General features: G+C 41.3%; 2 protein-coding genes, 1 long non-coding RNA gene and 1 pseudogene across 3 annotated transcripts; 1 reads left to right on the top strand and 3 right to left on the bottom strand.

Moving 5' to 3' along the window:
* Window positions 1–10468: 10468 nt before the first annotated feature.
* On the bottom strand, window positions 10469–70307 carry LOC115297079 (coiled-coil domain-containing protein 162-like). Its single transcript, XM_029945537.1, has 18 exons — window positions 70226–70307; window positions 61961–62114; window positions 59236–59331; window positions 58036–58191; window positions 46133–46362; window positions 44872–45010; window positions 42831–42951; window positions 36789–36898; window positions 28772–28921; window positions 27828–27881; window positions 27038–27205; window positions 24991–25143; window positions 24077–24208; window positions 23086–23238; window positions 21196–21405; window positions 17386–17506; window positions 14241–14368; window positions 10469–10663 (listed from the first exon to the last, which is right to left on the bottom strand). The coding sequence occupies exons 2-18, from the start codon at window positions 62057–62059 to the stop codon at window positions 10553–10555; spliced, it is 2331 nt and encodes a 776-aa protein (XP_029801397.1). The 5' UTR covers window positions 62060–62114; window positions 70226–70307; the 3' UTR covers window positions 10469–10552.
* Window positions 61520–61680, bottom strand: LOC115297217 (annotated as a pseudogene).
* Window positions 70222–101178, bottom strand: LOC115295301. Its single transcript, XM_029943203.1, has 11 exons — window positions 100950–101178; window positions 98532–98687; window positions 96300–96393; window positions 95420–95557; window positions 89969–90126; window positions 88783–88894; window positions 87411–87460; window positions 86755–86931; window positions 77473–77590; window positions 74897–75062; window positions 70222–70364 (listed from the first exon to the last, which is right to left on the bottom strand). Exons 1-11 carry the CDS (start codon window positions 101132–101134, stop codon window positions 70222–70224), a joined length of 1497 nt encoding a protein of 498 aa, XP_029799063.1. The 5' UTR covers window positions 101135–101178.
* On the top strand, window positions 77745–78349 carry LOC115297078. Its single transcript, XR_003911254.1, has 3 exons — window positions 77745–77857; window positions 77974–78046; window positions 78203–78349. It is a non-coding gene; the product is annotated as an uncharacterized LOC115297078 (long non-coding RNA).
* Window positions 101179–124951: the final 23773 nt, after the last annotated feature.

Raw genomic sequence — 124951 nt, 5'->3', positions numbered from 1 at the left:
AGATTTAAAGGAACAAATGGAAAGGATACAAACCATTAAAGAATAGCAGGTTATTGTTCATCCTTGTAAAGCACCTTATATCACTCACTGAGAAAATAAAGAACAGTGCCTTAAAAGACAGACTGAAAGGTAGACTGTAACTTCAAGTGTTTGTGATTCGTTCTTTTACATTAAGGAAGGTGAAGGCGGGTCTGTTGACGAGCCGTAGTAAACCTGCTTTTCGATGCCGTACTGTTAGTATTTAACTCACTACTATTTTATTTCAGACCCGAGCAAGTTAAGCTAAAATTAGATATTCCACAAAGCTGAAAGACTTCACATACTGAACCTCCCAACATTTTTCTGAGGCTGTTAAAAAGTATAAAGCTAAAACTGATTTAATTATATTTTCCTTTGTGCTTCAACACTGTTGTACCATGGAAGGATTTTCACCAAGCTTTCTTGAAAAGTGGCTTTTTTTTAATGAGGCCTGAAGGAAGAAAGTTGGTTTAGAGTCATTTACTAGCTCTTTAATTAGACAATCATTTTAAATTTTGTGACCAGAAATGTGACCAGTGTAATTTTAGAAAATCTAAGGATTTTTGGATGATTGGATTACTGTAGATTTTTAATGATGCTTGCCCTGGATAGACAGATTATGCTTTCTCTTTTTCTTTCTTTCACTCCTGCTTTCTCTTTCCCTGCCATCCTTTCTTCTTAGTTTCTATTCCCATAGTATAATAAGCATGCACACTTTCAGTTTTTTTTTTTTTTAGTTTTTATAGGCAGCACTAGTTTTTTCAGTTTTAGAGGGATACTTGTCCCCTGCCTTTGACATATGGGATTAGTTCACAGGTTTACATTAGTTTTAAAAAAGCTTTTGCTTTTCTAGGTCATTAAAGGTTTTTAGTTTCTTTAGCCTGTAGGGGTTGCGTTTAGAACTTGGTTTTCAGTATTTTGTAGTAGGAAATGACAAGTTGCTTTGGTCTGTTTAATTAGCCAAAATTCCTTGCATTTAGATTATACTCAAGGTTCTTAAAATGAAGATTTACTATTTCTTTGTTACTTGCTGGTACAGCTAAAGTTTGTTTTACTTGCACATTTGTATATACACCTAATCTTTTCAAGTGCCTTAATTGTTTAAAATCTCTGGCTTCAAAGGTTTTTGGGAAAAGGTAGGTTTACCTCACATTTTTGTGTTTTCATTAGTAATATTCATTAGTAATTAGTTCTAGGAACCTCACAAAAACTTTTATTATGGTGCCATGGCTGTTAGTTTTTAGTGAGTGCTAGAAGATCCAAGATTCATCGGAAAATATACAGAATCTCCATTCCCCCCGAAGTGGCAAAATTTAGCTACAGTGGTATCATCATTTACATAGATGTGAATCCTTCATCACACATTAATGTCCATACGCAATTTTTGTGAAAGTGTAGCTGGGGGCGCCTTCTCATCTTCTGTAATTTTGAATGTTGCTCTAGTAACAAAACCATAACATGAAGCCAGTTAGGTTTTGCAAGAGCTCTTACAGCAGAACTCTCAGCCTCTTCCCCCCTTCCTTTAGCAATTTACCATCTTGAGCCATTAAAATTTTGTTTGTTTGTTTTTAAATCCAGAAGGTATAGTAACCTTTTAAGATTTTCTTCTGATTTGTGTGGATGTAGTTCTATCAAAACACCCTACTTTCCCTTACGGATATTTGTTGCACAGGCAGACACTGCTGTATTTAGAAATTTCTATTTCAGTTCATTAAAAACTGTAAAACCAACCTGTATCATGTACCAAACTGATTTAAAATAAATCTACATGTTTATTGAATCAATCTGTTCAATTTCTTATTAATTGAAGTGTTTTTTGCATTTTGACTATGAAATTTACTGGTAGTGCATTTGTCTTCGCTGTCTGTGTCGGTATGGCGTGTGCAAGGCCCGCAGACCGCAGCTGAGATGCGCGCTCGGCAGTGGGGAACGGAGCTTCGGGAATCTAGTGCTTCGGTGCTTACAGCGCTTCAGCGATGGCGGCCCATTGTCTGCTCAAGGCGTTCTCTGAGAAATCGGTCTTCATCTTCTGTTACTCTGTGCATATCTTTGTTTTCCTTTGTTGCTTTTTAAGATTTTTTTCTCTGTTGCTGGTCTGAGCAATTTGATTATGATGTTCTGTGCTATCATTTCTTGTGTTTGTGGTTGAGTCTTGGATAGGATTATATGCCTTTCATCAAATTTGGACATTTTTCAACTAATTCTTCAAGTATTTTTTTCTGTCCTTCCCTTCTTTGTTAGGGATTATCCAGTTACACGGGGGCTGCTGGAAGTTGACCAACAGCTGATACATGCACTGTTTAATTTTTTAATCTTTTTCTGTTTTGTGTCTGATTATTGTCTTGAAGTTCACTAATTCTACACTATAAATCTTTAAAACATTTTTTAAAATGTTTTATTTATTTTAGAGAGACAGGGTGAGCAGGGGAGGGTCAGAGAGCGAGAGAGAGAGAGACACAATCTGAAGACAGGCTCCAGGCTCTGAGCTAGCTGTCAGCACAGAGCCCGATGCGGGGCTCAAACCCACGAACCGTGAGATCATGACCTGAGCCGAAGCCAGACGCTCAACCAACTGAGCCACCCAGGCGCCCCTCTACAGTCTAAATCTAATGTTAGTCTTATCCAGTTTGCATTTCAAGTGTCTTCATTTTTAGAAGTTCATTTTTCGTGGTTTTTATCTTCTATGTCTACATATTCAATCTTTAACTTTTGATCATACAGTAGTGTGTTTTTTTTAATGTCTATGTCTTAATTCTAATACTGGGTCAGTTTGGTTTTTTTGCTCATTATGGGTAATACTTTCCCTGTTTCTTTGCATGTCGATTGTAAATGTTAACCTGTTGAGTGCTGGTTATTTTTGTTCTGGGACACAGAAAACAGTTTGAACATTTTAGGTCCTGCATTTGAGTTTTGTTAGGTGAGAGCAGAGCAGCATTTTTTTCTAGGGCTAATTGTCCCAGTTCGGAGGCAAGACCCTTCTGCATACCCAGTGTTCCTGGATTATGGGGCTTTCCAGTTGGCCAGAGGGGACAGGCTCCTTTCCCAGCCTTGGGCGGGCTCCCAGGTACTTTTTCCTGGAAAGCTCGCCCAGCCTTGGGTAGTTAGTTTCTGCAGGTGCTGACCAATATACTGCTGAGACCACTCTGCATGCAGATCTCTGGATTTCCTCTTTCTGTGACGTTCTACCCTGGTCCTTTGCTCTGGGAACTCCAGCTGCCTTCAACTGCCGTGACGTTAGCTCTATCTCAACTCAGGAAGTCCACTGGGCTCTGAGGTCCTCTGCCTACATTGCTTAGAAATTCAAGGCAGTAAGCTGGGTTGAGCGTTCCCTGTCTTCAAGAATCACTGTCCTTTGCTCAAAGTCCAGTGTATTAAAAGCCACTGGTGTGTGTGTGTGTGTTTAGTTTTCCAGTGTGAGGTAAGTACAGTTTATTACTTCATCTTGGCCAGAAAAAAATGTTCAAGATGAGGAGTTTATTGTTTTCAAGAGGAGGATTTTAAAGTCTTAAACTATTCAACATAAGTATGTCGGCTTTGACCATCCCCAGTTGCTTTCTCTTGCTTGTCCCCCATTCACTTGGCAGAGGTAATGACTGGAACTGGCCTGGTGTGAACCTGCCCCGCCCCCAGCATTTTTATGTACTATATTTGTACCTGAGGAAATACATAATGTGGATTTTTATTTTAACTTCTTGCTCACTACTTGCAGATCTTTACGAGTTAATATATGTGGCTCCACCAAATTTCTTATAAATTCTCAGTTGGCAAATGTAGTAGGAGTATCATAAGTGTCTATTGAAGGATAGTAGGGTTGCGATTTTTAGTTTTTACTGACACTTCTGCAGAGACTATCTTAGCGCCTTCTCCCTTGTTTATGTGTGAATATATCTTTAGAGTAAATGCAGAGAAGTGGAAGTCTGCATCATAGGGTTTACACTTTGAAAGATTTAACAGACTGAGATCGCCTTCCAGTTCCCACCAGCTAGGGTAGCAGAGTGTTTTCTGTATCTTTTCCATCTGATACTGGCAAAGTTAAATTTTAATACTCTGCTGAATGAAATGATTTGCTTGCTTACTATCCTTAATTTGTATTTCCTCTGAATTGTGTTTTTCTGTTGTCTTTTCTTAAAATTGTAGAGTTTTTTATCTTAAAATATGCTGGGTCCTAATCTGTGGTCAATGGATTTTCATCAGTCAATATTTCTTCAAGTGTTTCTCCTTGATTATGATGTCTGTATCACCAGAGTACAATCAGGAGACAAGCCACATAGTATGAACAGAGAAGGTTTGGTATAAAATATTAACTATAAGAGTGGATTGGAGTGACAGGGCATATTTGTAATATTTTAAGAAGTAAAAATTTGCAAAGCAGTAAAAAATTCTAAGCAATACAGGCATTGGAAGATAAGAAGTGGCCACTATCTGTTTTTCCTCAAGCTGAATTCCAGAAATAGTTTCAGGATACACCCTTGGCTCTCTGGATGAAGTCTGTAGTAGCTGCAAACCCACTGCCAGGCAGCTCTGCCTGGAGAGATGTCATCCCCGTGGGACTCTGTGAAGTCATCCAAGGGGATGCAGGGTAAGCCAGGCACAGGTACCACCCCAGTGGTACGCCACTGCTAAGCTCTGTGCACTGCTAGAGTTTTGCCCAGAACCAGGAAGAGAAATCCCTCCAATACCATCTACTGACAAAACGCATACCACCTAGCAAAGAAGTATTTATTTGTAAGGTTCAGCTCTGTTTTCATTATAATGGTGGAGCGGGCCAACAGGTGGATTCAAATCTTAAAGCCCTTGTTTCTGTAAATTATGACCTCCGAGCACTTATATTTATTTTGCCTTTGCTGAAAATCTCAAGTGGTTCTTTTCCTGGTTGTGATGCAAATATTACTACCAAAAGGTCTGAGTCACATTCTTCTACCTGCTTTGGTTGCTGTAGTTTTTCATCAACCTTTTCTATTGGGTATGGAAGTACGTAGGCACCCAGAGAACCCCCTGTGTTCCAGACGTGGCCTACCTCCATCGTGTACCAGCACGATCTCCCCTTGGTAATCGGGATTGACCATTCTGGCCGGTGGAGTAACACCTTTTGCTGCCTATTGGTTTTGGCTTATGAATCCCAAGATGGCCAAATGGCAGTCTTGTCTTAGATCTTATATCAGCAGACCCATCGGTGTGTCCTTGGTTGAAACATACCTTGGGAACTAAGATCTCCAAACCAGCACAGCTTGAGGTGGTTGAAATGAGAAGTATAATCATGAGGAGCCCCTCCCATTTCTATCCCTTGATTCCTGGATTCATATGTCACCTGTGAAACAACTCAGTCCTTTCAAGGTGGTATCTTTCAACTGTCACAACTGAGTTTTCAGTGAATTGTTACACCGTTTAATTAGACCAGCCATTTCCAGGTGTTCAGGGATGTTCATTTCATGGGCATGCATTCACTGCAACATTTCCTTTACTGTGAAATTGATTATTCCTTAATTAGAAACAATGCTGTAAGAAATGCCATGATAAAGCATTCTCTGAATATGTGTATCAGATGGTAGTGCTGGCAGAAGCATTATAGACACAGGAAGGCAATCCTATCCAGAATGTGTGTCTATTCTGCAGATGAATCTCTGTCTTCTATGGTGGCAAAGGTCCAATTTAATCAAATTGCCATCATGTTGGGTGGCTGTTACCCATGGGAGTGATACCATATTGCAACCTCAGTATTGGTCTTGGCTCTTGACAGATTAGGCAGTTGTCAGTAGTGGATGACAGCCTTGATAAGGGGAAGTCCATGTTGTTGGTTGAGCCCATGCATAACCTCTAGCTCTGCCACCAGGGTCACATTGTTCATGGGCCCACTGAGCAAGCACTGGGGTAGCTGGGGAATGAGACTGACACACATAGAGTGAGTGCATTATATTATCCACCTGATTATTAGAGCCTTCTCTGCTGTAGATGCCCTTTGCTGGGCAGGGAAATGGGACACAAATATCTTCACCATGTGTTCCCATTCTGAGATCCATCCACATACCTCTTTCCAGATTTACTTGTCACCAACCTTCAGTGTTTCTTCCGAGTCTCTATCCAGCCAAACCATTGGCAACTATGCAGGAATTCACGTAGACATGTACTTCTGGCCATGTCTCAGATCAGACACAGTGGACAACTAAATGTACTACTTGCAATTCTCACAGGGTATGTCACGCTCTTTATTTAGGCTCACCCCCAAGTGGAGCATAGTGCAGCAGCTGTCCTCTTTGGGTGTAACCAATATGTCATACACAGACCAGTCTATAAACCAGGATTAATTTTTTTTTATTGGCCAGCTAGTCGTTAGAAACACCCCAGGTCAGAGGTATTGATTGAGAAAGAGGATGCAACAGAAGTTGGTGTTGAAAGAATCTGAGCCACATGTTCATGGTCTCTCTGTACCTGTCAGACCTCAAGCAAGTTAGGTCAATTGTATACTATTCCCACTGATGATAGCTTGCTGCTGTGCCTGCTCAAGTTTATGACCAGGCGGGTACTCCAATCCAAATCATGATGTGAAACACAGGCTACGTGCTCTCCTACTATCCCATGGTTAGGTAAATCTCAACCAAGGCACAGAAGGAGAATAGTTAGCCTCAGGAGAGGGCATAGCTTTGCTTCAAAATTTTAGGTTTCTGCCCTGTGATTCTGCTTGATAAAGGCTCCATACATGGCAGGATACTTTTAGTATCATTGGCTTTGCTGGATCTTAGGACTTATATGGCAGCACAGATCATTCTTTAACTCAAATTCATGAGAGAGCCTTCTCTTGCTCTGGTCCCCACTCAAAGTTGGTAATTTTATACATAACTCTATTGGTGGGTTGAAATAGCAAACGCAAATATGGTACATGTTGCTTTCAAAATCCAAAAAGGCTTATTGCGCATCATGCTTTTGTTTTTCATGGTACATAGTGTGAGATGAAACAACATGTCTTTCTTCTTGGAGGGGCATATTTAACATGCTCCAAACCGTTGCACCCCCAAAAAGCTTCCTTGGGGTTAATAGCCCTAAACTTTTGTGTAATTCTGCCCTTTCCCTTCTAGTTCTTGTATGTCTTACTAAGGCACCTAAGTACTCACTACTTCCTATTCATCATATCCAATCAGCATAATGTAATCAACATAGTGAACCAATGTGATTTTTGTAGACTATCATGATGATCAAGTCTACAGACTATATTATGGCAGAGAATAGAATTGACAAAGCCTTACGTCAAGACTTGGACAGAATACCGCTGTTCTACCAGGTAAAAGCAAATTGCTCCTCATGGTCCTTACAATTTGTTATGGAGCAAAAAGCATAACAAAAATAGGTCAATAATTGCATAACAAATGCCAGGAGGATATTCCTTTGCCCCATTAAGATACTTCATCTGAGATAGCAGCTGCACCCAGGATCACTATGTGATTAAGGTGTGAACCTGATAGTCCCTAGTCATTTTCCAAGATCCACCTATTTTCTGCACAGGCCAAAGTGGTGAGTTAAGTGCTTCCTTCAAGTTTTGATGGTGGCATTAATCTCTGCAGTTTCTCCAGGGATGTAATGTTGTGTCTAGTTTACTTTCTTGATAGGGGAAGTTCCAGGGGCTTCCAATTATCCCTTCCGACAATAATGAGACTTGAACCCATGGGTTAGAGAACCATTCAGTTGTTAATCATGTCTATTCCAATTATACATTCAGGAACTGCAAACATAAAACCCCCTGGTGGGTCCATGAACCAACCGAGTCCACTGTAATTTGAACCTGAGACTCCTATTACCTCACTGGATCAAGCCCTCATTTTGACTGGTGAGCCACAGAGTGTTTTGGGTTCCCAGGAATTAGAATTAATTTAGAATAGTGCCTATTCTTCACCAAATGGTCTGAATAGTTTTTCCTTTCGGATGAACAGTAACTCTAGCAAATGATGGAAGATCTCTTAGGAAAATGTTTGGAAGAAGATTTACAATATGGTGCAGGGTCCTTCTTCAAGGGGATCCAGGCTGCCCTGCAGTCAACGGGCCCTGCCTAGTCTGTGAACTGGCTTAGCTGTGGAATCCGGGTGAGAGACTGTGACGCCCCCCTGTGCTGACCCAGGCCAGGCTTTAACACCGGAGGTCTTCCTCTTCTATAGATCAAGTAGTATTTCTAGTTGGCTGCCCATATGTTTCCATTCGGGGGAACACATTGACCAGCAAAGATCTCTCTCTGCCAGGTCTGTAATCTGACTACTGAGCCTTCCCTGCTGCCCTTTCTAATATACATACCCACCTTGTGCCTGGCAGTTGCCTGCTGCTATTCTGGGATTGCATCATGACCACTGAAATGAGAGAGCCCATCTCAACAGCAGTGAGAAATGACAAGATAGTGAATTCAACTGTCATTGTAATTTAGCATTCTGCACAATTAAAGTGTGTGCTTCATTTTTAGCAGTATTACCCCTGTGACTACAAGAAATAGATTTTTTTAAAGGCTACTGTGGAAGCTCTCTGGGTTTCAGACTATGATTTGAGCTGAGAATTAAAGGACCAGCACTTGTCATTTTCTTCTTAAGTGCTGAAGTGCATCCAAAATAATCCATCCCACACCCCAGTATTTATGGTCGTCATTACTGCTGTGAGCGTCAGTGTAGTAGCAATTTGGGTTCCCAAGGCACACATTTCTGTAGGTACTTTATCAGAACCTACCAAGGCTAACAGCTTGGTTAATTGTCACGCGACTGCACGTGAAGGATTACTAGCATTCCATTTTCTATTGTCAGGATGCTCAGCACTGTGCTCAAGCCCAAGGGTGCAACCAAACAAACCCCCAAATCCCACCTTTGTGAGTCTGTCCCCTAGGATCCCTCCACTATTCATATCAGTTCTATATAATTCATGGGCCAATTAGGAGACAGAAACACACAGTAATTAAACTGGGAGATCGTTTAATATAAGGAATCATTAACTATAACAAGGAATTGAAGTAATGGGAGGAATGGCTGATTTGTAATAAAGAGAGCTCCGAAGAATATAGGGATAGCAGATACAGTGAGCAGCCATCACCCTCCAGGGCTGACATCCACTGGAGAGGGTGTGACCTCATTAGACAGGGTGTGACCTCATTAGATGGCTCACTGGATGGCAGAGAAGTTCACTGAGGCTGTGAAGCAGTCCTCACAAAAGGAAAAGCAGGAAAAAGCCCTTCATGAAAGGCGCCGAGCTGGTGGCACTCCACCATGAAGCTGCATGCAGTACCGGAAACCCGACGCTGCAGAAGCCACACCCGGCAGGAGCCTGCCTAGAGAAGCACCCCAGAAGCTGGGAAAGAAACCCTTCCTCCTCCAGCGTCCCTCCAGGGGTCACTACTGACAAAGCTTAATATCTGGTAGTTGGTGAAGAAATATTTTCATGGTCCATATTAACTATGCCACAGCAGACAAGGATGAATTTAGAGCTAAGAGCTCATAAGTTGAGAACTGGTGCCATATCTTGTTATGCTGAACTTTTAAAAAAAAATTTTAACATTTTCAAAATTTATTTTTGAGAGAGGGAGACAGAGCGGGAGTGGGGAGGGGGCAGAGAGAGGGAGACACAGAATCTGAAGCAGGCTCCAGGCTCTGAGCTGTCAGCACAGAGCCTGATGGAGGGCTTGAACCCATGAACCATGAGATCATGACCTGAGTCGAAGTTGGACTCTTAAACGACTGAGCCACCCAGGTGCCCTGTAATGCTGAATTTTAAGCTTTGATATCAAAGCTACCAATTTTCCTCTTGGCTTTTTTTTCATGTTCTATTTTAGAATTTTTATGTTTGTATGTATGTGTGTGTGTGTGTGTTTGAGAGAGAGTATATGTGCATATATATCTTGAATTCATTCAGAAGTCCTTACATATGGTGTAAGGTGATAATTTAACCTACTTCGTATAGACTCAACCTTCTTAATTTGAAAAGCTACATATATCATATATAAATTTATGTATGCAAATGTTTCTTTGGCCTATTCTGTTCATTCTTCTACTTATTTATTCCTTTACTGAAAATACATATCCTCGTCTGAACAAAAAGACTTGAATTAGAATTTACAAAAGTCTAAAAGGGGTTTAGTATTTGTAGGAAGAATAAAAAGAAGTGTTAAGAGGGGAAGATGTTCTTAAGTGAAAAAAATAGAAATAAGTGCTTTGAAGGTTGTTTAGGTTTCTCTCTGCTCTGGTTTTTCACCATTAATAAATGCTGCTCAGCAGCAATGCCATCTCTCCCAGCTAACACACCTCATCAGCCATCTAGAACCCATAGTGAGAGGCTGGCTGTTGACCAAAGGCAAGCCCTAGGTTGTAGAAATGCAAATTAACTCTTAGGTCTTAGAATGTAAGGCCAAACCTACGCCACCTGGAACTTTTGAGATGTTATCATCTCAGTTATTCCATACAATATGCTGATACTGATAATAAAAATTAGATAAAGGTTTAATGGAGGTTCGAATCATGTTTATTGATTTAGATGCTCAAAGAAATAAAACTTGGAGGGTATATAATTACCAGTCAGGTCCTTATGGGATTATGGATGGAGCGCTGTGAACGTGAAAAGCTGAAAGGCGAACATTTTCTTCCACATTGGGTAGAAAGACATTGTCAATCCTTTTTTTGTGTTTAATAGGTACCTGAAATAGAAAGTTGAAATAGATATTAGAGATATCATTACTTTAAGACCAAGATGATTGGTTCAGTCTGGGTTAGGCCATTTAGTGTGCCTTCTTGTATTTGACACTTGTCATAAAGTGAATGGGTCAAGAATTAGTCTATCAGGGGTACCTGGGTGGCTCAGTCGGCTAAGCCTCCGACTTTGGCTCAGGTCAGATCTCACATTCGTGGGTTCGAGCCCCGCGTCAGGCTCTGTGCTGACAGCTAGCTCAGAGCCTGGAGCCTGCTTCCGGTTCTGTGCCTCCTTCTCTCTCTGCCCCTCCCCCTCTCATGCTCTGTCTCTCCCTGTATCAAAAAATAAAAACATTAAAAAAAAATTAAAAAAAAAAGAATTAGTCTATCAAAGGAAAGCCTTTTTCAAGTAAGGAAAAAAAATTCCTTAATATTTTATCATTTGTGTTAGTCCAGTGTTTTGCTCTGTCTCATTAAGAAAATCATTGGTGGTCTTACATTCCAGCCATGTATAAATTCTTCTTCAGTATGCATTTATCTGATTTGTCTTAAGAAGTCAGAGCTTAGATAGATTTGAAGAGGCTCCAATTCTTTTATGCCTTTCCTGGACCTTATGCTTATTGCTTAGGGTTTCTGTAGTATACACATGTCAACGGGCCCACAAAACACTTCCTTATTTATTAGGGTTTATTTAGACCATCACCCTTCTGAATCTTTCTTTTTTTTTTAAATTTATTTTATTTTATTTTTTTAATACAACACAATTTATTTTAACATATGCAATTATTTTCCATCATTTACAATACAGTAGTTACAATGACACTCCAAACAGAAAAGCAAAGTAAAAAATCAAAACACCAACTTCTATTTCATGTAATTAGACTTATACAGAAATTAGACACCCTTCTGAATCTTTCAAATACAGTGAATCTCCTCTGATACATTTAGCTACTTGAGCAGCCTTCTCGACCATGAGTTGTGATCATCAACCTCCCCCACAACAAGCAACATTTGCTTTTGGGAGTGAAATGGAAATGCAGGGAGTCTTAAAAGCCCTCATGGTTCCATACACACCAGCTGAATATTGCTTCCTTTTGGAAAAGGCTTTTGCAGAAACAAATTTACATATACTAGAATTTTACCTTTTGGTGAAAGATGGCGGCACAAAGATTGGTAAGTCAAGCCAATGGTGGGCAAAAATAATGTGGCACGATTTGGTCAAGGATCTCAAATGCACGTTCCTGACTGGTTTCTTCTCTTTCTGTGTATGACTTTTTAACTGCATGTTTAGAAATACTGCAGCAAATTTTTGGTCCAATAACCATACCATCAACTACAGAATTATACCCTCAAAAGAGCCTTGAAATGGCATATTTTTCTGATATAATGATTAAATAATTTCCTTTTAATTTTTCTCAAAGCAAGAGGGAAGAATTTTAAATGTATTGTGTTGATATGGAAATGTCTAGAGGAGATTCTGAAAAACAATTGGGCAAAGGTGTAATACTGTTATGGCCAAGATTTCAATATCATCCCCCAAAACCAGAGACCACCAGGGAGACCGAGTCATGCATGCAAAAGCAAAGGGCTTTATTACGGGCTTAGGCTGGCCGGGCCTGAACTCGGGCTCACAGACCTCACCATCGCAGTGGATCTGTGCTGAGAGCCCTGAACAAAGGGGGGGTAGGGCCTTTATGGGTTTGGGAAGGGGGAGTTACAGGAAATTGAGACACAGGTACAGTGACCCAATCACAACATTTAGAGTATTAGCCAATTACAGAGTGGACCCAGGACCCAGGACCCTCACGTAGGATGTAACTAGCCATAAGTAATAAGTGATTACCTATAGCTTCTATCTCTAGGCCTGCCCTTAGGAATGATAAGGGTGTTAGCTGGCCTTTCCTGATTGGGTGTTACAAGGGTGGTCCCTCCTGCCTTGGGCAATGTGTGCCCTTTCATTGTCTAATGATTCTGGGAAACCAACACCTAGGCCTCCAAGGTTGAGGGGAATACTTGAAACCTGTCATAGAGTCAGTTTGGTTCAGACCTGTGTCCTTACAATACTTATTAAAGTAGTGCAGAGAAGGCAGTAGAAGAGGGTGTAAATGTTTTACATAAACTAAAAGCTGAAAAGTTAAAAAAAAAATCTTCATGTACATGCTATACCTGGACCTAATCTGTGTGCCAAGAATTTCTTCGGAGGGTAGATTTCTCACATGTTGTTGTTTTAAGTTTATTTATTTGTTTTTGAGAGACAGGGAGCAAGTGGAGGATGGGCAGAAAGAGAGGGAGAGAGAGAATCCCAAGCAGACTCCATGCCAATAGATGCAGAGCTTGAACCCACAAACTGTGAGAACTGCTAGTTAATTATCAGAGATGATTGAAGAAAAAGAAGAAATTTAGAGACAGAACACAGCAAAAGTGTTGATATTGACTTCCACATCCATTTAACACTTTTTAAACTAGCAGCATCAGATCTCTTATCTGAGTTCCGTGGCACAGCAGAAAGTTTCAGAAGTCATTTTAACATTTATTTATTTATTATTATTATTTTTAAATTAGTTAAGTAATTATTAATTTACTTTATTAGACAGAGCATGAGCATCAGACGGGCAGAGAGAAGGGGAGACACAGAATCTGAAGGAGGCTCCAGGCTCTGAGCTGTCAGCACAGAGCCAAAGGGGGGCTTGAACTCAAATCACGAGATTATGATGTGAGCCAAAGTCAGATGCTTAACCAACTGAGCCACCCAGGCCCCCTCAGAAGTCATTTTAAAAACATGTGAGAAACAGGACAACTGGGCGTCTCCGTCAGTTGAGTGCTTGACTCTTGATTTTGGCTCAGGTTTCATTTCACAATTCCTGGGTTCAAACCTGAGCCGAAATCAAGAGTCACTTGCTGGGATAGCACTGGGTGTTGTATGTAAGTGATGAATCATGGGAATCTACCCCTAAAGCCAAGAGCATACTGCATACATTGTATGTTAGCTAACTTGACAATAAAATATATTTAAAAATAAACAAATAAATAGATAAATAAATTAAGTGCTTTTGGGCTGAATTGTTTCGACATCAGAATTCTTTTATTGAGGAGTAGCATCAGCAAGATGGCAAAATAGGAAATCTTGGACTGTCCTTCTTCCCATAAACACATTGATTTGGCAACAATTAATGGACAAAGCCCCTTTATGAGAAATCTAGAATTTTATTGTCTAACCCAAGTCTAGATAAGAGCCTGATACATGTTTTTTAATATTTATTTATTTTTGAGAGAGAGAGAAAGAGACAGACATAGAGAAACAGAGCTTGAGCAGGGGAGGGGCAGAGAGAGAGGGTGGGAGACACAGAATTCGAAGAAGCAGCCTCCAGGCTCTGAGTTGTCAGCACAGAGCCCACCACAGGGCTCAAACCCACAAACCGCAAGTTCATGACTTGAGCTGAAGCTGGATGCTTAATGGACTGAGCCACCCAGGTGCCCTGATATATAATCTTTAAATTTAAGTTTGAAAAAACCTAACCTAAAACCATAATTTTATATTTACAATATCATTGTTTCAAATATATAATCAAATTTATCATTACTTACAGTTTCTGGCCGTTGAATCCTTCTTGTTATTTTACTGCTCATAAGATTAGTCTTTAAAAGGTGTTGCTGGGAGTATCTGAATGATGTGGAAGCAGAACTCAGGGAGCACTGAGCCTGAGATGTAAGGCCTATAATGTTAAAAATGTTAAATTATATCTCTGGTTGCAATGTATGGGCCTAGATCTAATCCATAAAATTTTAGAAAAGCTCAAAATGGGCATCTAATCCAGCTTTGTCCATTTTGAATGAAGATGTCAAAACCTGCATGGACTCTCTTGCCTGAGGGTCACATGACCAAGTGAAAGAGAAGGACATGACAGTGACTTAGACTCTGGTGGGTAGGAGTGGACAGACTTAGGGATATTCAAGTGAATAGGCCTTGGTAATTAACTGGATTTGCAGGGTGACAGAGAATAGCTCCCAGATTTCTGGCTCACCTAACTGGATAGATGTTAGTTTTAGTTTATGGTGGATTTTGTGATCCTGGCATGTATAAATTCAATAATAATGGTTGGTTACAAGATTAGAAGAGTAGGTGGGTAGGAAATATGAGTATGTAAAGAGAAAGTCGATAAATAATAGTTCAGCATCTCTGAAAAGCTAGGAGCAAATGGGATGAACATTGGGACTGACCCAATGGGAAGGAACAAAGCACCTTTTCCATTTTATTGAAAGGGACAGAGAAGCAGCTGAGTATCTAATGTAGGTGAGCTGGGTCAAGAAACAGAAGGGGGAATCCCATGTGATGACTTTTTTTTAACTTTTTAAAATGTTTTTATTTACTTTGAGAGAGAGCATGAGCAGGGGAGGGGCAAAGAGACAGAAAGAGAGAGACAGAATCCCAAGCAGCCTCCGTGCTGTCAGCACAGAGCCCCATGTGGGCCTCGAATCCATAAACCGTGAGATCATGACCTGGGCAGAAATCAAGAGTCAGATGCTTAACCGACTGAGTCACCCAGTCTTCCCCCTGCCCCCCTTGTGATGGCTTTTAACCACTCTGTGCAACTGGAGGTAAAGTCTTGGCTGGGGAGGATAGCGTCTGAAGATCTGAAGAGACAAGGTAGATTTAAAATAGTTGCTGGGAAGAGGAGAGTGAGCTGACCCACCCTCTGCTCCAGGGGAGTGACATGTGAGCAGGGCTTAAACCCACCAAACATCTTAGTCTCTGGCTTTTGTGATTTGTTCAAATTGGGGCACATAACCCAAGTCAGCATGGTCAGGAGCTGATCCTTTTTAACTATCCCATCTCCACACCCACTCCTGTCACGTGAGCTACAGCAGAGGATGGAAGGTACAGCGGTGACAGTCATCTCCACTTCCTTTCTGCTCCCAGCATTTCCAGAGCTCACGGGTGCAGACAGAGAAGTCAGGCCAGGGAAGTACGTGAAACCTGGATCAAGCGAACTGAAGCTGGTCTACCTCCAAACATTTCACAGTTTTGTCAGCCAAGTGATTTCATTTTTTTCCTTAAGCATTTTAAGACTAACTGTACTAGAGCATATTATAGTTTCTCAGGAGTTGCAAGATCCTAAGGGGACTCCATGCTAATGCAAAGTAAGGAGAGCTTGCTCCCTAAGTCTGCCTTTGCTTCTGATGCTTCTGAAGTAGGGAGCAGGGTGGCTGCTGCTACCATGGCTACAGAAAGGAGAGACCTCGGTCACCTCATGCTTTCAGCTGGACAATAGCTGAGAAAGGAGTGGGGATGGCTGACTTCTAGCTGGTCACATTAATAGTATAGCTATGGCCTTGGAGTGCTGGGTATTAAATAGACAGGTGTGATCCTCCAATGAATTTACACGTAGAGTCACTGCAGCAGGGGACAGGTGGGGGCTGGGGCTCAGGAGTAACTTCTAGCTCTACTTCCTGGGAAGGAGGCTTCTCTTTCACTCCTGCCACATCCCTAGTCCTGGGAATTAGGGTTCTGCCCCTACCCTGCACCTATCTCGTTCCTCACTCTGCTTCTGCTTCATAAATGTGCAGGTGTTGGAGGACCTGGAGGGCCAGTTTGAAAGGACACATTAACCCAGAAAGAGGTTAAAAAGCTGCTTGGCTGGGGCACCTGACTGGCTTAGCCGGCAGAGCAGGAGACACTTGATCTCACGGTCCTGAGTTCAAGCCCCACATTGGGTATAGGGCTTACTTAAATAAATAAAAATAAATTAAAAATGCTTGGCTATGTTGGAGGCAGAGGGGCAAGGGAGAGACAAGAAAATGTGTGGAGAGGAGAGTGCAAGATACAGAACTGCTCGGGTCAGTGGGCAAAATAGGGCCCTGGGGTACTTTTGACGTTCTTCCTCTTTGGGCAGCGCAGCTGGAGTGTGGAACCTCACTCTGCGCTCAGGGCCCAGGCAGTAGGCACAGAGGCAAGGAGGAGAGCCCTGGGCTTTACCAGCAAGCCCAGCCCTGCTCTGAGCAAACCCAGCGTAACTCCATCTTTTCTGTTTGATCTTTGACACTGATCTTTCTGTTTGTGAAAGCCTGGTTCTTACATATTCAACTGATAAACAGCGGAAAGCAGACCTAAAGGACACACACGTATAAAGTATATATAGTAACCAACATTTGTTTAGTTATTCAGTCCTGGTGACTGATATTTGACGATATTTTTGATGGTCAGATCAAAAAAAGAACTTGGAATTAATTTCATCCTCAACTTATAGGGAAGGAGGCTAGTGTAGAGATACCCTGGGTTTGGTTTCTGCTCCGCGTTCCGCTGCCTGGAGGGCTGTTTTGATTGCCATTTCCGTAGCACTCCTCAAGGCCCCAGCGCCCAAGAATCATATACTTTATAAATAACACCTGAGAAACGTAGTCATTGATGTCCTAAGGCATTAAGATGCTTCAAAATATAGTGAAGTACCCAATGTTCTTTAAGTGGTATATTACACCCTCCTGAGACCAATTTTTATGACTGAAACCTTTTAGTATAGGACGTCAGTATTCCAAGGTAAACTAAAGTGGAAAGTTATGACTGCAAATCAGAATCAAGTTTTATTCATTCATGTATCATTCATTCATTCAATAGACATCATGGAGCACCTATGCAGTAACCGCTGGGTTGTTTTGGTTAGTCCTTGAGACCTTCCTTCAATTCAGACCCCAGACCCTGGGGCTGCGTTTTAGCCAGAGTAGGGGACATGCTTACCGCCTGGTGAGCTCATCTGGACAGACAATCGCTCAGCGTCGTTAAGCTGACTTTGTAGCTCTTCTATGCGCTGGAAGGCATCCAGCTTCACGCTGCGTTCCTGGGCAAGCCGGCTTCTCAGCTGAGGGGAAAAGTGCTTAGGAAGCAGAGATGCTTTTTGGTGCACACTTTTGTTCCTGGGGTTACTAGGAGAGTGTGGGTCCAGGCCACCCCAGGAATATAAGTCTTTACCCAGTCCTGGTCAGGCTGAACTCAGCCTTCTGAAAATCAAGAGCTCCAGGAAGGCTAAAATTTAACCAAAGATGAGAAGAGGTAGCCCTTGGGTCTCCTTATTACCTTATATTAGCCAGGAGTTTACTCACAAAATTTATATATTTTATGTTTATTTCACCAGCAGGGAGGGGAAGAGAAGAGGTGGAGAAGGGCCCCCAGGTCACAGAGGACACTGTAGGCCAAGCCACGAAATGACCCCAAGGACAGTAGGAAGTCCCTGTATAGTTCCAAGCAAAGAAAAAACTTGATCTCTCTCCCAGATCTCTGTGTTCAGTTCAGCTCATCATCTGCAGGGACGCCCTGAACCCCATCTCCCAGGCCTTATATAAGGCCCATACTCAGAGGTGAGCTTTCTTTTTTTAGTGTTTTTTAAATTTACTTTGAGAGAGAGAGAGAGCGAGCCAGCATAAGCAGGGGAGGGGCAGAGGGAGGGAGAAAGGGAATCCCAAGTAGTCTCCACACTGTCAGCGTGCTCAATCTCACTAACGGTGAGATCATGACCTTAACACAGATCAAGAGCTGAAGGCTCACTGACTGAGCCACCCAGAAGCCCCAGAGAGGCGGTCCTGGTGTTCACTTGCGTGGCTCTTGCTAGCACAGCTGACTCATATGGCTGGATCCAAGGTGCACCTCATCCAAATAGATGAGAGGTATTTTTTCTTTTGAAATTTATTTTTATTTATATAAGTATAAATTTATATCCATTATAAAAAGTAATTTAATCATAAAAATTATTCAAAAGTATAAAAAAGTAATATGATTATAATTATATCATAAAATTATAAAGTATAAGAAAGTAATATTAGTAGGGTGGATTGAATAGTGTCCCCCTCATTCATATCCACCTGGAAGGTCAAAATGTGACCTTACTTAGAAATAGTCTTTGCAGAAGTTACAATGAAGTCATACTGGATTAAGAGTGAGCCTTACATGCCATGACTGATGCTTTTATAAGAGGAAAGGGTACAGAGACACAGAGGGACACTTAGGGAGAAGGCCATCAGATGAGGAAGGCAGAGATTAGAGCGATGTAGCTGCAAGCCAAGGAATGTCAAGCACTTCAGGCAGCCACCACAAGCCAGGACAGAAGCGTAGAACAGAGTCTTCCTCAGAGCCCCCCAGGAGGAGCCCACATCTTGATTTCAGGCTTCCGGACTCCTGAACGGTGAGAGAATAAATTTCTGTTGTATTAAGCCATCGAGTTTGTGGTAATTTGTTACAGTAGCCCTAGCAAGCTAATCCACATGCTAATCTCAAAACTTCAGCACACTCTTATCTGCATAGACCCAACCAGAAGGCATGTGAATTCTTGACGCTGTAACCACAAGTCAACTTACAAAAGTTAAAGGGGCAGTTTCTTGTGTGCACAGATTCTCTCAAGTGTAGTGTAACTTTTGGTAGAAGATTAGATCCCCAGAGTTAGGAAAATGTTCTAATACAAACTAGGCCGAAGGTCCCTCTCTGTACTTCAGGGACTGGTATAGGCTCCTTGATCCCCATGGACAGGAAGCATATCAAGACTTATCATATCAAACTACATCAAACCACATCAAGAAAAACATGATCAAGACTCCCTGAGCCAGACTGGGGCTAAACCAATTTGAAAAATATAAACAAAGGAAAGAAACATGCTTAGTAAGGACGGTGTGTTATGTTAGGACCTTAAAAAGGACCTCACCCCACTTCACAGAGATAGGTGCAGTGATGTGCCCAAGATCCCACAACCAATCCAGGTCTATATGTTTCCAAAAGTGTCCACCTTCATATTCCCAGCAAAAAGGCATACAGTCAATATCTATCAAGAACTGTGTATTAGTTTCTGTTCTTAGTGCTTCATTTGAATTACCTGACTTAATTCTCCAAAAAAATCTCATGAAATGAGTAAATTGTTCTCCACTGCACAACAAAGAGACTAAAGCAGAGAGACCACAGATCTAGCCTAAAGTCACACAGTGGAAGTCCCTGGGGAGCAGGATGTGAATCAGGAAGTCTGACTCCAGGAACAGGAGGAAGGCAAGGACATTCGTGCTCTCCAAGGTCAGGTGGTCAAAATCTGTCCTTGGAATTGGAGGTTGGAGACGGACTAAAGAAGTCACTGTAGGTCATACAGGCTCTTGCTGGCTGAGGGTAGATTGCTAGTTGGTGGGAAGTGAGACCATAAGCCCAGGGGACAGGAGCTGCCAGCAGGGGTGGGGGGTGGTTTAGAAACATCCAGTGATCGTTTTGACATATATACACTAATGATATGTATTTGCTGAGAGAAGCCTCAAAATATTTTTGACTACTTTTAGAATCTCCGCTGTTAGACAAAAATTAGCTATTAATTAGAGAGGACTTTGAGAGACGAACTCCTTATTTTTGTGGTGGTTTTGAGAAAAGCGTAATTTGAAAGATAAATATGTGACACTAAATTTTCCTAAGGATTCAAGTCATATTTTTGCTTAATTGTCATAAATATGAAATTCTAATTTTTCTTTTATTCTAAAGCTACTTATTTTCTCTCCATTTCTCCAAAAATTTTTCTCTAGCACTGCCTCAATTCAATATTTTATTCTCCTTAAATTTTTGTCCTTTGTTTTTGTAGACTTCTCCCCATTGATCTCCTCTTTGAGCACTTGAAACATTTGGCCAATGATTTAATTTTTTTAACTTAAAAAAAATTTTTTTTAATTTTTGAGAGAGAAAGCAAGTGCAAGTGGGGGAGGGGCAGAGAGAGAAAGAGAGTGAGAGGGAGACACAGAATCTGAAGTAGGCTCCAGGCTCTGGGCTGTCAGCACAGAGCCCGATGCGGGGCTTGAACTCATGAGCCGTGAGATCATGACCTGAGCAGAAGTTGGATGTTCTACTGACTGAGCCACCCAGGCACCCCGGCCAATGATTTAATTTAACTTTCCAACTTCTGTTTCCTAATCTCTCTAGTGAATTAAGTAAGTGATTTATTCCTCCAATGAATACATGAGACGTGCCTGTTCTGGAAGGTGCTGTTTCTTTTGCCTCCTGTATTGGATTATATTCTGTGCTCTCCTGTGTTGGAACTGGCATTAATCCACATCTACATCTATTGTTTCCTCCTCTTTTTTTTTTTTTCTTTTCTTGCTGTTGGGGTATATGTAACAAAAACATATTGTGTCTAGAAATCACTTATGCCTTTCTTTGTTGTCTCTAAAGTTCCAGAAACACCTTGAATAAAATCCTCTTTTAATAACTTCCATAATACTTGCTGCTTTTCCAGATTACAGGTGGAATTTTCTAAAGGATTCCCTAGCTCAGAAATTGTAGCCAGATGGAAACATGTTTCCCACGTGGGTGCTAAAGGCGCCAAGATTCTGGGCCTTGAGGCAGTCAAGCCGTCCTCTCTCACCACGGGCAGCGTAAGCATCACCCAGCATGGGCAGAAATATTTCCATTTTCCTGTGGGCCTAGGAATGACAAAGGTGGAGGGCACCAGAGGCACGGAGAAGGCCAGAAGAAGGACCCAGCTCTGGCTGGTGCACCCCAATTGGCTATCGAATGGCCACTACCTCCCACTGGAGTTACCTGTCGGAGTTCTGCCTGAGTTCTCTTCTCCTGAAGCCGGCCTAGTTTCGAAGCCCTCTCAGCCTCTTCAGTAAGGAGCTGCAGGTGCTGGTCCTTTTGCCGCACCTCTTCCAAGAGTTTCTCCATGCCGGAGGTCTTCATTAGATCTAGCTGCTGCCGGTGGCGAGTTTCCTGGGTCACTCTGTGTTGCAGCTCTCTCAGCAACTGGGCCTGTGGTGGGAAAAGGCCAAAGGAAATGAAGAATGCAGACTCTTTCTTCTCACCAAAAGGCAGGGAAGAAGTTGCCCAGCACAATAGCCATCCCCTCCAGTAGGGCTCAGAGGCGCAGCTCTGTGGAATATTCCTGGGCTCAGGATAACAGAGCCCAGAGGTCCTGTTTGGGCTAGCAGGTGGCAAGACTAGGAGGATCTAGGCCAGCTTGGCCTGTACTGGAAGCCCTAAGCCAAGAGTCAGGGGGAGAACAAAAGAAACAAACAGCAAAAGCCAGGCAAATGGTAATGTCCCTGTGCAATACCAGGTCAAGTAGTTTGGTCTTTTAATGCCCAAATTTGATGATAGTATGTATGTTACTTAATTTGTTAACCACATAGTTATATCTGCCACCAACTACATTTGCCTTGTCACTGAGCATTTGTCATGAGACAGCAGGGAAGGGTCAGCCTGGGGAGAAGAGGGTGATGTAATACAAAGAAGTGAGTGGAGAAGGGAGGTTCTAATTGTGCCTCTGTTTTGACTTCCAAAATAGCTTTGGGGAAGTCAGGTTCCAGATGGTTAACGAAGGAAAAGCACAGTAATAATTTCGTTCTGTTTTGAGATATTTTTCTAATCAGGAGCACCATAAGTACCAGATGGCCAATCCTCAATTATAATACTAATACTAATAATACTTGTATGGTGATGTTACAGTTTACATAACTATACTCCATTCTTCACCTGGTGTACGATAATGGAGGACATAGGGTTCAAAAGAAACAAATTATATGTCGTGTTTTAAATATGCCCAGCTTTCCCAGGCTCTTATTTAAACTCAACTCTTCTCTCTCTAAACCTAGGCTCTTTCCGGGGCACCTGGATGGCTCACCCACTTAAGCATCTGACTCTTGGTTTCAGCTCAGGTCATGATGTCACAGTTTGTGGATTTGAGCCCTGCATCAGGCTCCGTGCTCACAGCAGGGATTCTCTCTCTCTCTCTACCTCTCTGTCTGTCTGTCTCTCTCCTCTTTCTTTCTCTCTCAATAAACAAATAAATAAACTTAAAGAAAGATACAAAACTGTTAAAAGAAATAAAAATAAGAATACGAAACCTAAACACTAAATCTGCTTCATTCATGTTGAGAGAGTTGGCACAGTTATTAAGAACTTAAACTTGGAAACACCTTTATTGTGCTGCCCGCCCCTTTTGAGCAGTAGTGACTTCTGAACTTCCGGCTTAGTAGGGGTGTGTCATCAGGCAAGGACGAAAGACTGGAGAATAAAGCTGATTGCTAGGCCACCCTCCATGTGCAGAAGGTCACAATCGATGGAAAGCATGCTTGGAGATGAAAGGACTGTGTTGAAGTCAGAGACCTACCTCCCAAGATGCCCTCTAGGCACAAAGATCCTCTGAGAAACACATACACATACACACTACACACCGAAGAATGATCTTTGATAAAGGGTATTTCATTATGTTGGCCAACCTTTGGCCATTCTCATAGGTGTCTAGGCTAGAAAGGAGGCCGAAGGGAAGCTGAGGTCTGGGCCATCTTTCTCTGGCAGCACCATGCGCTCAGCCTCAGCCGTGGAGTCCCCGTGACTGCTGCAGGTGGCAAGGTGCTGCTTCTGGGGCCATAGTCACCTTTGCAGAGCGAGTTCAAGGGAGGGAGGAAGGGGGTTCTGGGGCTCAGATACCTGGTTTTCCTGCTGCTTGCGCATCCTGGTGTTGTCAGCCTGAGCCCCGGCCAGGGCCTGCCGCAGGGCCCCTAGCTCCTGATGAAATAAAACTGCTTCTTGTTCTGCCATCAGCCTGATGCGCACACACTCTTTTTTACTTTGCATAGCTTCCTGTGAACACCCCAAACACAGGAAGATAGGAAATGAGTTTCCTTTCCATAGTTTTCATTTCACAAGAGTCTCTAAACCACTTCATTATCTGTCGTTTTAAAAAACTTCCGGTAGAGGGGTGCCTGGGTGGCTCAGTTAGCTCAGGTCATGATCTCATGGTTCATGAGTTAGAGCCCCAGGTCAGGCTCACTGCTGTCATTGTCCAAGCCTGCTTTGGATCCTCTATCTCCCTCTCTCTATGCCCCTCCTGGACTCATGTTATTATTCTCTCTCTCTCTGTGTCAAAATAAATGAACATTTAAAAAAAACTTCTGGTAGAAAGAAGCTCTGGTCACCTGCTCTGTGTCTTCACTGAAGAACAGTGTCACAGAGCAAATAGGGACTTTCAGAAACACTAAGTGAAAGTTTCCAAACCACTCTTTCTATGTGCTTTTGTTTCAATTTGCCTTGAAATAGATTTTCCACTTGTTTTGTTACTTCATTTTCCTCAGATAATCATGTCTGAAACTCAAAGGTTTGCAGTGTTTTGATGAAGCTGCCTCAAGCCCTTGGTGATGTCTCCTCTCCATCTTTCCCCTTTTCTCCTGCTAGACTCTCTGTTCTCCCATTTGCTTCTTTGCCATTGGCCTCTGGCTCTTTCCTATTTCTCTGGAGGCTCTGACATTGCCACTTCCCTAGAAAACTCCCCGACTGACTGTCGGATCCTTTAAGATGGTTGGTCTTGCCACCTGACACGGGACACCGGTGCTGGCACTGGCCCAGGGGATCCAACCCGCCCCACACCTCTCAGCCACTTGCTGCCTCGCGGGTGGGCGGGGCCTCCCTCCCTGCCGTTCACCTCCTCTGCCCTGCGCTGCTGGGCCTGGAGGCGAGCCCGCTGCACAGCCAGTCTCCAGTGGCCCAGGCTCCTCACTTTGCACACCAGGGCAGCCAGGCGACAGTTGTCCTGCTCCAAGGCCTGCAGCTGCTCCTGCTGAGAAAGGCTTGCGCTCAGAAAAGGCTGCCCCCATGGGAAAGGCATATATCCTAACATCAGAAACGGGCCTTGGGGCACCTGGGTGGCTGACGTTTTTTTGTTTTTTGGGTTTGTTTTTTTTTTTTTGGTTTATTTATTTATTTTGAAAGAGAGTATGAGTGCCAGCGGGGGAGGGGCAGAGAAAGAGAAGAGAGAGAGAATCCTAGGCCGGCTGCACACTTAGCACAGAGCCCTAGGGTGGGGGGTGGGGAGGCTTGATCTCACAAATTGTGGGATCATGACCTGAGTGGAAATGGGGAAATCAAGAGTCAAAGGGTCGGGCGCTTAACTGACTGAGCCACTCAGGAGCCCCAAGCGTCTGACTCTTGATTTTAGCTCAGGGCATGATCTCACAGTCTGTGAGTTTGAGCCCCGGGTCAAGCTCTGGGCTGGCAGTGAAGATCCTGCTTGGGATTCTCTTTCTCACCTTCTCCCTCTGCCCCTCCCCCGCTCACATTCTCTCTCTATTTCTCTCCCTCTCTCTAACACACACACACACACACACACACACACACACACACACGCAGACACAAAGTAATAAAAACTTTAAAAAGAAAAAAAGGAACGTGCCTTCCAGAGGATGACACAATTTTGCTGTGAGCCCTGGTGCCCTTTTAAAGCATCTGATGCAATGCTTTCTCAGGGAAACTGGACTGGAATGCATACACACACGCGAGCGGTGAGGGCAGATGCTGGAATGAAATGCTGATATCCTATCGCTACATGAAATCACGTACTTTGGCTGGGTTTTCCTTCATTCCTTCATCAGGTCTGGCAGAGCCCCATTTTTTCTTTAGGTCCTTCATATTGTCAATCCCTTCTGTTCTTACTTCACTGATGAGCTCACACACTTTCTGGATCAAATTAATCTGATTATCATCCAGTTTTTCCTGCAAATTGCAGACTCAAGTTCAGGAAAGGCAGTGGAGGAAGAGTCATTTTGCCTTCTAAAACCCAAATTTCAGAAATGATTTCACATGAAAAAAAAATCATCCACCTACTTATTCTATCTGGTATTATCTGGAAGTCTCCCTAGCAGCCCCTTTACTATTGTCTTCAGTCCACAAGGCTTCATCAGATATACCCTACATGTCTTAGAGCCTAAGCTTTCAGATGCCAAGTCAAGTTGAGTGGATAGAAGAATGAAAGGTCACAGGTGGAAAACTGAGTCATTCCTCCTTCCCCAAAAGGTTACTTGAGAATTTGAACCTAGGGATTTTTGCAGTCAGGTTGACTCAGCAGAATCGGACCAGATAAAACACTGTATAGATGAGCCGCTAATGAGGAACTACATTAAAAATACAGCAGAGGAAGGAATCAGGCTGGCTACTTTCCCATTTCGGTTCCAGCAGAAGTCTCATTATGAAATAGTTTGTTCTAAATGGCTTGTGGATAAATGGCTTGTGGTGGAACAGCTTGCTCATTGCTAAGTACAGCTACAGAGCCAGCATCCTTGGGTGAGGGGTGAGAGTTGGGTGTCCTTTCATCTCTGAACCACTTCCCTGGAGAGGAAAGCAGGAAGATAGCGCCCAGCTGGGCAGCCCTGGCAGGGAGTCTGGCTGCCGGCCACACAGGCCACACAGCGAAAGCTTTACCATCTACTTAGGAGCCTGGGGTAGAACAGGGACTCTCTGCTTCGGATGGCCTGTGGAACAAGTTTAGCCTGGGAAATATAGAGAATCCACTTTCTGTCTAGGAATCTAGCATAAGTTAAAAAAACAAAACAAAACAAAACAAAACAAGAAAATGTTCAATAATTTCATAGCCGGAAGATGACTTGGCTAATTCCAGACTTTACTGTCTGTTTACTCGTCTCCTGCAATGCCAGGCCCAGTGCATTTTAGTTTTGATTCTCTAATATCTATAAGCACTTGTGTTTTTTGGACCCTTCATAGGTGAGGAGGAATCTCCAGTCCTCTCTGGAATGACCAGGCCAAGGCAGAGCACTGGTGGAAACTCCTGTCAATGTAACAACTTCAGGGGCCTGGAATCCCCCAGGAGAGACGGCAAAGTAGGACCCATTTGGGGCCGGCTCTGGGAAACATCCAATAGCAGGAGAGGGGACAGGTTTGTAGTGAAATTCACAATTGTGGGGCAGCTGCGCCAGGCTCTATGATGGCCCATTTTAGGCACGGGGCCTCCATCTTACAGCTGCTCAGACATCATAAGAAAGTGACAGGCTTCCACAGTGCCATGGGCACATGGGCACCCTGTCACTCCTCTTCTGGATGGACCTTCACTGACTGGTCAGCAGCTGCCTGACACTGGACGTGAGAGAAAGGCTGGTGGGCATTTGAAGGGTGGGTAAAAATCACTGGAAGCTAATTCAAATTCTGAATCTGTCCAGTGAGCTTTCAGGAGGTGCATATTGCTACCTACACCAGGGTCTGACCTGGCTGTGGGCACTGCACTCTCCTGTTTGGATGGTCACACTCCACGGACAAAACGGTGATATTAACTGTTGGGGGGTTTGGAGAAGACACTTCCCCACCTGTCCTTCACAGCAATCAGATGGCAACAATGGCCCTTGGCAGCAGGGTGAGGAAAACAGCAAAAATCTAAACTATTTAAAACTCAGTGTCCACAGTGGTAAAATAATGAGAACCCATTGCTTACCCCCTCTCTGCAGCGAACGCTTAGAGCCAGAGAATTCTTGGGCCCAACAGGCTCCTATTACCTCAAGCCCATTCTGTCATTGTGACTGCTCTGTGTGCAGTGGCTGTGGAGGTCATTAAACACTCGGCTCCCACAGGACTGCCCAGACGTCCGACACAGGTCACTTACTTTTATGTGTAAACATGTCGCAAACAGAGCCTGGACTAATGCTTCATATTCTTCTTGGACTTCTTTTCTAATCTGCTTTTTGAGATTCAGATTTTCTTCTTCCAGATCTGTGAGTTGAGCTCTCAGAGCAGTGATTTCCATAATCATATTATGACTGAGCTCTGCAACCTAACATCAGGAATAGTTTTTTCAATGGAAAATAACTCAAGAATTCCAAACTGCCACTACAAAATAGTTCTTTGTATACCAATGTCAAATTTGCTCTTCTACCTTGAAGCTAATGAAAGAGGCGAACATCCTGTTGTGCAAATGCGGGCGGGAGAATTGAAAGTTGGTTTATGGGCCTCAGAACGGTGCCAGACATATAATAGGTATTCAGTAAACGGCTGCCCGTTATATAAGCCCAGAAGAAACGCACTAAGCACTTCGTAATTTGATATGATACTTCTGGTGTCTTGGTCTCCGTTTGCAAATGGGCCTTTATTGACACCTCAGCCTCAATACCTCTTCTTTGGGAAAAAAGTCCCCCACCCCAAGCCAAAAATAGCAGGAGAAATAAAATGAGAAGCAATAAAAAATAACAAAAACCACCAAAAAACTAAGAAAAAGGAAGCCCTATTGCTTAAAAATGTGAAAGCACACTCCTTAGGTGTTTCTCCAGTGGATCATCATTGATGGGACTTCTACAGGGCACAGGAAAATAGCGCTAGGAAGTTCCCTCTCTGGCTCCTGCTGAGAGTGTGGATTTGTGAGATGGAGAAGAGAAACTTCTTGGAAATAACTGACCTACCTGACCAGCGTTGTCTTCAGGGGGACCTCTACCTCTTCGTATAATATCTAATTCCTGAGGAGGAGAAAAGAGTGCACAACCAAACTCAACCATTTTTTCTTCCAACCATGGCTCAGTTCAGGACAGCAGGCTCCAGACACATCCTATTTGTGTTAATGGAGTTTCATTTTGAGCGCCTCAAGCTCCACTTGGATCCAGGACTGAGCTTGTTGCCCCACTGGACTTTAGGATGCCCAATAGGAGATCAAAAGACAGGATGAACTTCCAGTGTCCATACTAATGCAGAAGACTTGACTACTTGGATAAGTCAAACTGGGGGTGAGGCCAAGACTTGACTGATATTTGAATGCTTCATTTGATTTTTTTTTCCAGACTTTTGCACTTTTCTTAGGTGAAAAGTAAAATTACACTGAACCTCTGAAGCAACACATTTTAAAACGGTGTGCAGTTAGGACAGGAGAAGTGACTCTTAGATCCCACCAGTGGGATCTCATTTTAAGGAAGTCTCATTAGTGAGACCCATGAGGTGCATCCTGAAGACAGAGTTTATTCAAGGATCTGGACTTCTCTGCTAGACCAGGAACATCACAAGGTACTTTGGGTTTGCTGAGGTAAAAAGGTCAGTTAAGCATCTTCCCTGGGGAAGGGAAGGGTGTGCGGGAGTGGGGGTGGTGACCAGCTCCTTTGTAGCTAACTTTTTATATTCTCCACTAGACACCTGCAAAGCACACAACCCAGGTTTGCTGGGCCATCACCCCTGCAGCTGAGAATACCAGGCCCAAGAAAATGAGCCAGTGAGAAGAGACATTGAAGAGTACCATTCACTCTCAGTTCTTGCATAAGAACACCTCCCCTACCCTCTGTTCTGTTCTCTTCAGAGTGACTCCCGAGCCTCCCTATCCCCACCTTCCCCATCACACTTCCTGCCTCTCTCGGGAACGTACTTGCTCTCTCTGGCAGAGCTTTTGCCTCGCATGCTCCAACACATGCTCATAACACATGGAGTAGCTCTCGAAGTTGCTGCGTTCTCTTGCCATCACATCACAACCCAGGGAAAGGAGGCAGGCCTCGAGGTGCTCTTTCCTGAAAGTGATCTGAAAAGGAAGGGGAATCATTCACAGCAGCTCCAGCCTCACCATGTCAGGGCTTATGGCACATGTTGCCTTGGCTCACAGACCAGTGTCTAGTTCTCCTCCATAAAAAAACATGGCTCTAGCCTTCCAAGTCTCTCTTTTGAGTCTGGTCTTAGTATTTGCAGAGCAGGGACGAGAGTACCTGCCACATACCTAAGTATTCTAGATATTTAAAGATTGGAAATCAAACTAACAAACTATTAATTCTCCTTTGAAAAATTGATCTTCAAAATAACTTGGAAGGATAGGCTTGAATTTATCCATCTTGGATGACTCTGGGTTCTATGCTGAAATGTGATGTGGAGTGAGCTGGTCACCAACCTATAGTTTACAGCATGATGCCCTTCTCTTCCCACCTCTGCCCTCACATCATACTGTGGAGGGCCTTCACCTGCATGTAAATGGACAGTCCACCGTCTACACCCCTACACAGCCGTCCTTGACCACTCCTTAGGCCCAGGGTATGCACACTGGCAGTAAAGTCCACCCTCCCTCTGGGAGCAGGATCTGGGGATTTTCCAGGGAGAATTCCAGGGTCCCAGGTACCTGAAGTGTGGTCTAGAAGGAAGGCCAGGGATCTGAGTGGGCATGTCCCCTTGGCTGTGGGTATTTCCTACCCTGTGAGGAAGAGGAAACTGGAGAAGAAACAGAGGGGCTCTCTGAAGAATGAGCACCCAGCAGGAACCCCTCTTGCTCTGGTTGAAGGGCCATACTGCTCATCCTCTTGACAGTCCCATTCTGTCCCCTCTCTCTAAGAGATTGGGCACTCTTTTGAAGAGGTAGCCATTAAGGAACAGAGGAAAAGTCCACCCTTCCAAGGCAAAGTTAGATTCAGGCTGTGAAGAGAAATGGGATCCAATATGTAGAAGATAGGACAGATCTACCTGTCTAGGGCCTGCATGTCCATGTGGGTGTTTGTGTGCATCTCTTTGTGTCTGTATCAGTGGGTGCATTTGTGTGCATTTTTGGATATGTCTGTGTGTCTGTGTCTGTATCCATTAGTGTATATGTATATGTGTGTCTATCTCTGTGAATGTCTGTATATATCTCTGTGTCTGTGTGTGTTCCTTTCTGTGTATCAGTAAGTGTGTCTCTGTATATCTGGGCCACTTATGAGGCCCAATCCAAGACCCAGCCTGCGGGCTTACATGAGCTTTATCTGTGACACTTCCAGGGTCATGAGGGCTCCAGGCTCAGTGGCAGTCTGCCACAGAAGCTGGGCTGTCCTTCTAGGGTGGGTCCTGTGGCTCTGACTTGATTATCCCAGTGAGGCTCAGTTCACTGTCCTATCAGTGCAACCTCAGAGCTCGCACTGACCTCCAGAGAAAACCCAGCCAGGCTTTGCCAAGGCAACTTATTGAGGCAAACAAGCAGAGGTAGCCAATAGTGATAAAATGCAGCACTGATGGGGGGAAATGGCTCGCTCACCACTGCTGATGGCAAGGGAAGCCAGTGTGGCATTTTGGAGAGCAGACTAGCTGTGTCTGTGAGAAGATTTTAAAATGTTCATGCCCTCTGGCTCAGTTAATTCCTCTTCTAGAACTTTATCTTTAGAGGACAATAAAAGTGATATGCAAAAATATATGTAAACAGATGTCTTTGATCTTTCTAACAGAAAAGAGAAATGGCAACAATTGAAAGTGCCTCATAAAGGGAAATAGGTTGAATCTTTCTCATCCATCTGTACAACGAAATACCAAACAGCCACCAAAAATTATGCTGTGGACATGTTTATTGACAGAGAAACATGCTATTTTATTATTATTTTTTTTATAGTTTATTGTCAAGTTGGTTTCCATATAACACCCAGTGCTCTTCCCCACAAGTGCCCCTCTCCATGACCATCACCTCCCTTCCTTTTTTCCCCTCCTCCTTCAGCCCTCAGTTTGTTTTCAGTATTCAAGAGTCTCTCATGATTTGCCTCCCTCCCTCTCCCTGGAAACATGCTGACAAAATGTACTCAACTGGAAAAAAAAGTACACAATAATAAAAAGGCAAATAGAATAATTTAACTTGGGTTTTTTTATATTTTTTTTTTTGAGAGACAGAGAGCACGAGCAGAGGAGGGTCAGAAAGAGAGGGAGACACAGAATCTGAAGCAGGCTCCAGGCTCTGAGCTAGCTGTCAGCACAGAGCCTGATGTGGGGCTCGAACCCATGACTGTGAGATCATGACCTGAGAGAAGCCAGATGCTTAACCGACTGAGCCACCCAGGCGCCCCTAACTTGGTTTTAAAAAAGCTAATGAATAAAAGAAATTTGGATAATTTGAGTAAATGAAGTTTGGAAGGAAATGTGCCAAAATAATAATAGTTATCAATGAGGGCAAGCTAATGAGTGTATTTTGTAATATATCATATTTCTGTTTTCTATAATAATCATAACATGTATATATAAGAAAGATAATTATATATAAAAATGTACATATAAACAAAATGTATAACCTAATGAAAAGATAGTAAAGCTTTTGTAAAGATCTCCTCCCCAGCGGCTTGGCAGGTGCACTGAAGAGATGTGGGATGAGAATGGTGGATGAACAGCTCTCCTCATGGGGGATTTCGTGAGCAGGGCCAGGCAGTCAGAGGAGCACACGCAGCCTCGCTCCCTCATTCTCTGGGGCCTCCTCAAGGGGCCCCTTTCAGTGGAGCAGGATTTTGGGCAATCCATCCTGCTCTGGAAAGTGAGCCCTAAGACAGTCAGATTCAGCTTCTGACACCAAGGCAAGGCGAATCAAGATTTCACGGCCCTTGACTTCTTTACAGTCTATGCGAAATTAGGAACAACAAAGGGCATACTTCCCAGACAGAGCATGATGAAAGCCCAAACCGCTGCGATATTGTGGAGCCACATTCAAGGCCATCAAGGCTGGTGACCCCTTCCAGGTGGCCTGGGCTCAGCGCTTGGAATCAGCCGCAGTGACGCACCCCTCACTGTCCTGGAAAGCAGTGTCTGGATCCGCATGTGCCAGCCAGGCCTCCAACAGCTTTTTAGCAGGGCAGACACTTCTCAAGCTAATGTCATGATGGCTAGCCATCACAGTAGATACAGAATCCCAACCAAACGGAAATGCAGACTTGAACCACAGTGGCCCTCTACCATCCGCTCTTAGCCAGTGTGATATTTTACCTGGTGAGGGTGAGATACCTCTGGCTGAGTCTGTTACACCAAGAGGTAGGCCTGGCTAGGACCCCCCTCGGGCATCCCTGGATGAGATGAAATTGTGTTGCTTCCTTCCCTCAGTGGCTCTGCTGAGGCCTCAGGAGGTTGAACTGAAAGATCAACTCAAGGGGATGATGCATAGAGGGTGAATGTGAAGGCAAGGAGAGGGGATAAGGGCCCGGGGAAGAGCACTTGCCATGGGGACACGCAGTGGGGAGCATGTCTGAGGTGAGGCAGCAGGAAGCTGTTACTGACAAGAGACAGAGAGTAGCAGGGAGACTCCCAAGCTCCTAGGAGTCCCTCTCTCAGCTGAACTTTGGTTCTGCAGACCTACTCAGCCTTCCAGAGACAGCCTTTGGAGCGGCCTGAAGAGCATCTGTTGTGGGACAGCCTGTGTGGCTTCTATTGACGTGATTTTTCTACAAGCTCTCAGAGCAGTTTGTTTCTTTTTTTTAATGTTTATTTCTTTTTTGGGGGGAGAGAGAGACAGCGAGAGAGAGAAAATGAGCAGGGGAGGGGCAGAGAGAGGAGGACAGAGGATCTGTGCTGATGGCAGACAACTCTATGCAGGGCTCAAACTCACCAACTGCGAGATCGCGACCTGAGCTGAAGTTAGACATTCAACCTACTGAGCCACCCAGGTGCCCCCAGAGCAATTTGTTTCTTGAAAGCGGTTCTGCAGCCCACCCTTGCCTAGGTCACTAAAAGCCATCTCTGCGCCAAATGGCAGCATGAAGTGGGTTCATCTGCCAACTTCCCCTTCAAGGCAGGCCCCTGGCTTCCATAAAAACTAGTGAGTGAAGACTGTGTCCTCCAGTGGGCTGATGCCTTCACCAACAGTTAAATCTGAACTATGATGAGTGGCACTGGCTGGAAAAGCACCAGAGTGCCCCACAGATTGATCCAGAGAGCCAGCCTGGGGTGAAGCATGGCAGGCACCAGGCCTTGTTATGGCAAAAGCCTGGCTCTGCTGGAAGCAAATTGTGCTTGTGGTTTGCTTCACCTTGCAGCCCCTCGTAATTCATCTAGTATTTATCAGGCACATACAAGGTGTTTGGATGATGTTTCTAAAACCCACCACTGCTAACAAGGTGCTTCAATGACTTCCCACTGACTCAAGGATAAAATCCAAATTCCTAAGGATTGCCTACAAGGTCATTCAGCAACTGGCCCTGCCCACCTTTGCAATGTCATCCTCTGAACTCTGCTATACTCCCTTCGGAAATTACTCTGCCTTCCTTCCCCAGTCCCCCTTCATCTGGCCAACTCGTATTTGTGCTTTAAGACTTGGCCCAAACAACACCTCCTCTAGGAAGTCTTCCCTATTTCTCCCCTACCTGCTAGCTGGGTTGCATCCCCTGTGTATGCCTCTTTCAAAGCGTTTAACATGAAGTGCCTTTTCCTGACACTCCTGGGTCACCTGGTTCCATAAGTTCTCTGAGGGCAAGAACTGTACCCTTTGCCTTTAGTTTAACAAAGTGCCTAAAAAAAAATAGTAGATCTATAAACACTTGCTAAATGAGTGAATGACTTTTGACATGTGCATGGAGACGGTTCTGGAATTCACACAATAGACTCTTACAGTTCTGATTTGCTGTAAGGGTCAGTTTCTAAATTCAGGTCAGTGTGGTATGACATTTGAGCAAGAAGTTAGAACTGATTGTGAAAAGTTGGTTTTTTTCCTAGAACTTGGGGAAGGAAGCAAAGATCACTAGAGGCCAATATGGATTCAAGAAAAATCAGGTCAGATTAACCTTTTCCTCAGGAAATATATAGCACTTGCGATGTATCGCTGGATTTCAGCAGGACATCTAAAAGGTTTCTCATGATGTCCTTGTGAACCAGTGAAGAACACAGGCTGGGTGACAGCACAACTGGATGTGCTTCTACCACTGAAAGACTGTGCCCAAGGAGCACGGTCAGTCTAAAAGGGACCCATAGTGGGTAGCACAGGGATTGGGGCCTGTCTTGGCATACACTGTTAGTAATGGCTTGGATGAGGATACTGGGGGCAGGCTGACACAAACCTGGAAGAGGGAGAGAGTGCTGAATGATAAAAATCCAGATTTTTAAGGATTTCAAGAAGTTCATCATAGACCAAATGGAAGAAGACCAAGGCTAATAATATGGCAGCAGCAGGGTGCCTGAAGGCAATGTGGGCTTCAGGTGACCGTCAGCCTAATGAGTCATCTGTGACATGGCTCCCAACACCCGGCACACTCATGAGCATTAATCAAAGGGAGGACACACAGGACAAGGGCACTCTGCCGGTCAGACAACCTTGAGTTTAGAGGGGACTGAGCAGGATGGTAGGGCTGCTCATATAAAGTGATTGAAGGAAAGGTAGGTGGTTTAGTCTGAAGAAGAGAGAGCTGGGCACAGGTCCTCAGTGTGTGCATGTGCAGTCTGCAGTCTGCACAGAAGCACCCAGGTGAGGGAGGAGCGTGGCACCTGCCCCCCTTTCCTACTCCACGTGCCCTGGCTTGGACTGCACCCACCTGGAGGAAGGGGTGACGATTTGTAATCCACCACCCAGAGGGGCACCTGTTTGGGTTTGTGCTACTAGAGCAGACCAGCAACAGCAGTAATTGAGCTTCTCTGACTGACCTGCCTTTTGATATCCAAAGGCTTGTTGAGAGGAGTCAGAACCATGATCTGTGGTGTCCCAGGGCCAGGACTAGGATCCATGCTGGAGAAATGTGGGAGGCCAAATCCAGCTCAGTGAAAGCTGCTTGAAATAAGAGCCACCAGGATTGCCTGGGGAGTGGGGGTGGGTTTATAAGAGAGTGAGCTCCCTGTGTTTGCAGATGATTCAGAAGAGGCTAGAAGTCCACCAGGCATAGAATTTGGAGGGATCTAACATCCTGGCGTCTCATTATTCCAGGACGCTGGCAGGCAGATACCAACCTGTTCGGTGTGCCTTGAGTTCCAGGCATACCTGACATGGGTTTGCTCTCATACTCCCATTTCCAGATGACCCCATCTTCAGTGTTGGAGTAAAGTATATACATAAGAGCTGAGCAGATCTTGAGCTACAACTTTTTGTTTGTTTTTATTGTGGTAAAATATATGTAACATAAAATTTGCCACATCAACCATTTTTTTTTGTAAGTAGGCTCCACGCCCAGCATGGAGCCCAATGTGGGGCTTGAACTCACAACCCTGACATCATGACCTGAGCTGAAATCAAGAGTCAAATGCTTAAAACCAATAAAGTCACCCAGGCACCCCAATTTAAATTATTTTTCAGTGTAAAGTCCAGAGGCATTAAATACATTCACACTGTGGTACAATCTCTAGAACTGTCTTCAGCTTGCAAAACTGAAATTCTTATACCCACAGAACACCAATTCCCCATTCGGCTTCCCCCCAGCTCCTAACAACTACCATTCTACTTTCTGTCTCCATGAATCTGACTACTGTGGGTGCCTCATATAAGTGGAATTGTACAGCATTTATGCTTTTGTGGCTGGCTTTTGTCACTGAGCATAAGGTCTTCAAGGTGCATCCATGATGAAGCATGTGTCGGAATTTCCTTCCTTTTTTTTGAAAGCCACAAAACTTTGTGCTTCTAACATGTTTCTGAGCATGTCCCGCCCTAATCACCTCTGTATCTCTGGTCTAGAATCTCTGAGCTGCCAGGAACCACTTCACCCTCTCATCAGAACACACAGTACCACAGGCGGGTATCACTGAAAGCTTCAATGAAATACAAATACATCACTAACCTCTCAGAAAAAATGTATCCCCAACCAAACTAGTGAATTCTCTGTCTCATAATTAAAAAGTGAAGTGTTTATTATAAATTTATGGGAATGTTTGAAGCTCTTAGAAAAATATAAATTTGAGGGGAAATGTTTTAAAAAATTAGGTATGTTTTGCTAAATCAGGTTTTTAATGAAATGGTTGAATTTCAAAGGCAACTGGGTTTGTAGCTACCTAATGCACTTATGCTTAATTTGTTAATGATCCTAAAAGTTCTGCTATGGCCAAATATCCACATACACTCATATCTTGCCTTTTCAGCACTATTTAGAAATAGTCGAGAGTAAACAGTTAAAAACTTTAAGGACTGTGTGTATGTGTATTGTGTGTATTAAATACATATGATTGTTAAATACATATATAGAGTTGTTATGGATTCAAATATATGGATTCAAAAATGTGGATGAAATACCAAATACATTGTTGAAACTGGTTTGCTTTGTGGAGAGGAAACTGAGGATAGTGGGAAAAGGAGGGTTGGAAATGTTACCTTTCTGTGAGTTATTGTTGTTGTTTGTTTTGTATTACACATTTAAAAAATGTTTTCTAGTTAGTGGGATTATTGGCTATTTTAGTTTCTTTTAAATTTTCAGTATTAAAAATCAACACAGAAAATGTTACTAAAAACAACTCATTCATCAACAAACTCCAAGGTTACTTTAAAAATTGGCTAAATCTGAAATTAGTCAACATGCATATCCTAATTTCTCTCTCATAATTTATTAGAAATCAATCCTTTTCCAAGATTAAAATGATAATAAGTGATTGCTACTCTAAGCCTCAGTGTTCATCTATTCATTCTAAGGGAGGAAGGGAAGCACTGGGAAATGGTTTAAGGGTTCCTTGTTTGGGTTTATGTTATATAAAAAAAACACATTCCAAAGTGACTAACATTCAATACATACCTCTAGTCCACTATCCTGGTAATTTTCCATTAATCTCTGTATAAAATTTTCAACTATTTGTGGTCTGACAACTGAAAAGTTTTCTTTCATGACATGGTGCTTCCAAAGGTCTAGGGAGAGAAACATAACAATGCTAGTATCATGAAACACTGAATGATCATTACTGGCATTACACTGGACACAAGAAGCTGTTTTTTCCAAATCCACAAAAACTAATGGGTGAGGAAGGGGGAGGGGAGGAAGTGGCCTAGAATACAGGGTCCTCCAGAACATCGGAATAAGGAAGATCTCTAACAAAAATCCTAATGAAAAGATTTGGAAAAGTACCTCTGGAGCCCCATGAATGATATTCTGTTATCTGTTTTTAAGTCTAAGCTTTGACAAGATGGAGTTCATGTCTGTTTCAGAAATTTTTCAGACATGGAATTGGATACTTTTTCCAGGGTACTAGAGTGGTAGGTCTCTGGCTTATAGAAAAGCCTGGTGAGAGACCACATCTGCCACATACTTCTGGTTTGGGGACTGTCAGCTGGCAAATGCCCACAGAGCTGGTTTGAGGTTTAGCTCTGGGCTCAGCTGATGGGGAAGTATTTTACCAGAGTGCTGGAAATCTTCCCACATGCTTCTTCCTCATGAGTTCAAGTTTGGACATGCAAGTACTTCTGTAGGCAGGAGTCAGGGGAAAGCAGGGAGAGTAGAATTCATCCAAGAGAAGTCATTCCTGGCCAAGTGGAGTTGGTGGTCTTCAAATGTGTCCATTTTCAGTGTGTGTGTGTGTGGTCGTGGCTTCTTTGAGCAGTTTTTGACAGTAGTGTGGAGGTGGGAAGGAGACTTAAATTAGGGCTTTGTTCTTTCCTCTCATTCTGTGTCCAGGTCCTTTGACTGGAGAAAACTTTGACTTCCTCCTGGCCAAACCACTTCCCCTCTCTCCCTCTATGAATGCTCCCCCCCCCACCCCCCACCCCTATGCAGCTTCCTCCCTCCCTCTAGGAAGTGTATCTTGGTTTGGTAGCATTTCACTTCTCTAACAGAACCACCAGCCTCTGTGCCTGAGTGAGGCAAGCAGAACCGAAACTTGAAGGCACACAACCGCCAACCAAGGTTGTTCTCTTGACCACCAGGGTTCCCCCAGAAGGAGGGGAGGTTGAAACCTTATTGTTTCAAGCACATGTATACATGTACTTTGTTTCTCAAACTTCTCCCCAGAACACTAGTCCCTTGAGCTGATGATAGATATTCCCAAGGGGAGAAAAGGGTTCTGTGGTCAAGTAAATGTAAAGAACATTTCATACTCTCTCTTGGAGATTTACAGTGCACAGGAGGATAGTAAAGGCTCTGAGGTCTAGAGCAAAGAAATCTTTTTAACATTATTTACCACAAGTTTCCCAAACTTGTTTTGACAACAAACAAACAAAACCTTTCCCCTACAACCCCTGCAAAACACAGTAGAAATCCTTTTATCCAATGCAATCATGACTAAGAGTTGGTTGATCAAAAGAAGTCTGATAAACCAGAGAATGCTTAAAAAATGGCATGTAGTATCTTAAACATTTTATTTAACTTAAAAATACACAAATATACGAACATTTGCCAATTTTCTAATGTAGAACGTAGGCCTTTCCTTTGTATGTGATCATTCATTGGAGTTCTGTACTATCTTTCTTCTATAAACCATAGCACATAGTACACGGTCTACAATTTCTAGTGTGTGTGTGTGTGTGTGTGTGTGTGTGTGTGTGTGTGTGTTGTTTTGTTGTTGCTGACTTGTTTCTTTCTTTTTATGAAGAAAACGATTAAAAGACCATGAAAAAAATCCAAATGTGTCATTTTTTTAAGGGCAGTTTTAAGTCCATAGAAAAATTGAGCAGATGGGTACAGAGATTTCCCATATACTCTCTGTCCCCTCACCTCTAACACACAGTCTCCCCAACTATCAACATCTCGCACCAGTGTGGTATGTGTGTCATAACTGATGAGGATACACTGACATGTTATTATCACCCAAAGTCCATAGTTTACATTACAGTTCACAACCTTGGTGAGACTATGGGTTTGACAAATGTATAATTGGCACCTATCCACTATTACATTATCACACAGAATAGCTTCACTGCCCTAAAATCTGCCTATTCATCCTTTTCTCCTCTCTAATCCCTTGGCAACCACTGATCTTTTTACTGTCTACATAGATCTGCCTTTTCTCAAATGTCATGTGGTTGGATTCATTCAATATTTAGTCTTTTTAGGGGGGCTTCTGTCATTGAGTAATATGCATTTTTATCCATGTCTTGTCATGGTTTGATAGCTCTTTTCCTTTTATCATTAAATAATATTTCATTGACTGGATGTACCACAGTTTATCCATTTCAACTTGTTTTTATTTTTAAGTTTATTTATTTATTGAGAAAGAGAGAGACAGAGAGAACAAGAAAGGGAGGGGCAGAGAGAAGGAGAGACAGAATCCCAAGTAGGCTCCTTGCCATCAGTGCACAGCCTGATGTGGGGTTCAGTAATGGCCTGAGCCAAGATCAAGAGTTGGACACTTAATCAACCGAGCCACCCAGGCACCCTTCAACTTGGTTTTTATTGAGCAGATATCTTTTTGTATTCCCATTTCATTGGTTTATATAATACTTAATCAAATTACCCATATACAATGACAAATAAAACTGGTATCAACAGGTATAGAGCAAACAATGATCAACGATGCTAGGTAAACATAGGCAACCCAAAGACTGTGATTAGTGACTATTTTGCCAGCTTGTGTTACCAAGGGAATGGGAAGCTTCAGGCAGCCCAAGAGTCTGTTAGTGCAGGGTGAGTGAGAGAACTCTTGCACTAGCATGTTGGGGAACTGGTATTCTAGGGCACATTGCTAGAAATGCTGGCCTAGGTCACCCTCTTTTAAGTGTTTGGATTGTGCTTCCCTCAAGCAAAACATTTTTGTCTACTCACTGTTAACATATGTATATTATGTTTTTCTAACTACCTACAATACTATCACTGGCTAGTACTATATAGTTTGATGTACTTAGGGCCAGGCTCATCCACAATGAGAACAGAGCTCAATCTACATTCCTAGAGTTTTCTTGACCTTTTAAAATTTTTTGCCTGACTTCTTATCAGATATGGTTATCTTTTTTAAGCTCATACTGTAACTGAAGATAAGCATGTACCAGGATTAGAAGTGTCTTTACAATTTCTTAGTGCTTGCTTGTGGACTGCCTCTAACTGGTCACTTCAGGACAACTCATGTGACATGGAGTGTGATATGTGACTTCATACATATGGATTTAATCTACTTAGAAGTTTTAAGATTTTCTTCCCATTTCCCTGGGACATATGCACTCCACTTTGGAGACTGCTGACCTTATAAATGCTCAGAGAAATTGAGAACATCAATTAAAAGTGACTTGAATGCTAAAATGCCAAATATGGGGAATAGCAGAGCCTTTCCGAATTAGTGGAACCCAACTCTCTGCTAAGCCAAGCCCCGAGGCTGAACAAGAATGTTTGGAGTTGCTTTTTAAAGCTCCCAGGGGAGTTCTAGTCCAGCTATCACAAACCCACAGTGGACCAGGTGTGGGTGCCACATTTTCAGATGTTCACTAACTAACTGGAAAACCAGTCAGAAGCTATATGAGAAGACTAAGATCCAAGACAAGGTGGGAAAGAGGGAAGAGATTGAGAAGTATTAGAGGGTTAATTTCTGGCAGGTACAAATGCAGACACCAGAGTTGTTGAACAGGGAGAGAGGAGACTCCAAGGAAAGGACAAGAGCTTGGCATGTTCCCTTGGTCTCAATAATCTCCACCCCCAGCTCCCTCTGTAGAAATCCCTAACCCTAAGTTAACCTTGACTGCAAAGGGCAGCCCATGTTGGAAGCCCCATCCACTATGGCTGCTTCTTGCTGCTGAAATGAGCAGTAGGAAGGTGGGGATTCCAAGGTTTTATTGTCTTCTTCAAAGGTTCCCAGCCAACAGAGGTCCCAGGAAGACTACACTGAAGAACACCTGGCACCCAGCGGGTACTCCATCACTCGCGCTGGGGGAACTCACTAGAGGAAGACACCCATATTGAGTCAACAATAAGAAAACACCCTCACTATTGTGGCATTTACCTGTACATGAGTTCACAATCTGAACAAGAGTTTAGAATTGGCCGGTACACTCTAGCCAAAGTAAGTTTTGATAATATCAATTTTACCTCCATCAAAAATAACTCTACCCCTCCCCTTTGCCTAACTCCCACCAGCCCCTTATGGAGGCTCTTTCCAAGCACAAGGCAACACAGAGCAGAGCTGCAATGCAAAAAAGCTTTGTCCCTTGCCCCCCATCTAAGTGTCTTATTAAACCACAGCCTGAAAAACGCAGATGGTTGCACCCGCTGCGCACTTGTGGATTTTCTCCCAAGACTCGGAGGGGAGCTGCCTGGAAGCAGCCATCACAGCACAAACAATATGTGCTTTGTGTCTGTTAAACGTTTGCAAATGAAGCTTCAACCACACTCAGCTGTCTAGTGATACCCCTAGCTGAGAAGTGGCTTGCCCTCTCACTGCACAGCCTCTGCCAAAGCCCTGCTTATTGAATTCAGTTACTCAAAGCACGGATAAAACAACAATATCTTAGGTGAGGACAGAGGTTATTAATTAACATTACAATGTCTGTGCACTTTGTCTCAAGAGGAAAATCTAACTTAGCTGGCTAGTCAAACAACTGTTCCGTAGTTCAAAGGCTGTGCATTTTCCTACAGAATGAGTAGGAGTTAGGAGTAGACAGTTCAGACAGGACCAGCTACATAATCTCTGTGCAAAATAAAAATGCAGGGCCTCTGTTTAAACAGCAGGGAAGAAAAACACCATTATAGATACTAAACTATAGTGTTTTTTTTCATCTGCAGTCTCTTGACCTGCATGGTGTTTTTATTTGGTTTTAATGTTGTACTCCCCAGGCATGGGATTCTTGTGAGGTGAGTAAGACACTCACAGGCACTGAGGGGCTCTACCCATAACTGAGAGCATGGGTGCCTGTGCAGCTACTGAACTGAGGCCCCATGCCCTGGCCAGGGGTGGAAAAGTTGAGCCAGCATCTTTCCTTCCCAGGGGCCCACTGTGGACATGAAATCCCAAGGGTATTGTAACCTCTGTCCTGGGGTATTCTACAAATCTAAGGAAAGGCAAGAGGCTTGCTCCCACTGAGTCACCCATTAGAAGTACCATGATGCTGCCAGACTAGGGTCATTGAGATACTACTAGGTACACATACCCCCATCTTCCTTCTGCTCAGGCCCTCCGCCCCTCCCCGCCACTGGAGTGGAAGGCAGCATCAGTGGCTGGGTGCAGATAGTGAGGGGGAGATTAGGGATGCCCAGGGTACCAGAGAGCAGAGGAGTAGGCAGCTGAGAGCCCTTCCTGGCAAGGTGGGGAGGTAGTAAGAGGCAGGATTTTGTGTAAGACAAGGCTTCAAGTCTTGGTGCATGCTCCACTGACTCACTGGATTCTACTTATGAAACACAAATTCTTAGTTAAAATTAACAGTTTCAAGATGGCAGCCATAGAGCATTAAACTCCAAGTACCCTTGAGTCTTATGTGAGTGCGCTGATCACATGGCCATGAAGTGACACTGATTTTAGAGCTCAGATGAAAGGAAATAATTTTGATTGCCTTCCCACCCCAAATACATGTGTTTGTAAGATTTTGACATATATATGTCATATATGTACATAATATATACATGTACTTAAATATGTCAAGAAAAGCTTATATGTTTTCCCCATTTCAACTTTATTTTAGTTATGAGTTAATCAACAGAGTTGAGACTGAACCTAACAAATGTTTTCTATTTAAAAAAATTTAAGTGGAAGAAAATACATCAAAATGTTAACAATTCTTCTCTGGGCCAAGGTGTTACAAAGTAATTTTTGTATCATTGTCTGGACATTGTAGTACCTTTAAACCATGAAAATGATACATGGATTGCTCTCATAATTAGGAAAAACACAATAAATGCTATTTTTAAAGTAATAAAATAAACATACTTTACCTGTAGGGAGAGGACCCTGCTCCTTGGACTTTTCTGATACAACCAGTGCTCTCTCTCTCTTAACTTTTCTTAATACTTCCTGGATCATATGAATTTCAAGGTTTTCCAGAAGCTTCTGAAGCTAGAGTAAGAAATTTGAGTCACTTTCTACACTCAGCTTATACTCTGCGCCCCTAGGTCAAGTTCTTGCAGAAGGGTCTGGGGTTAGGTCCTGTCCCTTAGCTACTCTCTCTCAGGGAAGACAAAACAGTTCTTTTCTTGTGTTTCTAAGTGCTTCTGCGAGGGTAGATATACTTCTTTGGAGACCAACATCTTTTCTTCCTGGCCCACATCCTCACTGATAAAACACAAGCCGCACGCCCCCCCCTTTTTTTTTCACCAAGTTCTGCTAAATTGCAAAATGCTCAATGTCTGAGGTGACTCATGTGTTTTGGGGTCTCTAAATGTGGCCAGGAATTTCATGACCTGTTATTACAAAAGAAACCCATGGGCCTGAAACTTGATTTAGAAAACAAGAAGGATTTCATGAGAAGATTAAAATTCTAAACATGACCAGTGGAAAACTTTCCCAATAACCAGGAATCCTTACTTTATCCAGTATGCTTGTAGGGTCCATGTTTCTGCCAGAAGACCCCAAGTACTAGAGAGAATCAGGGTTGAGAAGGGTAAGCAATGGGGCTTGGGGTTGGGTGGTGTGCATGTTGGAGGCAGGGGAGCTGAGTTCTCCCTGATGTTCAGCGGACATGAATCTCTGCATTGACACTCAAACAGCTAGAGGCTTTGTTTGCCTGTTACAGTGAGCACAGCCACATTGGGTCTATGTCCCAGGACAAAGGTGAACAAACACTTGAAAACAGCCTCTCGCATAGATCATCTGGCACACACCAAATGGCCACTGCATAAATTGTGTTGTCATAGTCTCAGAAAAAAAATCACGGGCTATTTAAAATATATTCCATTTCCATGGGCATGTGGGGGGGGGGCAGATAAGTGTGTGCTAGGTTTTATGTTTGCTTTTTTAAAGTTTATTTATTTTGATGATATTTATAAAATATTTTCCCAATTTGAAAATTTTTAAAGATTTTTAGATCTTTTTTTACCTGTATAAAAATCTGTATTTTTAAAATTACAGCTTTGTTGAATTACATAATATTAAATTTACCTTTTTAAAGTATATAATTCAGTGTATTCTAGTGTATTCACAAAGTTCTAAAATTATCATCACTATGTAATTTCAGGAACATTTTGTTACCAGGAAAAGAAACTCATCCCCTCAGCCTTTGGCAACCAGGAATCTACTTCCTGTCTCTATAGATTTGCCTGTTCGGGACTTTTTTGTATAAATGAAATTATATAATGTGTGACTTTTTGCAACTGGCTTCTTTCATGTAACATCATGTTTTCAATAATTATCCATGTTGTAATATGTATCAGTAATTTGTTACTTTCACTGACAAACAATAATCCATCGTATGGATATACTACATTTTATTCATGTATTTATCAGTCAATAAACATTTAAATTGTTTCTACTTTAAAAAAAAAGTTTATTTATTTTGAGAGAGACAGAGATGGTGCAAGTGTGGGAGGGGCAAAGAGAGTGTGAGAGAGAGAATCCTAAGCAGACTCCATGCTACAGAGCAGAGCCCCACGCTGGGCTTGAACTCACAAACTGTGAGATCATGGCCTGAGCCGAGATCAAGAGTCAGATGCTCAACCAACTGAGCCACCCAGGCACCCCTAGATTTCATGTTTAAGATGTTAGTGATTATGTTCTCTATCACAGTCTTTTTGTGTGTGTGTGGTAGTCCAACTTAATTTGAGGAAAATCAAAATATGAAGATCCAGACTTACAAAATGGGAACATTAGGGGTAGTTATTTGCTTAATCAAAGCTCCACATGCCTCCAAGCCTGTTCAGTGATTTACATACCTGCAATCTACACTTAATGTCTTAGAAAAAACACCACTTGGGTGTAGTGTTACATGCTTATGCCATAAAGCAAATTTTCAAAGTCAAATTCAAAATGGCTCCTGCATACCTGTTGAGTTTTTATTTCAATTTCTGAAGCTCCTTTGGGGGGAAGAATAGACTGACTACTTATTACAAGATCTTCAAATTCATCTTCTTTCCCCATCCGCCTAGCTATAGCTTTCATGCTGGGGTAGAGGATGTCAGCTCTATTAAAGAAGAGAGACCAAAATTAGTAAGCAAACATATTTTTTCTCATTCAGATTCTCTGACAATTATTTTCATTGATGTTCTGTTTCTTGTCATCATGTATAAGCCTCCCAACCCATTTTAGACACTCACATCGACATTTAAATTCACTACAGTTGTTGCTCCCTTAGTCAATATTAAATCCTGCAAACTTTTCCCATTGGGCACATTTAATTTCAGTCTTCATTCTTCAAAATATTGACAAGTTTTAGGGTGCCTGGGTGGCTTAGTTGGTTAAGTGGCCAACTCTTGATTTCAGCTCAGGTCATGATCTAATGGTCCATAAGTTCAAGCTCTGCATCGGGCTCTGCACTCACTGCTTGGGATTCTCTCTCTTTCCCTCTCTCTCTACCCCTCCCCCTACTTGTACTCTCTATCTCTAAAAATATATGAATAAACTTTTATAAATTTGACAAGTTTTCTCATTCCCTAGTTACCAGGAAGCTGACTGTAATAATTCATAAAATTGCACCATGGCACCAAAGAGAACCTTCTTACACCCAGTAAGTCCCAAGGCTTGTAAATGCTTGTTTGATAACAGACACATGGCAGACACAACATATCTTTCTTGCCAGCTAGGTCATCCCAGCCAGAGCCTGAAGTGTGAAAACACCCCACCATCCTGTAGACCTAAGACCTCATGTGGCACCATATAATACCTCTGGCTGCAGTGGGTGAAACTCTCAGAGACTCAGCACTTGGGTCTAATGGGGCAGAAAGTAGGGAAGAGTTCACAGCAGAGCATCTCCTTACCCAGTGCTTGCTGGGATCCTATGAACTAAAAATGCTTAGAGTCAGCACCATGGGGACACTCGAGAAGCACAAGTACCCTTGGGCAGAACTCTGCATAAATGATGGACAGTACTGCTTAGTGGAACCCAGCACTGTCCCTGAATTCAGTAGAACCCAGCTTTTCCTGTAAAGCACTGTTTAGAGACACATTGCCCAGCTTCCTCAGGGCTCAGTGTGGCTGGGCGTACCAGAATCCATGGAGCAAATCTTTCCCTCAGAGCAAGGGGCAGGAATTTACCAAACCTCAGATTCCACTCATCCATGAGAATTTCCACTTTAGCAACACTTACCCATAGAGTTCTGAGAACTGTTTGTGGAGGGAGACCGAACTGCCGTCCTGGCCTTGCAGTTTGAGCTGGCCCCAATGGTCCTTTAGCACTTCCAGCTGCTTCCACAGAACCAGAAATGATCTCAGGAAAGCAAGGGACATCATCGCATTGCATGGGCCACTCCGCAGCTCGGAGACCTTGGGGCTGCTTTGGAAGGGACTTCTGACTTCTGGCGCTCTGGACAAATCCGGCTGAAAGCATTATAGAAATTCTTTATCGATCTTAGGTCAATATCCAATAACCTTTTACATGCAGCCCATGCAGAATGAACACTTTGGAGAAGGCCTATTCTGCCCAGGAGGAATGGTTTGCACGCCTACAGCACGCTGAAAGCTTAGCGAGAATAAACATCCTTCCTAAACAGACAGTATACAGAAAAGAGGGAAATGTCTCCATTCCAGCTTCCTGCCTGAGTCTTGAGCCACTCATTTCAAAAACTCTTCTACTTGGGTACTAACATTTGATCTGCCTTTGAAAAACTGAGCCGTTCCTGTTCAGCCTCTGCATCCTGGAAAAGTGTCCTTCAACACACTTGAGATTCAATTCCCCATCACGGTGGAGCTGTCAAAGAACCTTAAATTTGGGGTTTTACTCATTTTGTGGGTGAAGAAATGGAAACTTAAGTTTACCTAATCTATTCCTTCTCCCATCTTTCAAAAGTTTACATGGGCTCTTAATTTGAATTTTTTATTCAATAGGCAATTTTACTGTAGAATTTTTCATTCATTCATTCATCGGTGTTTTCCTTAAATAAGTGTTTGTTGAGGGGCTGCTATGAGCCCTGGAAGATTGGAGGGAACAAGGTTTTCAGGCCCCCTCTCTGGCAGCCAGTGATGTGAGGTCCAAGGTCACCCAGACAGTGACAGACAAAATGGGGACCTGCGTCCAGGAACCTCAGCCTGATGACAGTGTCTCAGTCACAGGTAAAGGAGCATTCCTTTGCAGATGAAGATGGCAAACCTGGATCATGATGTTATGACAAGAAGGGCCTCAGAGAACATTCAGGTAACAGCACCTCAGATGCTCAAGTCTCCTGGCTCAGAACAGGAAGAACCACCACCTTGTGTAATTGGATCCTAGATCAAGACTAGTAACGTATCCAGGGGCACCTGGGTGGCTCAGTCTATTAAGCATCCTACTTCGCTCAGATCATGATCTCATGGTTTGTGAGTTCGAGCCCTATGTCAGGCTCTGTGCTGACAGCTCAGAGCCTGGAGTCTGCTTCAGATTCTGTCTCCCTCTCTCTCATTCTCTCTCTCTGCCTCTCCCCCACTTGCTCTCTCTTTCTCTCTTTCTTAAAAATAAACACTAAAATTAAAAAGAAAACATATCTAAAGAAAGGCGTGGCTGCCGGAAAGAGCCTTGGTCAGAGGCAGAGTTGGCCAGTCAGCCCCAGGGGAGGGCCAGCACCTCCTGCACCCAGCTGACAACCCAAGTGACCTACCTGCTCAATAACCAGGTAACCCAGGCATTTCCGGATTTGCTTTATTCTCAGTAAATTTTCATCAAATGACATCTTATAATATTCAACAGACCAAGGCTGAGCATGGTGACTGGTGGTGGGGGGCGGGGAGGAGGCGGCATACAGGCCATGTAGTTGGCCTCTCTGCTCAAAAAGCCCCAGGATTGCTCATTTAAAGGGACTGCGTGCAGTTTCACTTGAAAATCCAGTTTAAAAAAACACCAGGTTGCAAAACACTCAGACTATATGTGAAGGAGATTTAGTTACTAATCTAAAAGCATCTGCTGGAGGGGCAGGAGCAGTTGGACTTTCCCCAGAGACAGAGGGTGCCACTGGCAGATGCCAATACTGCACTTTCCACTCATCCTGCTAGCACAGGGTGGGTGAACTCAGATGCAAAATCCTCCGCCACCGCCCCACCACCTCCAAGCTGGGCGATGTACTATGGCACTATCCCTTTTGCCTTGCGGAAGCCAGAGCAGCCACCAGTGCCAACACTTTCCTGCCCCCTAGCTGGGGCCGGCAAGGGCAAGCAGCAGCAGCTTTGTCCCACTCCCGAGCTAAAGCTGGTTGGTGAGCACAGGTGCTTGCAACACTTCCCCACTCACTGGATGGGGCTGGCAACTGTGAGCAGTCCCAGCATTTTCCTGCTCTCAGCCTCAAGCCAGAATATGCACCCAGACAAGGCACTCTCCTACTGCATTCCTGAAACCCCTGGACACCTGCACTCAAGACCCTTTCCTGCTACTTTTCTGGAGCTAGAGAGTGTGCCCCAGCCCCCTACGCTCTCCAATTGCTTAAAGCCAGTGGATATGTGCAATTCACACAGAGGATGCTCCTTGACTGCCTGGCCCTGGCTGCCCAGGGGGCTGACATTCCAGAGCTCCAAGGGAATATAAGAATCAGAAAGATAGTACTTGGCAGACTACCACTCCAGGGCACTGAAGACAGCTGACTGAGACACAACTTTGTTTTCCTGTGACAAAAGCCTATTTACTTACCCTGGAGCTTCAGCCTGAGGAGGTTTTCCATATAGCTAGAGGCCAAGAAGTTTTCCATACATCTAGAGGCCACGAAGTGCTCCCATTGAACATATGTAGGAAGACACCATCCTTGTCTTCACCTAGACCTCGCAGAAAGGACCTTATATATTCATCTAGAGCCCCATGTTTTGCAACTGTCACCCAGAGGACACCTTCAGATCTTTTGGTCTGGGGGCAGCAGGGATTATGATTGTGGCCCCAAAGGCTATATTTGCATATTTTAAGAGCTGCTGTCTGAGGGTCTGACTTTCGATTAGCCTGAAACTTGATGCTAAATGAAATTCCTCCCCTTAGAACACTGACAGGGCTTGGTACATTCTCAACTGCGAGGACATATCAATAATAAATCAGGTTGATCAGACGATCACAAAGTTGCAAGAAACAGCCAAGAGCTAGGGCAAGTTTGAATAAGAAATTCCACCAACTACACAAGGGCACTCCAAGGATGAGAGAGGTAGCTGTCTGGCCTAATACACAGAAACAAACACAGAGAGTCAAGCAAAGTGAGGAAACAGAAAAATACGTTTCAAATGAAAGAATAAGATAAAAAAAATCTCAGAAAAAGGCCATAATGCCATGGAGATAAGTATTCTATCTGATAAAGAATTCAGGGTAATGGTCATAAAGATGCTTACCAAACTTGGGAGAGGAATGGATTTACACAGTAAGGACTTCAACAAAGAGAAAATATAATAAAGTAGCAAACAGAAATCCATAGAGCTGAAGAATATAATAACTGAGAGAAACATCAGACTGGATTAAGCAGATGAGTGGGTCAGCAAGCTAGAATGCAAAGTATGAAATGTACCCAGACACAGCTGCAAAAGAAAAAAGGAATTATAAAAAATGAAGACAGCTTCAGGGACCTATGGGACAACATCAAGCAGAGTATCATTTACATTATGGGGTCCCAAAAAGAGAAAAAAAAAGAGAAATGGGCAGAAAAGTTATTTGAAGAAATCATGACTGAAAACTTCCCTAACCTAGGGAAGGAAACAGATATCTAGCTTCAGGAATCCCAGAGAGTTCCAAATAAGATAAACTCAAAGAGATCCAGAACAAGATACATTATAATTAAAGTGTTAAAAGTTAAAGAGAGAATCTTAAAAGCAACAAGAGAAAAACAAATTATTATTTACAAGAGAAACACCATAAGTCTATCAGCAGAAACTTTGCAGGCCATAGGGAGTGCATGATATATTTGAAGTACTAAAAGGCAAATCCTTCCAACCAAGAATACTCTACCTAAAGGTTATCATTTGGAACTGAAGAAGGATAGAATTTTTCAGACTAAAGCTAAAGGAGTTCATCACGCTTAAAGTGGCCTTACAAGGAATGTTAAAGGGACTTCTTTAAGCAGAAGAGACATGTCACTAATTAATAACAAATATACATACAAAACTAAAAATTTAACTGGAAAAGGTAAATATAGATTAAAGGTAATGAGTTAATTACTTATAAAGCTACTATGGAGGGTGAAAGACAAAAGTAAAATTAACCAAAACTACAATAATTAGTTAAGAGATACATAAAATAGAAAGAAGTAAAATATGACATCAAAAATATAAAATGTGAAGGGGTGTGGTAATAAAATCTTAGAATGGAGAACATGTTCAAATTTAAGTTGCTATTAACTTAAAATTGACAGTTATATACATAGGATGATATATGTGAACCTCAAAATAACTACATAGCAAAAACTTGTGTTAAATACATAAAAGAACATGAGAAAGGGATCTAAACACAACACTGAAGAAGGTCATCAAACCAAAAGGGAAGGAATCAAGAGAAAAAGGAATAGAACAGAACTACAAAAACAACCACTGAACAAGTAACAAAATGGCAATAAGTAAAATACCTATCAATAATGAAAATAAATGCAAATTGACTAAATTCTATAATCAAAAAACATACAGTGGCTGAATGGATAGAAAACAAGGCACATTTATATATTACCTATAAGAGACTCACTTCATCAGGACACACATAGACTGAAAGTGAAGGGATGGAAAAAAGGAATTCCATGCAAATGGAGAGGAAAAGAAAGCCAGTGTAGCTATAGTCATATTAAACAAAGTAGACTTTAAGCAAAGACTATAATAAAGAAAAAAACATTTTTTAGAAAAAACATTTCTAAATATATATATATGCACCCAACACAGAAGTTCCAAAAAATATAAAATAAATATTAAGAGCCCTAAAGGGAGAAATTGACAGCAACACAATAATAGTAGGGCACTTTGACACCACACTTAACAGCAGCTGATAGATAATTCAGACAGAAAAATCAATAAGGATATATTGACTTTAAGTGATACAAACAAAACCCAAATTAGTAAAAGGAAGAAAATAAAAATCAGAGGAGGAATCAATGAAATTGAGACTAAAAAGATGATTTAAAAAATCAATGAAATAAAGAGTTGGTTCTTTGAAAAGATAAACAAAATTGACAAACTCTTATCTAGACTCATCAAGGAAAAAATAGAGGCCTTAAAGAAATAAAATCAGAAGTAAAAATTAGGAGTTACAACTGATATCACAGATATACAAAGGCTCATAGAGACAATTATTAACCAGTACACACAAATCAAGTGTACAACCTAGAAGAAATAGATAAATGCCAACAAAATTACAATCTTCAAAGACTGAATCATATGAAAAATCTAAAAAGACCAATTATTAGTAATTAAATTAAATTAGTAATTAAATCAGTAATCAAAAAACTCTAAACAAATAAAAGTCTAAGACCAGACAGCTGGTGAATTCTACCAAACATCCAAAGAAGATTTAATATCTATCCTTCTCAAATGCTTCCAAAATATTAAAGAGGAGGCAATATTACCAAACACATTTTACTAGGTCAGTATTACCTGATACCAAAAACACACAAGGACACCCCTCCCTCAAAAAAACTACAGGCCAATATCCCCAATTAGCACAGATACAAAAATCCTCAACAAAATATTATCAAACCAAACTAAATAGTACATTGCAAGGATCATACACCATGATCAAGTGGGATTTATTTCAGGATGTGAGGATGGTTCAACATCCACAAGTCAACCAACATGATATACCACATTAATAAAATGGAGATAAAAATCATGATCATCTCAGTAGATTAAGAAAAAATTAGAAAAAATTCAGCATCCATTTATGATAAAAACTCTCAACAAAGTAGGTAGACAGGAAATGCTTGTCAACATAATAAAAGCCATATTTGACAACCCCCAGCTAATATACTTACTGGTAAGAAGCTGAAAGTTTTCCCTCTAATATCAGGAACAAGACAAGGATGCCCACTCTCCCCACTTTTATTCAACATAGTATTAGAAGTCTTAGCCAGAGCAATTCAGCAAGGAAAAAAGGAATAAAAGGCATACAAATTGGAGAAGAAGTAAAATTGTCACTTTTTGCAGATGACATACTATATATTGAAAACCCTAAGGATTCCACAAAAAACTATTAGAGCTAATAAATGAATTCAGTGAAGTCACAGGGTATAAGAGTAATATACAAAAATGTTATATTTTCATACATTAATAACAAACAGTCAGAATGAGAAATCAAGATTGGAATCACACCAAAAAGAATACTGAAGAATAAACTTAACTGAGGAGGTGAAAGATCTGTACACTGAAAACTTTAAGTTATTGATTAGAGAAGTTGAAGAAGATACTAATAAATGGAAAGATATTCCGTGCTCATGGATTAGAAGAATTAGTATTGTTAAAATAGTCATACTACACAAAGCAATTATAGATTCATGCAATCTTTATTAAAATTCCAATGGCATTTTTCACAGAACTAGAATGAATACTTTTAAAATGTATATGGAACCACAAAAGACCCCCAAATAACCAAAATAATTTTTTTTGAGTGGAAGAGAGATTGGGGGCAAGAGAGAGAGAGAATCTTAAGAAAGTTCTACACCCAGCACAAAGCCCAATTCGGGACTCAATCTCACGACCATGAGATCATGACCTGAGCTGAAATCAAAAGTCAGAAGTTTAACTTACTGACCCAGCTAGGCACCCAAAGACCAAAAACAATCTTGAGAAAGAAGAACACAGCCAGAGGAGATATCATGCTCCCTGATTTCAAACTATACTACAAAGTATAATAATCAAACAGGACGGTATTGGCATGAATATAAACATATAGATCAATGGAACAGAATAGAGAGCCCAGAAATAAATCCATGGATATATGGTCAATTAATTTGTGACAAAGTAGGTAAGAATATAGAATGGGGAAAGGACTTTTCTTTAATAAATGGTACTGGGAAAACTAGATAGCTACATGTGAAAATTAAAATAGACCACTATCTCACACCATATACAAAAATAAACTCAAAATGTGTGAAAGACTTGAATATAAGACCTGAAATGTAAAACTTCTATAAGAAAACACAGGCAGTAAGATCCCTAACATTGGTTTGAGTGACATTTTTTTTTGGATTGGATTCCAAAGACAAGAGAAACAGCAAGGGAAATAAAAGCAAAAGTAAACAGGTGGGGGAAAAAGTAAATAAGTGGGACTACCTCAAACTTTTATTGAAGGAAACCATCAATAAAACAAAAATGTAATCTACCGAATGGGAGAAGTTGTTTGCAAATCATATACCTAATAGGGATTAATATCCAAAATACATGAAGAACTCATACAACTCAATAAAAAAAATCACATTAAAAACTGGTCAGAGGATCTGAATAGGTATTTTTCCAAAGAAAACATATAGATGGCCAATAGGCATATGAAAAAACTGCTTAACGTCATTAAGCACCAGAGAAATGTAAATCAAAACCAGAATGAGATATCACTGCACACCTATCAGGATAACTATTATCAAAAAGGCAAAAAAAATAACAAGTATTGGCAAAGATATGGTAAAAATAAAAAAATAAAGGGAACCCTTGTGGATAGTGGAAACGTAAATTGGTACAGCTACTATGGAAAACATGGAGGTTCCTCTTAAGAATAGTACTACCATATGATCCAGCAATTCCACTACTGGGTATCTACCTGAAGAGAATGAAAACACTAATTTGAAAAGATACATTCATCTTATGTTCATTACACCATTATTTACAATATGCAGGAAATGGAAACAACCTAAGTATTCATCGATGGATGACCAGATAAAGAAGATGTAATTACACACACACATAGATATACTATTCAGCCATAAAAAAGGATAAAATCCTGCCATTTGTGACAATATGGATGGATCTTGAGGGTATTATGCTAAGTGAAATAAGTCTGAGACATATGCTGCATGCTTTGATTTATATGGGGAATCTAAAAAAACCAAACCAAAACAAAATGAAACCAACACTAATAGAGACAGAAAATGGATTGGTGGTTGCCAGAGGAGACAAAGTTTGGGGAACTAAATGAGTAAAGGGGATCAAGAAGTACAAGCTCCCAGTTATAAAATAAAAAATCATGGGGATATGATATCCAGTTCTGGGGAATACAGCCAATTATATTGTATTAACTTTGTATAATGACAAATGGTAACTAGATTTATGGTGATGATCACTGAAATGCATACAAACTTTGAATCACTCTGTTTTACACCTGACACTAATACAGTATTGTATGTCAGTCATACCTCAATTTAAAGAGTCATTATAAATAAAAACATACACAAAAAACCTCCAACTTCCTTCTGAGGAATCAGGGCTCCCAGGACCACAGTTTTAAAGGGGAAGGCCCATCACTTTCATTTTAGAGACTGAAGTCTAAGAGATCACAGCACGGGTTGCACAGTTGGTCCAGAAAACCCAGAGTCCTATCTCTCTCTCTCTCTTTTTTTTTTTAACGTTTTAAATTTATTTTTGAGAGAGAGACACACAGAAAACATGAGTGGGGGAGGGTCAGAGAGAGAGGGAGACAGAGACTCTGAAGCAGGCTCCAGGTTCTGAGCTGTCAGCACAGAGCCCGATGTAGGGCTTGAACCCACAAACTGTAAGATCATGACCTGAGCTGAAGTCGACTGCTTAACCAACTGAGCCACCCAGGCTCCCCGCACAGAGTCCTATCTCACAAGCAATATAAATTCTATTGCCTTTATTGTCCATGAATATTAAATACTCTTAAATAAAACAAATCATGACATTAAACTAATTAAAATAAATAATAAATTTAAAGTCTTCTCTTCCTAAGTGATTTAAATGTTGGAAGCAGGAGCAGGAGAGAAGGCAAAGAACAAAGGTGGGGGGCAGTGGGAGGGTCAGGGAAAAATGGCAATCCATCAAAAACAGGACTAAGAAATAGTAAACAAAGGGCCCAAAGGGCCCAGCATGCTGCTTCATCTTGGTACTACTTGGTGCCAATGCTTGCTTTGCAAATGCTCCCTCTGAGTGAAACACCTAATGCTGTTGTGGCATTTAGATGGCACATCTAAACACTCTTCCTTTTCCACTAATTTGCCTGATGTAGACTTGTGACTCGATTTAAGCCTGTAAGACACAAGGAGAATCTATTAGAAGGTTCTGGAAAGGATTTTCTTTCTTGGTAAAAAGATAAAGCCCCCTAAGGAGAAAGTTTTTTGCTCCTGTTCTCATCTTACAAGCGTGAAGGAGATGTTTTGGTGACATACCCATGATGGCAGAGCAGGAATGTACCCAACCTGAGTGACTGCACCAACCCAAAGTCTAAGGACTTGCTTTGCGAGCCCCTTCACTAATTTAAGTCATGGCTACTAGGGCAACCTGTTACTTGTAGCAGGTGCACCCTAATTGGCACAGAGGGGCATCAGCTCAAAGGTGGAAAAATCAGGAAAAGCTTCGGAAAGAGTGGTGTGGAAGCTGAAATGTGAAGGATAAGTAGGAATTAATCGATGATGAAGTAGAGCGGTAGGAGGAGAAGGGAGTTTTCCACCAGAGGAGCTGAGTTGCACAAAGTTACTGAGGAGAGAGAGCATGGTATATTTGATAAAATGAAAGAAGTTGAAGGTAGAAATATCAGCAGAAGAGAGGCAGTGAAGGTCTGAGTAAGGCATTTGGATCCTATTCTCAGGCATATGGAAGACTCTGAAGGGTTATAAGAGGGAAGGTTTGCATTTTAAAATATTATGCTGGTAAAGGGCTCCTGAGTGGCTCAAGTCAGTTAAGTGTCCAACTCTTGTCTTTGGCTAAGGTCAAGGTCTCACGGTTTGAGAGTTTGAGCCCCATATCAGGCTCTGAGCTGTTACTGCAGAGCCAGGTTAGGATTCTCTCTCCTTCCCTCTCTGCCCTTCCTCCACCTCTCTCTTTTTCTCTCTTTCTCCCTCTCTCTCCCTCACTCTCAGAATAAATAAACATAAACTTAACAAATAAAATAAAATAAAATATTATCATGGTGAATGGACTGGAAGAAGGCAAGATCCAACTGGAGTTTATGCACATAGCCTAACATTAGGGGATGATGCTGATTAGGGGGTGGTGATGGAAGATGGGGAACAGTGGGCAAACTTGAGATATTAAAATGACAGGATAGTAAAACTCAGTGTCTGATTATGGGTATGATAGAGAGAAATCATAGATGAGCATATCCAGATTTTTGGGTTTGAGCAGTTGGGCAAGATGGTGGTTAACTGACAGGAAATACGGAAAGGAAAAAGTTTTGGGCTATGAAATAAGCTCATTTTGGGACACACGGTCTATGGGATGGAACAAGGAAGTTGAACACATGAATCTGACAGGATTGAGATTTGGACAAGACAGGTAGATGGTCATTGCATGAGTTATCACAGGGAAAGTCATCAAAGTTAAAAAAGCAGATGAGTTTGCCTAGGGAGAGGCTGCAGAGTGGAACAATGTAGCAGAGAAGAGTAGAAGGGAGCTCCAGGGCTGACTGTCAAGTTGGAATGTGGATTTCCTGCCTCAATAGGCATATGACTTTGGGCACATCACGTAACCTTTCTGAGCTTCAGTATTATCTGTAAAATGAGAATAATGAGAGTACCTACTTCACGGAATTATTGGGGATATTAGAAGCTAGTAATTACCAAAGTACTCTGAAAAGATCTCAATCATAGCCAGCAGTAGTAGTAATAGTATTCAGGGGAAACTTACTGATTAGACACAGAAGGCATAGTGCCTAGGGCCCATAAAATGTTTTAGTTTCTTTCTATTTTTAAAATTTTTATATATAGAGAGAGTGTAAGTGGGGGAGAAAGAGAGAGGGACAGAGAGAAAGAGAGAGCGAATCCTAAGCAAGTTCCACACTGAATGTGGAGTTTGAGATGGGGCTCTATCCCACAAACCTGGGATCATGACCTGAGTCAAAATTAAGAGTTGGATGTTCAACCAACTGAGCTAACCACGCACCCCTTAATTTCTTTTAAAGTCAGAGGAAAAGGATATCAAGTTTGAATAAAATGTTTTAATATATGATATTAATTTTTCATATTAACACAGTTGTAAACTGTATCTTTTAATGCCTTTTATGGAGGAAAGGGCCTACAAAGACAGAAATGGCTAGTGTTATAGAAGTCAAAATGTAGCCCTGGTAGTAGTAGCAGCAGTGGGACAGAATCTGAAAAACAATACTTTGGGGACGGCAGAGGAAGAGGGGAGGCTGGAGGCAGAGAAGTCTATGGGGAAGTCTGAGAAGACATCGCTGCTGATGCCAGAGGAAAACGAGGAAGGGAGGTGTACTTTGGAAGCCAGAGCAGGGAGGTTGCAAGAAGGATACACCATGTTAAATGTGAAGGGCACCATAAAGTATCCAGGAGATGTAGTGACAAAGACCATGGTACTCCTGATGTGAGTGGTCTCAGTGGTGACAAAGCATAGTTTCTGAGGATCGGATTGAAGGTAAGGAAATGGAGATGGTTGCTACAGACATCTCTCAGAAAGTTTGGCTCTAAAATGGAGGCTCTTCAAATGGGGGCAGCAGCTGGCTTACCCTGTGTCCAGACAAATCTCTGTCTGGTTCCCACATATGTGCAGAATTGTTTCCAGTTATGAGCAAGGGGCTCTTGGTATCTTGGAGCTTCAGGGACAAGTCCAGAGGAAGGAGTGCTCACCTAGGAACCCATAAGGCTAGCTGAGTGATGAAGATGAGAGCCCGGGCTGGAGATATTCACCCAGGGCCTCTGTCATACTGCTCCGGTCCTTCCAGCTCCAGTCCTAAACATGTGTGACTCACAAGGAAATCCAGCCTGTTTGGTTTCAATGGGCCTCCCACAACCTTTGTTCTATTTTTAAAATGAAAAGAAATGAATCACAGGCTACCCTGCTCCACTGCTGCTCCCATGTGGCATTAGCCCAGTCTTGGGACATAAAAAGAGGCTGTTGGACAAAGAGGGAAGGTCCTCCAGTCCACTACAGCACTGGCCAATTATGTAGACTGTTCACCAAGAGTACCTGTGTGTTTTTGTCCAGTGTGGCTTGCCGTCTGGGGGGATCCTCCATGGTCATATGATAGTTGCTCAGAAGTACATCTTCCAGAAGCAGCTGCATGCCCACCAGCTCTCCATGAGCCACCTTTAGGTCATGGTCATTCAACCTACAGAGGCACAGCTAAGAACAAAAAGAGAACAAAATGAAACAAAACACCCATTTTGAAGATTTCTATGTATCCTTTATACATAATTTTGTGGGAGAAAACTAGAAATAATTGGGTTTATAAGCCCTGCCTTCTCAACTATTAGAAAATCCATAAAAATCAGGGTAAGATTTCTAGCTCAAAATCCTTCTTGAACAATCAGACTTCTCGCTTTGTATGGAAGTCCATGTCCCAGCACTTTACACTGGTATCTGTACATGGTGAATCCATAGTGTGATATCAATTTTCCCTTCAAAGCACAGATAGAAACACATATATGTATAGGGAAAGTACTGGAAAAAATAAACCAAAATGTGAACTGTGATTGTCTCCTAGTGAGGGAAGTATGATTTATTTTTTTAACCATTCTTACTATTTTACTTTAACACACCCAAACCTTTTTAATTCTGAGCATGTACAAAAGTAAACAGTATAGTTCCCACCACCCAGCCCTAAGAACCATTAGCCTGTGGCCAATCCTACTCCTATCCTCCTCACTCCCCACTTCCCGTATTATTTCAGAGCAAATTTATGATTGATTTTCATGTTTAATACTTTTCTATATTTTCTATTTTTAAAAATGAGAACACAATATTTGCTTAGGTAATCAGGGAGGAAACACATAAGTGAAAGAAATTCCCCTTATGAATCCTGCTTAAAGGATTCTCTTCCCACTACCGTCCACAGGCAGACCAGGAGTTACATACCCCTGAGTTTCCCGCCTGGGTGTTTCTCTAAGAGGCCCAGAGAGTGACTGGAGATGGCTGGCCACTCTCCCAGATCATTACTGGCCATGGGAATTGTAGCTGAGTCTATAACCAAGGTCCATACCAGCTGAGACTATGATTCTCTCCTGTCATAAGAAAACATGACTCACCCATTAGTATTGGATTTACAGCTTCATAATAAAAAATGCTGCTTATCTCATAATTATTCACCACTGACCTATGGACCCAATCAAACCAGCTTTGTAGTCTGCATTCAGTTTTCTCTGCCCCAAGTGGGAAGACCTATCCTACCTGCATATTATACTCTAGGGTATTTGGGCTGCTACCCATAACTGGAAACAGTCCTCCATCTTCTAGAAATGCTCTCCAAGGGAATAGCATAGATGCCTAAAAGAACAAATAAGAAATATGATAATGCTGTACTGCTTTCCACAAATACTAAACATCTTATACGACTAGGACTTCTGTGTCTATACTCCAAAACATTGTGAAATGATTTATTTATTTTATAGAAGTCATTCTTGGGGCACCTGGGTGGTTCAGTTGGTGAAGTGTCTGACTCTTGATTTCGGATCAGGTCATGATCTCACAGTTCATGAGATCAAGCCCCACATCCAGCTCTGTGCTGATTGCATGCAGCCTGCTTGGGATTCTCTCTCTCCTTTTCTCTCTGCCCCTCTTCTGCTGGTGTGTTAACTCTATCTCTCAAAATAAAGAAACAAATATTTTTTAAAAAAGAAATAGTTCTTCATAGAAAGTCTCTGATGATGTAGAACAGAGAGTAATACTCTTTTCCCCATCCCAAAATCTGGATAAACATAGAAGGGTACTTAATTAAGACTTCAGTGTAACTAGTCAGCACCAGTGTTTGGAAGTTCCAGGATACTATCCTAACAATGGGACACAGTTATAATCAACAAAAGTAAACTTGTTCAAATGTTCTCGATATTAGGAACCTTAAAATGTTTTCCTTCATCACCACTGTGTTCCAATTCAAAGCCAATGCTACAAGGTTAATATGTGGGCCTCTGTCTTCTCTATATCACTGTCCAATGGTCAAGGGATCCCCTACTAGTTGTGGCACCACATGCAGGCCAGGATATAGTGGGCCTATCCATCTGACCCCATTATACATTTGCAGACTTGGTACTGGCTTCAGACAATTCCTAGAGTTGGAATTGATTCAGGTAGCCAGAAGCCAGGACACCTGCATCTGCCTAATCCCAGGCAACCTCTAAAGGCAGTAAAAACAGGACTAATCATCATGGTCAATCCTGTCTTCCAGGACTAAATAAGGGTCAAGGTTTGGGCCAACAGTCATTTTCTTGTTGCTAGGGAAGGTTAAAGGGTAGGACTTACAGGGGGTTGATGTTAGCATTACTTGGCCTACCTTTGTAACATAAAAACATTATGTTGGATGTTTTGGAGTCAAAAGACCTGGCTTTGTAAGGTGGTTTTGTTTTATTTTATTTTTTTTCATTTCATTTTAATATATTTATTTTTTTATAAAAAATTTTAACATTTATTTTTGAGAGACACACACACAGAGTGTGAGCAGGGGAGGGTCTGAGAGAAAGGGACACACAGAATCCAAAGCATGCTCCAGGCTCTGAGCTGTCAGCACAGAGCCTGATGTGGGGCTTGAACTTACAAGAGAGATCATGATCTGAGCTGAAGTCAGCCACTAAACCAACTGAGCCACCTAGGTGCCCCTTAATACATATATTTTTAAATGTTTATTTATATTTCAGAGAGAGAGACAGACAGAGTGTGAGTAGGGGATGGACAGAGAGAGACACACACATAGAATCCAAAGCAGGCTCCAGGCTCTGAGCTATCAGCACAGAGCCCGACTTGAAGCTTGAACTCACAGACCATGAGATCATGACCTGAGCCAAAGTTGGACACTTAACCCATTAAGCCACCCAGGTGCCCCATGAGGTGGTTTTAAATATAGGTGGTCCACAACTTCTTTGATCCTCTTCCCATTAAGATGTGGAATTTAATTCTTCTCCCCTTGAATGTGAGCTAAAATTAGTGACTCACTTCTAATGAATAAATATGGCAAAAATGATGGGAGGTCACTTCTGAAATTAGGTAATAAAAAGACTGTGACTTCCTCCTTGGGTTCTGTTTCTTGTTCTTTTTTAAACTGTTTGCTCTGGAGGAATCCATCTGCCATGTTGCAAAGAAAACCTGTGGAACAGCCCACGTGAATAAACATGAAAGTGGATCTTCTGTTGCCTACCAACAGCCCATGAGTGGGGTTGGAAGCAAATTCTCCTCCAGTAGACCCTTGAGATGACTACAGCCTCGGCCAATACCTTGATCACAAACCGGTGAGAGATCTTGAGCCAGAACTACATAGTAAATTGCTCCCAGATTTCTGAGCCTCAGAAATTGTATGAGATGATGAATATGTATTGCTTTATTCTGCTAAATTATGGGGCCATTTTTTTATGCAGCCATAGGTAAATAATACAATTTGTGACCTAGTGCTATCAGGACTGCCCAGCAGTCTGATCTCTGGCTTGCCAGAACCTTAAACTCTTTAGTTGTAGAAGGTGGGTAATATTGTTGGTACCTAGGAGCAATAATAATTGCCAGTATTACATATGATAACACCTGTTGTAACCAGGGCTATTAAAAACTCGGGGGCCGACCTAATTTTTGTATTGTAATTGCTCTCATTATTATTTATTACACTTGATCTTAGCCAAAAGGCCGAGAAGCGATCATTATTATTTATTAAATGGAAAAGATCAACTGTTGGTTTTGCTACCAGCTGGGAGCAGATAAGCTACAGCCCCAATTTGCTTATTAAGCAGTTTGGAGGCAAAGATTCTGGGAATAACAGCTGGCCAGGGGGGGCTATGTCAATGAAGAGGAGCCAAGCAAGACTAAAGAGCCCTAGAACATGAAGGGCCCCTGCAAAATTTAAGCCAGATGGAAACAAAGTGCCAAGTTCCCCTATGTACAACACCATTTCTAGGTATAAAAATACTTCTCAACATACCTGGAGGCTCTGTGGATCTAGTGGCTGAGGCAGGCTGAGCTGTGATGCAAAAATGCTCTTCACAAGAGAGTTGCTCAGTGGTGGCAATCCATGGTACATGCCATCTGTGACAGACTGGTAGGCAGAAGCATTTCCAGCTGCCAAAAATGTTCTTCTACCAAAACATGGAGAGAATCTCATTAAAAGCAGTTACTTAAGCTTCTAAAGCTCAAAACTTTCTTTGAAGTTATTGTAGCAAGATAACATTTTGAGATAAACACAGGTTTCTTCCTTAGTGACCTTATCCCTCACCTCTCTTTCTTTACACACTGCCCTTCACTCTCATGATTCAAAACCCTCAAAGGGAAAAGTAGATATATTCTAGACTAGCATTGTCCAATAGAACTTTATACAATGTGGAAATGTTCTCTTTTCTTAAGTTTGTTTGTTTATAGAAAGAAAGAGTAAGCATGAGTGTGAGCAGGGGAAAGGCAAAGAGAGAGAGGAAGAGAGAGGATCCCAAGCAGACTTGGTGCTTTCACCATGGAGTCCAACTCCGGGCTCAATCCATAAATGGTGAGATCATGACCTGAGCTGAAACCAAAAGTTGCATGCTTAACCAACTGAACTACACAGGGCCCCCCAATGTGGAAATGTTCTAAGTTTGATTGTCCAATATGGTAACCACTAGCCACATGTGACTGTTGAGCACTTGAAATGTCCCTACTGTGACTGAGGAATTGAATTTTAAATTTTACTTCAACTAAATCAATATCAATTTAATTTTAAATTAAATAGCCACATGTGACTACTGGATTGCATAATTCAGCTGTCGATCTAGAACAAAGATGTGGATTGTTTGTTGAATTATTTTAAGACAATAGCAGAGACAATTCTTGATATGCAAAACCAAATTGTTCTTTAAAATTTTTAATGTTTATTTATTTTTTAGGGAGAAACAAAGTGTGAGCAGGGGAGGGGCAGAGAGATAGGGAGACACAGAATCTGAAACAGGCTCCAGACTCTGAGCTGTCAGCACAGACCCAATGTGGAGCTCAAATTCACAAACCACGAGATCATGACCTGAGTCCAAGTTGATCGCTTAACCAACTGAGCTACCCAGGAGTCCCTGCAAATGCAAATTTTTAAATTAAATAATAAAATCTTGGGGTTTGAGAGAGAAGATTTTTGTTTTGTTTTGAACAAAACTTGGCTTTGCACATCAAGAACCAAAAATCCTGAAGTCTAGTGCATGAAATTTATACCATAAGTTGTAGAGAAGGAAGTATGCATGATAAATTACAATGACATTTTTTTTGGTCCACATGGAAATAAGAATTTAGTAAGCAAGGAAAGACTGTTTTTAGAACTTAGATCTAGTGGATACCAAAGAAAAGATGCTGACATAGGGTAAACTGAGGAAAGGATATTTTAAAACAGAAGGGACCATTTGCTGGGATCTTCCATGGGTTTGGCCCAACTCTTGCATAAAGCAGACATCAAAAAGGAGATTAGCAATAACTGAGGGAGATACTAGCACTGAGGGACATGACATAGCCTCCCAGAGACTAGCAAACAATCAAAGTGCTAGGAAAAGAACTGAGGAGTGTCTGAGCCCCCACAGGTGGGTGTCTATGGGATGCTGAACATCAGGCCAATCAGAAGAGATCTGGGGTTGGACAAGATAGCCCACAATGGGTAGATGGAGGTAGCTGTTCTTCAACTATTAGGATGACTTATAAGCACCCCCAGGAGCTTATATCATCTCTGAGAAGAATGAAGGAAGAGAAAAGTATGATGTAAGACCTAAAATTTAGGTCCAAATTATGTGCTGCCTTGACATCTGGTAAAATTGCAAGGGCCTCAAATGGCCTCTCCACTCTGCTTCCACAGATAAGGTCCATTAGTCATATAACCTTCCTTATTGAAGGGACCAAGTACAATCCCTGCTTATCCCTGAGTAGTCATGTCAGCCCCCTGCCAGACCATGAAAGTGTTCAATAAACCAATCACATCCTCCTGCACAAATGAGGGGGCATCACACCCTCCTGATACCACAAAGCCTGTCTACCACACGCCCTGGTTGTTCACTCTGTTCCCAGGTGCAGTTCCTCTGTGGCCCTGCATGGCATGCAGTGTCCCCTTCCGCTGGGATGTAGATGACTGGTAAACTGCTGTTGACCTCCTCTGCCCAGTGTTTAGTGTTCCTGTCCCCCGAGGGCAGAATCCCTCCCTTACCAACAGGGTGAATAGGAAGCAATTAAAACAAAAAGAAATGGGTGTTAATTAATCTCAGATCAATTAATTTTAAATCTCCAACTGACCACTTCTAAGCTCTACATGTGGCTGGATGAAGTAGAAATAGAAGTGTCATCTTTTTTGCCATCAGCAGAAGGGGCTTATGAACTTAACTTCAAAGGCAGATAAAGGGAGCTCCATACTTTTACATCAAACCATTGTAGCAGTGCAAAAATCCCATTTTCACATTTTAATGAGAATTAGCAAAAGATAATTGAATAAATGTTTTATACTGAGAGACTAGATAAAGTCATTGATTTATCCTGATAGCTTAAGGATGAAGTCTGGAATTGCTCAATGAGAACATTTTCTCCTGTTGCTCATGTCTTTCACATGTTTTCTAATGATTCTCAATGGGCCCTGCCAGGAGCCCAGTATTCACTCACTACCCATGTGACAGTGATGTATCCAGCACCACCTATGCACAAGGCAAAGTGCAGGCACTGTCCCCAATACAAAAATGTGTTCGACCTTCCAACCTAGTAGGAGTAGGAAGAATTCATTTACAGCTGCTTCTGACCTTCCTCTAAATGGCCATGGTACTTTCTACACACACATCTCTCTTCTGACACACATAGATTATAGATCTACTTAAAGCAGTGGTACCAAACAGCAGAATACTCTAATAGAAACACTTATTTTCAGCCCAAATCAAGAGCACAGAAGTCTAGTATCTTGTACAACCCCTCCCTGGTGGGTCCCTTTCCTATCATTCCTGCTCTTCTCTCCCACCAACCCATAAAAGGATTTCTCCCTCTCAGCCTTTGGGTCCAGCTTTGTTAATGTCTTACTTGTTCGATCCTCGACTGTAGTGCTTATATTTTAAAATTCATTTCCTGTTTATTATGGATGTTTTGACATCTTTCTGGCTAAGGATGAGACTGCTCCTCCTTGGGCTAAACAGGTCTTAGAAATAGCAAAGGACTCAGCAGGGGGCATGGCTTTGATATGCAAACCAACCAGTTCAGAACCATACTTCCTTTATCAGACCCTTGCACCTGAGGAGGTAATATTCCTCTGCTTTATTCATCCCAGGGCTAGTTAACAGACGACTAGAGACCACCTCTCCAGCCCAAAGCCCACTAGAATTATTCAACCCAGCCCTGCCTTGCCTTTCAGACTATGGTCTCAGTACTCTCCTTGCTCCTTCCCATGTAGCTCTCTGTGGTGTGGCATACATCCTGTTTCTATGACCTGCGGATATAAGAAACTTTGTTTTCCCAAGTCTCTTCTGTTCTCTTCTTGTGGCTATACCTGACTGGTCATCACATAAAAGAACACAGAACACCAACATGCTCTCTTATCCTGACAAGTTTCTGCAGAACTTTGTAACTACTAAGGGCCACAAATGAACACAATTCCTGGCAGGGTTCTAGAGCCCCAGACACAGCTTTGTGCACATACTAAGTCGGTTAACTTATGGATGCTTGGAGACTATTCAAACATACAATACAGTTTAGATATAAATGTGGCTGCTAGTCTAAGCTACAGAATCACAGAATATGATATACTTTCTAGAGAGGCAGAGTCAAATTATAGACACCACCATTGAACAAATCATTGGTTATTCTTTCCCCTACTTTCCTCATTCCTTAATCTAGATCATCATCCTTTGTAAGCCCATATCCCCTCCATCAATGGGACTGTTTCTAATGCTATGTGAAAAAAAGGGTCTCAAGATGATGTCCAATATTTTTAGCATTCAATCCTCTTTTATTTCCTCCCTCTCTAGAGACTCCATATTTTGGAAGTTTTTTCTATCAGATGTTCATTAAATATCTTCCTGTCTAACTTGATACCACATCAGCCTCCAGCCCAAGCTCCAAGCTGCAGGAAGAGATGGAGAAACCTGATGCAAAGAAAGGAATAGGGCTCCGGAGTCTGACAAACTGCACAGATGCAAGTTCTGCTACATCAAGCTACGTGACCTTGGGCAAGTTATGCAACTTCTCTGAATCTTTATTTCTTCATCCTTTAAAAATGGGGGAAATAGTTTCTACCCACTGAGTTGGCACATGGTGGGAACTCAACCAAAGCAAATTTCCTCTCCCCCTTTTCTTGGTTCCTAGGATTTCAGTTTAAAAAAAAAAAGAAGCTTGACATTTTGTTTACGTACAAAGCTTTTGGGCAAATGTGTCTTTTTCATCATGCCTTTTGAAATATTGACAACAGGTCATGGGTTCCCATCACAACTCACTCAGATCCTCCTTTGGTAAACTCTGGCCTCTGTCTTCTGGTGGTGGTGGGGGAGGGGGGGATCTGACACTCACAGCTTTCCTAGTAGCACTCAAGAAACAGGGAAACCCACAGGAATAAAAGGCAGGCTTGTTGCTTGGGTCAATGTTACACCTGCCAACCGTCAGCCCCAAATAAAGTCAGGTCTCCTTAGCAGCCCATGAAAACACCAGAATAGCTACACTGAAGTCTCAGACCCATCTCTACCACACCCCAGCTGCCTTGTTGTTAGTAAGCAGTGAAGGGTTTCCTACAAACCACCCATCTTGTGTGTGAGAGAACTACCCATAGCATGAGCCCAGGCATGCTGGTTCCAATCACAGGGAGCAGGGAATTCATAAGGCACATGCTAGAGTTTTTCCTGAATGCAAGGATATAAAAAAGAAAACCCAAACCCAAAACAACAACAAAAGCACCTGCAAAGTAACCCTAAGGAGGCCAGCCAGAAGTTATGGCTCTTTATTCCTCAGACACGGGAGGCCATGACCATGGTCATAAACCAAGCCCCACTCACAGGAGGCCTTCTCCATAGTTCTCAGAAATTCCCAGGGAACCCTGAAGCACACATGAATACCTTCATGTTTAGAGACAGTTAAATGAGAAGAGCATAAAAAGAAATTTAAAAATGAAGGGAAAAACAACAAAAATGTAAGGACTTGAGAAGAGAAGTGGTATTGCTTTCCTACCTAGAGATGCCTTTTTGTACGCCCAGTTCAGAATTGCTGAAAGAGTCACTTGGACCTTCAGGGTATTTCCTCGTGTTTCTCCTTTTTGCCCTAATCATTCTGAACATTAGCACTACATTCCTATTAGTGGCACTTCTCAAGCCACATACATGTTTTATTCTGTTCTAGAAGTTCCTTTAAGGGACGTTTTGTTTGTTTTATTTTGTTTTGCCTCCCGCCATAACTGAATTACAAAGGAATTCAATCCTTTAAATCAGAGTGTGGCAAAATTTTCCTTAAAAGGTCAGATAGTAAATATTTTCCGCTTTGTGGATCATATAGTCTCTTGTACAACTACTCAGCTGTGTGCAAGCAGTCTGAGATAATTTATAAATGAATAGGCATGACTGTGTTTCAAAACCTCTCATTTATGGACACTGAAATTTGAATTCTATATAATATTCATTGAGTCAAAAAATACTACTCTTTTCTCGAAATTTCCCCCCCAACCATCTAAAGATGTAAAAGCCATCTTGAGCCCACAGGCCATACAAAAATCAGGGCTGTGACAGAAGTTTGCCGACCCTGACTTGAATAGTTAAAATCTATTAGAACCACTGTACCACCCAAGCAATTACTTTCAACACAAATGATTACCTCACCAGAAATTAAAGATAAGCTCACTTCTCAGGCATTTCTTGCACTAACTAATAAATAATTCCTGCAGGTTTGGTGGACACACCCTGGGCAATGGGGCTCCAATGGTATTGGAGAACAATACCAATTTCTACCAGGAACTTGGTAGAGGGTGCTGTGGTGTGGTGTGATGATGCGGTCCACAGCCAACAGCCAAGAAAAATTCTTGCGATGATTTTGGTGCAAAAAGGTGGTTTTATTAAAGCACAGGGACAAGACCCAGGAAGAGCTGCCCCAGGATTGTGAAGAGAGACTGATTATACACGTGGGAGTTGGGAGAGATAAAGTCAAGGGGAAGTTTCCAAAGGGCTTTTCATATGCTAAGGAAGACTCACTGGATCCTGGAGACCTAGCTATGGTCAAACCAAGGTTGTTTTTCCCTCTGGCAAACCATTAACATTAAGACTATAGGGAGTTCCTGGAGAAATGTTATACTCTGCTGCCTCAGGTATTTGTCAAGGGGCTGCAGGTTATAAGGAAATTTATCTTGCTGCCATTTCCTTCTGCCTTTGTTTCCCGCATCAGAGGGCAGGGTGAAAGGGGCAGAGTGAAACTTCTGTGCTTAGAAACATGCATCTGTCCTGCAACCAGGGCTGATTATGCCACAGAGAAGCAGGAGCCAGATAATTGGGTGATTAATGGGCCTCTATCTTGATGTCTTTAAGCTACATCCTTACTCATTTCCCCCCAGTCTATAGAAGCATGCTGCTCTCATTCTAGGTGAAAGTTCAGTTCTTTCTTTTCAATTTCTGGAGAGGTCTTGAGTTTCTATAAGCAAAAAGTTGCCTTGGGTAAACAGTCATGTTTGCTCAGGGTTGGTGAACTCTGGGGAAGGGCAAGGGAACTTCCCCACACTTCCTGTCTCTTGATTATCTAAGGACTTTTCCTTGTTTGCAGGTTTAGCAGTGAAATCATCAAATGGGATGACATTTATCTGTTAGCTTCTCCTTTCCTCTTGTTCCCTACCTTCTCTCAGTCTATTTTTCTATCCACACTGCTGTCTGGCATCCATTCTAGTTCTAAGACTGGAGTCAAATGCACCTAGATTCTACTTCTAGTCTGCCACTTACTAAACTGTGTGATTCCAAATACACACCAGCCCGGAAGAGTTCTGAAGATAAAGGCTGGAGGAAATGTGATAAATAAAGGCCTCGTGGAGACATACCGTCCTGAGTGGTTCCCTCCAAAGTCTTTTGAAAACTATACTGAATATACGGACACCAGACATAGAACACAGTGCCCTCCATTCCTGAGGGCTGAGTGTGCCAGGACAAAGGAAGGCCCTCGAAGGAATTCCTCGGGGAAGCAGAGTGGTTCCTCTAGGAGGACAGTAGTAAGCTGAGCCCTGCACAGCTGGAATCCAAACAGAATGTGGGGCGGGGGTATAGTTCTGTCTTTACCTTACATAAATTCCTTCCAAATTCTGACTGGTTTCAGAAGCAGAGGACTAATGAATGGCCATCTTGAAGAAATTAGAGCCTTTATATTCTACCGGCTCAACTAAGCTACAGCTCAGAATGCTGTTCGTCAATAAAAAAAGAAATGAACTAGCCCAATTGTTTTGTTCTGCTGAATTAATTTGAATCCAGAGACCCCTGATGCTCAGAGTAAAGAAAATGCAGAGCAAAAAGAGAAAATACAGTTCAGTTCAGTCCCTACATTTCCGCCCTCCATGAATACCCATGCTAACAGTGATATGTAATTATAATCCACAGGTAAGAGCACAGCCTCTTGAGGTCTCCCTCCGTGGCTAAATACTTACACTGGGAATTAATAAAGGAAGTTAATTGATTTTGACAATTTAAGAATGAGCAGAGACCCTTAGCTCTGACCTCTTCGCTTCCCACACAAAACTTATTTATCCTAGAAACAGTGTGACTCTCAATCATCAGTCATGATTAATTAACCAAATAGACTTCTTTTTGGTATGCAGAGCACTTAATATCTATATTTATTTGAATTTATAAATTTAACTCAGTCAATTCCACTGCCTTCACAAGTGCTGTGAAAATTCTGTTCTTTTGAAAGGGCTGAATAAACAAATAATAAACAAATAATAAAATAAACAAAACTCTTAGAATCATCTTCAGAGGTATAAAAAATATTATTCCCAATTAAATAACCTGAACATTGAAAGCAATTGTTATGCAAACTAACTCTATTTGTCACATTTAATAAAATTGAGAATATATAATCAGACAAGAACACAGGCTACTTGGACAGCCTTTGCAGCAGAATGCCTTTAGTAGCCACAGTGTTCTGGCTTAGGTTGTGCCCCTGACTATTTTAAGCTTGGTATTCAATCTTGCCAAGAGTGGCCTCCCTCAGTGGTCACTCAGAAACACCTGCCCTACACAATTAACTGGCCTGGTTCTGGCACAGCAGCCCTTACCGGATGAGGTGCCGCACTGCAGCATCAAACTGCAAAAATATAACCTCCCTTCGAAGGAGGAGCACCTGGGACACATGGGCAGGGTCCTTGGGGCTCTGAAGGCTGTCAATCATTTTCTGCAGTTCTCGAAGCTCCGACCCTGGAAGTTGGATAACATTTTCATCAGATAGTGTGACATACAGTCTACTGTGGCTAACCTAATGAGTCATCATTCACCTCCAAAGCTAACTTTTTACCTCTCTGTTTATGAACATGCTAATTATAATTTTTGCAAGACCAGCAAAGTCTTATATTGTAGAGCCCAAGGTCTGATTTATCTTTCCTTCCTTCCTTCCTCCCTCAATAAGATAAACATTTGCTTTGCTTTTCAGAATAAGAATATGCTGTTGAATGAAAGTTTTAAATTTTACAAGGCTACAGCCTCTAGACTGAATAAAAGAATTACAAGGAATGGGAGAATATAGGTCTCAGTAGATCTGTTAGGGGCTTGAACTTATTTTGATTACAAACTGGCATTCATTTCCCATAACCATGCCATACAAATCAGCCTCTCTGTCACTGGCTCATCCTGTCACTGGCTCATGGATTAAAGAAGACTCAAGACCATCTAAGGAAAGCAAGAAATATGCATGTCTATGTGTACATGCGCACACACACACCTTCTTCTAAGAGATTATCATCATTTTAAGAGGTGTGAGAGATCCTAAACTGACTTACTTATTTCTTGGATCTTTACTGCAAAAGTGGGCTGGATATAAATAGACTTTTCTGTGTTTTGAACGGAAATCTAAGTTAGGGGCACAACTGCTTTTTGTAGCAGTTAGTGCTGGGTTGAGGAAATGGGCCTGTGTATAGATGATCTCTATTATTGGCCCAGGAGAGGATCTAGTCAGAATGGGAGAGCACAGCAAGAAAACGAGGAGCCCTTCGGGAGCAGTGGTCGGGTGGGTGGGCCCACACTTCCAAGGCTATTGGAATGTCAGCTGATCTGAAATGTTCGTCAGCTCCCAGTGAGGACAGTGATAGGTTTCTACCTGAGAGGACATCACTGTTATGGGAAGAAGACTATGGAAACTGATCTCCATGCCTGATATGTAGCCCAAGGCAGAAGATAGATGGGATATTCATGAGGCATTTCCAGAGTTACTCTCTTAATAGCTTGTCCAGATTGAGCAGCCTTCTTCCCTACCTGGCCTGGCACTGGATTTCTTCCCATGTTTCTAGACAAAAGAGGAATAGAGGGAATGGGGAAGCTGTCCATGAGAGCCTGACTAGGGTAGAACCCGGACTGAGAAAGTTGCTAATACTTGCAATATATGCTTTTGGCTTTAGAAAAAGAGAAGCAGTCCAGATTTCATATCCATTTGATACTTTACACAGAAGAGAAAAATGGTTTTTAGGTACTTTTCCAGCCCCTGCAAAATTGGACCCCATCACCAAAATTTGTATGACTCCTCTATAAACCTGATGGTTCCATTGGACTGAAAAGAAACTTCCTCGAAGAGGAGTCATGTTAGAGTGAACTGCACAAGAATTTTAGTGGTGGATGAAAGCCCTATTTAGTGGTCGTCAGTGAGCCTTATTTGTTCAAGTCCTAGTGGGACGGTCTGCGAGCATTACACGCTGTCAGGTGAAGTAACAACCAGTGGGGAATGGTTTACAATCCTCTGCAATGACAATGAGAAAGGAATATAAAGTTGCATTTGTCCTGTGACTAAAGCTCTGTTAAAGGTGAAGTGTGTTTGGACAAGGGCTAGAAGGCAGTAAAGATAAATATAAATATCTCCCTTGTCAGAATGGTTGGATTACAGGTCATTATTCTCTTTTCATTTCCATTCTTGATACATATGTGATGTGTGTACATGTTAACATGATCACTTCCCAGCAAAATTGTTCTGTGCTAATAGGTAGTATTACCATTAAAACACAAATGTAGAGGAGGGGACTACCCTCTCTTTGTTATTAACTGATTTTACCATCCTCCTTCAGGCTTCCCTTTCCTCATGGCATCAAGCTGCCGCTTGGTGGGAGGGGAGGTGGCTGGCGGGGCAGGGCAGACAGCCTGTGAGGATGGGGCAGATGGTTACCATGCAGTTGTGGTGGTGGGATTGGGAGGAGATCTTAAGCCAGGAAACATCAGGAAACAAATGAGACTTTCTCCAGGAGGGTCCCATTTGGGAAATGAGAGAGAAAGACAGCGACAGAGAGAGAAATCACAGTGGCCCTGTCTCTACGCGAATATTCTGAGCCAGTACACTTTGTTCTTAGCTTGTCTCTAGAGTTCCTGAAACTCTAAGTTTAATTGGCCTCCTAAACCTTTACAAGGAAATCACAGTATAAACTCCCACAGGCTGATTACATCCCTGCTGACTCCAAGGGGAGTTGCTGGCTTTCAGGCAAGGAGAGGATTGGGCAGGGTCCACACAGCCCGTGCACAGTGTCTAAGAGCTGCTTCCTCAGTCAAGTGGCAGGGCCAAAGCTGAGACCTGGAGGGTGCCCTTAAAAATTATTTTAAAGCATAGAAGCCCACAAAAGTCATCTAACTACAAAGAGCTTGACAATAGCCAACAGGAGGTGGGTGAGGGTATGAACAGACCCGTCTATTTTCACCTTAGCTCTCCTTGCCTCCTCTGGAAAGCAGGCCAGGAACTGAGCAACCTAGGCTTTTTAAAAAGATGATTATCACAGAGTGGGATTTTCTCTTTTAGTTGTTTGCTCTTTATCTATTTTCAGCTGAGTATGCAAAACTTTGCACATTCTCCCTGAAGCACAAATGTTTTTGCTGGCAACATGACAGGGTGCATGCCTCTAATTGCACACCTTGGAAAGCATGGGCCCCACATGTTTGAATGGTTTCTGATTCATAAGCATATAAATAGTAAGAAACCAATTTCCTTCATCCTGAATTCTGGGTCCTCAACAATTTGGCCTCATTTCCCACTGTTCCTTGGTGTCACACTGGTAGGTATGCCATCTCTGGACTGGCTATGTGCAGTCTGCCTGTCACCTTTGTCACTGTCCTTTTCCTGTCTTGCCAGGACCATCCCTCCTAGTTTTCTCCATTGATGAAAGTGAGGGCAAGTGCCCCCATATCACCTGCAGGTTCTGCCTTCCCAGCTGCTGTAGGAATTCCTATGCAGGGTCTTCCTTTGGAAAGATGGCTCTGGCTCTCTCTTCTGTCTCATCTCTGTGTGACACTTGTCCCCTGTCTCAAGGGCAGGGATGGCATTCTTCCTGTCCCATCCTTTCTCATGTCCCTCGTTTAAAGCCTGCTCCCCACACCCTCCCCAAATCTAGCAGCTCCCCTAAAAGTGTCTTAGCTTATTTTCTGAGTAAGCCCCTTTTGTAACAGTCCCAAATTAGTAAAAGGAAAGACTCTAAGCGTGCTTTGGAACTTCTCTATTCTCTGGATTCTGACATGGAAGGCTTGCTAGTAGTTTTGCCATCTCATTAGCCTGTGACAATTTTGTGTTTTCTGCTAAGTCAGCACCAAACCATCCCTTCTTCATGCTGCCTCTCCTCAAGATACAGGTGTCAATGTTCCTCCAGGAGCGCCACTCACATCCTTGCCTAGGTCTCCCACATGAGTGTTTACGGATTCCCCAGTGCTCGTTAGCACAATGCAAATCTACCAGCAAACAAGTCAGGGTCTCCCGCAAACATATTTCCTTTACACACTGGCCAGAAAGGAATAGATTCAGAGTATATTACACTTGTTTGAAGACCGCTAGGTTAAAATGGGCATATTTTTATCTCATTTTGTTGGCTCTTCTTATCCTTTAAAATCCTTGGCTACTCTGTCACAATATATAATATTTACATAACTAATGACATAATTTGGCTGGGAGTCAAATTATTAAAATAACAAGGTTAGTTTCCCTACTTTTGATTAACTCAGCTTACTAAGCATTTCAGAGTCTTTAATTTACCTTGTGCATTTATCTTAGAACTCTGTGCTTAGGATTTACGGATTAGCGCTTGGCAAATAAAACTAAAGCCTCAATCATTCTTGCTTCAGGACCATCAGACTACTGTTAGCTAACAGAAGACTGCCTGCAAGAATTCTTGACAATAAATGCTTGGTTCTGACCTTGCCATGTTAGCTCACATAGGCCAGAAAGGGAATGAAAAAAAAAAACTAGTATGCAGTAGGGGCATGTACATTCTTGCAGAAACTTTACACAGATTTTAACCCACAGAACATCTCCAGGAACAGGTATTATCATCCCCATTTAATAGATGGACAGAGAACCACAGAATAAAATGTCTAGCTTGCAGTAACCAAGTCTCAGATACAGGGTTAAAACCCCCGCTTGCCGCTCTTGACTTGCTTTACCTTGTGGTTTAGCCTATTAAGTGTGGAATTAATTAGTTTGGAGACACTACATTATGAGGTTTTGCTCCTTGCTCTTCTTCTCACTGTCATTTATGAAAAAATATTTTAGTTTTGTTTTTCCAAGTATTAAGCACTTCATATTAATTAACTAGATGGGAGGAATCTTTTCACAGTGTGTGTATATCAAATCATCACATTGTACACTTTAAATAGCTTACAATTTTATTTGCCAATTATACTGCAGTGAAGTTGGGCGGGGCGGGGTGGTAGGGAAAGAGCTTCACAGAATTTCAAGTGAATATTGAAGGTGATTTGAATCACCTTTAATCACTTACCAATGCCCTCAGTTCCTCCCCAGTCACCTTTCAAAGGGTTAGCACTTTGAGGAAATTTAAAACATGTTGAGCAATTTCCAAGTTTAGCAAAACTGAAAAGGTAGGCCACAATGTCATGGAGAGGAGCTATCACCTGTAGAGTTAGCTTTAAGGCTTGAAAAGCTGCCTGTGGGTATAATCAATACAAAGACATTTTAAGAAGTTTCTAAGAGACATATAAAAATATATGAGCATTGATGGAGATAATATCTTTGAACAAGAATATTGGTTAAACATTTTCACAATATAATGCAGGATAATAATCACAGGATAATATCTGAAAAACAGAACAAACCTATTCATGAACCAGTTTATATGCCTTTGGACAAGGTTAAGTTCTGGAGTGAGGCATTTAAAGCAATGTGTTTCTCTTTGTTTAAAGTCATGGTGACCATAAACACAGTGAAATGTGTTTGTATGACCATCGACAGATTACAAGGGTCACAAATAAATTCCTAGCAGAAACCCATATTCAGACATTGCCCTGAGAAAACAGCTATAAGCAAAGCATAGATACTTATCAATGTAGTTTAAACACACAACTTAAAAATCAAGCCCTGGATCTTAAATATTAATGTTCAAGTGAAAGAAAAATAGAAAAGTATGATCTAACTGAAAGAAGGTAGTATTTTTATACATATTTTAAAAACACCTAAAGCTCTTCAATGAAAGAAAGAGTGGTTGAATTTTTAATTATTTGAGGAACCTCCATACTGTTTTCCAGAATGGCTGTACCAATTTATAGTCCCATCCACAGTATACAAGTGTTCCTTTTCCTTCACATCCTTGCTAACATTTGCCATCCTAACAGGTGTGAGGTGATCTCTCATTTGGTTTTGATTTGCCTCTCTCTGATGATTAGTGCTTTTGAGCACTTTTCATGTGCCTGCTGGCCATTTGTAGGTCTTCTTTGGAAAAATATCTTTTCAGGGCCTCTGCCTATTTTAAAATCAGATTTTATTGCTGTTTAGTTGTGGAGTTCCTTACATATTTTAGGTATTACCCCCTTATCAAATACACAGTTTGCAAATATTTCTCCCATTCTGTAAGTTGCCTTTTCTTTTTGTTATTTCCTTTGTTGAGCAGAAGGTTTTTAGTTTGAGGAGTACTGCTTATTTATTTTTGCTTTTGTTGCCCATGCTTTTGGTGTTCTATCCAAAAGGTCATTACAAGACCAATGTCAAAGAGCTTTTCCCATTTTCCTCTAAGAGTTTTATGGTTTCTGATGTTACATTTAGTCTCTAATCACTTCCAAATAATTTCTGTGAGGGGAAAAATAGGGGGTCTGCTTTCATTCTTTGGCATGTATAATTACTATATGATCCTCCCACTTCTTTGTATGTATACAAAATCAGTATCTCAAAGAGATTATCTACAGTCTCAGGTCTACTGCAGCATTGCTCATAACAGCCAAGCTATGGAAATAATTGAAGTGCCCCGTGGATGTATAAATGTATAAAAAAATGTGAAACACACACGCATGCATGTGCGCGTGAACACACACACAAACACACACACAGACACACACAAAGAGGAATATTATTCAGACATTAACAAAAAAGGAAACCCTTCCATTTGCAACAACATGGATGAACCTGGAAAATATTATGCTAAGTAAAATAAGCCAGATAGGAAAGACACATCTGGTACAATCTCACTTATATATGGAATCTAAGAAAACCAAAAATTTGAGCTCATAGGAAGGTGGTTACTAAGGGGTGGGAAATGGATAGGTGCTGGTCAATGAATACAAATTTTCAGTTAGAAGAATAAATTCTGAGGATCTAATGTACAGCATAAAACCTATGGTTAACAATAATGTATTGCACATCTGGAATTTGTTAGCAGAGTAGATAATTGTTCTTACCACACAGAAAAGAAGGTAACTATGTGAGGTAACTGATATGTTAATTAATTGTGGTAATCATTTCATATTGTACACCTATGTTAAATCATATTATACATTTTAAATATATAGGATTTATTTATTAGTGACATCTCAGTAAAGCTGGGACATGGGAAAAGGAAGGGTAAGAAACCTAAGTTGTTAAATAGGTTTTCACTTACATAGAAAAATTAGAATGTTTCCAAATTGCTGTTTTTCAACACTGTACTTAGAAAATACTTATTTGAGTGCCCCGTGTATTTCTAGATCTACTCCTTTGTTGATTACCAGTAAGATAGGCACACAGAGCAATCCTTCAACAAACAGGCTGATTACCAGGATTGTGATTTTGACCTGTCATTAGCTTCATGAAGGGTTTGGGAGGAAATTGAGGATTAATAAGGAATGTGGGAAGCTCGAATTAGTGTTCATTATGACCAAGGAGAAACAGAACTCGGGAAATAATGAGGCCCAAGAGAAATGATAATAAAGTAGGCAAAAATATTGGGGGCTTTGTGAAGATTTCAGTTATTAGATATCCCTAAAAAAAACACAAGAGATGTTCTCTGAAACTGATATGTTTAACCACGAGAAATTAAAAGAAAAAAACAACAGCCAGTATTCATTCTGGCACACGTCAAAAACTACAAACCTTTTCTGGCAGTGTTTTGAACATAACCAGCACTTCAGAAGGATGGGGTATGAACCATAAATTGAGGAAAACTTTCCCATCAGCAGACAGCAAACATCGTGGCCGGGGCTGGAAACTCCTGCAGCATTAGAAGAAAGTTTGGGCAGGCACAGCATTTCTCTCTAAAAAAGAGGTGGCCCCAGTGTGAACTATTTATACCACCGCCCTTCAGCCGCAGCGCCAGAGTCCGGATTGTGGAGACACACGAGCCGAGCCAGCAGGCCTCCCTTCCAGGCCGCTCACAGGTGGCCCTGGCTATAAATATCCCTGGGGAAGAGCAGTGGGGCTGCTTTTAGCCTCAGCTGTGTTGGCGGAAGAAGCGGGCTGGGACCCCGGGAGAGGCGAGGTAAGAAAGCAAAGGGAGAACGTGAATTAGGTGGCCAACACCATTCTAGGCACTACATGTTTTCTCCCTTAATTCTTATGACAGCCTTGGAATGTGTCTATTTTGTTCCTTTACAGATGAGGAAACGGAGGCCCTATGAGATCTTGCCTGTCCAGCTCCTAAGAGATGAAGTTTGAGATTTAAATGCAGGTCTGTCCAGTTCCAGAACCCAGGCTTTTGAGACCAGCCTCGGTTTGCCTTCCTAGCTTGCCATCTTTTTTTGCCAGGTTCTCCAGACTCTGGCCTTTTTTTCCTTCTTTCTCCTCTGTGCTCCCTTCTTCCTCCAAATACCTTTTTATTTCTTAGGCAGCAGTATAGCTGCCTCTTTGTTGCAGGTCTATGTCCAAACCCATAATCCTGGTGTGTCTGGTTTAAGAATTCACACGAGCCCAGCTACCTACGACCCGGCCTGAGGAATAGAATGTCGCCAGCTCCTCGGGTGGCCCTCGAAGAACCCACCATCCTGAATTTTACATTAGTCAATTTAGTTTTTCCTTGTAGTTTTACCACAAGTGGACAAACCATTAAAAGATTATTTTGTTGGGTTTGGTCTATTTTTGACCTTCACACCAATGGAAGCTATCTTTCTATTATTCCCACTGGAGGAAGGTAGCATCTTGACCTGGTTTCTATATGATCTCAGGACTGAAGTGGCCCAATGTGACAGAGTGTGGAGTGAGGGGACAGTTTCCCATTTGAATGGATTCGATGCCTTTAAGTATAATTGGCTTCATCTGGTGTGAAAATGGTGCTATTTGCAGTTAACAGGTGTGGGTTCTGGCATCAGAGGACCCCATTTTGAGACCAACTTCCATCACCCACAGCTGTGTGGCCTTAGTTGAATTACCATCTGAGTCTTTTCACACATAAAATGGGGATAATGATTCCTAACTCAGGATTGGTATAAGAAATACTTTTTTTAAGTACCACAAACCAAAATAATAAAATAAAAATAAAAATGAATGCCAAGCATGTGAAAAGTATTTTATAAATTGTGAGGTGCTATACAAAGTTTTTTATTATAATGCTGATGTGAGGGTATCTAGCAAACTGGCCAAGGCTGGGTGGGGAGCAAGGGATGCTTGTGGACCAGTAGAGAGACACAAAGGAAACTTCAAGGTTATTTGTTAAGAAGTGGGAACCTGTAGGGGTTCCTGGGTGGCTCTTCACTTCAGCATCTGACCTCAGCTCAGGTCCTGATCTCATGGTTCATGGGATCAAGCCCCGCTTCACGCTCTGTGCTGACAGCTCGGAGCCTGGAGCCTGCTTTGGTTTCTGTGTCTCCCTCTCTCTGTCTGTCCCCTGCTCACATTCTGTCTCTCTCTGTCTCTCAAACGTGAATAAACATTAAAAAAAAAGTTGAAACCTGTACATGCTAATGAGAAGATGTCATAGAATTGAGGGTTACAGGGAAAGGCCAGAAACTAGTGTCACCTGAGGCCTGTCTTGGTTATGCTAGACAAGGCAGACCTCACAGATAGACAGTGAAAGGAGGTGTGCAGTGGGCATGGAGCCCCCACCCTCACATCGACCCCTGTCCAGGGTGCCTGGGGTCCTCCTCAGCCCTCTGCTCTGCTCTGCCCACTCTCCCCTAGTCCTGGAGAGCTGTGTTCACTCTTCTGGCTGCAACCACTGTCCATGCGCCAGTGACAGCTGACTCCATGTTTGCACACCTGGCCCACTCCACAGCTCCAGGCTTCCAACCTGCTTCCTCTTGGCTGGCAGTGCTTCAGATCATCTCAGTCAAAAACAGCAAGAACTGAACTCCTTACCCTCTTCCACCCCAATCCTGTGCTTCCTCCCATGTTAAAAAAAAAAACAAAAAAAAACCCCCCACAATCCCCAAATCCTGAAAACCAGAAATCAGCAGTCATTCAGATTTCTCCCTTCTCCTTTACTCCTCAGGTCCTCCTGATTCTATATTTCCCTCATACTTGTACCTGGTTTTCATTCCCACATCCACTGTTGACAGCGAGGACTCTCAGTGGGAGGGTCTCACCTTCTATGGGCATTCTGGAAATCATAAGGGTGGCTTTTGGCTCTTGTTAATGTTTCTGGGTCTCTGGGAGAGATTCAGATGGCCCTTTCCACTTACTGAAGTAAAATGTAATTCATTTTAACTGAAGGCTGAAACTTTTCAATATCAAACCTTCTGAGTATGAGACTTTTAAAATCATTAAACCTCTACGTCAGAATCATTGGCTTTAAACCTACCTTTCAAGTCTTAGGGTTTTAATCAGGTAATTTGAAGCTCGGGAACAAAGGTTGGTGTTAGTTTGGAGAATTTCCTTTATTTCAGCAACCACAAAGTCAGACTATCCTGTCCTGCAGCAGATCAAAGCCAGTGTAATCCAGTCTTATCTCTATTGTTCAGTGCACAATGCCCAAAGGTGCCCCAAAGAAACATTGAATATCAACAATCAAAAGTCACCAGGCCTGTGGCTGAGCATACGAGGTTGTGGGCTAAGGGGCTGGTGGCAGCAGTGTGGCTGAACCAGACCTTGGCCCCTGAGGAGCACATAACATCCCACGAGCAGCAGAGCCCTCTACCAAGTGTTATCCTCCATTTCTCATCCATTATTTCCTTCCACTTCTGCCCCTGCCTGCAGCTGAGGGAGGGCAGAGAGAGTAGCAGAAAGCTTTGGGTGCAAAGTGCAGGAGTTTAGCCTGATTCTCAGACCTATGAGGAGGATTCCTCCCCCTCCTTGTCGATGACCCATTAACCCCCCAGCCTGCCAGTTCCTTGACTTGCTCAATATCGTCACCCTTAAATTTAACTCCTCTTTAGCCACTCGCTCCGGGGCCACATTCCAGACCTTGTCATTACCTGGGACCACATAACCTCCAAAGACTTAAACTCAACATCCCGGTTTCCCATCTCAACCTTTTATTCCTGTTTTCTCAGTCACTCACTCCCAATAAATCTCCTTTATCCCCACAACATATGCTCCTTGATGTCATCCAGCCCTCTGGTCCTTCCCTCAGCCCTTTCATCTGTCAATTCCATTCTGAATTTATTCCCTTCCCTGTCCAGACTGGCTCTTGCAGTCAAGCACAGGAACCTTCCAGTCTCTTACTTCTTTATACTCGCTACCCAGCTACCTAACAAAACCCTAACTCTTTCCTCCAGCCATTTTGCTTTCTGCTTCTAGCTGCATGTTACTGAGCACAGCTGGAGGAGATCACACCACTGACTGCACTGATGCAATAACAAGTAAATGGTTTCCAGCCTGAGCAGTGTCACCCTGGGACAGCCCTTATTCTTTCCTTTGATCAACTTTCATGCCCATTTCCTTTTCTAATAATTCCAAGTCTTCTTTCAGCCTCATACCAAACTTCTGCCAGCAGATGATGACAAGGTCTGTTATTGCATAACTGAATTAAAGGCTACTGGCTGGAACTCCCCCTACTTCCTGTGGGCCCTTCCCTACCCCCATCCTCCCTTTCAACCAAGGTCAATGGCAGAGGTACACACCTGGGATATGAAATGAAGGTGGTCACTGCCCTCAAGGTTCGTACATTTCTGCATGTGTGATTTATGATAGAAGCATGGTGTGATGGAAGTACACAGGGGTTAGGGGCTCTGACTCACCTCCAAGTTGAAAATCTGTGTACAACTTCGTTCAAAAACTTAACTACTGATAGCCTATTGTTGACCAGAAACCTCACTGATACATCAACAGTCAATTAACACATATTTTGTATGTCATATGTATGATACACTATATTTTTATAATAAAGGAAGCTAAAGAAAAAAATGTTATTAAGGAAATCACAAAGAAGAGAAAATACATTTACAGTACTCTAATATATTTATTTAAAAAAATCCACGTGTAAGTGGACCCTTGCATTCAAACTTGGGTTGTTCAAGGGTCAACTGTACATGAAAGTGCAGTGAACATCCAGAAGGATGTTCCCAACCTAGTGGGAGGTTATTGGATGAAATTCATAGCTGAGGCTTCTGAGCTGTCATCTCTCTCTCCACTTTCTTCTTCTTTTTCTAAATTTTTTAACATTTATTCATTTTTGAGAGAGAGATAGTGTGTGAATGGGGGAGGGACAGAGAGACAGACACACACAGAATCCGAAGGAGGCTCCAGGCTCTGAGCTGTCAGCACAGAGCCTGACACAGGGCTCGAACCCATGAGCAGTGAGATCATGACCTGAGCCAAAGTCAGACGCTTAGCCAACTGAGCTACCCAGGCGCCCCTCCACTTTCTTTTTCTTAATGGCACTGCCAATTTTTCCCCATTTAAAGAAACTGTGGTAAAATATACATAACATAAAATTGATCATTGTAACTGTTTTAAGTGCCCAGTTCAGTGGCACTAAGTACATTCACATTGTTGTGCCACTGTCATCACCATCATCTTCAGAACTTTTTTCTATCCTCCAAAATGACACCAATTAAACAATAGTACAAATTAAACAATAGTTGTACTGCCATCTTTTTTTTTTTTTTTTTTTTTTTTTTTTTTACCGAAGCCAGAGAGACTCTGGGTGACACCTTAGATTCCTCCTTTTCCTTTAGCTTCCCATTAAATCCAGCACCTGGCCAACTGATTTCACTTTCTACACGTCTCCTGTCTGTATAGTGTCAGTAGCTTGCTCCCCTTTTTCATATTGTTGAATGACAAACACCAACTTCTAGATCTTGCCCATTGTTCTGTACATTTTACTTCCCACTGCTCATCCTCATATACCTTGGTGGGAGCCACTCAAGAGTCCAGGTGCCATTCCACATCTCTGTGCTGTCTCCCAGCTTGAACTGAAGTTCTTTTCCTTGTCCACCTGAAACACTAACCATCCTTGGAGACCCAGGTTTAGCATCCCCTTTCCCCTGCAGCATGCCCTGCCCCCCAGCCCCACCTACCCAATCCTTTAGATAACATGGAAATCCTTCAGATTTCCTAGTGGGCACTTTCATTAAATTTTATATACTATATTTTATTCTTTATCACAGTGTACTATAAATACCTATTTCCCCTTGTCAGAAGGGCAAGAACCATGTCTATCCATTGCTCTACAGCACTTGGCACCAAGGTTGCCATGAACTGCTGTTCAGGTTGTGCCCTGAGGCAGTCAGCAGTGGCCAAGATCCAGCCTATCTTTTACCTGCCAAGCTCTAGGCCCTGCCCAGAGGAAGGAGTGCCTTCTTCTAATGTGCATAAAGCACCACATGGGATCATGGTGGCTCTATCTGTTGCATAGGAAGGGTTTGATTAACGTTAGTATCCTCTCTCTCATTTCTTCACTCCTCCATTAGCCAACACCCAACACCACTGCTCTTGGAGACTGGCCAAGCATCATCCCAGTCTCCAGATTCTAGTCTCTTCTGGAGCTATGAAAAGCAAGGAGGCCTCAAGGGACATTTTTCTTGGGAGGAGAACTCTCTCTGGCTCCTCTTCTAAAGAGACTTTGGTTTGAGGATAAGGTAGTCTCTGTTAAAACTAAACACAGTACATTAAAGCCTTTAAAGGATTAAGTAGCATTTTAGAACTTTAAACCTACAGAATGCATGGGGCTCTTCCGGTTAAGAGATGGCAAACACAAGCAGGGAAGCCACCTTTCCTCTGTCCTTGACCATAGGAGACCACACCAATCAATTACAACACACTCATAAGCTTGAGATGTCTCGGAATCCTCAGCAGGGCATTAATTGTCAGCAGTGATATTTAAAAGAAAACTTTTTATCTTCCACTTATCCCAACTCCGTATTTTAGGAATGCAGTGAGTGAGGACCTCTGTCCTCCTCCATGACCCTGATTCCCCAACCCTGTCCTGGGGAAATCTCTAGTTAAACTTGCCCTGGGGTGATTCCCATCTATCATTTCATGAACTTTCTTAAATGGTCCCTTTCTAGGAAGCCTTTCTATAGCAGTTCCATTCTTTGGTATCAATCTCTAGACACCCTAATACTAAAGATCTTAGCATGTTTAACTTCAGAGAGCTGCTTACATTTCCTCACTCATCAGATGAAGAATTGAGGTTCAGAGATTGAAGAGAAGTGATTTGCCTGAGACCTCAGGGCAACTTATGATTGAGCTGGGTAAAGCCTAATATTCTAACTCCCAGGCCATGGTTCTCTCTCTACTCTACCTCCTTGTGGCCTATGTTCATTTGAATGAATACTGAGTACGTGGAATCACAGACTTTGGAGTTAGAAATAATCTTCTACACTGCCTCGGGTTTACAAAACTCCCACATAAGACAGAAGTTCCGGGGCGCCTGGGCAGCTCAGTCGGTTAAGCATCCGACTTCAGCTCAGGTCATGATCTCACAGTTTGTGGATTCGAGCCCCATGTCGGGCTCTGTGCTGACAGCTAAGAGTCTGGAGCCTGTCTTCAGATTCTGTGTCTCCCTCTCTCTCTGACCCACCCTGCTCACGCTGTCTTTCTCTCAAAAATAAATAAAACATTAAAAAATTAAAAAAAATTGTTAAAAAAGACAGAAGTTCCTTTCTCTATCGCTCCATTTTCTGAGATGTAGTAAAAGGGACATGTTAAAGTCTAGAGAGTTTAGGAAGCAGGACACAGGTGAAGTGGAAAAATACTGACTCTTTATCAGTGACTGCTCATCTACTGCCTAACTCTGTGACTTGGGCTCTGGGTGTGTGCTCACTTTGCTCACACTTTTATTGACCAAAGTCCTGCCATAAAATTACCACACACTAACTGACCAGATGATTTAGGGCTCTAGGCTCATCCTCCTTAATTGACTGTTTCCCTTAATCTTTAGGAAACACAGAGTCATCTAAAATAAACAATAAAGGAATAGAGCAAGATCTGCAAGTTCGAGAGGTTTTTTGTTTTTTCTTTTCTTTTCTACTTCTTGACCTCATTTGGTTGCTTCAAATAATACAGATCAGAAACAAAAACAGACTTCCTAAACACAAATGTCGTGAACTTGTGGTTAGACTTCTGGAAACTATTTTTAAAATTTGATTCCAAATATAGATTAGGCTTATAAATGGTTTACTAGGCTAGTGGGTAGATCAAATAATGAAACTCAGAAATCTTAGGGGATTCTCCTGTGATGTTTCATATGAGAGAAAGATATGCTTCAGCCTCATTGGGCAACAGGTGTCCAGTCAAATCCTTCAGCAAAATAGTCTACTGAGGTATATTTGCCCTACCCCTCTCTCAAATGCAGTCTTCCATTAGGTAAATCCTCAAGTCTACCCAAGTGAAAGCACTGGCTGACTCATCAGACAAGCCCTGGTATTCACAAACTGGGCGCCTTCTCAGTATAAGGTGAGCCTGGTCGCTATTTTGGTAGCCAGCTGTTAGTCACTCAAGGGCTTACAAACTCAAGTTCGTTCCTTCTCCAACATTCTCTAGCCTGTTCTATCATTGGTGATCCCAGCTTACCTATCCCCTTCCCTTTGAAGTTCTCCCTGAGGCTCTGGGCTATACAGTTAAACACTCCCTCTTTTGTGTCCTCACAGAACATTTTGCATAACTCTAGAAGGTTATCTTTAAAATCTTTGATGTTACTTTCTTGTTTACAGAACTTTCCCCCACTGGACTGAATTTACTGCCAAAGTCAATGACGCTCACCTTTGTAACCCTGGCACATGGTAAAAGTGTCTGGTACTAAGTAAGCACTAAACAAGTAGTGGTTGAATAACACATGAAGAAATAAGTGAGTGAAAGAGTGGTCTGATATAAATGTTCTTTCAATTCCCGTTTACCTATATCTGTTCTATGATCATATTTATTGAGTATCGATATCACTTGGCACTAAGCTCTGTACCTTATGGGAAAGAGTAAGGAGGAAGCCGGCTTACCCAACAGGATGTTTTGCTCCCCTTTGGAGGCTGCATAACTGTATAACACCCCCTTTTGTTTTTTAAAGGAAATGTGGTTGCTGACCACACTGGTATGCTAACTCTTCCATCTAGGTGAGGGAACTCTAGGCAGGCTGAGTGAAGAATATTTGAGAATGAGAAAGAATGAAATCTGGCCATTTGTAGCAAAGTGGATGGACCTCGAGGGTGTCATGCTGAGTGAAATAAGTCAGGCGGAGAAGGACAGATATATGTTTGCACTCATAGGTCTAACAGGAGAAACCTAACAGAGGGCCATAGGGAGGGGAAGGGGGAAAGAGAGTTGGGGAGAGAGAGGGACACAAATCATGAGAGACTATTGAAGACTGAAAATGAACCAAACAGAGGGCTGAAGGGGGAGGGAGAGGGAGGAAGGGAGTGATGGCCATGGAAGGGGGGCCCTTGTGGGGAGAAGCACTGGGTATTATATGGAAACCAATTTGACAATAAACTATTATAAAAAAAGAATATTTGAGAAACTGGATAAGGCATGAGAAGGAAGTATGTAAGCAGCTCTGCCCTTATCATTTAATATCACTCTACATGTATTTTTTTCTCTGTAAAAGAAATACAGGGGGACAGATTTATCCAAGGTACTGGTGTATCAATGTTATGTATGTGCTTCTCAGTCCTTTTGCTCCATTGAGTAAAATCTTTGAAGCCAGGACAGCTCAAAATCAAGTTTACTTATTTGTTTCCTCATTTTAGATGCTCGCTTATGTGAAAGGTATGACTGGTGAAAATCTCTGAGATCTCCAGGGGAGAACAAAACTGCATAGATTGAAAAAGCAGTGAAACAGCCCATAAACAGAGAACTTCTTCTGGGTTCAAATACAAAGATACTGTTATTCTTGGAGTGTTAGCTCTTTTGCCCTTCTGAACCAAAAGACCAGTAAAGAAACCAAAAATGCAGTAAAGAAAGCAAGATTCCCATACCAAATGTAACATGGCTCTTCCCTCTTCCCTGGGAGGGATGGGTGTGTTGGGAGCTGGGAGGGGGATTTAAGAAGCTCTAAAGGAAATTACACACCTGGGGTCAGCCTCGAGGCCCTCCTTGGAGTCTCTCAACCCTTTCTTTTCTTGTGGTTGCCCCACCATGAAAAAGGTGTCCCTGATAGTAGGGAAATCTTCCAGCAGGGCTCTCAGGCTACTGCTGTATGCCATGATCTGACCCCGAAGAGCATAGTGAGACATACGACAGTTGAACCTGAAAAGTCAGAAGAGATGATATCCAGAAGGTGAATCAAAGTTTTTGTGTTATTCTCAGACAGATCTACTTCCCTGAAAGACCTTTCAAAGAGAATAGAGGGACCTCATCCAGGCGAAAGTTCTATCTGGGTCAGGTTGCTATTGCCTGAAAGCAGAGGCATGGACCTCTTCAAAGCACCTCCTGTCCTTCACTTCTGATGCTCTTCTATGTGTCAGAGGATCCTTTGGTTTGGCTTTACCCAAGAAAATCGTATGTTTATTTAAAAACCAACCATACACTTCTCTTGGGTAAGTGAAGGAGAGGAGGTGCTTTGAGGAGGTTCATGCCTCTGCCTTCAGGCAGTAGCTACCTGACCAGGGAAGTAGAGCTGTCTGAGAATAACACAAAAACTTTACTAGATTTCTGTGTAACACTGCAGTTTATTGAATTCAAAGTCAGAGAAATCAACATATGCTGTTCATATATACTATACTTACCTCTGGCAATATTCAATTATAACGTCTCTCTTGACTTTACCAATTTCATCCTGTGATAAAAGAGAATGACAGTTCTTCCATTAGATGGTTGGCTATAAAAACTCTCCATTCTAGTACATGTTTTCATACTTATAGCAAACTTAAGGCAGGAAAAGGCCACAGAATTGAGATATTCTTTCTGAAGGCCAATTTGCTTTGAGATACTCCTCCATGGCTCTCTCCTCTTCCTGCACACCTTGGTGAGTAGGCCAAGAATGCAAGGCCCTGACTAGTCTTTACCTGGGCCATTTCTCAGGGTTCTGTTTGCAAAGAGCAACTTTGGGAAATGAAGGAATGTCTCCCTCCAGGAAAACTAGTAAGCTTACCATTTAAAAAGAGGTGGATTCCTCAAGCTTGGTGTCATTCAACTGTGATGAAAACCCACTGTATGGATCTAGGAACCTCCATGTTGCCCTCTTGGAACTTAGGAGGCAGAGGGAACTGACACAAGCATGAAGCTCATGTCACCTGCTTTGCTCAGAGTCATAAAATTTTTTGTCTCTGATCTAGGAGTCTTGTGCCTTTTAATCTAATAGGCATTGGATAATTCTGAAGAGTAGTTAATTAGCTATAACATTTTTTGCTTGGTCAATATTTTTTGAATATTATAGTAAAAAAGATAATTGAATATCTCAATTGCTTATTAAAAGGAGTCCTTGCCTCCATTATGATTCAGCAGTAATCTAGAAGTCTCTCATATTCCATTCGTAGAACTGGATTACAGAAATTTAAGTCTTTTCTTTTCAGTCATAGATAGAGGAAAATCTTAGAGATTGAAGACTTGTGATTTCTCTTCCAAATAACTATATATTAGCCTAATTACTTCCTCCTCAAAAAATTAATGAGTAATGAAATGATATTCACAAAATCAATCAATACTTTTAACTGATTAAAGGCTGAAATTTTATAATATTTTCCAATAGATTAGGCTAGTATAAAATCCTTAAATAAAAACATGGCATTAACATCTGGAAAACCAGATAACACCTGAATTTGATAGTAAGAGTCCTTGCTCATCTTTTCCAAACCCCCTAAACACCTGTGGGCTATTCAGGAGTGCTAATGTTCCTGAGCAGGTGTTGAACCTAGTTGTGTTTAGAAAGTGACAAAATAAAATGTGGTCTATGTATTCTTAAAACTAGACTGCAATTAGCTTGAATTGCTTCCTTTCTATTTCTTATTGAATTCCCTTGTATAGTTCTTTATATTTTCAATAGTCCTATCCAAACAGGCTGAAAGCAACAGATTAAAAGTTAGGAATTTTTATTTGTTCAAATGTAAAAGATACTGAGAGCTTTACACTGGTTTAGTGAGTCCTTCTCTCTAAACTCACATGGTTCTTCATTCTGTCGCCCATGGTTTGTTTCCTGAGAAGGAAGGCGTTCAGCATCATGTCCCGCAGCCCCACCTTTTCTAGTTGAATAGACACAAAGGCCTCTGGCGCCCTGACAAGTGAACAGAGACATCTGAGCCCAAAGCAGCAAGTAAGTAGACATATTATAATAAGACAACTCAACCGCTCGCCGGAGGACAGGAACAGTTGGGGCTGGTACTGGGCATTGGAACAGAAGAGCGGGTGGCTGTGTCTCCATGGTTTTCACCTTCTTCAAATGTTTCTCATTATGTCTGCTGGGGATGCTGATGTGTCACCACCCTCCTTGGGGCTCCCATGTGCCTGAAGCATGTGTCAGAGTCCCTCTTCTGTTCCAAACCTCATGGCCTGGTTCAGTGTTTGTGCTACCCAGATCCCTTTGTGCCCTCCTGGCCTCTACTGCAGAGGTACCTAGACTGAAGAGGACCCAAAATGTGGCTAGACATTTTGGTCTTGAATGTTCCATCCACATGTTGGGACTGTGAACTTAGGGTATTTGAACTCTGGCCATGTGTCAAATTAATGGCACTTTGGTTAGTAGAGCAGTTTTGCTTATTATTCTTTCCATTTTAAATTTGCCAGAATTAAATTAAACTAACATTGGAAATACTCAGAATATTTATTATAGAATACAAATATCTCTGTCAGAGTGAAGATAGGGCAAGACATAATAGGATATCTCTGGTTCATAGCCATCTCTCTGTAGAGGCTGTGCCTCTCTGCTAATGCAGCACCCTATATTCTAAGCAACGGTAAAGCTTGTGAATAGCAAGGGTAGTTCTGTATTTTTCAGTTAAGATAAACATGTAAAATTAGAGAGGCCCAGATTCTTCTTTGGGTTCTGTCTATATTTGAAAAATATAGAGAGAAGAAAGACAAAGGGAAGACAAAGAGAAAGGAGGAAGGAGGAGAAAAGAGAAGAAAAGGGGTTGAACTAAGGAACCACTGACTGTCCTTCATAGACTGCATATTGGAAACAGTTGAGCCTTCTCAGTGTTCATATATGGTCTTCACACAAGGTCTTAAAAATTAAACACAGGCTGGTCACTCTGAGAATTTAGGCATCCTTCAATCCCAGAATACTATGTTATTAATTGATTTAAAAGAGAACACTTTTGTAATTTTACACAAATCCCTAGTGAAGTACCTTTTGGTAGCCTGGAGTCTTTCTGAATGATGAGTAAGGGCGTCTGGAACTTTTGGAGTTGGGGCTAACAAGAAGTTTTCTATGCCATTCACAATTCCAGAATTTCTTCTTCTGACTGGACCGATTCCACCACGATTTCTCAGATCTGAACTTGTTTCCTAAAATGTTTTAAACAGAAGTGAATGGAATAATTAAGTTTGTTGGATTTGTAAGCCCTGTAGTACTGGCTGTGAAATTATCTCATAGCCACAACTGACCCCAAACACATGTAAATGCATGAGTACATGGGGTGGGGATGGGCTGGAGTAGAAGGGAGAGAAGCAAAGGGAAACAGAGGGGAGGAGAGGAGAGAGTAAGAGACAGAAGGGATGGGAGATTTTGTACAATGTAAGATGACGCAGTAAGTGTAACTATTTTATAGAATAAAGTGCAGTTGCCTAAACTGCCCTGAAAAAAGTTCTTCATTCCATAAGTTAGCTGGTTGGAGTGCTCTGTGTAGAGTGGCCTGTCAAGAAATACTGCTGATGGACTTCATGGCTGCAAGGTCTGAAAAACTGAGGCAGGGTGCTCACTGTGGTTCAGCATAAGCAAATGGAGGTGGGTTATACATGCTGCCATGCACAATGTAATGATAAAGGGCAAGGGGAGGGAGGGAGTGGAAGAAAAACTTTTCTGTGGTTTTTTTGTTGTGGCAGCCTACATGGACTGACACAGGGGCAGTAAACACACATGCTTCTATATATCTATCACCTTCTTACTCCTTAGCTCTGACAGTCTTGCTTTCAGCCGCATTAGAACTGCTCTCTTAGTCGGCAGCTTTTGGGGATGTCCAATGGCCTCATTTTCATTCCTGCTTTTGGTTCCTCCCTCTACATTCAACTTGCTATTCTTTTTTCCTCTTAAAAACAATAGTTTCATTGAGATATAACTGACATTTAATAAACAGCATGTATTTGAAGTGTACAATTAGAAAGTTTTGGCCTATGTATACAACTATGAAACCAACACTGCAATCAAAATAATGACCATTCCTCCCACCCAGCCCTCTTCCTCAAGCAATCACTGCTCTTTGCTTTCTGCAACTATAGATTAGAATGAATTTCCTTGAATTTTATGCAAATTGAGTCATGCAGTTTGTATTCTTTTTTGTATGGCTTCAGCCATATTGTTGTGCACCTCAATAATTAATTTGTTTATATTGCTGAGTAGTATTCCACTGTATGGATATACCAAAATTTGTTTATCTATTCACCTGGTGAGGGACATTTGGGTTCTTTCCAGTTCTTGGCTATTTTAAATAAGGCTGCTATAAACATCTGTGTGTGTTTTTGTATAAACATGGGTTTCCATATCTCTTGGGTAAATATCTAGGAGTGGAATGGCTGGATCATATGGTAAGTATATGTTTAACTTTTTAAGAAACTGCCAAACTGTTTTCCAAAGTGATTGACCATTTTGCATTTCCCTCAGCAGTGTGTGTGAATTCCATACCTTTCACATCCCTGCCAACCCTCAATATGGTCAGTCTTTTAAATTTTAAGCATTCTCATGGGTGTGAGGTAGTTTTTCAATGAGGTTTTAATTTGCATTTCTCTAATAACTAATGGTGTTGAGCACTTTTTTTCTGTGCTTATTTACCATCTGTACATCTTCTTTGGTGACCCATTTCTTCTTGAAACATTCCCCTCCTTTGGTAGAAGTGAACGAATTTGTTTTCTTCCTGTCTGTCTGTCTTTTTTCTTCCCTCCTCCCTTCCCTCATTTTCTCTTGTTCCTTTTCATTGTCTCCATCATTTATTCCTTTTTATTATACCATCAGCTGTCTTCCAGTCCCACACTTGTAGGAGAGCATATAAACAGACACACACACGTCTATATATTCATATATATTACTATATATTCATATATAAATATATCTATATACCTATATTGATATAGATATCCCTAATGTCTTTACACCTCTGCCCTGTGTTCCTATCCAGTGACTTTCAACATTTGCTTCATGAATAGATCTTAGGGAGTGACTCATAAAATTCTTAATTTCCATTTCAACAAGAATAATCCCATTTGTATTTATTTTATATATGGTATTCTTCATAAGATTAAAGTAATTGAATAGAGAATTCCTATGTCAACTATGTATGAAAACCACCAGTGATGGTCAAGCTGGGCTCCTCATTTTTACCTAGTACCCATTTGCCCTCTCTTGTTTCCATGCCTGAGTTATCTGAAGGTATTCTGCCTGTCAAAAAGCTCATCCCTTGGGTTTTCCCAAATGCCCCATCTCTATGCTGCCTTTCCTGGCTCCCCAGATGTGACCTCTCTTTTCTTTAAATTCCTTCTATAGCTTGTTGAACCTCTTATACCTTGTGCTTAAACCCCTTTTGAGCCTGTTAGCCTTATATACACTGGTCTGTAAGTTCCTTAAGAGCATGAATTGTATCTCAGTATTATCTGATGAACCTAACTTACAGGATGTACTGAATTATGATTTTGGGAGTTAAGTTTTTAAAAATCAATACAACTCACTCCATCCTTATTTTCTACTTCAGTATTTAGTCTTATGAGGATTATTATTTGGCAGTAGAAGCAAGGAATGAGCATTCTTGCGATACTCATAAATTTGTAGTCTCCTATTAACATGAAGAGTAGAAATAGACATTGACACATGTGATAAGGGATAAATACGGTGAGCTGTATAGAATCTATAAGACTTAAAGACTGCTTAAGGCCATTTGGAAAGTTGACTTCCTGAAACCATATTTAATTATACTGGTGAACATACATATACATGAGAACTATACTATTGTTTAAAAAAATGTGTAAAAATCCCTATGAAGTGATTTGGAGTGATTTCCAGGATATATTGTTAAGTAAAAAAACAAAATTCAAAAGAGTATATGTAAATAAAATCCCAAACCCATTCATGATAAAATTATTCAACAAATTAGGAATAGATGGAAATGTCTCCAACGTTATAAAAGGCATCTATGAAAAAAACATAACTAACATCATAATTCATGGTAAAAGACTGAAAGCTTTCTTCCTAAAATCAGGAATAAGATAATACCCACTCTTGCCATTTTTATTCAGTGTTGTACTGGAATTTCTCCCTAGGGCAATTAGTCAAGAAAATGAAATAAAAGACATCTAGATTGGAAAGGAAAAAGTAAAATTATTTCTATTTGCAAGTGACATAATCTTGCATATAAAAAAATCCTAAGGAATACATACACACAAGTAAACTATTAAAACTAATAAACTAGTTTAGTAAGATTTCAGGATACACGATCAATATACAAAACTCAATTGTATTTCTATACATTAGCAATAAACACTCTGAAAATGAAATTAAGAAAACAAATCCAACAATATAATAAAAAGTATGAATATTTTGAAATTAATTTAACAAAAGAAGTACAGAACTTACATACTGAATACCACAAAATACTGTTGGAAAAATTTAAAAAATAACTAACTAAATAAAAAGACATCCATGTTTATGGATCAGAAGACTTAATATTCTTAAGATGGCAATAGTATCCAAACTGATCTACAGATTCAATGCAATGCCTGTCAAAATCTCAAATGGTGCTGTTTGTGTATGTGTGCAGAAATTCACGAGCTGATCCTAAAATCCATATGAAAATTCAAGGGACTCAAAATAGCTAAAATGATCTTGAAAAAGAACAAAGTTAGAGGACTCATACTTCTTAATTTCAAAATTTAACACAACTCTACAGTTATCAAAACAATAGTGGTACTAACATAAAAATAGACATAGAACAATGGAATAGATTTCAGGGTCCAGAAATACACTGTTACATTTCAGACCAATTCATTTTTGACAAAGATGTGGGGACAATTTAAGGGGAAAGATCAGTTTTTTCAACAAATGGTGCTGGGACAGCACACCACATGCAAAAGAATGAAGTTAGACCCTTTCCTCATAGTGAATACAAAAATCAGCCATAAATAGTTACATGCAAGAGCTAATGCAAGGGCTAAACCTACAAAACACTCAGAAGAGAACAGAGGAGTAGATCTATGTGACTTTGGATTAAGCAGTGGTTTCCTAAATATGATATCAAAAGAAAGAACAGGTGGATTGGACTCATCAAAATGAAGAGCTTCTGTCTCAAAGGATACCGACAAGAAAGTGAGAAGACGACACTCAGAATGGGAGAAAATATTTGCATATCATATACTTGATAAGGGACTTGTATTCAGAATATATAAATAACTCTTACAACTCAAAAATAAAAAGACAAATTTCATTTTATATAAAGGGAAAGGAATGTGAGTAGAAATTTCTCTCATGTGCCAATGTGCACATGAAAAGACGTTCAGCATCATTGGTAATTAGAGATATGTACATCAAAACCAAAATAAGATACCATTTCCCTCCTAATAGGATAGCAAAAATAAAAAAGAGAGACAATAACAAGTGTTAGTAAAACTCCAAACATATGTCCTTGCAAAAACCTGCATGTGGATGTTCATAGCAGCATTATTAATAATAGCCAAAAAGTAAAAACAACCCAATGTCTTTCAAGTGAAGAATGAATAAACAAAATGTGGTATATCCATATAATAAAGTATTCATCAGTAAAAAGGAATGAAGTACTGATACATGCTAAAACATTGATGAAATTTAAAAACATGCTATGTGAAAAAATCCAGATGTAAAAGTCCATATGTTGAATGATTCCATTTATGTGAAAAATCCAGAATAGGCAGACGTATAGAGTCAGAAAGTAGATTGCTGTTTGCTGGGGGCTGAAGAGAACAGGGAGTATGCAGTGACTGCTAATGGATACAGGATTTCCTTTAAAAATGATGAAAATGTTTTGGAAATAGGTAGTGGTGGTAGTTGCATGATCTTGTGAATTATATACTTTAAAGGGGTAAGTTTTGTGTTATGTGAATTATATCTCAGTAACAACCAAAGAAATCTGGAGGGTAGGGGGGTATGCGTTGTGTGTTACTTTTTGTAGAAAAAAGAGGGGACACATGTCTCTGTTGACTTTTTTAAAAAGAAATGCAGGAAGAATTAAAAAAACAATAAAATCATATATCTACAAAGAGTAGGGGTACAAGAAGAGGATATTTTCTGCTGGATGATTTAAGCTAGTCAATGTTACAGAGTTATATACAAAGAGAAAAATTATTAGCAAATCACTAGAAATTAAGACACCCTGTAAGGATTTGGTCATGTGTTGACTAACATTAGAAAAAGAAGGAAAGAAGGGAAAGAGAGAAGCAAAGAAGATAAAAAGATAGAAAAGAAGGAAAAGAAGAAAGAAAGAGAAGGAGGGAAGCGGGGAAGGGGAGGAAGGAGAGAAGGGAGGAGAGAGGGGGACAGGCTAAAGGACAGCAGGAATGGAAGGGGAGCCAGCATTAATTGGCATCGTAGTAGCACGCCTCAGGGTTCTGTGTCTTACAGGCTGACCTTCACATCAGCAGAACAACCCCATCGGGACATGTGATAGAAGGATGCCTGTTGGACAGCCACCATCAAAGCATTTTTCTGAGCAGCTTGGCATGCAAGGGTCACTTGCATATTTTCCACTCCTGAATGGAATAAGAGCTAAAGGAAGAAAATGTGAAAGGTATTAGGAATTTCTGTCATAAAGTAAGAGGTAAAGTTTAGAGTTTGAGATCAACATTTATTTAACACGTAAACACATGAATCAAACTGTAGAATGTACTGAGATCCTTGATCCTCAGACACAGGACTGAACCTGGTCTCTCTCTAAGCACCATGTCATCCCCTGAAGGCAGCCTCCAGGCCTGATTTGCTCTATAGCTGGACACCATCAGGTTTCGGGTCAGAAAAGGATGATGAACTAGCAAATGTGCTTAGTGTCAGGCTTTTAAAACTGCCAAGATTAGATTAATGTTTAAAACACACACACACACACACACACACACACACACACACAAGAATACAAACCTACACATACACACACAGAAGCAAAGTAATCTATCTGAATGGAAGGGAGAACAAAACAAACAGCACCAAGTTCAAGAAGATCAGATAAAAGGTCCAATAACATGTGCATACTTTAAAAACTTGGCACGAAGATGGTTCACTACATGTACTTCTTTAACATACCCAGCAGTGGTTATTGCAAGGGGTGTTGCAGTCTCTATGTTTCAAACTAGACCAATGTGCACATCAAATAAGGTAAGGCTATCATCATCATTTATGAAGTTGAAAGCCTTTCTTATATAGGGGAGCTGAACTTATATGAGTTAAATATTACGATCTTTAAAGAAATACATGAGCAAATGGTTTAACTTTAGTTTCTTTAAAAAATCTAATTTACCTTAAGGATGGCTTCCTTTGTATAAAAGCTAAACTTGCCAACCTGGTTATCATCCACCTCAGAGATGGCTAACACAAGAGTAGTAGGAGAATATCTGAAAGAAGAAACATGACATTGTCTTGAAGTACTACGTTTTAGTGAAGAGATGGCCATTCTGATGGGCCTGGATGGCATGTGATCAGCTCTAGGACATCAAAATAATACCAGATACAGATATTATACAAGACTTGCTGTTTCTGCCCAAAGACTGAAGGGTTTTGGGGTCTTTTCAGTCCTTACTGGACTGGATCTCCTTTCAGTTTCATTGTGGTGACCACCTGCTCCAAATTCTTTTCTGTTGATTCCCCTTAACACCATTTAATCTTGTTTCTGTTCTGACCTTCGACCTCCTGTCCTCAGGCTGTTCACTGATTTGAATGCTTTTCTCTATTCCCTAAAAGCTGTCCAGTTCTTGCTCTCTTCCATTGCCCAACAATCATCTAAATGTTCTTTGAAATCATGTTTATGGCTTGAGATATGGTCCTTTGTTCATACCTATGAGACTTTGTTAAGTAATTTAATACCTATGAATCTTAGTTTCTTCATCTGTATATGGAGATATCACCTATCTCATAGGATTATGGCAAATATTAAGTGGGATAATACGTACAAATGTGTTTTTTAAGATGTAAGTCACTATGCTCATGTTTGATATATGTTGCTATAACAGCACTCCAGAGTGGCAATTTAAGAAATTGACATATATAAAATAAATGCAAACTCAAGAGCCAAGATCCTTGGATGCATAAATCTTCCCCTGGTAATTCAAAGGCTCCTCAGATCTTGCAAGGTCTTTGGGTCATTGCTGGGAGAACCAATCACAGCTTGGCCAGGCCACATATCATTTGGGCACTTTTTGGTGATGGGTTGATTCCACTTGAACAAAAATATGCCCTATTTTATATCAGTGAGGCTCTTAAAGAGTCAGAGAATAACTTGGCTCAAGGTTGGAGACCTAGCCTCACTTGAGGCCTGCTCATACTTCCTGCCTTCAGTTTCTGTAAGACATTTCTATATACTTATGATAAATTCTCTTATTGTTTAGCTAGTATGACAGGATAGAGCAAAAGAATATTTTGCCTCCAATGGACATTTGGTAATGTCCGGAGACATTTTTGGTTGTTACAAATGGGGAGAAGGAGTACTCCTGGTATCTGGTAGGTCAGGGATGCTGATTAACAACCTCCGATGCACAGGGCAGCCCCCTACAAGAGTTATCCAGCCTCAAATTTCAATAATGCCATGGTTGAGAAATTCTGGGATACCATATTCTATCATCCTAACCCCCTTTATTTTAGCCCAAGGTCTCTTTGGAGAAGAAGAGACTTTTAACATTATTAACAGGTCAAAGTTAAATTTTGACAAGTGATCCACAGTAGCAAAACAAAGGTGACTTTTTCTCCTTAGAATCATCTTTGCTTTCTTTGGGGTGGGGCCAGTACCAGGAATCTCCAGGGATAGAAAGGACCCTCAGGCAAGAAAAGACTAGACGAGAAGGAAAGAGGAGGGAGACAGAAAGAAGTTTCTCCTCAGCACACATCAAAGGCTGATCGTTCGTGTAAGGAAAAGATTCCTCTCCCCAACTCAGAGACTCATGATCCATTACTAGTAAGAGTGTTCTCTTTGTGGTAATGGGCTGAACATATGGGGCATGAAGAAGTTCCACTGCTTTGAGTCCACTTCTGTTGCTGGTCAACAAGAGTCTGACTGAGATACTGCCATACACGTTAGATTTGTACCTCGTGTTAGAGCTTCAAGGAAACAGCTGCTCAAAATATTTAACTGACTTCTTCCTGCTCCCAGGGAAAGTGAGAGAAAGGATCTGGACTTTTGATCCATGGTTCTTGGCCCATGAGACAAACCCTCACACCCCTTTCTACCCAGAAACAACACAGTCAAGCTGGGCAGCTGCTGAGCCTCTGATCTTATCTCACTTAAGCTCCCTGATCCAATTTTTCCATTACTCAGTGTTTTTAAATTCAATTTTCACCCTTCATTGAGTTCTTCCCCCACCTTATTAAAAAATGAAGTAAAAAAAAAGAAAAAAGAAATGGCATCATAGTAGATAGAATATAAGAGGGGGGATTTAGAAATAAAATTGCATTTGTGTGTCCAGTGGTGGTAGAAATTATTTTTCACTGGCCATTCATTCTATTATTATATTATTTTTACTTGGACCTTCTCAAGGCTCACCTGTCCACTCGATCACTGTCCTCCAGCAGAGAGGTGATAAAAACAGGAGGTGGATGGTCCACGTTGTCCTTATGTGATGCAAATTCAAAGTGAACAGGCCTCAGATACAAATGGTACTCTTCAAAACCCATCTCCCATGCCAGTTCCTTATAGAGACTAAAGCGGGGCGGAGGAAGGATAAAGAACCAAGAGTATTTGCTATTATTTTCCACTAAAAGGAAAGTAAGTGGTAAGAAAACTCAAAAAATCTGAATAAGCAGAAAAGCAAAAGTCAAAACAATAGTAAGCCAAGTCCAGTATGAAGTGAATGAATCACAAACATGTTGTGCCTACTCTATGCTATGACAGTTAAGAATAGTAGTTAAAGTAGGAGGAGATGTGCTTGGACACTGCCTCAGCTCTCATTTCCTGCTGGTTTCTATCCTCAGAGCCCTCATGAGGTCACCAGCACTGCTTTCAATACAAGGTTCACTATTTTCTCTCAGAACAGTTCAGGACTGGTCTCTGTCCTCTCCTCAAGGAACATCTTTGTTCTTTTGGATCCAAGATCTCCATGCTCCTACCTCATGACCACTATTTCACAGTCTGCACTGGCTTCTCTTCCTCTTCATTTTCAAATCCTAATGTTTCCTAGGGTTCCAACCCAGTCCTCTTCTCCTCTGTTCTGTCCCTTTCTTGGGAATTTGTCTTCCAATCACATGGCCTAATGATCACCCCTTAATGTAAGAGCCCATGACCCTACCTCTGTCCTTTCCCAAATCTGAGCTCTACTACCACATTAACATGGCTTGCAGCAAGGGTCCATGTAAATGCACCTCTGGCATTTCAGCCTTAAGAGTCTAGAATGTCTTCCACTCCTTTCTCACTCACATCTTCACACATTTCTCTATTTTGAGAAATCGTATTAAGGCTAAATTCAAATGGCACTGACATTAGTTTGCTAGGCTGCTGTACCAAAGTACTATAGACAGAAATTTGTCTCTCAGTTCTGGAGGTTGGAAATCTGAGATCAAGGTGTTAGCAGGGCTGGTTCCCTGAGGGCCATGAGGGAAGGATCTGTTCCAGGCCTTTCTCCTTGGTTTATAGATGGCCACATTCTGCTTGTGTCTTCACATCATCTTCCTTTTGTGTGCGTGTCTGTGTCCAAGTCTTCTTCTCTTATAAGAAACACCAGTTATACTGGATGAGGGCCCACTCTAATGATTTCGTTTTAATTCGATTCCTTCTGTAAAGACCCTCTTCTCAATGAGGTCACATTCTGAGGTATTGGGATTGAGGATGTGAACATATGAACTTGCCAGTTCATTCCTCAATAGTGCCTCTTTTATGAAGCTTTCCTTGACCCACTTACAAAGAATGAAATACTCCATTTTCTGAGTTCCCATAGTATTTTGGTTATACGACTAAAATAGCATATTAAACTATAGTAGAAGTGACTTTAAATAGTGAGGTTCCTGAGATCAAGGATAAAAAAATTATGAGGAGGTAGTATCATAAATGTTAATAAATATTTTGACTCATAGTTTAAATTTTGCTTCTACTGCTTTCTAGGTATGTGATCCTAGACAAACCGCTTAACTTTCTGAGCTTCTACTTCCTTGCTGGTAAAATATTTGTAAGCTACTTCTTAAGAATATCCTGTAAATTAAATGAATGAATACACATAAAGTCCCCAGCACAGATCCTGCCCATAGCAGGATAATGGTTTGTGGTAGATGATTGGATCGTTTAGGTCTATAGGGACTCTTGTGGGGACTAGAACACAAGGGAACTCATACATGTTTGCAACAAGCCCTTTAATTCCATATTTTTCCTGCTTATGGAACATGTCCACTTGGATGACTTCCCATTACCTCACACTCATACCTAAAACCTAACTCATTTTTCTCTCTCTCTCTTGCTCCCAACCCCCCTCCACCCGCTAAACCTTCCAAACCTCTGTCAGGTCTGGATACTGTCACTGACCCATCCCTCTCCTTTCTCTAATCCTTCTATTGCTTCTGCTCTGCTATTCAACTTCATTATAGTTAAGAGAAAATCCAGTAAATATTTGCTGAGTGTAAGTCAGGCCTCATACCAAGTGATGGGACACCTGGAAAACAACATAGACAGTGCTTTTGCAATCAGGGAGCTTACACTAGCAGGAAAACTGATAAACCAGTATTAAGAATCTCACTGAAAGGCAATGCGATGAATAGAGAGGAAGCCCAGCTTCTAGGAGGAGGGTCTAGCTTAGCTAAGTGGGCAGAGAGACATGTGGAAAGGCTTGTGTGGAGAAGGAACAAGTGAGGAAGGTGGTCATTTTCGCCATTTAGAAAGCTCGCAATGACTGCTCTGGGGCACAGAGGGAACAGGCTGGTAGGCAGGCAGACCTATGGTTTGTCCTCCCCCATCTGGATCCTCAGTCCCCCTACTGACCGAGCTAAATGTACACTCTCCAGACTCATTTCTATCAGCCGGTGGCGGAGGGTCACGAGTTCCAGAAGTTTGGAAAAGGTCTCCAGGAGAAGCATGTGAGAATCTTGGCTTTGGTTCTGTCCTTCACCTGCTGCAGACTTGAGTGCAAGCAGACCTATTTCCTCCATGAGAAAGGGATCTCCCATGACTTTGGCTGAGAACAGCTGAAAGAAAATACTTGTTAAAGTAAAAAAAAAAAAAAAAAAGAAGAAAGAAAGAAATTTCACGTGTTAAGAAAAAAACACTATCAGTGGCATAGACTCTGAATCCAGATTTCCTGGGCTCAAGTACTAGCTCTGCCAATTATAAGCTGTGAAATTTTGCAGTCTCTCAGTTTCCTCATCTGTAAAGGGGGGGCGGGCACTAAGAATAATAACAATATATACAATATTATACAATATATTGTTTATATACAACATATAAACAATAAATGATAATTACCTAAATAGATTATTAAGAGAGTTCAGTGAATTAATATATACAGAAGTGCCTGGTACATAGTAATTGCTATTATCATTATTATAAATATTTTAGGCCAAAATAAAGAATAGAAGTAGGAATCTCTGATATTTTCCTAGAAGCCAAAAATAATAATAATAATTTCCTATAAACTCTTCTAATTACAATTTCAAAGTGTTTTCACGTATATTTACTCATTTCTATTTTCACAAGATCCCCATGAAGTTGGAGTCACAGATACCATTATTTCAGTTTTATCAGTGAGAAATCTGAAGCAACACTGAAACTTTCCAAGGTCACACAGCAGTACCAAGGGTAAACGTAAGCTTCCTAACTCCAGCTCCAGTAGTTTTACAGTATGCTAAACTAGCTTTACAGGGCTCCTCCCAGAAGAACAAGCCCCAGGCAATTTTTGAAATAACTAATTGTTTGTTCTTTACCGCTCTCCTGCCTGATATCATTGCTACCCTTTCATCTACCATTCCCAGCAAGGACCCAGTTTGGGGACTCCCCCAAATCTGCCTTTCCTGGCTTGGCTCCTTTAATCTGTCATTTCTGCCTTAGCTCTCTTATCTGCTTTTCTGTCACAAGCTCCCTTATCAGTTCACTGATCCACCAAAGGCCTTTTCTATTTGATGATTCAATTTCTAGATTCTTGAAGTTTTCCAAAGCAAAAACAAATATTTTATTAAACTAATTCCATTAGAAACTAATTTCTAAGGACAATGTCTCCCCCATTTTTTGGCCTAATACAAAAGATTAATCTGAGTCTTTATCATTTCTAGATCCAAATTTGAACACATTTTAAAAGTAAGAATTAAAACCGTATGGCCATCAATGGGAAATTGGGTAGGTATCTCAGATATGCACTGTGAGTTATAAAAGAATTTAAAATACATTTCAAAAATCTGCCACCATAATACAGTGTGAAAAGATTCTGCAGTAAATGGTAGTAGATACATGACTGATAATTTTGGGGAAAATTCAATTTTTTTATATCTATTTATTTTTGAGAGAGAGAGACAGAGACAGAGACAGAGACAGAGACAGAGACAGAGTGTGAGCAGAGGAGCAACAGAGAGAGAGGGAGACATAGACTCTACAGCAGGCTCCAGGCTCTGAGCTGTCAACATAGAGCCCAACACAGGGCTTGAACTCACAAATTGCAAGATCATGACCTAAGCCAAAGCTGATGCTTAACCTACTGAACCACCCAAGCACCCCTCGAAAAATTCAATTTTGAGCCATTTTCATACCCGTCTCTCTCTCTTTCTCTCTCCCTCCAGGTGGAATACTAAAGAAGTTAAATATTTTTAAAATAAAATAAAAACTTAAGAAATTAGAATAAAGTAAGACAAACATACAACATGTGGAAAAAAATACTTGCTTTCAGGATTTATGAAGATAGAAGAAATCGCAAAGGAAAAGATCAACAAATTTTACTATATGAAAATAAAACAGGGGCGCCTGGGTGGCTCAGTCAGTTAAGCGTCTGGCTTCGGCTCAGGTCACAATCTCACAGTCCATGGTTTCGAGCCCCGCATTGGGCTCTGTGCTGCTGACAGCTCAGAGCCTGGAGCCTGCTTCAGATTCTGTGTGTCTCTCTCTCTGCCCCTCCCCAGCTCACACTCTGTCTCTCTCTCTCAAAAACATAAAATGAAGACATAAAAAAAAATTTAAAAAAAGAAAGGAAAACAGAAAATGATTAATTGGGAGAAACAGTTGCAGAAAATATGATGGACAAAAGGGTTAAAGTTTTCATTGAAGAGAACTCATGGAAGTGGATAGGAATGACATTAGGATTCTAAGAGATAAATAAAAGGAAAGAACAGAAGACTCACAAAAAAATACAGCTTGTAACAAGACATTTGGAAGGATATTTAGTCTCAACAAATACCAAGGAAATGCAAATTAACAATGCCACCTGTTTTATATACATAAAGCATGTCTGTATGTATGCTTTATATATATAAATATGTGCATATATATACACAGACATATGCTTATACCTAATACTGTACAGTGTATCAGAATTAACACTCTTACAAATGGAGTTATAATTTGTCCCAACTCTTTTGAGAAGCAATTGGCCAACTTGCATCCAAAGACTTAAATTTTGTTTCAGTAATTCCACTCCTAAGAATCTATCATAGGAACTGATTTAAAATAGAGAAAAATCTGTAAGTGTGGAAACATACCTTATAACAATTTTAATAATAATAAAAAATTGGAAATTACTTCAATGTCCAACAATAGGGAAATAGGTGAAAAAAAAGTTACAATTCATCCTTTAAGGGAATTATAATCATAAAGGTGAGCATAAAAACTAGTTAGCAAAATGGAAAAATATATAATACAATGTTAACTAAGAAAAAACAGTGTATTAAGTGTATGAAAAACAGTGTATGAAGGATGTGATTATAACTATGTAAAATATGCATATGAAGAATGCTTGAATTCAGAGAAGTAATTATTGTGAATGCATTTGAGTGATTATATTTAGGGTATTTTTAATTTTTTCTTTTGCTAAAATTATGTATTACATTATTGTGATCAATTTAAAATTAATTGCAATACAATAACATTTTAGTTTAGGAGGGAATAAGAGACAGACACAAGGAAGAGAGATTTTTGGTAGTTGAATGTTCCTTCAACATACAACATGTACTCACACAAAGCAAGGTCAAACTGGAAACATAGGCTCCACTGTGCTAGCCTTAAAGAAAAGAAGGAAAATCTAACTACAAATACTACGTGAATCATTAGGCCACCGTTTAAACCATAGAGCTCTAAACTGAAAGGGGCTTTAAAGGCCACCGGTCTCACTTCTATCTCCCTCCCCTCAAATACACAAAGATTACAAAATAGGAAAAAGAAGCTCAGAGAGGCTAAAAGACCTTCTCAGAGTCACACAGCAAATTAATGGCAGGGCTGAACTTGAGTCTGTGTCCCTGTCTCCTTACTCAGCAGTCTCTGTCTTGTACTAGATCTCAGCTCAGGAGAAAAAAGAGGGAATTTCAGAAACAGCCTTAGTGGAAATAAAATCTATAGCTTTTAATTAAAAATGTATATTGTTGAACTATAAATAATAAACCAGAAAACATTTCCCACACACCTAGGTACATCTCCCTTCTAATTGTAGCAGTATTTTGTTAAAAAAAACTTTTTTTAATGTCTTTTTTTCTTTTGAGAGACAGAGACAGACAGTGAGCGGGGGAGGGGCAGAGAGAGAGGGAGACACAGAATCTGAAGCAGGCTCCAGGCTCTGAGCTGTCAGCACAGAGCCCAATGCGGGGCTCAAACCCACAGACTGTGAGATCGTGACCTGAGCCAAAGCTGGACGCTTAACTGACTGAGCCACCCAGGCGCCCCAGTATAGCAGTATTTTGATAAACTGGAAACTTTGACCAAAACCGAAAAAACCATTACATAAAAATGTTGGCAAAGCCCAGCACTATGATCTGTTTCTGGCCAAATAGGGGAGGAATAGAGCCAAACAGAAAAACAAAGTTAAGTAGTAACATCTGGGGGGAAACTTTCCCTTTGCCAACACCCCAACCCCCCCCCCCCCCCTTCGGAGAACCTACATCTTTCTGGAGATTTGTGCTGTAGGAGGACTCGGGCTTGGCTGCGGTGAGCCACGTATCCAGGGCCAGCCGCAGCACGCGCCTCTCCAGCAGGGTGAGGCTGCTGGCTGAGGTGGGTCTGCAGGTGTGCCGGGCCTCCCGGAGGAGGTGCTCAAGACACCGGGGGATGAGCGATGCCAGCCCCAGGGAAGGGTGGAACTCCAGCAGATAAATGTTTTTCAACGCTGGGCTTAAAAAGAGGATGGATCAATGGCAATTTTACACAGTGAAGAACTCAAAAGACATTTGAATTTTATATTTCTTAAGAGCAATAAAACAGTTGTTATAATCCAGGATATTATAAAAAATTGGAAGCTTAAAAAGGGGCCTCGGAGGCCACCCAGGGGATCTACCAGATTATACAACATGCTCTTTGCTTTAATGTGAACCCCTTTAAAATTGGGAGCCATAGAGTTTATTCTAAAAGCCCAAACAGATTCTTAAACTGTATACAGCAAACCTATAAACATTCTAGTAATCAACATTTAGTCAAATATCTGAAAACAAAATAACATATAGGTGACTAAATAGCAAACAAATAATTTTAATAATTGCTTTCTATTTTTGTACTCGAGGCTTTATCATTTTCCCAGAAAATGTTAATGAACAAAATCACATTTTAAATTCTGTACACAACTGCTAGAATCATTCACGTTTGCCATCAGAATGTTCTGTTTTACAAATGGATGAGGCCAGAAATGATAAAGTGCTTGTTTGTGGGTATTCCTTTGAAAATAGAGGACACAGCAGAAGTCAAGGGCCTTTCTATACCTACATAGAACTAAAGAACATAAATACTTCTTCAATCTATGCAAATGGGATTCCTCTTAGTTCTAGATCTTAAAAAATACAACCCTAGCTCTGCAAAGGAATTTCATCAAGCATATAGCATTTGCTTTTGAGACTGTTCTGACAAGTCTTAGTATCCATATAGTCCTAGCATGTTCTGCCAAGACCATCTCCTCAATGGTAGACTCTTGCCATAGCAGCCGCACACACATAGCTGATGTCTCAATCTTATTACAGAGAAGAAATCAGTCCTTAGAAAGGTCTGTGGAGAAAATGCAGTCTTGCGCCCGGAACTCCCAGGGCTCTTTCTCAGGGGATAAGGTTAGAATGTGAGCTACGAAATCCCACGGCATCCTGCTGATCCCCAAGAGGATACCATAGCCCATATCCTACTGAAAGTACTGCTGACCTGTGCACTTGACCGGAGCACAGGGCTATGCGTCTATTGTTCCTGTGTCCTCACCTCCTTGCAGTGTCCATAACTGTAGGTACTCAGCAGGTATTTGTGACATGTTGAAAAGAGCTGGATAATTTCTCCACCCATTTGAAGGCAACAGAGATTGTGATCATGGGCTATACAGACCAACCTGGGGCCTGTCACCCACTTCCCGATTCCCTTACCACCCTCAAAGGCCAGGAGGGAGTGGGTGGGGGCTCAAACTGCATGTCATGGGGGTGACTTCAAGTATGTACCTTCTCTGCGTGATCTCAAGAAATTTAGTTTGCTCCTTAAAGGCATAAGGGATGACAAGATGAGCCTGCAGAAATCTTTTTGGTGACACTTACTAGAATAAAGAAATTCCTTTTTGAGAAACTTTAAAGCACATCCAAGTTTCATGCTGTCGGGTTGTATAGCACCTCTCAATCAGTCCTCTAATGACATTTTTAAGAGTAACTGCTTTTTTTTTTTTAAATAGGACTTCTCAAGGAAATAAAAATTCTACACCTAGTGTTACAACTTTTAAATTCTAGCCTCCTATTCTTTATTACTTACAAAGAAAATGGATATTGAGTATGCAAGAAAATCCCTCTTCTGTGGCTTTTATATCTACTTGTCTCATCTCTACTTGAAAGGCACTTTATGGAATAGTGTTTAGACTTACCATCATACCCTTTAACTTATCTAAAAGACAATGTAAAGCACCATACCGGCTATTGTTGATGGAAATAAGTTGTTTGCAAATTATGTTAAGGGGAAGTCCAAAGTTACTGCGATCATCTGGATGGCCTCTGTGCCAAAGCCTCTGGACATACTCCCGCTGGCGCTCTATCTAGAAATGTAACATAAAAGTTAAAATTAGAAAAGTTAAACTTTCCCATGGATGTGAATTATGAGCCCTGGCATGAGAAGAACAGCAGTCCTTTGTGTCCCTTCATTATTTGACTAATTTTCACTCAGACATGGTTTTGAGGATGCATTCACACCAAAACATGTGTGGGTCCAAGTCAGCCAATAAAAACAAAGGCAACCAAGTTCAGACAAGCTTAAGAGACCCAGGAAAACTTCTTTTTGTCAAATGATGGACCACAAGGAAAAAAATATAACCAGGTCTAAGGTAAATGCACTGCAACAATTTATCTCTTGCTTACTTCCTGCTGCTGGCTTTCCCCCAGACGATGTACACTGCTATTTTTCCTTTAGTGTCCTAAAAATAGCCACAGCATTAAGAAAAAGTAATAAACACAACCGTATACATTAATGGCTTATAAAGGGGTATGTTTAGTCCTCCTTTCAGTACCAATAAACTCCATCATTTAGTGAAAATAAGTTTTCTATTCTTTGCGGACCATTAAATGTAATTAGAGTTGGAAACTTCCATTTAAGACTGTAGCTATGCTTGGAATTCAACAATGCAAATGAGCTTACAAATAAACATGCTGTACATGCTGCCCTAGAAAACCTGGATTCTGAACCTGCAATGAAAGGAAAACACTATTTTCAGTTATGGCCTTCTCACATGGACTATTTTAAAATCCAAATGTACTTACGTGCTGATTCAGGATGCCCCTCACTAGCTGTAAGTGAAGCCTCAGGCAGGTGCATTCATCTCTGTAGGCCTTAATGAAATAAGGGTGGCTGAGATCAAACCTTGGGCACCTGTGCATGATGTCAGTGATCACTTGTGCTAAGGCAAACCTCTCCTCGGGGTCCAACACGTGCTGGTAGGCTTCAAAGTAACTGTCAAGAAGCTGCAAATAAGGTTTCTAGTCAGGGAACAGCAGAGGCAGCCCTAGGGCCCAGCAAAGAGAGGTAAGGCCCCACCCACTCCATGCTTTGGAAAGCCCTGGGCATCAGCAGGAGAGAAAACGCTCAGAACCTCGGAGTACTGGGGTACCAGACTGGTTCAGGCAGCTGCAGCATGAAAGCAGCTCAGAGCAATTAGTAAATCCACGGAGGGAGGGAGGGCAAAGGAAAGAACACTAGTTCTGCCTGTGTCCCTTCTTCCCCTGCTCTCCACAGATAAAAGGAGACTTGAATAATATAACATGTGATAATGATAAGCTCCAATGAGACAGTGCATGCAATGCCGCTCTATCAATTATATTTATCTGCAACACTGTTCTCCACAGACTCATTCTCCTGCCTCCATTTTACTCTGTCGCCAAATGGAGGCAAGTTGCCTCCTTTCCTTATCCTCATTTCTGACCCCTTTTCTTTAACAGTTTGCCCAAATTTCACCTAGAAATGATAGGGGGTAGTAGAATGGAAGGCTGAGGTGAAATCCCCTAAATACAAAGGCATTTATCCCACAAGGGATTCTGCTAGGAAGGGCCTGGTATACAGAACTTTGAAAGGCATTTGAGGGGAGGTTCTTTTCTAGTGGAGGTCACAAGCCTTTCCTAAAAACCAAAAGAGGCTTCCAGACACTAACCATTGTAGAGGGTTCCTAGTGTGAGAATTCAGAGATGTTCTTTATTTTGCTTTTACATTTGTCTATGCACTTAAGAAATTTCTGTTCTGTGTGTAAATTCTATTTGTGTGTAATTAGTCATGGTGCTAATTGGAAAAAGGCTCTTCAGAGATCACTGAGCTGGAATCCCAAACAGGCACCTATGAGCAAGATAATTAAGAGGTTCTGAACTTTGTGACTTCTGTTTAGGCCTTCATAGGCCTTAGACCTCATTTTTTGGAGACCCTATCCCACATTATATCAACTATATTAAGATAGACTCACATCCCATTCAAACTGTTTTTCTGTAAAAATGTTAAATGATATTAAAATGTTTTCTTTTCAATTTAGCTACAAACAACATTTTGAATTAATGATTGGCTATGATTTCTGGGCAGTATATATTCAGAGATTCTTAAGAAGTGAGAAGATCTGATCTAGAAATTTTCAAATGCAATGAAATGTTTATAAGTACTCAGTTAGCAATGTTTTTTCATTTTACTGACATGTAATTAAGCATTTACTTCTATCTATGTTATATTTTCTTTTCATATTTCAAGTAATGCATAAGTTTTTTTTTTTTCTCAAATCCCAAACATTTTCAGTGGTACCTGTAAAGTTCTTAGATCCTAAACACCAAGTCCACATTGCCTGATGGATAAACCAGCTCTCACTGGAAGCTTCTGAAGCTTTATTCCATTCATTTCACAGCGGAACATATTCCTTTCCTCTGCTTATCTAATCCAACACCTCCTCCCTCAGAGTTTTAGCTCAAGCTGTCCCTCCCCTGTCTTCTTTCCCTAGCTCCTCTAATGGAGGTTTCACTCTTCTGGAAGATGTCAGCTCCCATTGTAGCCATTTCACCGAAGCACTAGGAATTTATCCAAAGGGTACAGGATTCATAGGGGCACATGTCCCCCAATGTTTACAGCAGTGCTATCAATGATAGCCAAATCATGGAAAGAGCCCAAATGTCCATCAACTGATGAATGGATAAAGAAGATGTGGTTTATATATACAATGGAAGACTACTTGGCAATAAGAAAGAATGAAATCCTGCCGTTTGCAACAATGTGAATGGAACTGGAGGGTGTTATGCTAAGTGAAATAAGTCCATCAGAGAAAGACAGATATCATGTGTTTTCACTCATATGTGGAACTTGAGAAACTTAGCAGAAGACCATGGGGGAAGGGAAGGGGAAAAAATAGTCTCAAACAGAAAGGGAGGCAAACCATAAGAGACTCTTAAATACAGAGAACAAACTGAAGGGAGGAGGAGGGGGAAAATGGGTGATGGGCATTGAGGAGGGCACTTGTTGGGATGAGCACTGGGTGTTGTATATAAGTGATGAATCACAGGAATCTACTCCCCAAACCAAGCGCAGACTGTATATACCCTGTATTTTAGCTAACTTGACAGTAAATGTTATATATACATATATATATGCATATATATATTAATTAATTTTTAAAAAGACACATAGGCTTGCCCAGTGTGTACATTTAATTGGCAGCAAGGAGTGAATTGCTGAAGTTGCAATTTCTGCCAACCTGACAGGCTAGCACACTTTGAGATGCATCAGAGAAAGAGTGTGTTTTGTTTTCTTGGGTGTTGGTCTTCCTGGTGGCTTGAGGCCAGGAAGTCAACCCTTTTCTTAACAAACTAAGAAATTTCCTTGAAGGCCATAAAAAGCCCCTATCTTTGTGTGGAGTCCATAGCTAAGGAAAGAATGCAAAATCAGAAAGAACTGAGAAGATGCAAGCACTACATGAATATGTGGCAGGAAAAGCCAGGAGTGTCTCCATCGTTCTAATCATGGCTTCCAAGGCTCCCCAGAGTAAACACTAGAGAATCAATAACAGACTAGGAATCAAATATTGCCTTCTTAATAGATGTGCAGTATCTGGGCTTCAATGCTAAAGCACAAGAAGGGAGATCTTAGGGCACTTTGTTTAGCATCTGGTTTTGCAGGGTGCCCCTTGGGAAACATTGGTCTCAGGGACCTTAGGTCAACCTTAGCATGAAAGGGAAAGCACCAAAGGAGGCTAAAATCTCAGAACACTCAACACACTCACAGGTTAGGAACTCACACATCTTACAGTGAGGAATAAGAAAGGTGGAGATCTCCTGCCCTTTAAGTGAGTCCTGGGGAAAATGAAACAAGCAGGGTGATCTAAGTTACCTGTTCCCTCTGCTGAGCTCTAGTCTAGAATAACATTCAATAATTAAATAGTAGAGAACAAAGCAGAAAGGAGGGAGTGACAGGTAAGAAAGGTGTCACTTAATAGCCTAGGTGGGGAGATTAAGAAAGAAACAATTACTTCCCTAAATCATTCTGGACTAATGTAAACCTTTTTGACTGAGCCAAGGCAATCCCAGGAGCTGGTTTATAGTATTTGTACGCCTTGACCTGTTTTTTATACAAAGAGACCTATTGTTTGGCTATTTGGCAGAAGTTGGTGGAGAGGGTTCTTGCTGGTGATTACAATCTGCTGATACCAGGTCGCAGAGGTTGGTGCTAATTTGCCAAGCTCACTTTTGTTGTTTACAGGATTGTTAGATTTAGCAAACAGAAATGCAGGTCATCTGGTTGAATTTGAATTTCTGATAAACAACAAACACTTGTTTAGTATAAGTATATCCCACATATTGTCATGATTTGATTGACAACACTAGTTGTTGAAAAGGAAAACATGGCTCTCTTTTTAAATTGATTAGGCTTTTTAAAGCTTTGGCCTCAACCTCGAGATGCTCTCAGATGGACACTTGCATAATTTTATTATTATAATACTTTCCCAACAGGGGTAAGACCAGGATCTTTCTGTTCTATTTATTATGTTTGCTAACTGGCCCATTTCCATTTAAACTGTGGGCTGGTATTTGTCTAAGAAGTCTTCCTCGCCTGTCAAATGTCACCTGTGTGTGTCAAGGGCCAGCTCTCAGGCAAAATAATGCATGGTACACACTGACGATAGGCATCAAATACTGGAGAAAATTGAAAAAAAGCCAAAACGAATAATCTCAAACCCTTACGTGTTTATATTATTTTTTACCTCAAGTGTTTTAGATTTCTGAGACAAAAAACTTTAAAAAATAGCATTTTAGATCAAATGAAAGGACAAAACAGAAAATCAATGCTAGCCACAATTGTCACAGATTTCTTTCTTTCTTTTTCTTTTGTAGTGCTCCAAACACTAATTCAAAGTACCCAGAAAATGTGTCCTCTGGTGGCTGTAAAGAGAATCAGCATTTGGAGCAAGTGTCACTTAGGAGCCAGGACAGCGACGCCTGGCTTCTCTAAGAGTTCCTTAATCCACCTAAATTCACATCAGCCCTAATTTTATGAGTGTTTATACATAAAATGGTCGCTTTATGGATTTAAGACAACCCAGTGTGTTTGAGCAATTCTTAACTCTAGTGATTCCAATATATTTAACAATCAAAAACAGCGGAGCAAACTTGGCAGCAGAATCAGTGCTGGGAGACATCAATTGTACTCTAGATAAAAATACGGTTTATCCATTAGAAATAGGTTCTTTTGACAGAATTTCTGAGTTAGAAGTTAGAAGAACTTATTATCAGGGTAGAAAGGAGGGAGACATTTTCAATGATTTTTTTTTAAAAAGTGTGGAGGCCAAAGTGTGGAGAAATGGATATTTCAGTCCTCTCTGCCCTTCCATTCTTCTACTGCCATTGAGTCCTGCCAGGGGCCTCTGTAGGAGGCCTGGAAACACTGAAAGGGAAGGTGGGGAGAGAGCCCAGAAAAGGGGGGTTGCTTAAAACTCATGTTTTGACAATGAACTTGTTGAGTTCAGGGATTCTGTCTTATGTACATTTAATGTAACCTTTTCAGTCACCACACTCTGAGTCTAGATCTCACTTAGTTGATCAAAGGAAGTTTCTAACTGGCAGAGATCAAGGTTGCAGATGCAAACTCTGTAGAGGCCAGTTCCCTTTGAAAAGAGGAACAGTTTTCAAAGCCCAAGGCTCCCACCCTTTAAGCCTAGCCAGGTGTTTTCAAAAACTGGGTGACCTACATCTCTGTGAGTAATAGACCAGAGAGTAGATGAAATGGTAAGCCATCTAATCTACTAGAAAAACAATTCAAAGAAAACATTTCCACTTCCCCATCTTCTGACCACATCATAGTGCACTGTAAACTGGCTTCCACCCCGATGCCTCCTCTGAGAGTCCTACAAAGCTGGCAGTGACCCTGGGGACTGACCCCACTGTCTGATGTTTAGGAGTCCTCTTTCTTGATGTTTCACTCCATGCCACACTAGTTACTGTCCTCTCCTAATTAAAATGTTTTCCACCCACTGGCTTTAATCATACTATCCCTTCCATTTTCTTCTTCCAGTTTCTTTGGCTACTACTTGTTCCTCTCATGGATTCTTGTTCTGTGACTTTCCCCTTAAATTTAAGAATTACCCAGGGTTGCATTTCAGACATCTTTGGCTTTTCCTAGCCATTTGATTCATTACTGTGGTTCAACATTCACCTTCATACCTCAGCTCATACCTGCTCCTGATCTTCAAACCTATACTTCCCACAAAACACTCACATCTTAGTTTTAGCAAACTCTCCTCACGGGTCTGTTGTGGCAGACTCAGTATTACCTTCCCCTCCAAAGTGTCCTGCCTCCTGCATTCCATTTCAGTTAATAGCCTGCTTCCTGACTGAGAAATTTTTAATTCCACCCTTATTCTCTCACCCCAGCGTCTGGTCTTCAAATCCCACCATTTCCACTTCTGCAAGGTGTTCTCAAGTCTGTCCCTCCTTCCCGTTCTCACTGTTCCATCCTTGGTGTAGGTCCGGTCCTCCCTCTCCAGGACCTGTTGTAATAACTGCACTGCTTTTCTTCACGAGCTCTACTCCAATCCATTCTCCACACTAATCCCCCAGCAGCTGATGAAAACAGCTATGAACATATTTCTCCCTTTCTGAAACTCAGGAATGGCTCCTCTTTGCTCAGAAAATAAACTGTAAATCGTGCATGGATTAGCAGGCCCTTCACAGGTTGCACTCGAAACACATCCTCATGCCTTTATGGACTAGCTATAGAAATCTTCTTGTTCTCCAGATTCGCCATCCTCATGTTACACTTCCCTGACATAGCTAATGCTGTTTTCTCTGCTTAAGAACCTGAGTGGCTCAGTCAGTTGAGTGGCCACTTCAGCTCAGGTCATGATCTCATGGTTTGTGGGTTCAAGCCCCACGTCGGGCTCTGTGCTGACAGCTCAGAGCCTGGAGCCTGCTTCAGATTCTGTGTCTCCTTCTCTCTCTCTCTGACCCTCCCCTGCTCATGCTCTGTCTCTCAAAAATAAATAAACAACAACAACAACAAAAAATCTTTCCTTCTCTGGCAGACAGTATCTTACATATCTCTTAGTAACAGGATTAAATAAAGATCTATTTCTCTGAGAAGACTTGCCAACATTTCCTTTACTCCAATAGCCCCTACAGGACAAATTCCTCCCTCTGCTGTGGTCTCTGGGGATCCTGCATGTGCCTCAGGTGTAAGCTGTTAGTCTCTGATAATTTTTACTTAGATATTGGATCAACTTTTAGGGACTAGCAATTCCTTAAAGACAGAGATTATCTTCTCTCTCTCTCTTTTTAATGTTTTACTTATTTTTGAGACAGAGAGAGACAGAACATGAATGGGGAGGGGCAGAGAGAGAGAGGGAGACAGAGAATCTGAAGCAGGCTCCAGGCTCTGAGCTGTCAGCACAGAGCCCAATGTGGGGCCCGAACCCACAAACGTGAGATCATGACCTGAGCCGAAGTTGGAGGCTTAACCAACTGAGCCACTCAGGTGCCCCAAGATTATCTTCTCTTATTTATCCATATGTTCCTAATGTCTACAACAGGAGATACTTAATGTTTACTGAATAAATTCCCAACAGTTGGTGATCATGAGAAGGGCTAATAGTCCATGCTAAGGATACCAATGAAGAGCAGTGTTTCATTTATTACTAGGATATGAGCCATTGATGGTATGATGATGAATTTAGCAAGCTCCCATTTCATTGCTTTACACTTACCCTCGTAACCTGCACCCTGAGCACACCTTGCCCAACTGCTTGCCCCACCCACATGTGGTATCTTTCTAAAGGCCATACTAAAGTCAGTTTGTCTGTGTTTAGCAAAGTGAGGCTCGTCCCTGACAGGACAATGAATGTGAATGGAATCATCACCCATTGTCACTAAAAACATATATAACACTGGGTGTTATATGGAAACCAACTTGACAATAAACTATAAAAAAAGTATATATATATGTAATATATATATACTTATATACATATATATATGAGCCTAAATTATACAGCCCTTTAACAAATTATGTCTGTAAGAAAATGTAATATCCTTCACATTTTATTTTTTGTTAACAAGGAATCACAGTAAAGAAAATAAACTTATTATTCACATCCTTACAACTAGCTAAGATTATTTAAATAAAGTAATTATTTACTGTATTAGGAGCTGCCCTAAAAGACCCACTGTGGGTTTTGTTTGTTTTGTTTTCTTATTAAATACTGGGTTTTATAAGAATGTTTAACAGATGTTTTGTTTTCTGGAGAGAAATACCTGGCGCTTATTTTCTAGAAGAGCTGCTTCCCAGGTCCACATGTCATACAGCACAGCAAATCTGTCCACACTTGTATGGGCCCATCCCCAGGCCTGGCCAGTATCTGACTTGCTGCCCTCTTTGTGACCTTGGAGAGAAGCGGGAAGAGAATGACCAGAGACAGGCCTTTCCACGGAGCTATTTTCATTTGAAAAGCAGCCTTTGAACTGTCAGCTCCATCTCAGGAATGAAAACACTGACTCTGTCACAGTGGTTCCTAGGGATCAGCTGGAGAGCCACTGGCTAAGACCAGGACCTAAGTTCACACTTGCTGACTTCTAAGTCAACAGAGGTTTTTGTTTTTATGTTTTAATTTTAGTCTTAAAGGCTAATTTTAGAAATATAACAAAAACTCAGTTAACATGAAATCTTCACAAAAATATCCTCAAACCTGTAATTTAACGGGAAAACATACATTTCACCTTCTCTAAAAATAGGTCCCTGGTGATTTAACAACAAACCCAGTTTAACCCACTCTTCCAAGAGATATTAGCCAAGTAAAAACTTTTCAGAGAAGTTTCTAAGATATTCCTTAATTATGTCAATTTCTAACTTAGTCAATAAAGGTAATCATTGTCATTATAATTCAGCTAAAATATTTTCCCACTATGTTAATGTTAATCTTCAACATCAACATCCATATTGCTTTTAATTTTTGAGTGGTCTATTTCAAAACAAAATATCAAAAAGTAAGAGTTTCAGGTGCTGAACTTTGACTTCAATAATTATCACGTATATGATGGTTACTGACTAAGAGAAAGACTTTGATCAGCAATTATTTCAGCAGAGGTTGGGAAATCATTCCACAATGGATGACTACATACTCACTAGCTCAGCTGAAAGATGCTCTTGCTCATGTGGCTAAATAACTACTGACTGTTTCAATCAAATTAAATTCTTAGCAGCTTGAAATAGTTGTACGGTATTATGAATTAGTATCAGTAAAAATGATGCATCAGTATGTAGAATAACCAGTAAAGATAAAAGATAAAAGCTGAAATTAAATGCCCTAGAATGTTGGATGCCATCACTGTATCCCATGATTCAGACATCCACTGTCTGTAGCAAGAGGGCAGAGTTCAATGTTAAGTCAATTCTATCTGTCTCTGAAAGGTTAGTTGTCAAACATTCTTTGAGCAGTATTTTATAACAATATTAAAATGAATTATTCTTTTTTTAAAGTTTATTTATTTATTTTGAGAGAGAGGGAGGGGCAGAGAAGAGAGAGAGAATCCCAAGCAGGCTCAGCACTGGCAACGCAGAACCCAACATGGGGCTTGAACTCATCAACTGTGAGATCATGACCTCAGCTGAAACTGAGAGTCGGGCACTTAACTGACTGAGCCATCTAGACACCCCAAAATGAATTATTCTTAGTTATAACCACATATATTGCAAAATAGCACAAACCCTTGCTAAATTTCCTTTTAGGTATTGCAATATGTCTAGAAACTCTCTTTCTAAATATAATGCTAATGTCATATTATTCCAAAAGGATTCTTCTTTCCTCACCTGTTTCTAAAATTGCATACATTTGAGTGACACCAGAAGGAAGAAGAGAATCCACAGTACAGGTTATCTGATTATCCTAATGATTTCTCCTTTTGGTGCTTATCCTGCTGGGTTTTTGTTAGGAAACCCAGAATGTCTCTGCTTCTAATTGCTATTTCCTCCAGGTCAATCACTTTTTTTGTCACTTAGGAAAAAAGAATTATTATCTTCACTTGCTTACTTTGCTTCCCTCAGGGCCCTGCATGACACCCCCTGTGTCTGGTGGGGAACAGAGTCTAAACAACAGTCAGAATTATAACCAAGCTTTGAAAGGGCAGTGAGAGTCTCCAACAAGACGAGGGACTTGAGCTAGAAACAGAACTGTATCTTCTCTAAAGCAGGTGTATACAGCGGATGTGTATGCGCTTATGGAGTTCTCAGATACTATCAGATATGCATTTATGTTTCTAGGTGGAAGGTGTTAAACAGAGCCGTTTGTGTTTATTGTTTGTTTGGTGGTTGATTTTTTAAAATTTGACTACTGACCTTTTTCTTTCTCAATGTAATGGCTGGCTACAAGCAGCATTTCTGCCTCCAGCTCCTTCAGATCATTCAGGGCTTCATCATACATAACATGTACTCCTTGCTGGTCCTGGGTGTAGACGTAACCAGCTTCTATGCTGTAGTAGTCATCCTGGTTCTCCACTTCTGAGAACTCCATGAATTGGATGCTGTGGACCTGGGAAAAGAAAGCCAAGCCAAGAAGTCACTGGAAGAGAAAGAGTTATATTTTGGCAGCTCAAATGGACCAAACAGTAGGCTTCTGTTCTCACGCAGTGGACTGTCAGTATGGAGCTACAGACATGCTGAATGCATAAAGCACTGCATATAGAGAAAGAGACATGAGGAAAGAATGTTGGCAGGGAAAGAAAGTGAGATGATAAGTAGCTAAGTTTTTTTCTGATTAACTCCGGGTTACCTGGAAAAAGGCTGGCAATAGAGCTGAGTGTTATTGGTCAGAGAGCCTGTGTTCAGGTCCTAGCCCTGCCAGGATTCACCCTAGGCAAGTCACCTCGCTGCTCTTAGCCCCTGTTTCCTCATCTGTAACATGGGGACAGTGGAGATATCACAACAATTGTAATAGGGAATATGTGACACTGTACTTATGAAGCACTTGAGATCTATAAACATTAGCTCTTAAAGACTTTTTAATTTTAATTATACAAATACTTTAAAAATGCATTAATACAATCTTATGTCATAGTAATATATATACTGAATTAACAGCATTCCCCTAAAGTTCATGTCCACCCAAAACCTGTGAATGTGACCTAACATGGAAATGGAGTCTTTACAGATATACATAGGTTAAGATGAGGTCATAGTGGAGTAGGGTGAGCCCTAATCCAATGACTGATATTATATTTTTTAATGTTAATTAAAAGCATTTTTAAAAATTATTTTTGAGGGGGTGGGAGCACTAGCAGGGGAGAAACAGAGACACACACACACACACACAGAATCTGAAGCAGGCTCCAGGCTCTGAGCTGTCAGCATAGAGCCCTATGTGGGGCTTGAACCACAAACCATGAGATCATGACCTGAGTCGAAGTCGGACCCTTAACCAACTAAGCCACTGAGGGCCTCCTAATGACTGATGTTCCTATAAAAAGAAGAAAACATGGAGACAGATACAGAGGGGAGAAAGCCATGTGAGGACAGTGGCAGAGATTGGAGGGATGCATCTAGAAGTCAAGGAATGCCAAGTAACAGCCAAGATTACCAGCAACTGCCAGATGCTAGGAGGGACAAGGATCTTCCCCTGGAGGCTTCAGAGGGAGCGTGGCCCTGCTGACCTTGATATATGGACTTGTAATATCCAGCGCTGTGACAGAATAAAGTTCTCTCCCGGTTGTTATGAGCCAGTCACTTTGTGGTGTTTCGTTATGGCAGCTCTAGGAAACTAGTGCAAGTAACCTGGGTATTCCAATCATAATTTTTCTCAGATGACTGAGGAACTGTTGCATCCTGGGAATACTTTTCCTAATAATGATTCTCACAATTTCAAACTTCACTCTTCTCAAGCCCACCTCATGCCCACTCTTCACTCTGTCTCAGCAGAAGCCCCTCGGCTTCTCCACCTCCCCTCACAAAGACTCACTGGCTCACACCCTCCTCTCCACTTCCTTCTGTTCTGTAGCGAACAACTCTGCTCCCCTTCTCTGTGACCACTCCCTCCATCTCTGAAGATCCCTTCTTCTTGGATACCCGACTCCTCTCAACCACCTATTTCCCAGTTGACACTGAAACGTGCTCACATCCCTCTCCTTTTTTTATTTTGTTTTTTAATGTTTATTTATTTTTGAGAGAAAGAGCATGAGTAGTGGAGGGGCACTGAAAGAAGGGGACAGAGGATCTGAAGCAGGCTCTGTGCTGACAGGAGCGAGCCTGACACAGGGCTCGAACCCATGAATTGTGAGATCGTGACCTGAGCTGAACTCAGATACTTAACCGACTGAGCCCCTCATGTGCCCCTCACATCCATCTCATTTTAAAAGATCCCCTCTGCAGGTCCCACCTTTTGTCTCCCCTCCTCCTTACAATACAACCTCCCAAGATGTGATTTGTATTCACTGTCTCCATTTCCTCAACTCCTCCTCCTCACCCATCTCCATCTGGCTCCTGTCTCCATCAAACCAAACCACTTTCACTAAGACCAACAGTGACCTTTTCTCCATACCCAGCAGACTTTCTTTAGCCATCTTATGTAGTCTCTCAGGAGCATGTGACACAGTTTTACACTCCCTGCTTCTTTCTATTATTATTCTTTTTTTAAATTTACATCCAGTTAGCATATAGTGCAATAATGATTTCAGGAGTAGAATCCACTGATACATCCCCTACAGATCACACCCAGTGCTCATCCCAACAACTGTCCTCCTTAATGTCCCTCACCCATTTAGCCCATCCCACCACCCACAACCCCTCCAGCAACCCTCAGTCTGTTCTCTATATTTAAAGAGTCTTTTATGTTTTGGCCCCTTCCCTGTTTTAATACAATTTTTGCTTCCCTTCCCTTATGTTCATGTGTTTTGTATCTTAAATTCCACAGGAGTGAAGTATATTTGTCTTTCTCTGACTAATTTTACTTAGCATAATACCCTCTGGTTCTATCCGCGTTGTTGAAAATTGCAAGATTTCATTCTTTTTGATTGCCGAGTAATACTCCATTGTGTGTGTGTGTGTGTGTGTGTGTGTGTGTGTGTGTGTGTGTGTGTACACCACACCCTCTTTATTCATTCCTCTGTCAATAGGGGATCCGGGCTCTTTTCACTTTCGACTATTGTCGACAGCACTGCTGTAAACATTGTGTGCTCCTGCTTCTTGACTCATTCACTTCCCTGGCCTTCTGAGACTCCACATTCTCGTCTCACCAACTTTCCAGCCATCCCTTTGCTGATGCTTGAGATGTATTTTTCTCTATCAGGTCATTAAATAGGAGCCACAGTTAAGCTCTTAGGACCTCATTGTTTCCTCCAATACTCCTTCCTTAGGAGACAGTACACTCTCACCACTGAGAATACCTTCTTTAGACCACTGGCTCTCTGATATCTATAATCCAGACCTCCTAGAGCCCCAGATCCAGCTATCCAATGACCTATTTGGCATCTGTTCCTGGGCATTTCAATGGCCCCTTAAATTTAACACGATCATACCATGTGGTCTTCTCCCACAAACCTAGGCCATCTCTAACTTGCCCATTTTAGTCAACAGGACCATCACCCAGTCACTTCCTCTAGCATGAATCATTCCTGCCATCTCCTTCTGCCTCACCCTACATGTTTAGTCTATCACCAACTCCTGGTGATTTGACTTCCTATCTCTCCAATCCATCACTTCTCTGCATCGCCACCACCCACCATCCGAGTCTAAGCTGTAATTAGCTTTCACCAGGACGAGTGTAGAAGCTTCTAAACTGGTTTAGCCTCTTAATTGGTCTATCAACATTACTTCTAGCCTGAGCTTTCCTTTCCCTCATTTTACTCAATGCTGACAGAAGATCGTTTAGAAGTGCAGTTTTCAGGGGCACCTGGGTGGCTCAGTCAGTTGGGCTTCCAACTTCGGCTCAGGCCATGATCTCATGGTTCATGAGTGTGAGTTCTGCTTTGGGCTCTGTGCTGACAGCTCAGAGCCTGGAGCCTGTTTCAGATTCTGTGTCTCCCTCTCTCTCTCTGCTTCTTCCCTATTTGTGCTCTGTTTCTCTCTCTCAAAAATAAATAAAAAGTAAAAAATGTTATTAAAGAAAAGATGTAGTTTTGATTGTCTCCTTTTCTCTGCTTTAATATCCCTGAAAAGCATCCCATCACTTACAGAATAAAGCAAACTCTGTAACAGGGCTGACACAGTCTGGCCCCTGCCTATCTCTCTCCAGTGATTCTGAACCAAATGTGATTTTGCTCTCCAGAGGACATTTGGCCATGTTTGGAGACATTTTTGGTTGTCACAACTTGGAGGTAGGTGCTACTGGCATCTAGGGGGTAAAGGCCAGGAATGCTGCTAAATATCCTGTGATGGTCAGGACAGTCTCCCACAACAAAAGAATTTCAAACCCAAAATGTAAACAGTGCCAAGTTCAAGAAACTTTGGGCTAGTTTCATTTTGCATTACTTTCCCACTGGATCACAGTGTCCCAGCCATGCATGTCTTTTGGTTTCTGGTGAGTGCCATGCTCCCTCTGGCCACAGGTCCTTTGCACAATCTATCTCCTCTCTGTTGAAAGATCACCTTCCTCCTTTGTCTAGTTAAAGCCTTTTCACCTCAGTTCTACCATCACTTTCACAGGGAACTCCTGCTGGCCTCCCTATGACACCAAGTATCTCTTTTGAGGCACTTACTGAGGTTGCTGTTTTACATTTATTTGTGTGAGTATTGATCAATATTTGTCTCACTCACTGGATTATAAATACTATGAGGGTAAGGAACATGTATATTTTTGTTCATTATTGTATCCTCAGTGTTTTTTAGAGGGCCTAACACATAAAAAGGTAGAAAATAAGCAAAAGAATGGATGAAGAGATGGTTCTTTATATTTTTGCACATTGATTTCTTTTAGTCTATGATTTTATGATGCCTACCTGTACTTCTAACATATACCAGTCAGAAATCCTGTATTTTGCCTGCATAGAATCTCATCTCATGTCATTACAGCCTATTACATGCATTCTCAATAGGGGGAATAATGTCCGGGGTATAAATGTAGTTCTTGGAGGGGCACTGAGTGGCTCAGTTGGTTGTGCATCTGACTTTGGACCAGGTCATGATCTCATGGTTTGTGAGTTTGAGCTCCATATTAGGTTTGCTACTATCAGCCTGTCAGTGCAGAGCCTGCTTGGGATCCTCTGTCCCCCTCTCTCAGCTCCTACCCTGCTTGTGCTCTCTCAAAAACAAATAACATTTTTTTAAAAAAAAGTTCTTGAAGGACAAAAAGTCTTACTTTCTTATGGTATAAAGCACAGATATACATACTATACATATATGTGGCATACCTCTGGTATTACCTCTGGTATTACCTCTGGTATTACCATTTGTTTAGAGGAGGACTCTTAGGGAAAAAAGTCTAAAATGAGTCCTTGTGGAGGGAGCAATAATGAAAAAAAGGTTAGGAGACATTAGCCCAGTTTTTCATATATATATATATATATATATATATATATATATATATATATATACTTATATATATGTGTATACATATGAAGTTTTCATATGTATATATGAAATATTATATAACATATTTACCATCTTAGCCATTTTTCAGTATACAGTTTGGTGGCATTAATTATAGTCACATGTTGTGCAGCCATCACAACCCTTTTCACCTTGCAAAACTGGAATTCTGTTCCCATTGAGCAATAAGCTTATACCCCCTCCCCCAACTCCTGGCCTCCACCACTCTGTACTGTCTCCGTGAATGTGACTGCTACCTCATATAGATGGAATCATACAGTATTGGTTCTTTGTGACTGGCTTATTCCACTTAGCATAATGTTCCCAAGTTTTATCCATGTTGCAACATGTGTCAGACTTTCCTTCCTTTTTAAGATTGAGTAATTTTCCATTTTATGTATATATCCTATTTACCATCTGTCAGAGCCTGGAGCCTAATTATCATATCATGTGGTCTTTTCCCACAAACGTAGGCTATTCAACACTCAGATTGCTTCCACCTTTTGCCTATTATGAATAAAGCCGTTATGAACATAGGTGTGCCAATATCTCTTTGAATCCCTGCTTTCAGTGCTGGACCAGAAGTCAAATTGCTGGACCATATGGTAATCCTATCTTTTAAGTTTTTGAAGAACCATACTGTTCTTCTGTAAATGGTGGCTGCACCATTTACATTCCTACCAACATTTCACAAGGGTTCCAATTTCTGCTTTTTGCTATTCTTTAGGCATACAACTTTTTTTTTTTAAGTTTATTTTGAGAGAGAGAGAGAGAGCGAGTTGGGAAAAGGTGGGGGGAAGGGGGACAGGGAATCCAAACTGGGCTCACACGGTCAGTGCAGAGCCTGACATGAGGTTCAAACTCACAACCTGAGATCATGACCCGAGCTGAAGTCTTATGCTTAACCAACTCAGCCACCCAGACGTACCTAGGCATTCAATTTTTTAATAATTAGGAGACTCCTTTGACTAGGAGTTCCCAAACTGAAAGTATTGTTTCTTACAAAATGATAAGCACCAATGAAAAACAAAAAACATGTTATGAAAATGACATCACATATAAAATTTAAACAGCTTGCTTAGATTTATATGCTAATATGTTGGCTTTTGTTGTTGGCATTTTAGCTCCTATCACCTGTTATGCAAACTGGGCTCTCCTCTGAGGAGAAAAGGGACAACTTAGTGTGGAATCCTTGATCTACTTTATCAGAGGAAACCTTTCCCAATGTTCTTGTGCAGAGGAATTTTATACGACTAAAGAAACAGCTACTAGATTGAGTTTCTGAAGCTGATGAAAAGCATGGCCGTGTCAATATGCTGACTGTACTGCCATTGTCCATTTAAATGGCCCTTTTCCCACTCTCCCCACCAGCGCCTCATTGTTCAGAGCCTCTACATAGACATACATATTCCTTCTCTTTTCTTCCCTCAGTCTCTATGTATGCTTATGTCCATAGGAGATGAATTTTGAAGACTAGACAGACAAATTACTTCATGCAGGGTTATGTCTCAACCATTATCATATTTCCTTTCTAATTTCTTCCACAACTATGTGGAAGACTCCCCCTTCTAAAGTTTCTGTGGTCTAGACAGTTGGTCCTTCAATATTATGCTTAGAGGAGTGGCAGGAAGGGAAAGGCAATAATTATATGTTTGGGTAAGAAATAATCTGATCTTTGGAAAGATTCATATGTTTTTAAGACTGCAAATTAACTGATGCCAAGATAACCATTTGAATATATAGTAAATAGAGTAGAAGTGGTGGCCCATCATTCATTCTCTTCATTCCACTGGTTTTTGCCATCGCTCATTAACATGAATTTTAGGCCTTTTGGCAATTAGACAATATTTCCCTGATCAGCTTTTTTTCTAGATAATCTTTACATTGATTGCAGATAATAACAGCCCAGTATAAGAATTTCACCAAAAATTGTTAGATGCATGACTCACTCCATTGGCTGCAATCCTTCAAATATTCTTAAAAGAAAGTTTAAAAATCTGTATCCCTTGATAAGTATAATATTATCATTGTAGCAAATTGTTCTTCATTTGAACAGCATGATATACTTTGCAATTTCATGTACATTGTCTTTTTGTGATGTCACAACCATTTTGTTAATGAACAGAGCCTTTCTTCTGCCCAATAAATGTTTTTTTAAATGCCTACTATATTAGGGGCACCTGGGTGGCTCAGTTGGTTAAGTGCCAACTTTGGTTCAGGTCATGATCTCACAGTTCGTGAGTTCGAGACCTGCGTCAGGCTCTGTGCTGACAGCTCGGAGCCTGGAGACTGGAGCCCGCACTGGATTCTGTGTCTCCCTCTCTCTCTCCCCCTCCCCTGTTCATGCT

Source organism: Suricata suricatta, chromosome 7 (genome assembly GCF_006229205.1).
Source record: "Suricata suricatta isolate VVHF042 chromosome 7, meerkat_22Aug2017_6uvM2_HiC, whole genome shotgun sequence".
NCBI classification, from domain to species: domain Eukaryota; kingdom Metazoa; phylum Chordata; class Mammalia; order Carnivora; family Herpestidae; genus Suricata; species Suricata suricatta.
The sequence above is the reverse complement of the archived record's forward strand: the minus strand, read 5'-3'. Positions and strand labels throughout refer to the sequence as shown.

Bases quoted from the DNA above. Each gene is read 5' to 3' on its own strand.
- LOC115295301 (XM_029943203.1), bottom strand. From the start codon at position 101,134: ATGGGAGATCCCTTTCTCATGGAGGAAATAGGTCTGCTTGCACTCAAG. The intron at 87,461-88,782 runs GTGAGTTTAGAG...CTTTTATCACAG, and splicing joins GCGACAGAATGAAGAACCAT to GATGAAATTGGTAAAGTCAA. The intron at 86,932-87,410 runs GTAAGTATAGTA...CTGACTTTTCAG, and splicing joins ATAATTGAATATTGCCAGAG to GTTCAACTGTCGTATGTCTC.
- LOC115297079 (XM_029945537.1), bottom strand. From the start codon at position 62,059: ATGTACCATGGATTGCCACCACTGAGCAACTCTCTTGTGAAGAGCATT. The intron at 46,363-58,035 runs GTACTCTTGGTG...TAATGCTTTCAG, and splicing joins CACTGGACAAAAACACACAG to CCGGATTTGTCCAGAGCGCC. The intron at 42,952-44,871 runs GTATGCAGGAGC...TTCTTACTCTAG, and splicing joins TTGAAATAAAAACTCAACAG to CTTCAGAAGCTTCTGGAAAA.